Source organism: Scyliorhinus torazame, chromosome 3 (genome assembly GCF_047496885.1).
Source record: "Scyliorhinus torazame isolate Kashiwa2021f chromosome 3, sScyTor2.1, whole genome shotgun sequence".
Classification (NCBI taxonomy): Eukaryota; Metazoa; Chordata; class Chondrichthyes; order Carcharhiniformes; family Scyliorhinidae; genus Scyliorhinus; species Scyliorhinus torazame.
In genome coordinates, this window is record NC_092709.1 from 170,952,319 (window position 1) to 171,096,497 (window position 144,179).

The 144,179-nt window shown below is 48.9% G+C and overlaps 2 long non-coding RNA genes across 2 annotated transcripts; both read left to right on the forward strand.

Moving 5' to 3' along the window:
* The first annotated feature begins 18,719 nt into the window (after positions 1–18,719).
* Positions 18,720–44,912, forward strand: LOC140408810 (uncharacterized). The gene is made up of 2 exons (XR_011940204.1): positions 18,720–18,950; positions 44,622–44,912. It is a non-coding gene; the product is annotated as an uncharacterized lncRNA (long non-coding RNA).
* Positions 44,913–47,686: 2,774 nt separating this feature from the next.
* On the forward strand, positions 47,687–76,767 carry LOC140408811 (uncharacterized). Its single transcript, XR_011940205.1, has 3 exons — positions 47,687–48,619; positions 64,554–64,612; positions 75,115–76,767. It is a non-coding gene; the product is annotated as an uncharacterized lncRNA (long non-coding RNA).
* Positions 76,768–144,179: the final 67,412 nt, after the last annotated feature.

Below are 144,179 nucleotides of genomic sequence, written 5' to 3' on the forward strand. Positions count from 1 at the left end.
CTGCTGAGCAGACCGGTGGAAATACAAGTGTCCAAGTAACCAAAAAGGGGAAGTGAAAATGTCGTAAAAACTGTTCTTTCGTCTTATAAAAGTCAGAGAGAGACACATCAAAGTTACGGTTGGACGTATTGACATCAATGTCATCTAGTCCCGGAAGTACATCCAGTCTAAGTCCAATGCTAAGCTCCTCTCTCAGCGAAGAGTCATGATTATCTGTCAATAAAGCAGAGGTAGAAACCACATCATGTGAGGCGTGTGGCATGAAAGGCGCTGTGTGTGGAGGGGTAAGGTAATAGCCAAGGATGCTCATTTGTATTGAAGGTGAGTTCTCTAATGCGAGACGGTCAAGTGGGGCTGGAAGGGCGTAGGATGTAGCCTCATAAAAAGACTGAAGGTGAATTTTAAAAGGATACCAATTCATAACCGTAGTGTTGTCCAGAAGTTGGCAACGCAGGGTGTAGCACCAGGAATGGGCATGTCGTGAGTGGCAAGATAAAGGATCAAAAGATGGGCAGCAAAAGTAACAAAGCGGGCATGAGGCCATAAGGGCGGAGGGAACACACAAGTGTCTCACTGCAAGCAGGCTGCTTGTAGTCCGGAGGTCTGGATGTGAGAGGCCGAGTGAGAACCACAATGATGGCCTGACCCGGAAGTAAAGAGCGCCTGGAACGGAACCATTGGAGCTCATATATCGTGGATACATATCTCCTGTGCTGGTGTTAGTATTTAGTGAAAACTTGACAAGAGCTTCTTCATATAATTCCGTTAATGACTGGGAAGAGAAGTAGGATTGGAAAGTGCATTCTTGAATTATGTCCTCGTCTCTCTTTGGTATTGATCCATAACTGTCAATTATCTATTGGGGCGAAGTAAACATATTAGTACTATGCCTGCAACCCCAATTGAACCATATTTTAGGTATTTTCCCATTCTTAACATATCGCCAAACCAGTTAAGCATTCTGGAGGCCGTGTTGACAGCGGAGTCAATACTAGAGGAGAATGCATGTGGTAGTCTTGGAAGACGTTTTTCATGGTCTCGCCTAATACAGTAAAGAATTCTCTCATGGCTCCCCTATAGGAAGTGTCTATTGACTCCGAGTGGGCCTGAAGGTGTTTTATCTGTTTCTCGATGTCCCAATTAGTATATGTAAGGACTAATGGCTCCTGTATAATGACCATTGCGGCATCCAGTAATTGTGAGATAAGCAGCCTTAGGAATGGATCTACCACTGGGGGGCAGTAGGTAGACTGTTTATGCTGTGTGACTGGCGGTAATAAATAGCCACAACACCTGGTATGGTTAACTGTTGGGGTAATTAGCCAGGTGCCGACTGGAAGTGAGCAATCCTCGCAAAAGTTTGCAGTGGCTATAATGGTTGAGCCGTTGGCCATGGAGAAGTTGGAGCGGAACGCCTGTGTGATGGGCGTGGCTATTACAGGGCAACCATGTGCACTGGTATTGCAGAAGTTAACTGGTGTCCAGTCATCAGCGATGTAGAATGATCCCTGAGGACGTAATTTAGCTGTGAGCCAGGTAATGTTAGTTGAGGTGTGTAATAAGGCTGTCTGGTTTTTAAGGGGCAGCTCACTTATACCAACATTATAGTAGGGATTTATCTGTATCAGAGTACAGTGTTGGGCCCTACAGTGGGGAATGCCGATATTGGCCAAAAAGTAGGTAACTAACGACTCTCCATTTTCATGACACATAGGTATTGAGAATACAAGCTGAATCTTATACCGTTATCTCTGGTAATATCTAGTTACCATACCACCTAATATATCCCCAGCACGATCTTCGGGATTAAAAGTAATGACGTTGCAGTTGTTCTTCCTCTTTGTAAACCAGCCAGATGTTTGCCTGAAGACATATATTCATCGATTGATTGTTCTAACTCTTCCCAGGGGACATGGCCCATCTGGATGGCGTTAATAATTCTAAGTAGTTGCGTATAGGTTTTAGTGATCGATAATTTGGCCCTTAAATGTAACATAGCTGCTGCTGAGAGGGCGAGTCCCTGGGCCGAGTGTTTTCCGAGGGAAATAATATGGTGAGCAATATTCTGCTGGGTGTTCGTCAGTTCCTTATTCCAGGATAAAAACCTGGAGAATAGGTCGACAGAGATTTGTTGTCCCTTAACTATTTGAGCGGAAATAGATCTGCATTCGCGGCTGGCCATGGGCTGAGGTGCGGTGAGATTGTATGCGATATGTGCAATGCCCAGGGAAGTTCAAGAAGGTGAACATCGCGTTTGAAGTTAGAGATGAAAGAGGGGAGTTTATTCCTGAGGTGGCAATCAGGCTGTTGGAGCCAGGCACAGTCAATTGCTGCAGTCGAATTTCCTGCACTGTCTGCCAGGGTAGTGTTCCAAAAGGGAATAGGAGTTGACGCTTGGTGAAGCGAGTGTAGGAGGGTCTTGTTTTCTAAGAGGACAGGATAGAGAGATCTGAAGGTTTCCTCCCACAGTCCAAAGATGTGCGGGTTAGGTGGATTGTCCGTGATAAATTGGCCTTAGTGTCCAGAATTGCCCTTAGTGTTGGGTGGGGTTACTGGGTTATGGGGATAGGGTGGAGGTGTTGACCTTGGGTAGGGTGCTCTTTCCAAGACCCGGTGCAGACTCGATGGGCTGCATGGTCCCCTTCTGCACTGTAAATTCTATGATCTATGTCTGTATTCTTTTAGCATGAGATGGGCTGAAATGACATCTGGGTCTAGGACTAAGGTGTGTGGAGCCATGATAGTTCCTGCCGCCCTTACTGTGGGATGGAGGTCAGTATAGGCAATAATACCATCTTTGACCCATGATCGTTGAACCGGTGTCTCTGAAGGTACGGAGATCATGGAGTTTGGTTCTTCCAATGATAGAAGGTGTCGGTTTTGCCTGTTATTATTGTCCGGCACCAATTTGGCCCAACTGCGTCCTCGTGTCATTAGCAGTTTAGTCATGCAAAGCTTCACATCTTGGTTACGCCACTCCACCGATCCACTTGATTGCGGGTGCAAAGAACTGCTGTGTTCCAATTTAATACCTTTGTCGGTACACATTTTTTGGAACGCCTTTCCAACAAAGGCAGATCCACGATCTGTGTGGAGACATATGGGGGAACCAGCGCTGGGAAAAATGATGTTTTTGAATGCATTGACAGTTGCGCTTTCTGTACAGCGGGTTGTGGGCACCAATCACGTGTAGGAGGTACAGGTGTCAACAACTACTAAGGTGTACTGGTTTTGTCTTGTAGAGGGCGTAAAGGGTCCCACATAATCAGCCTGCCACACACGGGGAGGGGGGCGTCTGGTTTTGTTCTTGAGATGAATTTAGATCTGGTGACTCCTCCTCCTTTCGAGGTCTGGCGGCACTGAGGCCAATTTGCCACTAACTTTTTGCAATCAGTTAATATATAAGGCCACCAATAGGTGAGCAGTAGTTTAGTCATTGTTGCCTTGCCTACAGGATGGCCAGGACCATGGCTAACATGGGCCTCCTATTAAACTTAGGCGTTTCCTTGCCGGTGGGAAAACCTTAGCCTCCTTTCCTGGAATAGAACCAAGACTCTTCCCATTTTGTCGCAATGATAGTTATAGTTGGATGGGTACCCTCGCGGGGTTTTCCCGGAAATAAGTAGGCGTAACTCATCATCCTGATTGTCACTGTACATTTGTCTTGTAATTACCAGGACCGTTACATATTCTGTCCCTACTTCTTCTAGGGTCACTGCTTGTTTTGCAGCGTTGTCTGCCATTTGCTAACCAATGCTGTGGGGGCCTCCTTTTGTATGGCCTGGGACATGCATAATGGTAACATGACGCTTGTTGTCTAATTGCTGGGCAATTTTTTGCCATAAAGATATATGAGCTATTGATTTTCCTTTATCTGTCTTCAAGGTATTCTTTCTCCATACTGGTAAGAAAGTATTAGCAGCCTTCTGGCAATAGGCGCTATCAGTGCTGATTAATGTTTTTGTATCATTAGAAGGTATTACTTGTAAGGCTAATAATAATGCCTGTGCTTCTGCATATTGGGCATTATGGGGACCCAGGGTCCTTGAAATTGATTTGGTGGGGTTGAAGGTTCCATTTGAATGAGAACCTAGTATTATCCCACTACCAGCTATCGTGCGCATGCTGCCTTGTCTATCACGGATGGGCATTGCCGATCCGTCACAGTAAATGACAAGGTCAAAGTCCTCTAGGGGAGATACTGTAAGTTTGAGAGTTTGAGACTCGGAATATCCGGGTCCTCTTCTTTGTCCAGTTTTCAAAACCGGGAAAATGGAGTATATCCTGCGAGTATTTTTCATCGTATTCAAAGCTCAGGGAGGCATCATATAAAAGATGGTGCCACTTAGTGTATCTGGCCTGGGCTGCCTTGTGTTCATTCCCTGGCATTCCTTCCTGTGATCTTAGTTGGGGAAAATCAATTTTGATTATAATGCGTGCATTGGCCTGAACCTTCCGCAAGGATCTTACGGCATGTAGGATGAGGACCATGCAACGTTCTAAGGCGGTCAATCTCTGTTCACAGGGGGAGCAGTTAAGGGAGAGGTATTGGAATGGCGGCGTGGCTCCACAGCAGGCTGCACAGGCTGCTCGGGAAGTAATCCAAGGGATAAGACAGATATCCCTGGATGGGTCTCTTGAGCTAAGGTCAGTGGCATTTTTTACCGCAAGAATTAGCTGTATAAGAGCTTTCTTTGCATGCCATGGGAAGCAGAAAGCTTTATTTGTCGGGGTACAGTACGCATACAATGGAGCTGAAAGTGAAACGAATACTGGTACAAACGTCCGTGCAAAATTATGCAGTCCCAGTATAGATTGTAGTTGTTTAAAGGAAGTAGGATTCTTAATAGCCGACAGTTTCTCGGAAAAGGAGTCAGTAAGGTCTCGGCCAGTGTCTAAGAGGTATTCAACTGATTTTTTAAGCAATTGACATTTCTTAAGGCCGACTATGTATCCATGGATTTTTACGAGGGTAAAGATTTCGTCCAGCGCTTCTAAGTGTTGTTCACGGGTGTCAGTTGTCACATACACGTCGTCTACATAGACGTCGATATCGTACTTATAACGTATGGGTGCTAATGCTGAAGTGACGCCAGCCAGGAAGAGCTGAGGCGAATTGTGGAAGCCCTGCGGGAGTCGGGTCCAGACGTACTGGTGGCCGTTAGGACCAGTGAACGCCGTGTAATCATACTCCTCAGGGAGGATTTGCACGATTAGGTCATCCGCTTTATTGCGAATGCTCCATGTGTTAAGGCACAAAACCTTTAAGTTTGTCTTTTTGGCATGATTTGTCTCGCTCCCAATATAAGTAATAAAGTAAATGCAATGAGAAGTCACAGTGCAATGAAATATAACGGTATATAAGGAACTAGAAAAGCCAGCAACTCACCAAGGCTCTGTGACAGCACCTTCCAAACTTAACCTCTATCATGGGAACAAAGTAGAAAGGGTCGAGAGCTTCACGTTTTTAGGTGTACAGATCACCACCAGCCTATCCTGGTCCCCCCATGCCGACACTATTGTTAAGAAAGCCCACCAACGACTCTACTTTCTCAGAAGACTAAGGAAATTTGGCATGTCACCTACGACTCTCACCAAAGTCTACAGATGCACCATAGAAAGCATTCTTTCTGGTTGTATCACAACTTGGTATGGTTCCTGCTCTGCCCAAGACCGCAGGAAATTACAAAAGGTCGTGAATGTAGCCCAGTCCATCATGCAAACCAGCCTCCCATCCATTGACTCTGTCTACAATTCCCGCTGCCTCGGAAAGGGAGCCAGCAGAATTAAAGACCCCACGCACCCCGGACATACACTCTTCCACCTTCTTCCGTCAGGAAAAAGATACCAATGTTTGAGGTCACGTACCAACTGGCTCAAGAACAGCTTCTTCCCTACTGCCATCAGACCTTTGAATGGACCTACCTCGTATTAAGTTGATCTTTTCTCTACACCTTGCTATAATTGTAACATTATATTCTGCAGTCTCTCCTTCCTTCCCTATGTATGGTATGCATTGTTTGTACAGCATGCAAGAAACAATACTTTTCTCTGTATGTGACAATATTAAATAAAATAAAATCAGATCAAATCAACTAGAAGAAGTAGGCACATGCAGACATCAGCACCTGTAGGCTCCTCTCCTTTTGATACACCATCTCACAAAACCATTCCTTCACTGTCACTGAGTCAAAATCCTGGAAAGCCTTTCTTGACAGCCCCCGTCTACTTGGCCATTGTCCGTGAGTACCTGATCACCAAAGTCCAGTGCTGGGAGGGCAATATGGATCCAGAACAAAGAAATTACCCACATCAGCCTCCACCACCTGCAGCTCACATTCAGCAATGACAAGGAGCTCAACAGGCTGCCAGAGGAGTCAGCGTAACCCAGAGTGAGGTCCTGTCCAACATCCAGGCCATTTGGCCATGTGTGCCCAAGACAACTGAACATCACAGCAAGGTTTATGCAAGAAGGTGAAAGATCAGAAAAAGGTAAAAGATAATGTGAATTAAATGTTTTAAAGAAAACAACACATTGCCCAATGCATAGATGGAAACAACAATCTTGCCATACAACAGTCCCCCAAACTACAACCTGCTCCCCAAATCAGCTCTTCTCGGAACATGTATGTCCCTCTCTCCCGCTTCCCAATTGCAAGTCTCTCCCTCATCCCCCCATGCGTCTGTCCCTCTCTGCTTCTTCCCCCCCTTGCATTATCCCATTCTCCTTCATTCCTCACCCCGTGTCTGTCCCTTTCTGCTTCTTCCCCCTGCACATTTGTCCATCTCTCTCCCTCATCTCCCACACATCCGCCCCAATCTGCTTCTCCCTTTGCATCTATCTCTCTCCCCATTCCCCTCCATGCGCCTGTCCCTCTCTTTCACTTCCTCGGGCATCTGTCCCTCTCTCCCTTTTCTCCCCTTACGCCTGTCCCTCTTCCTCCAAGCAGGTGCCTGTCCCTCTATTCCTCTTCTCCCCACTTATATCCCACCCTCCCTCTTCCCCCCTTGTGTCTGTCCCTCTCTCCCTCTCCCATCCACATCTGCCCACTCTTATCCACGACTATCCATCACTCCCTCTTTCCCTTTGCATGTTGGTCCCTCCGTCCCTCTTCTCCATGTGTCTGTGTCTCCCTCCCCTTCCATTCTGCTCCCTCTCCCCTCCCCTGCCACTCATTCCCTCTCCCTACCCCATCCCTCCCCTATCCCTCTTCTTCCTCGTCCCCTCTCCTAACCTCCTCCTTGCTCTTCTCCCACCCCCTGCCTCCCCTTCTTCCATCCCCATTTCCTCCACTTCCCTTTCCCTATCCCTTCCCCTCCCTCCCTTCATCACCCCCTCCCTCCCTCCCTTCCCCTTCCCCACCCCTTCCAACCACTTCCCCAGGGAGATCAGGGGAAAGGAAATGGATTTTCTCCAAAGGGTGGAGAAGAAGGGGAAAGGGTGTAGCAGGGTGAGTAGGGAGATGGAGGGGAGGCAGAGAGAAAAGTGGGGGGTAGAGGAAAGTGGGGGGGGGGGCACAGAGGAAAGGGCAGGGGCAGAGAGAGAAAAGGGGCAAGAGGCATGGGGGAAGGGTGGTGGCAGAGGGGGAAATGGGCTGAGAGAACAGGGGTTAAGAGGGAAAAGGACAGAGAGGAAAGGGGAAGAGAGGGAAAGGGGGCAGAGAGGAAATGGAAGGGTCAGAGTGGAAAGTGGGGGGAGAGAGGGAAATGCATGGCGGAGGGAAGCGGAAAGGCAGGAAGGAAGTAAGGACAAGAGGAATGAGGGGTGCGAGAATGAGGGTGTGAAGGAGTGAGGGTGTGGTGGACTGGGGAGAAGGGAGGGGAGAATGAATGAGAGAGGGCTGAGGTTCTTTGAGGGAAAAGAAGAGAGTGAGGGAGAGCAAAGAGAGGAAGGGAAGAAGGGTGGGGAGCGAGCTGGGAATTTCTTCAATGGAATTGGGAGATGGAAATTTCTCATTTCCCCAAGGAGGGGGAGTTGGGAATTTTTCCAAAGGTTGGGGGTGGACTCGGGGGTGGGGAAATCATTCGGGATGTTGTGTGGAATTGGGTCGGTGTGGGGGAAAAATGGTTTCTAATTTTTTTTAAATTCTAATTACACGAAGCCAGCTGTCTTTGATTAAATGCAGAGTTGTCCTTTGTGTGCACAAAATATGTCTGACGTTTTCAGTCCTGTCAATAAATTGTAACCAATTTATTCAATTTTAAAATATAAGATTGTAATTATATATGAATTGTACCTAATTATATTCCTGCAGGCTCACTTAAAATACCCAAGTACAGCAGCTCTAGCTGGAGCACCAAATGATTGGTGAGATGCAATCACTGCTGTGAATACACTTTAAGCATTACTGTCCACAATGATTTCAACACCAATGATGCCAGGTGAATGGTTCTTGTTCACAATTGATATGCAGTTCCAAGCAGATAAATGTTTGCAATTAATGTGGTTTTCAACTCATTGATTACTTCATATGACTTAAGAATGCTCTTGAACTCAGCAGAGTACAAATTAACACTATTCCACGCTGAATTCTGTCAGAGTTTTCTGGGAGGGATTTCTTTGCTGATTTTTCAATCTTTTGAATGTTGTTCTGATTCCTTCCAGATTGATGCTGCTTGTCAGTCCTCGATTTGTAGCCAGCTGTCTTTATTCTCGGTTTGCTTCATTCACAAGCCAGCTAAACCATTGAGCCCACCCTCTTTGATTTTGGCCTCTCTCAGTAAAGTTACTCCACCAGTATCCTTGTTTGTTCAGATAGTTCCCATCCCTTTTATTAGCCTGTCTCCAGCAGCGGAAGATATTGTTTGGTTCCTCTTCGAGATCCAGACTTTCATAATTATAATCTTTATTATTGTCACAAGTAGGCTTACATTAACACTGCAATTAAGTTATTGTGAAAAGCCCCGAGTCGCCACATTCCGGCGCCTGTTCGGGTACGCAGAGGGAGAATTCCGAATGTCCAAATTACCTAACAGCACGTCTTTCGGGACAGTGGGAGGAAACCGGAGCATCCGGAGGAAACCCACGCAGACACAGGGAGAGCGTGCAGACTCCACTCCACACAGACAGTGACCCAAACCGGGAATCGAACCTGTGACCCTGACACTGTGAAGCAACAGTGCTACCCACTGTGCAACCATGGGCTGCATTCTTCAATTGGAGACGGCGAAATCACATTCAGCAATCAGCAGGAGAATCCAGGTTTACGCTGGACTCGGGGGACGGTGCCGTTTTTGCGATGCTCCGCACCTCAAAAATGGCGTACTCGGAAAGTACGTCACACGCCGTATGGATGGCCTCAGGACGTCAGCTGAGGCCCTCCCCCGATACTCCGCCCCCGATGGGCCGAGTACCCGAAGGCATGGGGCACGTGGCCTCACAACATTTGGGGATCTCGCTGTGGACTGGGGACACTGGTAGTGGGTAGAGTTGAGGAATTGCAAAGCAAAAAAGACCCTGGGTGGGATTCTTCTTTGGCCGACAACGGAACGGGAAATGCCAAAATCGCAATTCTCCGTCACCTCGACAGTGGCATCAATGTGTTCCTAGATGCATGTACAGTAACGCCGTTGGCATATCATTAGCGGGCCTAACTGGTATCCCCCGAGGCCTTGGCGATTTTCCGCCTCCACTGAACCAAATTCACAACGGCGAGATGCTTCTAAAAATCGGGAAACTGGTGCCGTGCTGATGAGGGAGAGAGAGGTGGTAGGACATGGAGAGGCACGACCCCACCCCACCATTCCCCGCACCCCATCCCCCCCCCCTCCATGCCCCAGGCCCATTCTGCACCCCACCATCCTGTACCCCACCCTCTGCCATAACACTCCCCCAAGTCCCCACCATTCACCTCCCACACCCTAGCCCCCACCCTCAACCACCCGCACCCCAGCCCCCACCAACCACCTCACCTTCTCGCACCCCACCTTCCGACATACCAACCCCCGCCCCTCCCCCCCCCCCCCCCCAACTGGCCACCACCCGCCGGCGAGTCATCAGGTGGCCCACCCAGGGCAACGTCCACTGTAGCCACTACAGGGGTGCTGGACGGGGGCCACAAAGTGTACCGCTGACAAGGGCAGTGCAGCGAACGGTATCCCTGGCAGCAGGGACGGGTGACAGGGCCAGAGGCCCCCACGGTTCCAGCCACCGACTGGGCCTGGGGTGCAGAGGGGGGAGGGGGAAATATGCGGGGGCAGAGCTCACATTGCCAACTGGGGGCACCGTATAGGCCGTTGAACCTGGTTGGGCAGAGGGTTATGCACCACGCTAACATGTCGGCCTTTCACCCCTTGCAGACAATGGATATTGGAATACAAGGCAAAATACTTGCCTGCGACATGGCGTGTCTACCCACAGGAATCCACAACGGAGCTGTGAAGTACTCATATTATTAACATTGCCATAGCCTTCAGCTGTGCGGCCAGATGCCACCATAGTCAGTCGGTGTTACAGTGACCTGCAGTATATTACCACGGACGGGGCTCTTGTTATGGGGGTGTTCGGTAGGATGACAGGCAGCAGATGAAGTTGCACCTTGCCCCTTGCCCTCAGCCTAGGGGCGAACCCCCTCCAATGTCAGCCAAGCCCCATGACCGGGCCCATCCCCCTCAGCGTGCTTCCCTACCCGGCTTCGAGCACTGGGGCAGCGTCCCCGGTGCCCCCAGCTGATTGCCCGATTTCCAAGATGGCTACTCACTTCCTTCAACTCCCACAGCAGCCACTTCGCCATCTTCACGATTTTAAATAGTTGTGTTAAGAGGTGCCCACGGGACCGCTTGCTGTGGAGCCAGATAAGTCACGGGAGGCCATCAGATAGGGGGTCCTTCCAGTTAATGAGATGGAGACTGGTCTTAATTGGTGATCATTGGTTTCTCACGGCGGGATCCGGATCTCGCCAATGGGAACGGGCCGGTTAGAACCGCCCGGCACGGTACACAATTTCGGACTCTACCGTGATCCAACCGGCATGCTCGGACACGTGCCCAGCATGACACGGCCGTTAGATCGCGCCCTTAGTCTCTCAAATGGAGAACTTCACCCAAGATCTGGTGGAAGCAGATAGCAGATGTAAATGCAGCAGAACATTAGAATGCTGGAGGAAAGGTTAAAATGCCTGAACTAACAGAGAGGACTGCAGCACAGGCTGGCCAAGCAGTGCAAACCTATTGTTGACTGCTGCATTGAATTCAACTCTGCCCTGCAGAAAGCATCAGCAATCAGGGACAGGAATCTTTTCTAAGAAGGAACCAATTACTGAGCAAGAAGTGAATAACAGACTTTACTCGAGGACACATTTAATTAAATTCCTGAAGCATGGTGTAGAAGCGATCAAATAAAATAATGGCTCCTCTGGCCATAGCTGTACACCAAAATTTACAACGACAAAATTACTTCTTAACTACCTTACTTTGCATGATGTTGTGAGATGTGTGTCGTGTTGTTCACCCTGGGGTAACACAGATTGCACACGATGCAATTAACTGATCAAGTATGCACCAAACGAAGGCGTTGGTTCAATAAAAGATTTATTGAACTCTCGCAACAAAACACACAGCTGCCTGTGGGTTGACTCTCTACTAAAGCTAACTATCTAGACCAGGCTAGCTCTGATCCACGTGTTGGAGGTGTTGAATGATTTGCACACCCTAACTATCACTATAGCTATCACCAGTGGAAAGAGGCAGAGTGAGTGCTGATGCCTCGTGTGTTTTATAGGTGTAAGTCCCCCTCTGGTGTCCTGTCTTGTGATTGGTCGTGTTCTGTTCTGTACATTGATTGGCTCACCTGGGTGTCCGTCACTGCCTGCTTTTACCTCATGATGTGCATGGGTGCATATTATGACATCCCCCCATTTTTAAGAAAAATGTTGTCGGCTGCTTAGAGCAGAAACAACATATTTACAAGAGTAACTATATAAAAAAATCGGTGAGTGGATGGATATGTACATGTAAGGTGTCAGGCATGCAGAAACATAACAGTATATATACAGGGAATTATTTATAAGTCCAATCGTTGAGGCTGTTGACGGATTCTCGTGGACCGCCTGAGAGGTGGAGGCGGAGATGATGGTGTCTTGACTGATTGGCATGCAGCCAGGCTGGTGGCCTCATGGAGCGAGGTGTCCGGGTAGGGCAAAGTGACAGCTGGGAAAGTGAGATCCGGTGGTGGCATGCAAGTTTGCGTAGCGCCCTTCTGTTGCGCCTTACAATCGATCCATCCGCCATGCGAACCACGAACGACCTGGGAGCAGCCTCTCGAACCACAACAGCAGGAGCTGACCAGCCGCCACCAGTCAACTGAATGCGAACAGTATCCTTCGGGAGAGAAGCGGCAGATCTGTAGCATGAGCATTATATGTGATCTTTTGCCTGGTTCTGATCTGCTGCATCTTTTGCAACACTGGAAGGTGATGCAGGTCAGGTACATGAATGGCCGGGACAGTCGTCCGCAGGTCACGATTCATTAGGAGATGAGCCGGAGAAAACCCATTGGACAAAGGGGTTGCCCTGTACGCCAGAAGAGCGAGATTGAAGTCCGAAGCTGAGTCCGCAGCCTTACAGAGCATTTGCTTCACGATGTGGACACTTTTTTCGACCTTCCCATTAGATTGTGGGTAATGCGGGCTCGAGGTGATGTGCTGGAAGTGGTATTGCTTTGCAAAGTTGGACCATTCTTGACTGAAGAAACAGGGACCATGTCGCACATGACCGTGAGCAGAATTCCATGCCTGGTGAATGCCTCTTTGCAGGCCCGTATTACGGTCCGGGATGTTAGGTCCGATAGTTTCACTAACTCGGGGTAACTAGAGAAGTAATCAATTATCAGGACGTAGTCAAGCCCGTTGACATGAAAGAGGTCCACACCAACTTTAGACCACGGAGAGCTCACAAGCTCATGCTGGTGGAGCGTCTCTTTGGGCTGAGCAGGCAGGAACCGCTGGCATGTCACGCAGTTGAGGACCATATTTGAGATGTCCTTATTGATGCCGGGCCAATAGACAGCTTGCCAGGCCCTGCGCCTGCACTTCTCAATGCCGAGGTGTCCCTCGTGTATCTGCGTGAGCACCAAGCTCTGGAAGCTGCGCGGGATGACGATGTGATCCAATTTCAGAAGGATTCCCTCGACAACAGTGAGGTCATCCTTTAAATTATAGTATTGGGGGCATTGCCCTTTCTGCCAGCCATTCGTGATGTGATGTATGACCCGCTGCAGCAGAGGGTCCTTGGCGGTCTCCTCCCGAATGATGCCGAGTCGGTCGTCCGATGACGGGAGGGTGCTGGCACACAGTTTCACCTGTGCCTCGATGTCGTGCATGAAGTCTACCTCACATGGTGAGGTGATGGCATGGGAAAGGGCATCCGCGATGAATAGCTCCTTCGCAGGTGTGTAAACCAGTTCAAATAATACCTGCGGAGTCGAAGGAGAATGCGCTGGAGCCTGGGTGTCATGTCATTTAAGTCCTTGTGTATAATGTGCACCAGGGATCTGTGGTCTGTCTCACGGTAAAGGTCAAGAGACCATAGACATAATTGTGGAATTTCACGATGCCAGTGAGCAGGCCCAGGCATTCTTTCTCAATTTGAGCATAGCGTTGCTCAGTCGGCGTCATGGCCCTGGACGCGTAGGCCACTGGAGCCCAGGACGAGGTGTTGTCCTTCTGCAGGAGCACCGCCCCAATGCGGTCCTGGCTGGCATCTGTGGAGATCTTGGTCTCCCTTGCTGGGTCAAAGAAGGCTAGAACAGGAGCGGTGGTTAGCTTTGCTTTCAACTCAAGCCACTCGTCTTGATGTGCGGACAGCCACTGGAATGTGGTGGACTTTTTCACAAGGGGTCTGAGGGCCGTGGTGTGTGACGCGAGATTTGGAATGAACTTCCCCAGAAAGTTCACCATCCCCAAGAAGCGGAGGACCGCCTTCTTGCCCTCTGGAGTCTTCATCGTGTTAATTGCCTGGATTTTGTCCGAGTCCGGCTGCACGCCCTGTTGTGAGATCTGATCGCCCAGAAATTTAATTGACGATCTGCCAAAGGAGCATTTAGTTTTGTTGAGCTTCAGGCTGTTGGCATGTATGCACCTGAAGACCTGCTGCAGACGGGCAACATGTTCCTCCGGGGTCGTGGACCAGATGATAACATCGTCAACATAGACCCGTACACCGTTAATGCCCTCGGGCAGTTGTTCCATTATTCGATGAAAGATTTTGGAGGCCGATACAATGCCAAATGGCATTCGGTTGTAGCAATATCTCCCGAAGGGAGTGTTAAATGTGCATAGCATCTGGCTGGACTCGCCCAGCTGTATCGTCCAGAAGCCCTTCGATGCATCCAGCTTTGTAAAGTATCTGGCATGTGCCATTTCACTCGTCAGCTTCTCCCGTTTAGGGATCGGATAGTGTTCCCTCATAATGTTGCGGTTCAGATCCTTGGGATCGTTGCAAATGCGCAGTTCTCCCGAGGGCATCTTGACGCAGACCATCGAGCTGACCCAGTCAGTTGGTTCCGTCACCTTGGATATTATCCCTTGATCCTGGAGATCCTGCAGCTGCGCCTTCAGACGGTCTTTGAGTGGCGCCGGCACCCGGCGTGGCGCATGGATGACAGGCGTGGCATCAGGCCTGAGCAGAATTTTATAGCGGTAGGGCAGCGTGCCCATCCCACTGAACACATCCGGGTACTGCAGTAGGAGCTCCTCAATGTCGGCTTGCAGAGTGTTGTCGGCTGAGGACATGGCGTGTACACGCTGAACTAGCTGGAGGAGCTTGCATGCTCGGTCACCCAGCAGAGAAGCCTTGCCGGGCTGGACGATCTCAAACCCCAAAGTGGCCTTGACGGCCCTGGTGGATACTTGCAGGTGACAGGACCCTAACGCCGTGATGGCATTCCCATTATAGTCGAGCAAGTGGCAAGTCGGTGGAAGAATGGTCGGCTGGCTCCGGATGCGAGTCAGATCTGCTTTGGATATTAGATTGGCCGAAGCACCGGTGTCCATCTTGAACTGGATGCTACAATCGTTGACCTGTACTGTGGCACGCCACCCGTCCGCACAATCCACTTTAAGGATGGGCGTGTGTGTTGGTGAAAGTGCGGAGGCATGGTTATGCATGGCGATGATGCCTACTCGATACGTGGACTCCGGGCAGTTGTCCTCTGGATCGGTGATGGGATCCAGTTCCAAGTCCAGCAGCCCTTCCTGCACACTTCGAACTCATTTCCGTTGGACCTGGTAGCGCTGGCCCCCTATCGGAGGTGCAGATCTGCACAGAGCAGCATAATGGCCAAGCTTCTTGCAGTTGAGACATTGCCTGCCTCTCACGGGCATTGCCGCTTTAAATGGGCGGTGCCGCAGTTGGGGCATGTCATTACGTCGACGACGCAGTGCGGTCAGTCGCCGCTCGCACCTGTACAGTGTAGTCATCGGCTGCTTTGTTAGCCCGACCGTGATGCGCATGCGTGGGAGCCCTGGAAAAGCGCGTGAAATGGCCGCCTTCATCGATGCTCAGGCACCGCATTCGGGCGATGGCCTGCACGCTCTCAGCCTCGTGGGAGGCAGGTTGGTCCTGCTCTGCTGACTTAAGGCAGGAATAGCGACTTTTCGCCAGTTCGTGGACTTTGTATGTCTCGATGGCCACTGGCAAGGTCATATTTTTTGTTTTTAGGAATTGCTCCCGCAGGGCGTCGGAGTGGACGCCAAACACAATCTGATCCCTGATGAGGTGTCTCCGTAGTTTCAGGACTGTGCTAGAATGCGAAGCTGATAAGAAAAGACTGAAAAGGCTCGTCCTTACCCTGAAGGCGCTGCTGGAATATGTAACGCTCGAAGCTTTTGTTTGTCTTGACCTCGCAGTGACTGCCGAATTTTCCGAGGACAGTCTGGAACTTTGCCTTGTCCTCACCATCGGAGAAAGTGAGCGAATTGAAGATTTGGATGGCCTGGTCCCCCGCAGTAGACAGCAGCAGAGCGAATTTTTGCGCATCGGAGGCACTTTTGAGGCCTGAGGCCTCAAGGTATAGGCTGAATTTTTGCTTGAAGGCCCGCCTGTTGGCACCAAGGTTCCCAGAGATGCGGAGCTGCGGAGGTGCCTGGATGTTTTCCACAGAAAGGCAGTTGCTGGTTTTCAGAGAATTTTCAACTGTAAATTACTTAGAGGCAGTAGCCACTTCTGGTATCATGTTGTGTTGTTCACCCTGGGGTAACACAGATTGCACACAATGCAATTAACTGATCAAGTATACACCAAACGAAGGCGTTTGTTCAATAAAAGATTTATTGAACTCTAGCAACAAAACACACAGCTGCCTGTGGGTTGACTCTCTACTACCCTAAGTAAACTAAAGCTAACTATCTTGACCAGGCTAGCTCTGATCCACGTGTTGGAGGTGTTGAATGATTTGTACACCCGGACTGTCACTATAGCTATCACCAGTGGAAAGAGGCAGAGTGCTGATACCTCGTGTGTTTTATAGGTGTAAGTCCCCCTCTGGTGTCCTGTCTTGTAATTGGTCGTGTTCTGTTCTGTACATTGATTGGCTCACCTGGATGTCTGTCACTGCCTGCTTTTACCTCATGATGTGCATGAGTGCATATTATGACATTGTGGGGCGGGATTCTCCAGTCGCCGACGCGAAACGCGTTCGGTGATCGGCCGGAGAATACCTGTTTCTGACCAAATCGGGGACGACGCTGCTTTCACGATGCTCCACCCCCTCCAAAGCAGCGTACTTGCAGAATATGCCGCGCGCCATATCGACGGCCTCAGGATGCTGCCTGAGGCCCAGCCCCCGATGCTGCGACCCCGACCAGCCAAACTCCCGATGGCATGGGTCTCTCATGGTCTCACCCGTCGGGAACTCGGCGTGGCGGCTGCGGATTCAGTCCAGCGGCGCCACAGTAGGGGGAGGGCCGATCGGTGGGCAGGGGGATTTTGGCAGCGGCTGGGGGCACTATTGGGGGGTGGTCCGGGCTTGCGAGCCGGCCCAAGGTGACGCACTGTTTCGCAGCCACTGCAGGCCGCCACCCTGCGCACGCGCGGCCACGGACGCAGCAATTTTCCGGCCGTATCGGCAGCTAGAGCTGAGGTCTCTGCGCTGCTTGGATGCTAGCCCCCAGTCAAACGGAGGATCAGTGGCCGTTTTGCGTCGGACGTTCGGGCATAAAACCCCACCATTCCCATGCCAGCATGAGGACATAGCCTCACAATCAGAGAATCCAACCCTTGGAATTGAGGCTGCACTTGGCTCTGCTACATTCTCCTTTTGGACTCGGAAGAATAGTTTGCAATGTCATAGTAACATCGAATCCCCACAGTGCAGAAGGAGGCCATTCGCCCATCGAGTCTGCACCAACTCTCTGAACGAGCACCCCACCTAGGTTCACTCTCCATCCCTATCCCTGTAACCCCACCCAACCCACACATCTTTGGACATTAAGGGGCAATTTATCATGGCCAATCCACCTAACCTGCACATCTTTGGACTGTGGGAGGAAATCGGAGCATCGGGAGGAAACCCATGCGGACACAAGGAGAACGTACAAACTTCACACAGACAGTCACCCAGTTCGGAATTGGACCCGGGACCCTGGCACTGTGAGGCAGCAATGCTAACCACTGTGCCAGCGTGCCATCTTGTCATATATTTTCTTGAAAAGTGTTGGCGTGTGTTTTTCTGCAGAGCAGCAGTGTATATTTATGTGGTATGCCTGTGTTTGAGCATATGTGTGAGGGAGGGAGAATGGAGAGAATGAATGAAAGCTAATATTTGCCTTTGGTTTAGGGGAGACCTTTGGCATTTTTTTAATTCACTCATGGAATGTGGGCATCACTTTTAGGCCAGCTTTTGTTGCCATTCCCTAATTGAACTGAGAACTTGCTCGGCCAGTTCAGACGGCACTTATGGGTCAACCACATTGCTGTTGGTCTGGAGTCACATATAAGGATGGCAGATTTCCTTCCCTAATGGGCTTTTTGACAATCGACAATGGTGTCATGGTCATCATTCGACTTTTAATTCCAGATTTTTATTGAATTCAAATTTCACCATCCGTCGGGTGGAATTCGAAACTGGGTCCCCAGAGCATTACTAGTCCAGTGACAATACCACGACATAACAGCCTCCTGCATAACATCGCCCATTTATCTCCACTGCATTGTGGGCGGGGGAGTAAACCTGACATGGCCTCTTTGGATGGCCTCTGTTCAGTATGCTTACACTATGTATGTATGTTATGTATGGTCTTCTCTTGTAAGTGGACAGAAAAGAAACATCTGTGAAGAAGAATCTGATAGAAAATATGGGCCACCCAACTGCCCAAGTCAGCAGTGACCTTATGCAAGTCTGTAAATTTGAAGCATGGAAACACATAGTATTGATGGCACGTTCAATGTTTTTTTGAATCCAACATATCGTTGTGAAGGATTAAACCCATTTGCCTCAGTCAGTGAAGGGTTAAAAATTTCACTTAGCTAAAAGTACAGCTAAAAGTCCTTGGCAAAAAGCAAAGGGAGACAATACTAATTTCACACAGACAGGCAGACATAATGGCCTTGGGAAAGGCTTTTCCAGACAGGTAAACAAGCGATAACACGGCAGCTACGTTTCAGAAAAACATGTTTTTATTTATTTTGCTGCTTAAGAATGACTCAAACTAAAGGATCTAACAGTAAGCCAGAAAATTGTTAGGTTATCCTAAAGGCAACAGATTTCCTTGAAATTAGAAACTTGGGTAAACAAGTCAGTCAGCTTTGTGTGATCATCAGGGCGTCAAGGCCGATTATGATTTCCTCTCAAAGGGCTGGATTCTTCTGCCCCCACCCTCCACAAGATCGTCATGGGTGGGACACGGCCCATGTGAAGGTCCATTGACCTCAGGCGGGAATTTACAGTCACTGGGCAGGCGCGGCCGGAGAATCCCGTCCAAAGACAGCTGAAAACTATACCGTTTACTTTGATTGTGAGTATTAAAAACTAGTTATTAATTGTTTGAATATCCTAGTTTTATTTTCTCGGTGGTTTTGAATCTTAAATTTAATTTTAAATAAATTTGTACTTTGTATTTATATATAGATAGATTAATGTAGCCTGCATTTACATTGTAGTGTTCAAAACATTATTAGAATGTAATCCAAGATTAACTTACATTAAAGTATTATTAAGTAATTATAAAATGTTATTTTATAATTCAATCTGTAAATCTCAAGAACGATAACTCTTCTAGAATTCTTCCTGCACGGATTCTATTTCTCAGAGAGGTAGACTCTTTAAGAGAGAGGTTTCTGCTATACTGGACTGTGTGTTTTATTCTGGCATATCTTTATTTAGTCTAAATATTCCTGGAGGAGAGGACACGTTATCTTAAGACCAAGTCTGTCGATAGCATAACTGACTTAAGCTCTTGCGATGATTTAAAATTTCCTTTCGCTGAGAATTTAAACTGACAGTAAGATTGACTGAATAAGTTTACTATGCTGGGTGGTGGTGGGGTGGTGGGTAAAGATAGCAGAACACTAACATAATGTGCCAGAGGTCAAATACAGTGGTTGGGCTTTGTGCAGTGCTGTGTCCAGTGAATTACTGACTTGTGGATACCGCAGGCAGTTGTTGGCATCAATTATCCCTTTTAAGATAAACCACAACCTGCTTAAGCATGTAATACCTTGGTGTTGGTGCAATGTTTCCAAGCATGATTTCTTTGGATCAAGGTAGAAGGTTAACATACAGTTATAGCCGATCTTATGCTTGTAGCATAAACATGGTGGTTGGATATTTGTATTAAGAACTATTCAGGCATTGTAGTGTTCTGTTACTAAACTATTAATGTCTTGAGAATGGATGCAAAAAAAACTCAATGGTGCTGCATTTGATTATGTAGCAGACTGACATTTTCAGCCAGGGTCAGCAGCTCCAACTCTCTGGATTCTTTACACTGTATTGAATTAGATCAGAAAGATTTTTGTTTCTGGAGCTACCAAACAGGACTATAATATTAAACTTTGAAAGCAACATTGGCTCATTTCCCTGAAAGCAGCGTTATTTAATTTCACAATTTTGCTGGATCCCCCAAAGTACAAGCAATCATTGACAGCAATCATGTGGGTCAAATTAAATTCAGCTAAATGCATGATCAGAAAGTTAAAGTTGCAAATGCTTTATCAATGAAACTCATTTTCTAAAGTTCTGCATATTCATTCATAAAATAATATCCTACTCACTATAGTTCATTTGGGGATGATGTTATGTTACCACAAATTGCTGCTTCTGTGACTCCTCCTCAGTTACGTCCCATACCATGGAGAAAGCCATTCCTTGCCTGAAGCTGATCTGAGTTTCAGTGTGGGACTGGGGAGATTTGGGGCTGAATTTTACATGCCCTTGGCGAAGGTATTTCCCATGTGGGAGAATGTAAAGTAGATCGGGCACCAAACCCAAAGCCTTCCCACCGATCCCCAAGCTCACCCCCACAATATGAAGCGTAGCTGAGTGCCACAATCAGCAGCCAGTCTGTCATATTTAAATAAGTACTTAAGGGACAATTAGGCTTGTTATTAAGCCAATTGGCCCATATAACACACCGCCCAGAGCATATGGCTGCAGGGTGGGAAGGTAGAGGGGGTGGCACTTTGAAGAATGTTCTGTGCCAATCATTAGCCCCCCCCCCCCCCCCCCCCCCCCCACAGCCGCCTCTAAGGTTGAACCCCACCCTTCCTTCCTACCCATTTCCTCGCTTAAAACCACCCCTCTCCCTAACCTACTGGAACCCTCCTGGCCACAGACTCCGGACTTACCTGCTCTGGATATCCATCTTCTCCTTTTGCTGTTGCCCTGGCAGCGGCCACCAGAACACTATCACCTTCTTGATATTGTCAGACTGATGGAACTGCCAGCCAATTGAATTTGCAGGCAGCTCCAAAGGGCAGAAGTCTTGCTTGGAACTTGTTAATCCGCCTGGGAGTGCTTTATTGCTGGTGGGTGGGTTGGCATGGAGAACCGCCGCTCCACATTAACATTGTTTCCGAGGGGGTGTGCCATCCACCCCACCCCCCCAGTTGTGTAATCAATAGACTTTTAAACACATGGGTAATATAAGGTCCTTCCTGTTTGTTCCATTATGTCCCCTTTCCTTTACTTTTGCAGTTACATTTTTTATTCATGGGTGATTAATGGATATGTGTCTTTAAGGCAAGTGATCTGTGTCTTTAATTCAACAGAAGAAAGCAGAAGCCAGTGCTAGTTTAAACCAGAACTGTAGACCGGCCAGCATCAGAGAGAAGAGATGGGTTGCAACTCAGTTTGATTGATTTGGCTAGTGGCCAATGAATTGGCCCCAAAAGGCTGTGCTCTTCCCGGTAACAGGTGGTGATTGGAGCTTATCCCCCTGAATGCTTCTCAGTGACCTGAAGGTTTCAGTTTTGATTTTGGCAGTAAGGTGGCAAAAGGTTCAGCTTACTCTTTCCAGAAAGCCTGCTGAATGGGATGTCTCCCTCTCCAATAAGCCTGTGGGTGTTGGATTCCTTAGACTACAGAGGCCTGAAGACAAACCATGAACTGAAAGCAAAGCTTGATGAAAAAGTCTTTGCCTCTCCAGGAAAGTTATGAGTACAATATTTTTTAAACTACTGGGAAGATCAGTACAGACTGCAAAACAAAGATCTTAATGCCAGCCTGCTGTGCCGCATGCTAAGAACCTCATCTGAAACAGAGACTCTTTTCTCTTTCACTTGCATTTTTTTTACCTCTTTCCACCCCTCTTGAGAGAGTTAAGTGCATTCCAATAAGGCCCCTTCATGTTTACGAGATTTTGAAGTGCTGAGCTAGAAATTAACAGCACTTAACTCTCTTTGATGTGGCTTATCATAGAATAATAGAATCCCTACAGTGCAGAAGGAGGCCATTCAGCCCATCGGGTCTGCACCGTCCCATGAAAATAGCACCTTTCTGAAGCCCAAGGTTTGACCCTATCCCCGTAACCCAGTAACCCCACCTAACATTTTGAACATTAAGGAGCAATTTAGCATGGCCAATCCATCTAACTGTACACCTTTCGACTGTGGGAGGAAACCGGAGCACCCGGAGGAAACCGACACAGACACGGCGAGAAAGTGCAAACTTCACACAGGCAGTCACCCCAGGCCGGAATTGAACCTGGGTTCCTGGAGCTGTGAAGCAGCAGCATTTAGAGTGAAGAAGATGAATGAAGCAAGGCTCACAGCTGTTTTGTGGAAGATGTCAATCACAACCCACTATCAGAAATGAATCAATCACTTGCTGCTAAAGGATTTGAGTGGTTTAAATGCAGGTCACAACTATTCTCTTTCCAGAAATGGGCACGTCGTGATTCCAGGTAAGTGCTACAGCTGCAATTTCTTTCACTGTCCATTTCTGAACTTCTCCTAGCTTCCAGACAGGGTTTTCTTTTCTTGGGGTGTCTGTGGGTGGGTCCCTTTAGTTAAGGGGTCACTGTGGTGGGTCCCTTTAGTTAAGGGTTCACTGTGGTGGGTCCCTTTAGTTATGGGGTCACTGTGGTGGGTTCCTTTAGTTAAGGGGTCACTGTGGTGGGTTCCTTTAGTTAAGGGGTCACTGTGGTGGGTACCTTTAGCTAAGGGGTCTCTGTGGTGGGTCCCTTTAGTTAAGGGGTCACTGTGGTGGGTCCCTTTAGTTAAGGGTTCACTGTGGTGGGTCCCTTTAGTTATGGGGTCACGGTGGTGGGTTCCTTTAGTTAAGGGGTCACTGTGGTGGGTTCCTTTAGTTAAGGGGTCACTGTGGTGGGTTCCTTTAGTTAAGGGGTCACTGTGGTGGGTTCCTTTAGTTAAGGGGTCACTGTGGTGGGTTCCTTTAGTTAAGGGGTCACTGTGGTGGGTTCCTTTAGTTAAGGGGTCACTGTGGTGGGTTCCTTTAGTTAAGGGGTCACTGTGGTGGGTTCCTTTAGTTAAGGGGTCACTGTGGTGGGTCCCTTTAGTTAAGGGGTCTCCGTGGGTTTTCCTTTGTCAGGGGGTCCCTTGCGCAAGCCTCGATTTAAGCCAGATGCCCGATTGCGATCCGCGTTGCCAGCCTCGTGGGGTGGAGAATCAAGGCCAGTAATTGTGTTTCAACTTACACACCTGGTGACTGTAAATATTGGGCAGCCAAGGGCCAAAGACTTTGGGGATTTTCATAAGAATTACTGGTTAATTCACTTGTTGTGACTCCGGGGTGTGTGGGGCTGGAATTGACCGTGCACTTGCCCAGGGTGTCGTAACAGTATTTATTACATGATCAGGTAGTCTAGTAATTGAGCCTAAACCTCAATCAAATTGTCAGTACAGTCATTATTTATACAGAGGCCGAAATGTTGTTGGACAGTGGCACTACTTTCCTTTGGCTGGTGCCCAAGTTGATGCCACGCTGCTTCAAATAAAGCAACCATACCCTAATGTTGATCATCTGGAGTGTTCAAGAGCAGTAAAGTCTGCCACACCAACTTTGCTGCACTAACAGAATGGCTGAGTGCAATTTCAAAACTCTGGTTCCACAGAATTCATATCTACCCTCAGCCACAGTTCAGTTTTTAAACAAATTAACAGCTCTGAATACTCTATCATAATTGCTTTTGACCTATTATTGAGACACCTGTTCAATGATTTCATCAGAACACTGAGTCACGACTATTGCTACTTTATCAAAGCTTTGGCATTGGCTTAGTAAATCTGAATTAAGCTGTTGAAAACTGGTGTAAGAATAAGTAAATCGGGGGAGAGGGTCTTCTTAATGTTATAGGTTTCTATTAAATTTCTTCCGAGATTTCTGTGTCCCAGTAAAATTAATCTAAGCATCTTGGCTTCTAATTATAGCTTCAATTCCCCGACATCAGGTTGGTGAATCTGTGCTCTTTATTCTCCATACCTTTATGCTCGTTTGCAGCCGAGTGCAGGAAATTCCACACAGTACACCAACTGTAGTCAAATCAATGTTTTTATAAATTTGTTGTTAATTTTTTATACTTTTGAACGCCGTGTCTCATTTATAAAATCCACAAAACTATCAGCCTTTTTTAAACAGATTTATCAATCTGTACGCACACTTTCAGGGAATCATTTCAACCCCTATTACTCTCTGCTTACCTGTCAGCATTTTTTCATTCCTTGTCTCACATCACAAAAACGATATTACTTCATACTTATCTGCTCAAATCGAATCTCCCACCTCGCTGCCCTTTTGGCTAGCATTTCTATCATCCAGAATTTCCTCAATGTCATTCACACTGTGGTCGCATCTTTAAATAAGTCCTATATCTGCCTCTGACCTCGACACCAAAATACATCATGGTTCCTTAGGTAAGCTCATTGCCCTGTGCATTTCTGAAAGCATGTCAGAAGCCAGTGTAAAACTGATGCAAGCTGCTGAGCCAGCTAGAAGCATCTATGATGCAATTCAGAAACCCATCCGGGCGCAAGGAGTGAATCACGCTCCAGCCCCGAATCAGGCACTGCACTAGGCCGATCACGAGTCACTCAACTCGTTCCACCCAGCGTGATCTAGGTCTTGCACTCACTGGGCGAGATCCCAATCTGAATATTTAAATGAGCCTAATACCTCATTTAGATATCCAGATGCTGGATTCACCCAGCGCCCGGCAGTCAATGGCCTGTGAGACCTCACAAGGGTGCTATTTAGTACTGATCCACACAAATGGAGACCAGGCATTACGGCACCTGGGGGGATCTCCCAGGTCATTAGAAAACCGGTGTGATTGGGGACAAGGCAGGAGTCACTGTGGCACTCCCCTGGCACCTGAGCACCTTGACACTTCCACCCTGGCACCCTAGCAGGTACACCCAGGATACCAGAGCACTACCAGGGTGCCAGGTTGGCAGTGTCAAGGGTTGGGCCTGGGAGGGGGGCCTTGCCAAGTCGGGGGAGGTGAGATGGGTTTCTTGGGAGCCTCCTCAATGTTGGGGGGGGGTGGTGGTGAGGGGGGGTCAAAAACGCAGGGGGGGCGAAAAAGTGGGGGGGGGGGTTGGGGGAGATCGGTGCTGCTGGACAAAATGGCGCCCAATCTCTGAATAGCCTTTCCTGCTGGCGAGCTTCAGCTTGGAAGCAGCACGGTAGCATAGTGGTTAGCACAATTGCTTCCCAGGTCCAGGGTCCCAGGTTCGATTCCCGGCTTGGGTCACTGTCTGTGCGGAGTGTGCACATTCTCCCCGTGTGTGCGTGGGTTTCCTCCGGGTGCTCCGGTTTCCTCCCACAGTCCAAAGATGTGCAGGTTAGGTGGATTGGGCATTCTAAATTGCCCTTAGTGTCCAAAATTGCCTTTAGTGTTGGGTGGGGTTACTGGGTTATGGGGATAGGGTGGAGCTGTGGACCTTGGGTAGGATGCTCTTTCCAAGAGCCGGTGCAGACTCGATGGGCTGAATGGCCTCCTTCTGCACTGTAGATTCTAAATTCTATGAATGCCTCGAAGTGTGGCATTGGGGAGAAAATCTCCCCGAGGCCAATACAAATGGCAAAATAGCGGATGTTACTCGGTTCTGCAGCTGCCAAGAAACAGCCTGCGACCCGCGCCATTCAGCAGACTTTAACTTCAGTCCACTAAATTGCGCCTCTAAGCAGTCTTTTCATTCCACTGCTTAGTCTGCATTATTCAGTAGAACATTGTACGACAAGAATGTAAGGCAGGAGCACTGCTTGGCCTTTTCCTTTTCCTCGCAAATTACTTCACCCTGTGTATCTTGTATGTTTTATTTTTACACTTCTACATAATTAGCATTTTCTCATTCTATCTGTACCTAAAAAGCTGCAGCACCAAGGTAGAGACTAAGAATACATGACCTCTCTCATTCAGACCTACAAGCCCTTGTGGAGGATATTGAAGTCAAGGCGAATGAGCTCCTGAGTGTTGGGTTGCACAGATCAATGTCACATAGAGGGAGTTGGCGCTGACTGTCAATTCCTTCATTTCTCTGACCAGCAGTACAGGCCGGATCTCACCTTTCCTTCCCGAGAACTCAGTCAATGGAAGGTGAGATCAGGCTGACCAAGAGCAGTACCTTGTGTGCAGCATGAGGACCCCACCACCCTGCAATGCCAGGCCTCACATGGCACTGAGAAGACGCACAAGTTGCCCATTGCTATCTGCTACCTTCTGTAATATAAAGTTCTGACACATATAGGGTTAACAGGGGATCTCGTCCGCTACCATTTACGCAGTGATGTAAGAGAGCAGCATAGTAGCACAAGTGGATAGCACTGTGGCTTCACAGCGCCAGGGTCCAGGTTCGATTCCTGGCTTGGGATACTGTCTGTGCGGATTCTGCACGTTCTCCCCGTGTCTGTGTGGGTTTCCTCCGGGTGCTCCGGTTTCCTCCCACAGTCCAAAGACGTGCAGGTTAGGTGGATTGGCCATGATAAATTGCCCTGAGTGTCCAAAAAGGTTAGGCGGGGTTACTGGGTTATGTGGATGGGGTGGAGGCGTGGGCTTAAGTGGGGCACTCTTTCCAAGGGCTGGTGCAGACTCGATGGGCCGAATTGCCCTTAGTGACCAAAAAGGATAGATGAGGTTATTGGGTTACGGGGATAGGATGGAAGTGAGGGCTTATTGGGTCGGTGCAGACTCGATGGGCTGAATGGCCTCGTTCAGCACTGTATATTCTATACATATTCTAAGCACATGACCTGCACCCAGGGTCACTCTAGTGTTGGACAGAGCCATGTGCACCAGCAAGCAGGGAGACAGCTTCTAGATTGAACCCTTTGCTGTATGATTTTCTTTTTATAAATTTAGAGTACCCAATTAATTTTTTCCAATTAAGGGGCAATTTAGCGTGTTCAATTCACCTACCCTGCACATCTTTGGGTTGTGGGGGTAAAACCTACACAAGCACGGGGAGAATGTGTAAACTCCACACGGACAGTGACCCAGAGCCGGGATCGAACCTGGGACCTCGCCGACGTGAGACTGCAGTGCTACCACTACGCCACCGAGCTGCCCCTCCCTTTGCTGTATGTTTACCAATAGTTCCAAGAGTCAATGAAGATTTACAGTTAATCTGCTACTGATTAAGAAGACTTGCTCAACCTAACAACCTGCATCTAACATCACAAAATACTGTGGCAGCTTGTGGAAAACCCTCAGAACTTGCAGAAAATGCAGAGAAAAGTGAGAATGCTGGAAGACTGAGAACAAATTCAGCAAAGTAGGAGGCCTAAAAGGAAACTGCAGAAGCAGAGATGCAGAAGAAAAGTCACCAGGATAAAGCTCTGATGAAAAGCTCAGAAGCTTAAGGGAGAGATTTTAAAATTCCTTACTGCAGGGAAAACTCCGAAGGATTGTTTGCAAGTCTAGCTTCAGGTCCCAGAGGATAGAGTCAGCAACCTAAGAGGAGTGAATGATACTTTTAAATTCCAGGATAAATTGGCTTTAGAACATAGAACATAGAACATAGAACATAACAGCGCAGTACAGGCCCTTCGGCCCTCGATGTTGCGCCGACCTGTGAAACCACTCTAAAGCCTATCTACACTATTGCCTTATCATCCATATGTCTATCCAATGACCATTTGAATGCAAGCACATGCCAGGATTCAGTGCTTTTGTGATCTTAAGGCAATGCAATCGAGCACAGAATGAGTTGTCAAAAAAGTTAACAAGTAAATAAACAGTTGAAAGAACATCTGATTGTCTTTCAAGATCAAATGCAAAAGGTATATATAACCCTTCAGCAGCATGAAGAAGTGAAGACTGCCTTCAACAGCAGAAAGGAAGAACAACAGAAAACTGTCGAGGAGACTCTGTTGAAATACAAGAAAACTCAAGACTAAGTAACTGAGCTTTGCAAAGAAAAGTAAAACCTGCTTAAGGACCTTCATGCGCTATTAGGATCACTCAGGTCAAAGTTTGTTCCCTTGGAAAATTAGGGGAGACGCAAAATGATTTAATGTCGCCGTGAACAAACTGAAGAACCAGTTGGCGGAGGAGCCTCAGTGATGTTCTATATTCCAGGAGAAAACCAAGACATACCAGAAAGATACTGCAGAACTGAAGATGATGACTGGACATATGGAAGAAAACTTGTGCAGACATTACATTTCCAAAGATATATACGAAGAGATGAAAATTAACAATCCAGAACGGCAAGAGCAAGTAATACTTCACACAAAAGAATATGAAGGGTTGAAGGGTGTCAGTAACAATGGGCAGAAATGCAGGGCGGGATTCTCTCAGCCTACACCGGGCCGGAGAATTGCCGGGCCAGGCGCAAATTGCGCAACGCCACCCCGACGCCAGTCTGCCGATTCTCCGATGAGCGGAGAATCGCGCCATCGCTGCCGGCGCAGTCGGCACGGCGCCGGTCGGTGGCCGCTCTATGAGGCCCCCCCTGGCGATTCTCCACCCAGGATGAGCCGAATGGCCGCAAAAGAAATCCAAGTCCCGCCGACACCGTCCACGTGAGGTCTTACCTGGCGGGACTTCGCCGTGCATCCTTTTGGGGCAGCCTAGTGGGGGGGGAAGGGTCCAACCCTGGGGCGGGCCTCAGCTGTGGCCTGGCCCACGATTGGGGCCTACCGATCGGCGGGCCAGCCTCTCGGGCTGGGGTCTGTTTTGTTCCGTGCCGGCCCCTGTAGCCCTACGCAATGTTGCGTCGGGCACGGCGCGGACAAGGAAGCCACCGCGCATGCGCGCAACCACGCCGGTCATAGTGCGCATTCGCGCCTGTCGCAGTGCGCATGCGCAGACCCGTGCCATGCTGGTCCCCTGTAGGGCTCGGAATCGCTGCTCCTGGGGGCCTGTTGACGCCGTCGTAAAACGTGACAGCGTTTACTTAGCCTCAGGATCAGAGAATCCCACCCGCAGTTTCAGAAAGTGAGCTTGAAGGATAGTGCAGAGGAATTATGCTCTGCTAAAAAAAAACTGATCAGTGTACAAAAGATAAGTTTGTAAAAGAGAAATGAGGTCTGACGAAAGCACTGCAATTTCGCACACAGAAAGTAGAACACTTGAAGGAGGGCCTGAAATGCTTAAATGATTAAGCAAATTCAACAAAAATGGATCTTCGGTTAAAACCTGATGAAATTCAAGCATGAGAAGTTTCTATTCAGCATCGTGCAAAATGCCAGGAAAAGGAGAACGAATTGCTGATGCATCAGAGCAGTTGCCTGAAAAAAGAATTAACAACCAAAACTGAGGAACTTCTTAAACTTCAGTCCAATATGTGGGATGATAAGCATAAGCAATCTTGTATGTAAAATTGTACACTACCTCCGACCATCAGGTGGCAGTGTAAACCTACCATGTGACTCTGTGCCTCGGGGAGTGGGGAGTAAGTCGTGTTGGTGGATAGACGTATCTTGCAGTAGCTCTAGAATACTTAGTTAGTGTTCGTAATTTGTTACATACTTATTCCAGTTATCTTTACCAGGCAGTTGTTTCATAATAATTTATTTTAACTCGTCAAGATGTTCTGTAGTGCATCATTCACATCGACCAGTCTACATAACATGACAATCTGAACAACATTGTGGTAGAGATACACATTATGGAAGAGTAAATCTAGACTTTGAAAGTAGATAAGAGAAATTCTATGAAACAGATCTAACCAGTGAATTGAAAACGACCAAAATGCGCTCAGTTACTGTGGAAGAAAGATCCTGAACAGAACAGAATGCCCAGGTGAAGTTGTCAAACTTTTAGATAACTCCAAAACATAAACTGAACTTGCCAGAGTAGTTGCTGAGCCGAATGAAAGGATTCATAAGCTCAAAAAACAATTGTAGAAGAATGAAGAACTCGAACATTTGAGTATAATTATGAAATGCGTGGGATCAAAAATTCTACTTTTGAAACATAGGCACAATTCTCCAATTTCAAATGAGGAATAAGCCTTGTTAATTGTGAGAGCACTTCACGCTCATGAACTCACAAGTGCCTCCTCGAAGGCACAGATTCCATGTCTGAGAGGATGATTAGCACACTGCATGTCCTGCAGCCTTTGATTCCTAGACAGTGTTCCTGTACTCTAGGAGTATCAGCACCATAGAGACACCGGCCAACAATCAAACACTAAAGAGCAAGGCTTTACCACGGAGATTCATCTCGCAACCAAAGGGTAAATTTCTGGATGACTGGAGGACAGCTGAGCACATCCTCCCTCATGTTCCCAGCAGATGTCTGGGGTCCAGCGGCTCCTGATCCAGCGGGGTTAATTGTGCAGCACAATTGGCTCACTGGATGGCACTCTGAAAGAAGGTGGCACAGTCATGGTAAGTGTGGTGGAGGCCTGGGGGATTTGTGGTCCTGGGATGGAAGCCCTTCTCCAATTCCTTCCAGATACAAAACTGTTTGCTGGTGTGGACCCTGCGGAGACTAACCTCGCAGTATTTGTGGCAGCTGACGCAGGCAGACGCCATCAAAGGCAGAGACGCCAACGCAGACTGGAGGTGGCACCACATGTGCAGGGGGCCACCGCACAGCCTGAAGACACAGTCGCCCATCAGATTAATAAGGGAGCCAGGAGGGGAGGCCAGCGACAGCCCAAGGTGCACATGAGTTGAAGGACAGCAAACGCTGCAGAAGACTCCGTCTCAACAGGGAGACAGTGCGGCACCTAAGCCATATACTTGCGGACATGGCATTCCGTGGAGTAGGAAGACACCTCCCTGTGGCCATGAAGATCATTGCAGCATTAAACCTTTATGCCACTGGGTCAGTCCAGGGTTCGAGTGGGGACCTATATGACATTTCACTGTCATCAGCCCACAGGTGCATCTGGGAGGTGACGACTGTCTATATACCCGGTATACCCAGGCACCTTGGTGGTCCTGGATTGATGGATGCACTACCATCGCACCAGGTCCAGGGGGAGATCGATGGCAGGCATGTTGCTCTGCAAGCGCTAGGGCATCAGGGAGTGCCCTATATTAAAAGAAAGGTGTTCCACTGGCTGAATGATCATATCGTGTGTGACCACCACCTCAAGATCATGCATATGTGTGCCTGCTACCCTGGGAATGTGCTTGACAGCTACATCCTGGGGCACTCCGAGATCCCCAGTATCTTCGAGAACCACCCCAGGCTGATGGGTTGGCTCGTGGGAGACAAGGGATACCCTCTGAGGACATGGCTGATGATGCCATTGCGCCTGCCTGAGGGCGAGGCAGTGACCCATTATAATAAGGTCCACTTTGTCACCAGTGCTGTCATTGAGCAGTGCATTGAGCTGCTCAAAATTCGATTCTGCTGTCTTGACCACTCTGGCGGTGCCCTGCAGTACACTCCCAGAGGGTATCAAATGTTTTGGTGGTCTGCCATACCCTCCAAAATCTGGCACAGCAGAAGTGCCACATGGTGGAGAAGGAGAAAGCAGAAGGGCATGCAGCATCACCTAAGGAGGAGGATAATAATAATAATCTTTATTCACATCATAAGTAGGCTTACATTAGCACTGCAATGAAGTTACTGTGAAAAGCCCCTAGTCACCACACTTCGGCTCATGTTCAGGTACACGGAGGGAGAATTCACCAATGTCCAATTCACCTAACAGCACGTCTTTCGGGACTTGTGAGAGGGAAGCCGGAGCACCCGGAGGAAATCCACACAGACACGGGGAGAAGGTGCAGACTCTGCACAGATAGTGACCCAAGCAGGAATCGAACCTGAGACCCTGGCGATGTGAAGCAACAGTGCTACCGTGCTGCCCGGGATGAGGATGAGACAGTCCAGGAGGAGCTGGAATACGAGCCTAATGAGGAGATGGAGAATGGAGGACAGAGGACAGGCGGCGGCAAGGGTCCGACATGTCAGGCGGATCAGGGAGGCCCTGACCATCTCCAGATTCTCCTAAGACAAGGTGGTGTCCATCAGCTCAACCACCACCCACCCACTTTTCTCCCCTTATTTACCTCCTTCCCCCCATTTCCCCCTAATTTCTCTCTCCGGCCAATTTCCCTCCACCCCCATTCCCGCCGCCCCATCACACACCCCCCCCTCCCACCCAACCACTTTTTTCCCCCTTCCAAGGGCCCGTGTAACAACACTCCAGGGTGATGGGCCTCTGTTGGCACTGTCAGCGACTCACCATACAAGACAGGAGAGTGCCGGTAAGCTGCTGTGAGCAAAGCTCTGGTGCTCCACAGTAGCTGACTGCTAAAATCTGACTCCTGTGACAGCTTTCCCCACACCAATCCTTTGAACGGCGTCTGCATCGGGGGCTTTTGATCTTGGACCACTGGTGCCCGTGGCGATGGGGAGTTCAGCAGAGAGTGGGGGTGCAGGCAGGCTGGCTGCGAAGATTAACGTAACAGAGGCGTTGCATGTATGAGGTGTGACATGTTTTAAAGTGAACATTTTACTGTGACAGATTTCCATTCGCCCTCGCTACAGATAGTAAACCACCCCCAGTGCGTACTCAGTGCTCCTCACTGCTTTTGATCTTCCGTGGTCTAGTATTACGATTTGGTGTGTCCCCAGGATGCACATCCGAGGTGGAGGCAGTCTGCTACTTTTTGTGTCCTGTGGCCTTTGATGCCCTTGGTGGACGTCCTCTGGAGGGCCTGGGGCGGGGGGCCCCTAGCCAATGTACCGGTGTAGCTGGCCTCGCTATGTCACCCTGTTCTGCCCACTGCAGAGATGCACCCATGTTAGGAGGGGGGAGCATTCGGATGAAATGGAGACTGCAGTAATCTCCTTGTTAGCAAGCCCTAGGTTAGCTCCAGCACCTCCTCCTCCCTGACGGTGCCCGTGAGGCACTGGGTAACCCCCTGGGACAGAGGGGCAGCTGGACTGAGCTCCAGAGGCCTCTGATTCATCTGGCTCTGCCAGTTCTGATGGCTCCTCATTATCTGCACTGATGTGCCATCAATGAACACAAAATGAGTGGTGAACGTAACTGAGGCTTTAATAAACTAAACAGAAAGCCTCCTGTCCTCTGATCCCGAACTGGGTCAGAGGCGGAGACCAGCCACCTTTATACCGGGCCCGAGGGGATGCGGAGCCATCAGGCAGTGGTTTACCACATTACATGTAATACAGTAGCCGTTTACCACAATACACATATTATATACTACAGTGGTTTACCACGTTCACCCCCTGTTAAAGAAAGAGTCCAGCGAGGGTGAAGTGGACTTAAAGATCAGGTCTGTCGGGGGCCTTGACCTTCTGCCGTGATCGCCTCAGTCCCGGCTGTGGTCTGGGCACCGGTGTCGAGACCTGCACGTCTGGGAGCGTGTTGTCCTCTTCTTCACCCAGTAGTCGAGTCGGTTGAGGGGGCGGGGAGGGGGGGGGCGGCAGGGGCGGCAGTGTATGGGTGGGGGTGGTGGTGATGGTCGGCGGTGGGCCTGCGGGTGCCAGTTCTTAAAGTAGGTGGGTAGTGGTGGAGGGAAATGGTGTAGGGCCGGGGGTGGTGGTGATGGTTGCTGGGGAAACTGCAGGTGCCAAATCCCAGAGGGAGACTGTGTCCTGTCGCTCATCATGATGTGCCACGTAGGCATATTGTGGATTGGCATGGAGGAGCAGGACCTTCCCGACGAGGGGATCTGATTTTTGTTTCCTCGCATGCTTCCGGAGGAGGATGGGCCCTGGGACTGTCAGCCAGGACGGGAGCGAGACCCCGGAGGGGGACTTCCTGAGGAAGGCAAACATACGTTCATGTGGGGTCTCGTTGGTAGCAGTGCACAGGAGCAACTGGATGGAGTGGAGCGCATCGGGAAGGACCTCCTACCAGCGGGAGACTGGGAGACTTCTAGACCATAGGGCCAGGAGGACGGCCTTCCAGACCGTCCCGTTCTCCCTCTCCACCTGTCCATTTCCCCGGGGGTTGTAGCTGGTCGTCCTGCTGGAGGCGATGGGCTTGCTGAGCAGGAACTGAAGCAACTCGTCGCTCATGAAGGAGGAACCCCGATCGCTATGGATGTAAATGGGGAACCCGAACAGGGTGAAGAGACTGTGCAGGGCCTTGATGATGGTGGCAGAGGTTATGTCAGGGCATGGGATGGCAAAGGGGAATCTTGAGCATTCGTCAACAATGTTGAGGAAGTACACGTTATGATCAGTGGAAGGGAGGGGCTCTTTGAAGTCCATGCTGAGGCGCTCAAAGGGGCGAGAGGCCTTTACCAGGTGTGCTCTGTCGGGCCGATAGAAGTGCGGTTTGCACTCCGCGCAGACCTGGCAGTCCCTGGTCACAGTCCTTACCTCCTCGATGGAGTAAGGCAGATTGCGAGCCTTGATAAAGTGAAAAAAACGGGTGACCCCCGGGTGACAGAAGTCATTGTGGAGGGTCCGAAGTCTGTCTACTTGTGCGCTGGCACATGTACCGCGGGGTAGGGCATCTGGGGGCTCATTGAGCTTCCCAGGTCGATACAAGATATCGTAGTTGCAGGTGGAGAGCTCGATCCTCCACCTCAGAATCTTGTCGTTCTTGATTTTGCCCGATGTGTATTGTTAAACATGAAGGCAACCGACCATTGGTCAGTGAGGAGAGTGAATCGCCTGCCGGCCAGGTAATGCCTCCAATGTCTCACAGCTTCTACAATGGCTTGGGCTTCCTTTTCGACGGAGGAGTGTCGAATTTCGGAGGCATGGAGGGTACGGGAGAAGAAAGCCACGGGCCTGTCCACCTGGTTGAGGATAACGGCCAGAGCAAAGTCCGACGCATCGCTCTCCACCTGGAACGGAATGGACTCGTCCACAGCGTGCATCACGGCTTTGGCAATATCTGCCTTGATGCGGTTGAAGGACAGGGGAAAAATGGTGGATTTAATAAGTGGACAGGCCTTGCCCACATAATTGGGGACCCACTGGGCATAGTAAGAAGAACCCCATGCATCTCTTCACGGCCTTGGGGCAGTGGGGGAGGAGGAGTTCCAGGAGGGGGTGCATGTGGTCGGGGTCGGGCCCTAGGACTCCGTTTTCCAGAACGTAGCCAAGGATGGCTGGGCGGGTTGTGCGGAAAACGCATTTTTCCTTATTGTAGGTGTGGTTCAGGAGTTTAGCGGTGTGGAGGAAGTGCCGGAGGTTTTCGTCATGGTCCTACTGGTCATGGACACAGATGGTGACATTATCTATGTACGGGAACGTGGCCCGCAGCCCGTACTGGTCAACCATTCGGTCCATTTCTTGTTGGAAGACCGAGGCTCCATTGGTGATGCCGAAGGGAACCCTGAGGAAGTGGTAGAGGCGACCATCTGCCTCGAAGGCAGTGTATTGGCGGTCCTCCGGGCGGAGAGGGAGCTTGTGGTACATGGACTTCAAGTCAACTGTGGAGAAGACTCGATACTGCGCAATCTGGTTGACCATGTCAGATATGCGGGGGAGGAGGTACGCATCGAGCTGCGTGTACCGGTTAATGGTCTGACTGTAGTCAATGACCACCTGGTGCTTCTCCCCAGTCTTGACGACCACCACTTGGGCTCTCCAGGCTGGTACTAGCCTCAATGATCCCCTCTCATAGGAGTCGCTGGACCTCCGACCTGATAAAGGCCCTGTTCTGTGCACTGTATTGTCTGCTCCTAGTAGCGACAGGCTTACAGTCCGGGGTGAGGTTAGGGAAGAGCGAGGGTGGGGCAACCTTAAGGGTCGCGAGGCTACAGACTGTCCACCAAACTTTAAAGTAAGGCTTTGGAGGTGGCACTGGAAGTCGAGCCCCAGGATTGGGCAGCGCAAAGATGGGGAAGGATGTAGAGCTTAAAGTTGGTGTACTCTACGCCTTGTACGGTAAGGGTCGCGACACAGTATCCCCGGATTTCTGCTGAATGTGATCCGGAAGCCAGGGAGATTTTCTGGGTCGCGGGTAAAATTGGGAGGGAGCAGCGCCTTATCGTATCTGGGTGTATGAAGTCAAAAAAGCAAGCCGCCTCTTGCCCATTCATCCAGATGGTCATCGTAGATTTTGTGAGGTGATGAGGCCGGGACTGGTCGAGCGTGCTGGAGGCGAGCTTCGGAAGGTGATAGGTAGGCTGGTCGGAGGTGGCAGCGGCCAGCATACGACCGGGAGGGCAGAGCGCCCGGGAGGCTGCGGCGTGGTCCCAAGTTGGCGGCCCCCATGGGTCACGCATGGCGGGCGAAATAGAAGATTGCGTCGAAGATGCTGGCGCCCACGGGTCGCACATGGCGGGTGACGCGGCAGCTGGGGGCGGCCCCGACAGGCAGCAGGCAGCGCTGCTGGGCCTAGGGGTTTTAGGGAGAGATCGGGCCTGGCAAGCTTTTGCAAAGCGGCCCTTCCTCCCACACCTGTTGCAAGTCGTGTTCCATGCAGGGCAGCATTGTCTGGGATGCTTACCCTGGTCGCAAAAGTAGCACTTCGGGCTTCCGGCGTTGGCAGGTTGCTGCGCGGCACAGGCTTGCATCGCAGTCGAGTTGGATGATGGCGGCGCCTATGAGGCCCATGAGGGTGCCACGTGGTCGGAGGTGTAGTCCTCCATGTTCTGGAAGGCCACCTCCAGCGAGTTTAAGAGCTGCACTGTCTCTGGGAGGCAGAGTGTGTCCCCTTCTAGCAATCGCTGGTGGATGTAGTTCGATTTCATGCCTGCGACATAGGCGTCCCTGATCAACAGCTCTGCGTGTTGGGTAGCCGATACCGCCTGGCAATCACAGTTCAGGCCGAGTACCCGCAAGGCTCGCAAGAATTCTGCTAGTGATTCCCCAGGGCATTGTCGTCTCGTGGCAAGAGGGTGCCTAGCATACACCTCATTTACAGACTTTACATATTGTCCCTTCAGCAGCATTATCGCCTCCGTATACGAGGAGGCGTCCCTGATGAGAAGGAAAACTTGCGGGCTCACCCTTGCATTGAGGATCTACTTCTTTTGGAGGTCGGTGAAGTCTTTGGTGGAGGATCCGAGGTACGCTTCGAAGCAGCTTAATCAGTGCTCGAATGTTGCAGTGGCGTCGGCTGCCTGTGGTTCCAGCTCCAGGCGATCAGGCTTGAGCGATGAATCATCTTAGAAGTTTAGTTTATTAAATTGGTGTGCCATCAATGAGCACAGAACGAGTAGTGAACGTAACTGAGGCTTTAATAAACTAAACAGAAAACTTCCTGGCCTCTGATCCCGAACTGGGTCAGAGGCGGAGACCTGCCACATTTATACCGGGCCCGAGGGGAGGCGGAGCCATGGGGCAGTGGTTTACCACATTACATGTAATACAGTAGCCGTTTACCACCGTACACATAGTATATACTACAGTGGCACCAAGGTGTCGACACCCGCAGTGATTCTCCTCAGTGACTGGGCCATGCTCTGCAGTGCCTCGGCAATGTCCACCTGCATCTCAGGCATGTCCCTCAGTGACTGGGACATTATCTCAAGGCCCTCAGCCATGGATGTCACAGACTGAGCTATGCCTTGGACACGACCACCCAAGACGCGGAAGTCGTGCTCCAGCTTTTCCACTGCAGTCGCCGCCCTAGCAGTGTCGGTCACAGTGCCACACATTGTCAGCACCATCTCCTGTGCCTGAAGCATTTGGGACTCCTCCATTCTCACTTGCAGTGGCTGGAATGTCGCTGACACCACCTCCGACTGCTGTCTCCCTTGATGTGTCTCAGCAACTGTATGGTGCTCACCAGACTGTGCCCAAGAAGTCTGTCCACTAATGTTGCCCACTGAGGTGTGTGTCTTTGCGCTGGTGAAATGTGCAGGTGATAGCTGTGATGCATCGCCAGTGTCATCATCAAAGTTCTCCTCCAAAGTGTTTTCTTGGATGGCGGGGGGGGTACAACTCCAGATGGCCTGGCATCATTAGATGGTGATCCTGCGAGACAATGGACATGTGGTCAGTAAGAGAGAAAGATCATTTTGTCTGGCACGAACAACTCACTTGAGACAGGTCACCTGGGTGAAGGGGCAGTGGAACCTCACCTCTCAGGCTCAGGCCAACCTCACTGTCAGTGACTGCTCTCTCCTCAGACCACCCCAGTCCTGTTTTGTCATGGGGGTGAGGACTCTAATCTCTGGGATTTTTCCCCCCATCTTGGCCCTTTTCCGTTTATTATGGGCTATCTTCTCCTTCAAGAACAAAGAGAGGGCATTGTGAGCAGCATGCTTGATGGGTCGGGGGTCTATAGCAGGTGACATGTGTGGACACTGCACCTGGACATAAATGGGGTCGTGCTGGTGGGTACCAAGGGATTCTGAGGAACAAGCATGAAGATTGGATGTGGGGAGGGAGCGAGGTGTCAGCCAGTGGATTGGGGGCAGGAGAGGGGTTTGGGAATATGAGGGGTGGCAGGCAGAACTGGTGCCAGGAGTGAAGTGACAACTTACCTTTGCAGCTCGTTGGAGCTGATTGGTCTGCTTCTGACATTGGGCAGCAGTCCACCTTGTCATGTTGCCCACACTGACAGCTGCTGCCACTGCCTCCCAGGTGGAAATTCTGACCATGCTGCTGATCCGCTGACCCCACGTCGGGAGAACAGGATGCCCTGCATCTCATCCACAGCGCCAGGTAATCTGGCCAGGTTGGCATCCCCAAAGCATAATGCAGGTCTACACGCTGCCATGGCTGTGTATATTGACTGGGAGTGAATGGTGAGAGAGTGTTTAAATGCAGCCCCCCCCTTGTTTGTGGCGAGCAGCTGAGGCGTGAGTCGGGCGAATCAGACGGCAAGAGAGCCAGTAATGTCGGGAATCTCATGAGGGTTCATTTTTGGCACTAAGTGCCATTGAATACGGGCTGTGACAATCTCGCCAATGCGGCCATCGTGAAATTCCCTGCCAAACTCTCCCAAAACTTGACTTGATTCACTGAATCGAGTGGGTAGTATAAGGGAATGGCACATATATGGTTAATGTGGAACTGAGTATAGTACCGCCCACATAATGATGTAAGAGATCACATGACCCCTGTCCAGGGTCAGTCTCGTGTTGGGCACAACCGTGTGTCCTAGCAAGCATTGACTCAGCTCCTAGCTTGTACCCTTTTGTGTATAGTTTTCAATAGTTATGCGTCAATAAAGACTTACAAGTAATCTACATATGATTGCAAAGCATTCTTCAGACCAATCGAACTGTGGCCTACAACACCTTATTTCTAACTTATTTTAATGACCTCGAAGAGTAGGGTAGTGAAATAGCAGTGATTATAGGAAATGCCATCTTGGCTTTCAAAAACCAGTAATTAATAAATAGTGACATTTTATATCACATTGCAATTATAGTCACTTCTCCAAATAAATTAGAAATATTTGAAACCAAAGAAATTATATTAGGCTTAAAGATAACTGATTTATGTGTTGATTTAATTAATCTAAGCTTTCTGCATAACAGTCAACATCAGTATCACCATGATGCAGTTGATGATCACAATTCACAGCATGCACTGGCCTTTCAGTGTAACACTCGTAACATATCTGATGACATTTCCTTTCCTGTAATTGCTATCAGCCTCACCATTTTTACTTAGTGAGTAGTGTGAAAAACGGTTGAAAGCTTTCGCAATCTGTTGCTCACAGGATATCGCACAAGTAATGGCACATTAATAGTTCTTGTTGGCAAATGTGAAAGGTCCATAACTCACTGGCACCACAGGTTGAGTGCATCTTGAAGGTCATTCACGTAAGAGAAAAGGAAGCTGAGACACTAGTCACTGGTGTAAAATACTTCCCGAAATCTGTGATCAGTAGCTAACTTTTACTTAAAAGTTTTGTGCTGTGTAAAGAAAAGCACTCTTCTTTCTAAAAGCCAAATGTAACGGTCCAAATGGAGCTTCTAAGTGCCTTCCCTTTATCTCAACCATGTTGTCTCTGCACCATGGTTGACCGGGCCCTCATTCGTGGTGGAACCAGTTTCCATGCTTCACTTACCTCTTCACTTTCCGACCAGAATCTTGATTGTGTCCTGATTGTTTTCTACTTCCAATCCAGCAGCCTCTTAATTCGACACCATTTCTGCCACCTTTAATTAAATCCTACTGTCAAGGCCATCTCCACCTTGCAAATGGCCTTATAATTCCAAAGAAACCATTGCCTTCAGGTCGCCCTTGATGTGTTGGGTGTTCTGGGTCACATACAGGTCACCAACACTTGAAGTGGTGCAACACTATTTTATTAAAAGGTTAACTATTTAAACATACTTGAACTGTGGGTAAATGCGATACCAGCTTTAATTAAAGACCTTTGCCTTGTCCTAACCAGTTGATGCACTCAGCACATGGTGAATGTCTGTGTTGCAGGCTGTGAGCTCTGTGCTCCTAGCTAGCTGCTACTCGAATGAGCGGGAACTCTGATGTCCCCTGTCTTTATAGTGCGTGTGCTCTCACTGGTGATTGGCTGCAGTGTTGTGTATGTTGATTGGTCCCACTGTGTGTCCATCAGTGTGTGTCTGCACCATGATATACTGGCGTATATTATGACATCCCCCCTTTTATATGAAAAAATGTGCCTGTGTGACAATAAATAGTGTGTGGTGAATGTTCCTGACTACGTGTGTGCGAAATATTTACAGGACTATATACATAAAACTAAGCTATTTACATGGGAAGGTGCCTGTTGCAGAAAAAAACAGTGTGTCACACAAATAACGAGATGAACACTATATACAAACCACTTGAACGATTAAACGGAAGAACAGAACAGACCAGAGAATCCATTAGTGCAAAGTTCACAAATTAAGTCTCTGAGGTGGGCGACGAATTCTGGTTGACCGCCTCAAGGGTTGTTCAGGCGCCACCAGCTGATGAGCGGGCTGCACTGCGTCAGAGTGAGGAGGATGCAGAGTGACCGGAATCTCTGCATAGTCCAGGTCAGGGACAACAGGAGGGCGTGGAACTGGCGGAGGATCACGTAGCGAGCGTGGAATGAGACGAAGAGCACGCCGATTACGGCGCAGAATGGAACCATCCGGTAGACGAACCAGGAACGAGCGGGGAGCCACCTGCCGAAGAACCACAGCAGTTGCAGACCAGCCACCATCCAGAAGATGGATGCGGATATTGTAATCTGGAGCCAGAGCAGGGAGATCAGCTGCACGGGCGTCATGAGCCGCCTTGTGCTGTGCATGAGACAGTTGCATTCGTTGAAGGACTGGAACATGGTCGAGGTCTGGGACGTGAATGGACGGCACTGTCGTCCTGAGGGTGCAACCCATGAGCAGCTGGACTGGCGACAGACCAGTGGACAGTGGGGCCAGCAAGACGAGGTAGAAGTCGGATCCCACATTGGCAGCCTTGCAGAGGAGCCGTTTGACTATGTGGACGCCCTTCTCCGCTTTGCCATTGGATTGGGGGTACAGGGGACTGGATGTCACATGCACAAAGTTGTACCTCCTGGCAAAGTTGGACCATTCCTGGCTTGCAAAGCAGGGCCCATTGTCCGACATCACAGTGAGTGGGATGCCGTGACCAGCAAAGGTGTCCTTGCAGGCACGGATGACCGCCAATGATGTGATGTTGTGCAAACGTACCACCTCCGGATAGTTTGAAAAATAGTTCACAATCAGAACATAGTTCCTGCCCAGCACGTGGAACAGGTCGATGCCAATCTTGGACAAAGGGGACGTGACCAAATCATGGGGCTGTAGCGTCTCACGTGGTTGGGCCAGCTGGAACCGCTGACAGGTGGGGCAGTTGAGCACTGTGTTGGCGATGTCGTCATTGATGCCGGGCCAGTGCACTGCCTCTCGGGCCCGTCGGCGGCACTTCTCCACGCCAAGATGGCCCTTGTGTAGCTGTTCCAAGACAAGCTGGCGCATGCTGTGCGGGATAACAAGGCGGTCCAGCTTCAGGAGGACACCATCGACTACCGCCAGATCGTCTCTGATGTTGTAGAACTGCGGGCATTGGCCCTTGAGCCACCTGCCTGTTAGGTGGCGCATGACACGCTGTAGCAGGGGGTCAGCCGCAGTCTCGTGACGAATTTGGACGAGGCGTTCATCCGTGGCCGGTAGATTGGAGGCCACGAAGGCCACATGGGCGTCAACCTGGCAGACGAATCCCGCTGGGTCACATGGGGTGTTGACTGCCCTGGACAGAGCGTCGGCTATGATCAGGTCTTTGCCCAGGGTGTATACGAGCTGAAAGTCGTATCGCCAGAATTTGAGCAGAATGCGCTGGAGGCGAGGCGTCATGTCGTTCAAGTCTTTCTGTATTATATTGACCAGCGCGCGATGGTCGGTCTCGATGGTGAATTGGGGAAGGCCGTACACATAATCATGAAATTTGACGATACCTGTCAACAGGCCCAGGCACTCCTTTTCTATCTGCGTGTAGCGCTGTTCCGTGGGGGTCATGGCGCGTGACGCATATGCAACAGGGGCCCATGATGAGGCCTCATCGCGTTGCAGGAGCACTGCCCAAATGCCAGATTGGCTGGCATCGGTCGAAATTTTTGTCTCTTTCGATGGATCATAAAAGGCCAATACCGGGGCCGTGGTAAGTTTGGTTTTAAGTTCTGTCCATTCACTCTCGTGGGCAGGAAGCCATTGGAAGTCTGTTGTCTTCCTGACCAGGTTCCTGGGAGCTGTGGTATGGGAGGCGAGGATAGGGATGAACTTCCCTCGGAAGTTGACCATGCCCAGAAATCGGAGGACCGCCTCTGGCTTTTTCATGGCTGTGATGGCAGCCACCTTGTCCGCATCCGGCCGCACACTCAACTGGGAGATTTGGTCCCCTAGGAACTTGAGTTCCGTCTGGCCAAAGGAGCATTTGGCTCTGTTGAGGCGTATGCCCTGCTCCCGTATGTGTTTGAATACGCGCTGGAGGCGATTGATATGCTCCTGCGGGGTGGTGGACCAAATGATTATGTCGTCAACATAGAGACGCCACTGTGTGTCCATCAGTGTGTGTCTGAACCATGATATACTGGCGTATATTATGACAACCCTCGTTTGTTCTTCCATCAACCCCACCTGCTCCTTTCCACCAGCACCTTCCTATGCAAGAACACCTGTCCGTTAACTTCTCCCTTCCCATTGCCCAGTGACCTAAACACTGCTTCTGTGTGAAACAGTGATTTACTCTGATATCTGGTATACGCCATTTGCTCGTCACAGTATGGATTCCTCCACATCAGGCACAAAATGTGAATTAGATGATCACTTTGCTGAACACCTCTATTCTGTTCATGCAACTCTAAGCAACCTGTCACTTGCAATTTTGCAACTTCAATTCTCCATCCTACTCGCATCCTGACCTCTCCGCCTTTGCCCTTCAACACCTGTTTGAAGGAAACTAAATTTAAGTTCAACGAATAATACCTCATTTTTTTACTTGATGCTTTACAGCTCTTTAAATTTAACATTGACATTAATGATTTCATACCAAAATTAAAATTTGCATTTTCTGCTTGGCAGTCGCTGCTAGCAAGCAGAATGGTGAGCTACTTATTCCTGAAGTGGGCGGAAGAAGCAGACAACTCCAGTCAGAAGACTACTGGGGGGTGGTCTGTTCTCTTGCTCTCAACCTGTATCTTCAATCCTCATCCTCCATCTTCCAGTCTGCTGGAGCCTGCTCTGTCTCATCGGATTTCACACTTCCCTTTCTGCTTATCCCCTTTGAACCATTCACACACCGTCTGTGTCTTTGAAATATCTTTTACTGCTTTGATTTCCCTGATTATACCTCCTCTTATGCCCTTCTAATATCACATCTGCTTTTACATACATCCTGTTCTCCACCCAAGCAATACCCCTTAGAGCATAGATTTAAATTGAATAACCTTGCTCAAAATGATGAAGGGCTTTGACAGTGAAAATTAGGACTTGTTTCCACTGGCACAGAATCATTAACCAGAAGACACACATTAAAGATCATTGGTTAAAAATATAAAGTGACCTAAAGGAGACAAACTGTAGTGAGTTTTTAGGACCTGGAATGCATTGCCAAAATGGATGGTGGAATAACCTCCAAAAAGGAATTGAATAAATAATTAAAGGGAAAGATTTTCAGATGATGAGGAAAGGGCTAGGGAGTAGAAATAATTAGGCAATTCAAAGAGATGACACAAGGACAATGAGCTAACTGATCTCTATGATAAACCCAGGAGGCCCAGGAAGGTAAGTAAGCAATAGTTTATTTAGGTAAAAGGAAACGGCCGCTAGGGCAGCATACACACACAGTAAGTCCCCTCCGGGACTACCAAGATGCCCATCCTGTCCAGGCCCGCTTTTATACAGGCTGGTTACGAGCCGCAGTTGTGTGGGTCTCTGCACACTAATGGGGATGCTCGCTTTCCACAAATCCCACAGGAAGATCAATTAGGGTATCTGCGTGAGCCTCATGAGAGTTATTACAATCTCCTTCAGTGCTGTGAGGCTCTACTATTCTATGGTTCACAGATCATTCTATTTCTTTTCCTGCGTCCTTGTATTTTATTTTTCCTTGTGTTTCCTTTCAAATGTTGCTCATCTGTGGCATCCCTTATTCTTGATGAAGGGCTGAAGACCAGAAACATCAACTGTTGGTTTTCTCTATAGCTTCTGTCTGAGCGCTAGCCTTTCCTGCTACTTTTCAGGTAAGGGGAAATTTATAAATCTAAAATGAAAATTCAAGGCCACAAGGCCATGCAATGAATAAAAATGAGCAGAGTGTGACAAGAAGGAACAAAAAGCTTAACAGTAATAGTACATCAGTAAGTATGGCAAAAAGTTAAAAGTAAAGGTGCTTGACTTGAATAACAAGGGGGTTGAATAATGGCACAAATAAAGATAAATATGTTTGATTTACCAGCCTCTACAGAGACATTTGTGCATGGTGAGCAAAGTCAAGAACGAAATATTGCAGGACATTTCAAATTTCAAAAGGCAGACAAGATGGAAAAGGAACACGTAAACCTGGTAATAAAGGATGACAGAAGGTCAGTAGTGCGGAAGGATCATGGCTCAGAAGATCTGGAAGAAGAACCAATATTGCTGGAGTAAAAAATATCATCAAGAGTCAGAAAGTAGGCCTACGAACAGTGTCTTTACCGTTGGACAACGATATTAATCAAGAAATAAAAGGAGCTTGTTACAAAGACAATGTAATAGTTGTATTGGAGATTAATCTTCATGTGGAGTGGAAAAATCAAATTGATAGAAGTAGTCTGGAGGACAGATTCATGGAATGCATTCAAGACAGTTTCCTCAATCAATAGGTAGTGATGTCAACCAGGATAGAGGCTATTTCAGATCAGCTTGTTTGTGTAATGAGAAAAGGTTAGTTAGTAATTTAGCTGTGAAGGATCCTCTGGGAAAGAGTGACCATAATATGATAGAATTTCACATTGGGTTTCAGAGTGCTATATATCACAGCAAAACTGGAGTATTGAACTCAAATTAAACATAGGTTTTGGGGTGAATTGGCTAATGTCGATTAGGAAATTAGATTAAAAGGTAAAATAACAGACGAACAATGTAATTTAAAGAAATAGTTCATAATTTTCTATTAATTTATATTCCATTGGGAAATAAAATTCAAGATGGCTAGCTAAAAATGATAATATTAGATTAAATGAGAAGTTTATAATATTGCTAAGAAGAGTAGTCAGCCTAAGATGTGAACATTTTCATACACCAGCAAAGAATGACCAAAACATTGATAAAGAGGGAGAAATGGAAAATGAAAGTAAGCGAGCCATAAACATTAAAAAAATAAGAGTTTCCATAGGTATCTAAAAAGATAGCAGCAAAAGTAAACATGGATCTCCTAACAGTGGAGACAGGTAAAAGTAAAATAGGGAATAAAGGAATGACAGCAGTGTTAAACAAATATTTTTTGTCTCTCTTCACAGTAGATTTAAGACTCAAAAATATACCAGAAATAGTGGGGAGCTAAGAGTATAAAATGAATGAGGAGCATAAAGTAAATGTAAAGGGTTCCTTTGACTTCCTGACGTGAATGACACCCACTATCATGATGCTGTGGTCAATTTGCCCTTCCTTGCAATCTCCACTCATCCACACAAGCTGCAAAAACATCAAACCTGTTGAATAATGGCAATGGCTAAAGCTCTCTCATCGCTCCTTCAGGATCCCCATACCTGCCACTCTTACAATCACACCCTCCTGTCTCAGATGACAGACCAATGCTGACATGCCGTGCCTATGAGTTGTGACTCATGGGCACGTGGGTAATGGTTAAAAGACAGAAAACTGCATGGGAATAAATAGGTAATTTTAAATTGTTACCATTGGCGTACTGGAAGGATCAGTGCCAGAGTCTCAGCTAATTACTATCTCACAATTTATATGAACAACTTAGATGAAGTGACATATTCAAGGGTGACAGGTGATGTAAAATTAGGTAGAAAAGTAAAGTTTCTGCAGAGGGATATAGATAGATGAAATGAATGGACAAGCAGATGGAGTATAATGTGAAGAAATTGGTCGTAAGAATTGAAGAACAGATTTTTTTTTAATGATGAGAAACCATTAAATCTTGATTTTCAGAAAGAAACATTAACCTACAGGTACAGCAAACAATTAGGAAGGCCAATGATATGTTGGTCTTTATTACAAGAGTGCTGAAGGAAAGAGTACAGAAGTCATTTTGCAGTAGTGGGTATAGTACTGTGAGTGTATCTGCACCACTTGAACTGCAGCATTCCAAGTGGAATACTCACTAGCACCGTCTCAATGGCAATTAGGGATGGGTAATAAAGGCTGGCCTAGCCCACATCCTGAGAAAGAATACCCAAAAGAACGTTTCGGGTTTTGGTGAAACCACAACTGGAGTACTCTGTGCAGCTTTGACCTCAACGCCACAGGAAGGATATTGCCTTTGATGGGATGCTACAGAGATTCACGAGATTGATTTATGGGACGAGAGAATTGTCCAGTGAGGAGAGATTGATTAGAATGGGCTTATGCTCTATGGAGTTTAGAAGAATGAGACATGACTTCATTGAAGTATATAAAATTCTGAAAGGACTTGTCAAGGTAAATGCAGATAGGCTGTTTTCCTTCACTGCAGATTCTAGTCTGTTAGGGGCTGGTTTAGCATAAGGCTAAATCGCTGGCTTTGAAATCAGACCAAGGCAGGCCAGCAGCACAGTTCAATTCCCGTACCAGCCTCCCTGGACAGGCGCTGGAATGTGGCGACTAGGGGCTTTTCACAGTAACTTCATTTGAAGCCTACTTGTGACAATAAGCGATTTTCATTTTTCAAAGTGTTAGGGGCCATAGTCTCAGGGTAAGGAGTCAGCTATTTTGGAGAGAGACGAGGAAAAATGTTTTTAATTTTTGGAATTCTCCACCCAAGAGGGCTGTGGCTGCTCATCTATTGCGCATATCCAAAGTTGAGATCGCTAAATGTTTGAATTCTAAGGGATATGGAAATCACGCGGGAAAAGTGAGGAACAGCCATGGGCTGGAATTCTCCGGCCGTTGGGATTCACTGTTCCCGCCAGCAGCGTACCTCCATCCAATGGTTTCCCGGCAGTGTGGGATGGTTTGAATGGGAAATCCCACTGACAAGTGGTGGGAGTAGAGAATCCCCTGCCAGCGGACAGCATGCCACCGAGAAACAAACGGCTGGGGAACCGGAGAACCCCACCCATAATCTTGTTGAATGCTGGCGTAAGCATTTCGTATGATGTAGGTCTTATGATGTAGGTCTTTCTGGCAAATAATTGGAGTGTCATAGTATTTCAGATCTAAATTTTCTTAGCTTCAGTTTCTAAAACCCTTCACAAACCCTAGAAGAAACAGTTATGTTTACCCTCCATGTGAAATTCCAGTTAACCTCTCTTTCTGGCCAGAATTCTCGGTCCGCTCACGCCAATGGAATTCTCTGGTCCTGCTGCAGTGTATGGAGTTTCGGCTGAGCGTCAAATTCTCTGTTCTCATTGGCAGCGGTGGTGGGGCGAACTCAGATCGGAAAATCCCGGCATTTCTTTTTGATCCCTCTTGACCCACTGTGCATTTCCACCATTTGACCATTTCCTTTCGGGTTTTCAGTTTTTGCTTCAACTCGACGAAAAACAAACTTGCTTTTTCACAAGCAAGTGGAGAACCCTATATTTAATGCATACCTATCAATAGTCTTTTTCGCAAAGTGTTTTGAGAAAATGTTGGCCCAGCACAATTTTTCTGTTTTTTTTTACCTGTTATTCATTAAAATTGAGCAATTGCCATTTGCCGCAGTGTAGCCTGCTACAATTAGAGAAGTGAGAGTCCTGGCAGATAGACTGCTCTGTAATTAACCTCAAAAATGTCTTATGATCAATGCAGCAGGTGAGTTTAGGGTCAGACAATTGCATCAATTGTTCACGATGGACTGCCAATTTACTTGATCTGGTGGTGTAACTGAAAAGTGACAAATAGTTACCTAAAGTTGTAGAGGACAGTCAAGACAAACAATCAATCTAGAAATGGATGAGAACCTAGTGCATAAGAGGGAATCTTGCTCCAAAGTATGCTTACAGTACATAGAAACTACAATGGAAGAGTTTGAAATTCTGCTCTACTTAACTTATTGTCAGCACAAGCAGCATTGATGCTACTTTGCACAGGAAGAGAAGTGAAAGCTCTACTGGAGGTGGTGTTTGAGATAAAACTGCAATCTTACGGCATGGTACTCCTGGCACCATATCAGTCAGAACTGAGTGATTTTATCCCCTGAAAAGCATTATGGAGTGGCTGGTACCTCGTTGGCTGCTTGCATGGGGGCTACAAAGCACTGAGGGAAGAAGAGTGGATCAACAAAAAGCAAAATGTAGCAATCAGAAATAAAAACAGCATATGCAGGTCAGTATGGTTTTTTTTATTCGTTCATGGGACATGGGCATCGCAGGCTGTGCCAATATTTATTGCCGATCCCTAATTGCCCTTGAGAGGGCAGTTAAGAGTCAACCACGTTGCTGTGGGTCTGGAGTCACATGTCGGCCAGACCAGATAAGGATGGCAGATTTCCTTCCCCAAAGGACATTCATGAACCAGATGGGTTTTCACGACAATCGACAATGGTTTCTTGGTTATCATTAGACTTTTAATTCTAGATATTTCAGTGAAGGAAAAAACTGAATCAGAGTGATCAGAACACATCAGACAAACATTCTCTCATAGATACATAGAACATACAGTGCAGAAGGAGGCCATTCGGCCCATAGAGTCTGCACCGACCCACTTAAGCCCTCACTTCCACCCGATCCCCATAATCTAATAACCCCTCCTAACCTTTTGGACACTAAGGGCAATTTAGCTTGGCCAATCCACCTAACCTGCACATCTTTTAACTGTGGGAGGAAACCGGAGCACCAGGAGGAAACCCATAAATACTGTAACTTGCATCATTGAGAACTTATGTTGCCTCTTAAAACAGTCTCTCAGTACCAAGTGAGTATTTTGATTGAGGGTGCAAAGCAACCAATTTAACCTGTACCTGAAACAGCATATAGACTTCTCTTATAGGCCGGGATTTGGTCCATGAATTGAGTACGCAGAATCAGGAGAATTCCTGGGTCCACTAACTTTTAAAAAGTGGCTGTTCAGGGATCAGTTTCTGAATTTGGTGGGAAGGGTGAGCAGGCTAAATTAGAATGTTAGCGGTGCGATCCCGGGTGTAGTGAGGAGGATGTTGGGTGTGGAGGTGGGCTGGGCGTAAGGCCTGCCTAAGGACTTCAACACTGTGTCCTAATGTTTTTTTTAAAGAATTAAACATCCCACCCAGCCTGCACCACTCTCCTCACTTCACCCCACATTTTTTTTTTTTTAAATAATATTTTATTGAAAATTTTTGGTCAACCAACACAGTACATTGTGCATCCTTTACACAACATTGTAACAATACAGATAATAATGACCTTTTTTAAATTTAAACAAAAACAACAACAAATAAATAAATATTAAATAACAAAAAATAAAAACTAGCCCTAATTGGCAACTGCCTTGTCTCAGGCCACACCCCCCCCCCCATCCCCCCCCCGTCCCTCCTCCCCCCCAAGTCCTGGGCCGCTGCTGCTGCCTTCTTTGTTCTCCCCTATCTATCTTTCCGCAAGATATTCGACGAACGGTTGCCACCGCCTAGTAAACCCTTGAGCCGACCCCCTTAGGACGAACTTAATCCGCTCTAACTTTATGAACCCCGCCATATCATTTATCCAGGTCTCCACCCCCGGGGGCTTGGCTTCTTTCCACATTAGCAATATTCTGCGCCGGGCTACTAGGGACGCAAAGGCCAAAACATCGGCCTCTTTCGCCTCCTGCACTCCCGGCTCTTGTGCAACCCCAAATATAGCCAACCCCCAGCTTGGTTCGACCCGGACTCCTACTACTTTCGAAAGCACCTTTGTCACCCCCATCCAAAACCCCTGTAGTGCCGGGCATGACCAAAACATATGGGTATGATTCGCTGGGCTTCTCGAGCACCTCGCACACCTATCCTCCACCCCAAAAAATTTACTGAGCCGTGTTCCAGTCATATGTGCCCTGTGTAATACCTTAAACTGAATCAGGCTTAGCCTGGCGCACGAGGACGACGAGTTTACCCTGTTTAGGGCATCTGCCCACATCCCCTCCTCAATCTCCTCCCCTAGCTCTTCTTCCCATTTCCCTTTTAGTTCGTCCATCATAGTCTCCCCTCCGTCTCTCATTTCCCTATATATATCCGACACCTTACCGTCCCCCACCCATTTCTTTGAGATGACTCTGTCCTGCACCTCTTGTGTCGGGAGCTGCGGGAATTCCCTCACCTGCTGCCTCGCAAAAGCCCTCAATTGCATGTACCTGAATGCATTCCCTTGGGGCAACCCATATTTCTCGGTCAGCGCTCCCAGACTCGCAAACTTCCCATCCACAAATAGATCTTTCAATTGCGTTATACCTGCTCTTTGCCACATTCCATATCCCCCATCCATTCCCCCCGGGGCAAACCTATGGTTGTTTCTTATCGGGGACCCCCCCAGTGCTCCGGTCTTTCCCCTATGTCGTCTCCACTGTCCCCAAATCTTCAGTGTAGCTACCACCACCGGACTCGTGGTATAGTTCCTTGGTGAGAACGGCAATGGGGCTGTCACCATAGCCTGCAGGCTGGTCCCCCTACAGGACGCCCTCTCTAATCTCTTCCACGCCGCTCCTTCCTCCTCTCCCATCCACTTACTCACCATTGAAATATTAGCGGCCCAATAATACTCACTTAGGCTCGGTAGTGCCAGCCCCCCCCTATCCCTACTACGCTGTAAGAATCCCTTCCTCACTCTCGGAGTCTTCCCGGCCCAAACAAAACCCATGATACTCTTTTCTATCCTTTTGAAAAAAGCCTTCGTGATCACCACCGGGAGACACTGAAACACAAAAAGGAATTTCGGGAGGACCACCATCTTAACCGCCTGCACCCTCCCTGCCATTGACAATGCTACCATATCCCATCTCTTGAAATCTTCCTCCATCTGTTCCACCAACCGCGTCAAATTTAGCCTGTGCAATGTGCCCCAATTCTTAGCTATCTGGATCCCCAGGTAACGAAAGTCTCTTGTTACCTTCCTCAACGGTAGGTCTTCTATTTCTCTACTCTGCTCCCCTGGATGCACCACAAACAGCTCACTCTTTCCCATGTTCAATTTATACCCTGAAAAATCCCCAAACTCCCCAAGTATCCGCATTATTTCTGGCATCCCTTCCGCTGGATCCGCCACATATAGTAGCAGATCATCCGCATATAAAGATACCCGGTGTTCTTCTCCTCCCCTAAGTATTCCCCTCCATCCCTTGGAACCTCTCAGCGCTATCGCCAGGGGCTCAATCGCCAGTGCAAACAGTAATGGGGACAGAGGACATCCCTGCCTTGTCCCTCTATGGAGCCGAAAATATGCCGATCCCCGTCCATTCGTGACCACACTCGCCACTGGGGCCCTATACAACAGCTGCACCCATCTAACATACCCCTCTCCGAACCCAAATCTCCTCAACACCTCCCACAGATAATCCCACTCCACTCTATCAAATGCTTTCTCGGCATCCATCGCCACTACTATCTCCGTTTCACCCTCTGGTGGGGCCATCATCATTACCCCTAACAACCTCCGTATGTTCGTGTTCAGCTGTCTCCCCTTCACAAACCCAGTTTGGTCCTCATGAACCACCCCCGGGACACATTCCTCTATTCTCATTGCCATTACCTTGGCCAAGACCTTGGCATCTACATTGAGGAGGGAGATTGGTCTGTAGGACCCGCATTGTAGCGGATCCTTTTCCTTCTTTAAAAGAAGCGATATCGTTGCTTCTGACATAGTCGGGGGCAGTTGTCCCCTTTCCTTTGCCTCGTTGAAGGTCCTCGTCAGTAGCGGGGCGAGCAAGTCCAAATATTTTCTGTAAAATTCAACTGGGAATCCGTCCGGTCCCGGGGCCTTTCCCGTCTGCATGTTCCTAATTCCTTTCACCACTTCTTCTACCGTGATCTGTGCTCCCAATCCCATCCTTTCCTGCTCTTCCACCTTGGGAATTTCCAGCCGATCCAAAAACTCCATCATTCTCTCCCTCCCATCCGGGGGTTGAGCTTCATACAATTTTTTATAAAATGTCTTAAACACTTCATTCACTCTCTCCGCTCCCCGCTCCGTCTCTCCATCTTCGTCTCTCACCCCCCCTATTTCCCTCGCTGCTCCCCTTTTCCTCAATTGGTGTGCCAGCAATCTGCTCGCCTTCTCTCCATATTCATACTGTACACCCTGCGCCTTCCTCCATTGTGCCTCTGCAGTGCCTGTGGTCAGCAAGTCAAATTCCACATGCAGCCTTTGCCTTTCCCTATACAGTCCCTCCTCCGGTGCTTCCGCATACTGTCTGTCCACCCTCAAAAGTTCTTGCAACAACCGCTCCCGTTCCTTACTCTCCTGCTTCCCCTTATGTGTCCTTATTGATATCAGCTCCCCCCTAACCACCGCCTTCAACGCCTCCCAGACCACTCCCACCTGAACCTCCCCATTGTCATTGAGTTCCAAGTACTTTTCAATGCATCCCCTCACCCTTAAGCACACCCCCTCATCCGCCATTAGTCCCATATCCATTCTCCAGGGTGGACGCCCTCTTGTTTCCTCCCCTATCTCCAAGTCTACCCAGTGTGGGGCATGATCCGAAATGGCTATAGCCGTATATTCCGTTCCCCTCACCCTCGGGATCAATGCCCTACCCAACACAAAAAAGTCTATGCGTGAATAGACTTTATGGACATAGGAGAAAAACGAGAACTCCTTACTCCTAGGTCTACTGAATCTCCACGGGTCCACCCCTCCCATCTGCTCCATAAAATCCTTAAGCACCTTGGCTGCTGCCGGCCTCCTACCAGTCCTGGACTTCGACCTATCCAGCCTTGGTTCCAACACCGTGTTAAAGTCTCCCCCCATTATCAGCTTTCCGGTCTCTAGGTCTGGGATGCGTCCTAGCATTCGCCTCATAAAATTGGCATCGTCCCAATTCGGGGCGTACACGTTTACCAACACCACCATCTCTCCCTGTAATTTGCCACTCACCATCACGTATCTGCCCCCGTTATCCGCCACTATAGTTTTTGCCTCGAACATTACCCGCTTCCCCACTAATATAGCCACCCCCCTGTTTTTCGCATCTAGCCCCGAATGGAACACCTGCCCTACCCATCCTTTGCGCAACCTAACCTGATCTATCAGTTTCAGGTGCGTTTCCTGTAACATGACCACATCTGCTTTAAGTTTCTTAAGGTGTGCGAGTACTCGTGCCCTCTTTATCGGCCCGTTAAGCCCCCTCACGTTCCACGTGATCAGCCGAGTTGGGGGGCTTCCCACCCCCCCCCCTTGCCGGTTAGCCATCATCTTTTTCCAGCTTCTCGCCCAGTTCCCACGCGGCTGTATTTCTCCCAGACGGTGCCCCCCCGCCCATCCTTTCCCGCACCCACTCCCCCCTTTCCCCAGCAGCAGCAACCCAGTAATTCCCCCCTCCCCCCCCCCCCCACCCGCTAGACCCCCCGCTAGCGTAATTACTCCCCCCATGTTGCTCCCAGAAGTCAGCAAACTCTGGCTGACCTCGGCTTCCCCCCGTGATCACGGCTCGCCCCGTGCGGCGCCCCCTCCTTCCTGCTTCTCTATTCCCGCCATAATTATCATAGCGCGGGAACCAAGCCCGCGCCTCTCCCTCGGCCCCGCCTCCCATGGCCAACGCCCCATCTCCTCTCCCTCCCCACCTCCCCCCATCACCACCTGTGGGAGAAAGAAAAGTTACCATACCGCAGGATTAATCATACAATCCCTCTTCGCCCCCCCCCCCCCCCACTCGTCCCACCACTTTGTCCAAACGTTCATTTTCGTAGTCCAATCATTCCAATTTTTCTTCTACAATAAAAGTCCACGCTTCATCCGCCGTCTCAAAGTAGTGGTGCCTCCCTTGATATGTGACCCACAGTCTTGCCGGTTGCAGCATTCCAAACTTTATCTTTTTTTTGTGAAGTACCGCTTTGGCCCGATTAAAGCTCGCCCTCCTTCTCGCCACCTCCGCACTCCAATCTTGATAGACGCGGATCACCGCGTTCTCCCATTTACTACACCGAGTTTTCTTCGCCCATCTAAGGACCATTTCTCTATCCTTAAAACGGAGAAATCTCACCACTATGGCTCTGGGAGCTTCTCCTGCACTCGATCCTCGCACCATCACTCGGTATGCTCCCTCCACCTCCAACGGACCCGTCGGGGCCTCCACTCCCATTAACGAGTGCAGCATCGTGCTCACATATGCCCCGACGTCCGCCCCCTCCACACCTTCAGGAAGGCCAAGAATCCTCAAGTTGTTCCTCCTTGCGTTATTTTCCAGTGCCTCCAACCTCTCCACAGATCATTTCTGGTGTGCCTCCTGTATCTCCGACTTCACCACCAGGCCCTGTATGTCGTTTTCATTCTCTGCTGCTTTCGCCTTCACGACCCGAAGCTCCTGCTCCTGGGTCTTTTGTTCCTCTTTCAGCCCTTCAATCGCCTGTAATATCGGGGCCAACAACTCTTTCTTCATTTCCTTTTTTATCTCCTCCACGCAGCGTTTCAAAAACTCTTGTTGTTCAGGGCCCCATATGAAACTGCCACCTTCCGACGCCATCTTGGTTTCTGCTTGCCTTCCTTGCCGTTGTTCCAAAGGATCCGCTGCAATCCGGCCACTTTCCTCTCCTTTTTCCATCCGTGTCCAGGGGGAACACCCTTCTGGTTTACCGCACGGTGTTTTCAGCCGTTAAAATTGCCGTTGGGGCTCCTATCAAGAGCCCAAAAGTCCGTTTCACAGGGAGCTGCCGAAACGTGCGACTCAGCTGGTCATCGCCGCACCCGGAAGTCTTCACCCCACATTTACCAACTCATGCCACATCATATCCTGTACCCACCCTCATAACCACTCATATCCTCCATGCCAACCTATTCCCTGATACCCGCCCCCACTGTCCATCATACCCTTCATACCAACCTATGCTCCTGTACATACCTCATGGCCCTTTATAGCTTATATATACCAAATTAATAGCTGTCATGTCAACCCATTCACCCTACCCACATATCCTTTGCCCTTATGCCTATCATGCCAACTTGCCCAATATCCTCCATGGGCAGATCTCATGACACGTGCAGAGATGGGACAACATAAAATTTTATGCAATCAAGTTCGAAGTGTTTGGAACATAGGATATAGAACAGTACAGCACAGTACAGGCCCTTCAGCCCATGATGTTGTCCCGGCCTTTTATCCTAATCTAAGATCAACCTAACCTACACCCCTTCAATTTACTGCTGTCCATGTGCCTGTCCAAGAGTCGCTTAAATGGCCCTAATGACTCTGACTCCACCACCTCTGCTGGCAGTGCATTCCACACACCCACCACTCTCTGTGTAAAGAACCGACCTCTGACATCTCCCCTATACCTTCCTCCAATCACCTTAAAATTATGTCCCCTCATGACAGCCATTTCCACCCTGGGGAAACGTCTCTGGCTATCTACTCTATCCATGCCTCTCATCACCTCTTACATCTCTATCAAGTCACCTCTCTGCCTTCTTCACTCCAGTGAGAAAAGCCCTAGCTCCCTCAACCTTTCTTCATAAGGCATGCCCTCCAGTTCAGGCAGCATCCTGGTAAATCTCTTCTGTATCCTCTCCAAAGCATCCACATCCTTCCTATAATGAGGCAACCAGAACTGGACTCAATATGCCAAGTGTGTCTAACTAGGGTTTTCTAAAGCTGCAGCAAAACCTCTTAAACTCAATCTCCCTGTTACTGAAAGCCATACGCCTTCTTAACAACCCTATCAACCTGGGTGGCAACTTTGAGGGATCTATGTACATGGACCCCAAGATCCCTCTGTTCCTCCACTCTTCCAAGAATCCTGCCTTTAACCCTGTATTCAGCATTCAAATTTGACTTTCCAAAATGAATCACTTCACATTTATCAAGGTTAAGACTTCACTATATAAAAAAAAACATGCTCATTCATAAAAGCTCTTGACTACATTTACTTTTTTTCAACTACATAAGGCCTTATAACAACAAGCATTTCATTCAGGTGCACAATCCCTTGTAACACTGCGTGTTGGAATTCGTTGTCCCACGTCAAAGAGTCTATAACCATTTGTCGCTGGCAATGAAACTGTGAAATGGCAAGCACCCTACTGTGATAGTGGATGGTTGTAAAATCAGCCATGCAGCATTAATCCAATAATGGAGGCTGTGAGGCTTATGTCAATAGACAGAGAGAAATAGCAAGTGTAGTAGTGCAGCCCCTTAAAAGGGGTGGGCTTTGAGGTGCACATGACTGGCATAGGACCAATGGCATGGGAGCACACAAAGCAAGACCAACAGAGAGAAAGCATGGGACCCTGAGTATAGGGGCTGGGGCAGTGTAGATCCCGGAGATGGAGAGTTAAGACCTATTCAGCATTACTCTGTGCCTGTATATAGTTGCCTTTGTCTAATGTTAATAAACCTCTTTTAGTTGTTATTGGATGTAGGGGACGCAGGGTGGAACAGTGGTTAGCACTGCTGCCTCACAGCACCAGGGACCCAGGTATAATTCTGGCCTTGGGTGACTGTCTGTGTGGAGTTTGCTCATTCTGCCTGTGTTTGTGTGGGTTTCCTCCGTGTGCCCCAGTTTTCTCCCACAGTCCAAAGATGTGCAGGTTAGGTGGATTGGCAATGCAAAATTGCTCCTTAGTGTCCAAAGATGTGTATGTTTTAAGGGGTTATTGGGATAAGGCAGGGGAGTGGCCTTAAGAGGAGTCCTCTTTCAGAGGGTCGGTGCAGACTCAATGGGCCAAATGGCCTCCTTCTTAATTGTAGGTATTCTATGATTCTATTCTATGATGTATCCAGTACATTTTCTCGAGCCACCACCACAAGCAACATTTTTTTAAAATAAAAAGAGTCCAAAATTTTATTTCAAAGATTTAAAGTGCAGGACATTTAAATGCCTTGACAGCTCCTTTTAGGAGGTGCTTTTGACAGTTCCTCTTGATACTTTTGACAAGTCCTCTTGATATTTTTGACAGGTCCTCTTGACAGGTCCTCCGAAAACTTTTGACAGGGCCTCGTGATAAGTCGTTTTGACAGTTGATTTTGGCAAGTCTATTGATAGTCCCAGTGACCGTTAATGATTTTATGCACTTTTTAATGACAATTCGTGCCTAATTTTAATAATTCTAAAGCCCACCTGATCTCCTCAAAGGGTAAATGATTGCCACCAAAGGTCACCTGACGTCTCTCAAAGTTATCATGGAACCAGATGCAGGGGAACCTGCACCTCTACAAAGGTACACCCTGGCTATCCAAAGAAATGCACAATGTTTGAACTGAACTTTTCAGCTTTTCTCTACTCACTTTTGCTTTCTCACTCCTCGGCTACCAAAATCTGATTTGAGTGGAGGCAGCTGGTAATTTAAATGGTGAACGGACTCCATGAATCACGCATGTATGAAACATGTCCATTTGAAACATGTCCATTCCCACTCCTGCCAAAATGGAAACTGCCAGGGCTCTTTGTTGTGGCGAATATCTGAGTCAGAGTTTCTTGGTCATTTCAATCAACTCATTGACAAAATAATGTATTGGGTTAAGCTGAGTCATAATTTACAGAAATAATAGTGGATTTCAATCCCTTCTGTACCATGACTACTTGGCAAAAAGGCAATTTTTCTCACAACAGATTCAGCTTCTTCTTAGAATGCTCTTACAGCATCTTCAAAGAATTGTAATGGATTAATAATATTTTGTCTAAAGTAGACAAAATTTGAGGTTCAAGACACTTGCTAAGAGAATAAAACCAAAAGATTCCATGGATATTGAACGAACAAACATAAATAATACCACGCAAAGTGAAAAAAATAAAACAATTTGCAATATCTTATACTTCAGTATTCAGGGATAATTAACATGTGAATTAACATTAACATGACATGTGAATTAACATGCAAACCATGTTGGAATGCATCACACTGCACAATAAAGAACACGTGCGACCAAGACAGAGTCCATAGATTTCTGAGGAACATTTCTCAGGGGTTCCAAATATTTCACTTCTGAAAAGCAAGTCTGTGGAATCTCTCAAAGCTGCTTCAACCTGGACTGCCTCAATGACTGCACACCTCACAGGGTTTCAATTTCATGATCTGAAACTCCGTTCGCTTGAATTTCTAAGTCATCAATCTAACCTCTACTTACTGGCACAATTTCAGCTCTTAATTTTTAAAAATAAACTTAGAGGATCCAATTTTTTTTTCCAATTAAGGGGCCATTTAGCGTGGCCAATCCACCTAGCCTGCACAGCTTTGTGTTGTGAGGATCAAACCCACGCAGACGCAGGGAGCATGTGCAAAGTCCACACAGACAGTGACCGGAGCCGGGGTCGAACCCGGGTCCTCAGCGCCGTAGGCAGCAGTGTTAACCACTGCGCCACTGTGCCACCCTTTACATTTCTTAATAGTCTGTTAGTTTTACTTCATAGCCACTGCTCCTGGATTTCGCCAAAATCCATTCTCCCCAGATCTAGCAAGCTATAAATTGCTCCCAGGTCTTCTTCTGACCCCTAACTCTTTACAGCACAGAGCTTGGGATCTGTTGCCAACTTCTCAGCTCCTTTGGACCTCCTCTGAGCCCTAACTTCACAAAGCTATCAACTGGCCCCTGAGACTCCTCCTGAGGCTCTACAACACAGAGCCAACACTTTTTCTGACTGGAGTCTGCGAATATCAGCACCTTTTCGGTGTGGCAGTTACCCCTGCTGCAAGCTATTCATTCACCCAGAAAACACACAGATAAAGTTAGGGTTTAGTCTTTCTTTTATTTAGTTAATTAACTTAAAAGTTGCTGTTTGGTTTAGAAGAAGGTGAATTTTCAATAAGCTTTAAACAGGCTTCTACTTGTAGGCACTTGCAGCTGGAGCTTGTTAATTAGTTAATTGGATTAGGCCAGTTTTTCAGAGGCTAGATTCACAGTATAAAAGTGATCCCCTACAGTGCAGACTTTGTTTGCACTGAGTGCTGAATTTGGTGCATTTGAGTGCGATAGTGAGAGTTTGGTGACCGAGGGAGTGCTGAATTTGGTGCATTTGAGTGCGATAGTGAGAGTTTGGTGACCGAGGGAGTGCTGAATTTGGTGCATTTGAGTGCGATAGTGAGAGTTTGGTGACCGAGGGAGTTAGGTGAGGAGGGAGTAAGGTGCTCCTTTCATTTTGTTTCCGACATTTCCGCAAAGAGTGAGAAGAGAGCCAGGAGTTTACAGAGAGTGCAGCTGACTGGGAGCAGTCTGAGGGCGGAGATCTAGTTAGTCCACACAGCAGCTATATTCTGTAAGGTAAGAGGGGATGGAGGCTAGGCCAGTTACATGCTCCTCCTGTAGGATGTGGGTGGTGAGGGATACCACCGGTGTCCCCGCTGACTATACCTGCGGGAAGTGCACCCAACTTCAGCTCCTCAAAGACCGTGTTAGGGAACTGGAGCTGAAGCTGGATGAACTTCGGATCATCCGGGAGGCAGAGGGGGTGATTGAGAAGAGTTACAGGGAGGTAACCACACCCAAGGCACAGGACAAGAATAGCTGGGTTACAGTCAGGGGGAAAAAAACAAACAGGCAGACAGTGCAGGGATCCCTCGTGGCCGTTCCCCTTCAAAACAAGTATACCATTTTGGATGCTGTTGGGGAGGATGACCTACCGGGGGAAGGCCCTAGCGGCCAGGTCTCTGGCACTGAGTCTGGCTCTGGGGCTCAGAAGGGAAGGGGGGAGAATAGAAAAGCAATAGTTGTAGGAGATTCAATGGTTAGGGGAATAGATAGGAGATTCTGTGGTCGCGAGCGAGACTCCCGGAAGGTATGTTGCCTCCAGGGTGCCAGGGCCAGGGATGTCTCGGATCGTGTCTTCAGGATCCTTAAGGGGGAGGGTGATCAGCCAGAAGTCGTGGTGCACATTGGTACCAACGACATAGGTAGGAAAAGGGGTGTGGAGGTAATAAACAAGTTTAGGGAGTTAGGCTGGAAGTTAAAAGCCAGGACAGACAGAGTTGTCATCTCTGGTTTGTTGCCAGTGCCACGTGATAGCGAAGCTAGGAATAGGGAGAGAGTGCAGTTGAACACGTGGCTGCAGGAATGGTGTAGGAGGGAGGGCTTCAGGTATTTGGATAATTGGAGCGCATTCTGGGGAAGGTGGGACCTGTACAAGCAGGACGGGTTGCATCTGAACCAGAGGGGCACCAATATCCTGGGAGGGAGGTTTTCTAGTACTCTTCGGGAGGGTTTAAACTAATTTGGCAGGGGAATGGGAGCCGGATTTGTAGTCCAGCAACTAAGGTAGCCGATATTCAGGACGCCAAAGCGTGTAATGAGGCAGTGGGGAAGGGAACACTGACAAAGGAGAGTACTTGCAGGCACGGAGATGGGTTGAAGTGTGTATACTTCAACGCAAGAAGCATCAGGAATAACGTGGGTGAACTTAAGGCATGGATCGGTACTTGGGACTACGATGTGGTGGCCATCACGGAAACTTGGATAGAAGAGGGGCAGAAATGGTTGTTGGAGGTCCCTGGTTATAGATGTTTCAATAAGATTAGGGAGGGTGGTAAAAGAGGTGGGGGGGGGTGGCATTATTAATTAGAGATAGTATAACAGCTGCAGAAAGTCAGTTCGAGGAGTATCACCCTATTGAGGTAGTATGGGTTGAAGTCAGAAATAGGAAAGGAGCAGTCACCTTGTTAGGAGTTTTCTATAGGCCCCCTAATAGTAGCAGAGATGTGGAGGAACAGATTGGGAAACAGATTTTGGAAAGGTGCAGAAGTCATGGGGTAGTAGTCATGGGCGACTTTAACTTCCCAAATATTGAGTGGAAACTCTTTAGATCAAATAGTTTGGATGGGGTGGTGTTTGTGCAGTGTGTCCAGGAAGCTTTTCTAACACAGTATGTAGATTGTCCGACCAGAGGAGGGGCAATATTGGATTTAGTACTGGGTAATGAACCAGGGCAAGTGATAGATTTGTTAGTGGGGGAGCATTTTGGAGATAGTGACCACAATTCTGTGACTTTCACTTTAGTAATGGAGAGGGATAGGTACGTGCAACAGGGCAAGGTTTACAATTGGGGGAAGGGTAAATACGATGTTGTCAGACAAGAATTGAAGTGCATAAGTTGGGAACATAGGCTGGCAGGGAAGGACACAAGTGAAATGTGGAACTTGTTCAAGGAATAGGTGCTACGTGTCCTTGATATGTATGTCCCTGTCAGGCAGGGAAGAGATGGTCGAGTGAGGGAACCATGGTTGACAAGAGAGGTTGAATGTCTTGTTAAGAGGAAAAAGGTGACTTATGTAAGGCTGAGGAAGCAAGGTTCAGACAGGGCATTGGAGGGATACAAGATAGCCAGGAGGGAACTGAAGAAAGGGATTAGGAGAGCTAAGAGAGGGCATGAACAATCTTTGGCGGGTAGGATCAAGGAAAACCCCAAGGCCTTTTACACATATGTGAGAAATATGAGAATGACTAGAGCGAGGGTAGGTCCGATCAAGGACAGTAGCGGGAGATTGTGTATTGAGTCTGAAGAGATAGGAGAGGTCTTGAACGAGTACTTTTCTTCTGTATTTACAAATGAGAGGGGCGATATTGTTGGAGAGGACAGTGTGAAACAGATTGGTAAGCTCGAGGAAATACTTGTTAGGAAGGAAGATGTGTTGGGCATTTTGAAAAACTTGAGGATAGACAAGTCCCCCGGGCCTGACGGGATATATCCAAGGATTCTATGGGAAGCAAGAGATGAAATTGCAGAGCCGTTGGCAATGATCTTTTCGTCCTCACTGTCAACAGGGGTGGTACCAGGGGATTGGAGAGTGGCGAATGTCGTGCCCCTGTTCAAAAAAGGAACTAGGGATAACCCTGGAAATTACAGGCCAGTTAGTCTTACTTTGGTGGTAGGCAAAGTAATGGAAAGGGTACTGAAGGATAGGATTTCTGAGCATCTGGAAAGACTCTGCTTGATTTGGGATAGTCAGCACGGATTTGTGAGGGGTAGGTCTTGCCTTACAAATCTTATTGAATTCTTTGAGGAGGTGACCAAGCATGTGGATGAAGGTAAAGCAGTGGATGTAGTGTACATGGATTTTAGTAAGGCATTTGATAAAGTTCCCCATGGAACTTTAGTTTCTTCAGTTCCCTCCTGGCTATCTTGTATCCCTCCAATGCCCTGTCTGAACCTTGCTTCCTCAGCCTTACTAAACTTCTGCTTATGCAGAAAGTAAGGAGGCATGGGATAGTGGGAAATTTGGCCAGTTGGATAACGAACTGGCTAACCGATAGAAGTCAGAGAGTGGTGGTGGATGGCAAATATTCAGCCTGGATCCCAGTTACCAGTGGCGTACCACAGGGATCAGTTCTGGGTCCTCTGCTGTTTGTGATTTTCATTAATGACTTGGATGAGGGAGTTGAAGGGTGGGTCAGTAAATTTACAGACGATACGAAGATTGGTGGAGTTGTGGATAGTAAGGAGGGCTGTTGTCGGCTGCAAAGAGACATAGATAGGATGCAGAGCTGGGCTGAGAAGTGACAGATGGAGTTTAACCCTGAAAAGTGTGAGGTTGTCCATTTTGGAAGGACAAATATGAATGCGGAATACAGGGTTAACGGTAGAGTTCTTGGCAATGTGGAGGAGCAGAGAGATCTTGGGGTCTATGTTCATACATCTTTGAAAGTTGCCACTCAAGTGGATAGAGCTGTGAAGAAGGCCTATGGTGTGCTCGCGTTCATTAACAGAGGGATTGAATTTAAGAGCCGTGAGCTGATGATGCAGCTGTACAAAACTTTGGTAAGGCCACATTTGGAGTATTGTGTACAGTTTTGGTCGCCTCATTTTAGGAAGGATGTGGAAGCTTTGGAAAAGGTGCAAAGAAGATTTACCAGGATGTTACCTGGAATGGAGAGTAGGTCTTACGGGGAAAGGTTGAGGGTGCTAGGCCTTTTCTCATTAGAACGGAGAAGGATGAGGGGCGACTTGATAGAGGTTTATAAGATGATCAGGGGAATAGATAGAGTAGACAGTCAGAGACTTTTTCCCCGGGTGGAACAAACCATTACAAGGAGACATAAATTTAAAGTGAAAGGTGGAAGATATAGGAGGGATATCAGAGGTAGGTTCTTTACCCAGAGAGTAGTGGGGGCATGGAATGCACTGCCTGTGGAAGTAGTTGAGTCGGAAACATTAGGGACCTTCAAGCAGCTATTGGATAGGTACATGGATTACGGTAAAATGATATAGTGTAGATTTATTTGTTCTCAAGGGCAGTACGGTAGCATTGTGGATAGCACAATTGCTTCACAGCTCCAGGGTCCCAGGTTCGATTCCGGCTTGGGTCACTGTCTGTGCGGAGTCTGCACGTCCTCCCCGTGTCTGCGTGGATTTCCTCCGGGTGCTCCGGTTTCCTCCCACAGTCCAAAGATGTGCGGGTTAGGTGAATTGGCCAATGATAAATTGCCCTTAATGTCCAAATTGCCCTTGGTGTTGGGTGGAGATGTTGACTTTGGGTAGGGTGCTCTTTCCAAGAGCCGGTGCAGACTCAAAGGGCCGAATGGCCTCCTTCCGCACTGTAAAATGATAATCTATGATTAATCTAGGACAAAGGTTCGGCACATCGTGGGCCGAAGGGCCTGTTCTGTGCTGTATTTTCTATGTTCTATGTTCTATGTTCGATGTAAAGTAACACTCTAGAAATGTCTTAATCTCCACCCATCCCCCTTATGACGTTCAGCCTTCCAGGATTCACAGAATTCTTTTATTGAATTGCTGTTTTAATTCTCAAAACAAAACAGCTTTCTGGGCTGCATTTCTTTGCAAACAGTGCCGACACCTATTCTCCAATTCTCCAGCTATGTAATCCCATTTTTCTAGCTATTAACCCCAACATGCCCCCAACTTTTTAAATGTACTAGCTTTTTAGCTGCTTTCATTGTATGTATCCCATTTTCTATAGTTAAACTTTCATCTTCCCAGAACAAGAAATTACTTCTTAAATATTGCTATGAATCAAGAACTAGGTATGCATAACAGTGTAATGGAAATAAAGCTTTCTGTAGCAATACATTCGAAAATTATGGTAAAATACAAATTAGGTAAAATTTCATTTGGGTAAAGTAGGTGTTTTACTGCAGGCTACTGTTTCAGAAGTATCTTTATCGCTGCTGTATTATTCCACACTCCATTGAATGTATTCTGTTTTCTATCTTGCAGATGAACATTCTTAGATGCCCGTACAAGACTAATGCTGAATGTTTTGAAATATCCTAATTGTAAGAATTCTACATCATTACTAACTTGACAGTATCGGATTGTTCTAAATACATCCAAATAGAATGATATTTTATTTTTATCATATACAAAAACCACAATCAAAAGCGAATCAGAAACTTAATTCATTTTTTTCATATTAAAAGCTAAAACTCTTAGCCTTTTACACTTTTGTTTTGTTTATCATGATTAGGGATATCTATATGTGAGGACAGGAACATAACTGACACACAATGGACAGTGTGCAGTGCCTCCTGGCTACTCCATTGCATGGTTTCCATACAGAGTGCAGCTTGTTGTACTCTGTTTTAAACCAAAGTCTTAACCCGAACCTAAGAAGAACATTCCTTGCTGTGCTAGTTTGACATTCCCTTTCAGGAACCATCCAACCTTATCTTCATTCAAATTGGGATTGCCAATTTGGAGCAGTTTTGTTTTGTGAGTCCATGCCCACTAGGAACTGCACAAACTTATTTCACAAAGGAGCCTTACAGTGATCAGAGCAAAGGAGCATTGGTTTGTAGCTGAATTCAAACTTAACTCCTGGAGCAGAAAAGACAAATTGTTAACCTATTGTTTTGCTGATGGGTAAACTTAGTGCAGCATTTGCTGTTTGCCATTATATGGGAACGCAATATTGAAGAAATGCAATGTAAAAATAAGTAGCACTGCGCAGCATCTCACACTACTTTCATAAAACTTGATACTTGCACCTATCATAATGAACAATCAAGTCTATTTCATTAAGCACAAGGAGATGCCACAAAGGAAGAATAGGATTCCTGCATTGTACCGAAGGCTTTTGAATGGCCTCCTCAAATTAGCTATTTGCTCCAAAGTCTAGAGGAAAAATTAATAAAATATTTTTTTACTAATTATCTCTAATTGGCACGCATGTTTTCTAACAGCTGGAATAAAAGTTGTTTAGCTTGAATGGTGAGGTGGAGACATTCATTTCTCAAAGGACTCCAGATGAAAGATAATTTGTCGTCCTAATGCTCTCTTTGGACAGGTGACATAGCAGCTCTGTTCAAATCATGCCTATTTTGTTGCCCCCATATAACATAACCCCATTGCATGCTAGAGCAGCCAATCTCAATTAAAAATCAACAGCGAATCAATTAAAGATCAATAGCACTATTATCAACCAAATCAAATGAACAGCAACAGTGTGCTCACATTAATCTCTTCAATAATTCCTATCTCTGGGCTTCTGTAAATGCAGCAATGCAAGTGCTTATTTTGGCAGTGGTAGAAAAGGGGAGGTAGCTGATCAGCCACTCATTATACACCTCACTTAACTTTCTTTTCATGGCATGCAGCAATTCCACCATTGATCATTTGCCAGCCGAGGCAAAATTTTAGTCCAGCCTGATATTTCCTTCTTTTAACTATTTTTAAATATACAATCATTCAAGACATTACCAGCTGATATAGCATAATAAATTTACTTTCTGAAATTGGAAATGGTATAAAATCTCATTACATTAAAATACATTAAATATGTTCATCTGAGGTAAATGATCTCCTAAAAGACTCAGTTTGGAATTATCTCCATAAACAGTGAAAACAGGGTATCTTGTCTGTGCAACAGGCACTTAAGCACCAGCCATCCTCATTAAGAGAACAAGGTTTGAACAGAGCTGTAAATAAATGTTAGTGTATTTTATTGAAATGATTAGGAAAACGGTGACCTTGCCTTCAACCTTTCTAAAAAGTGAGGTTTAAATATGATAAACATAAAATAGGTCAATTCTGTACCAGCTGAATATTTACATGTAATTCATTTACATAATTAGCATAACTCATGACCATATTCTCCCTAATAGCAGTATAAAAATACTCTCCATGTATTGCAAAGATAGGAATTGGATTTTAAGAGCCATTTGGAGAAAGATTATTTTCAAATTAACCTAATTTGCATATCTAAACTAATATTAATAGCATCATTTATCAATATGTTATCACCAACAGCAAAAAGGTTGCACACTTTAAGTCTTAAAAATAGAACTTTGGATTTTGGAGCTGGAGAAGAATGTTGAATTGTTAATTTACAAAATTTACATATGCTAATTAAGTGTGATTGACACAATTAATTGACTTGCCAATAATATCATAAAAAATTGACTCTTAAATTTGGTAATATATTTGAGTAACTAGCTTAATTTGAAAACAGTTTGACTATAAAACTGTCACTTCTCCAAAAATTGAGAAGTAAGCTTTGGAAATCATCTCTTTTAACATACTATTGAATTACTGGGTGGTGTTGTTTGATCCATATGAAATATGAATAGATCTTTGCACAAATTATTATCAGAATTCTGCAAGTTCTTAAAGAGCACAGGACTTTGTGTAGTTGAATAACAACAGTGGATTAGAAGTGCTACTTTTTTATCTTGGCCGGTACTAAAATAGTTAAAGGGTGGGATCTTGGTCTGTGTTCAGATGTTGTTTAGCCATTGATAAAAGTATATTAAGAACCTTAAAGCTTCAACAATAAATGGCTGCACATGGAAAATGTACAACTGACTTCTACTTTAAAGCAGATTAAGGTGATATTTTTACATCATAGAATTTCCAGACATTCACTTGAAAAAGAGATAGGTGGCAACACTCTGGCTGATCCAGCACCAGAGAGTGGACTGCAAGCCGTTATTCTGTGTAATCTTACCTTTGTCATAGGTTCAATATATATACAAATTGACAGTAATAATAAGAACTCAATGATTGCAAGACAGAATGGGTTCACATATTATTCAGCAATCTCGCTTCGAGTGCAACTTTTTCCCCCAGAAAACGTCCATCCGTAGCATAGTTGTAGATGTGCTTGTTCATATCCTCCAGGCACAATGCTTCAACCAAGTGGAACTACTGACAAAACCTTGTATCATCATGGGAGCTGTGGTTTGTAAGCTTGCAACATTTACAATGCCTGCCAAGAGGTTTTTTTGTCAATCTTTTGATGATCAGCTGCCTTCAGAATCAAGTTTCGAATAATTCTCTTCTATGCATTGCCTAAGCACCAAGTGGCCACATGATATCCCGTCATAGAGGTCGGCATAGATTAAGACCACTCCGCGGTGGGAGGCAGATATTCAACATGGATACAGCTCTAATTTGGAACGATTCTGTGGTCTTACTGGCATTATGCTGCTGGTGGAGCAGACGGGGGTGATGGCGGTAAAAGCCACATCTGCAGACTAAACAATTTCTCCAGAGTGGTTTACCTTCCACTCTGAGGTACCTAACGCACCAGCTGTTACCATTTTTTCTCATTTCATCGGAGGGTGTCTCCCAAGCTGTCTCAGCAGCACCTGTGGTACAAAAGGTTAATAGATGGGATATGCTAATATATGATGAAGATGACGATGTACCAGTGACACTAACCAGTCTTGTCTTGGACTCACAAGAGAGTGGCTGGTAGTTACATGCCCACTCTCTAATCTGTTTAAGTGTAGTCCTAATAAACAAGTATTAAACAGATATCAGAGTATCCCTGCAGCCAGTTCCAGAACCATGTCCCACGTCAAGATTCAAGAGAGAAGGCCCTAATCTCAGAACAGTGTCCACCTATTCCATGGAGTTTCTAAGACTATGGAGCTGCTGGCCCTCTGGGCTGGCAGCATTGGAAGCCTGTCTGCCATCCTTACCAGGACAGTGAGAGTTGGGGAGGCTAATTAAGAGGCCACCTCCTGGAAAATTGTGCCATCAATGTGCTGATGGCATGACCAGGGTCTGGACCCCGTTTGGTCCTTTCCTTGAGCCCAATATTTTGTATATTGCAACTCTCAGGCCATATGCTTCCATTCCTGCAAAGCTCCTTGGCTTAATTACAGTGAAAGTAGAAATCTAAAATTCCATTTTCCTCCCTTTTATAGAATTATAGAATGATCTAGCAAAGAAGGAGAGCATTCTGCCCATCGTAACTGTGCTGGATCTTTGATAAAGCTGTACAATTAATTTCACTCACATGCCATTACCCCTGAGTCCTATGTTTTTCCCTTAAATCATTTATGAAAATTCTTTTTGGAAGTTACCAAATGTTCTGCCATTGTAAATAATTGAGAATGCATGAAGTTATGCTTGGTAGCATCCCAACGTCAGTGACATTTTTAAAACTGTTTTTGGTGGAAGAGACCAAATGGTATCCTTGATTTTTTTTCGCATTCTTCAATGAATACATGACACAACAAACTTTTTTTTGAATGTGGGCATTGTTTGAAAATCTTGAAACTAGAGGTTAAGAAATAGATTTTGAGGTTATACTGCAGTCAGTGCAAAGTCAATGTGGAATGTGCCTAACAGTTCTGATAAGTAATCGGAGTGCAGACCACTCGAAAAGTGATGGATGGAACTTCAGTCTGAATCCAAACGGAATGGGTTGGAACCACAGACAGTCCCTGAGGAGAAATACCAATCCCTGTGATGTGTTGGGTGCTCTGGATCCTTGGAACACATACAGGCCACCAACATTTGAAATAGTGCAACACTATTTTATTAAGTCAGAAACTGTTGAACATATTTTCACTGTGGGTTAACACGATATTAGATTGAACTAAAGACCTATGCCTTGTCCTAACCAGTCTATGCACTCAGCACATGGTGAAGATCTGTGCTGTAAGCTGTAAGCTCTGTCCTACTAGGAGGCGACACTGGAGGATCACGTAGCATGCATGGAACGAGACGAAGGGCGCGTCGATTGCAGCGCAGAATGGAGCCATCTGGTAGACAAACCAGGAACGAGCGGGGGGGCCACCTGCCGAAGGACAACAGCGGTTGCAGCCCAGCCAACATCCGGAAGATGGACGCGGACGTTGTTATCTGGAGCCAGAGCAGGGAGATCAACTGCACGGGACTCATAAGCCGCCTTGTGCTGTGCACGAGACAGCTGCATCCGGTGAAGGACCGGAACGTGGTCGAGGTCTGGGACATGAATGAACGGACCATCGTCCTCAGGGTACGACCCATGAGCAACTGGGATGGCGACAGGCCAGTGGACAGTGGGGCGGAGCGATAGGCCAGCAAGGCAAGGTAGAAATCGGACCCAGCACGGCAGCCTTGCAGAGGAGCCGTTTGACTATATGTACTCCCTTCTCCGCTTTGCCGTTGGATTGGGGGTACAGGGGACTGGATGTCACATGGGCAAAATTGTACTGCCTGGCAAAGTTGGACCATTCCTGGCTGGCGAAGCAGGGGCCATTGTCCGACATAACCGTGAGCGGGATGCCGTGTCGAGCAAAGGTTTCCTTACAGGCACGAATGACTGCAGATGAGGCGATGTCGTGCAACCGTATCACCTCCGGGTAATTCGAAAAGTAGTCCACGATCAGGACATAGTCTCTACCCAGCGCATGGAACAGGTCGATGCCCATTTTGGTCCATGGTGACGTGAGCAACTCATGGGGCTGCAGGGTCTCACGTGGTTGGGCCGGCTGGAAGCGCTGACAAGTGGGGCAGGTGAGCACTGTGTTGGCTATGTCCTCATTAATGCCAGGCCAGTACTCTCCCTCTCGGGCCCATCGGCGGTACTTTTCCACGCCAAGGTGGCCCTCGTGTAGTTGTTCCAGGACGAGCTGGCACATGCTATGCGGGATGACAATGCGGTCCAGTTTTAGAAGAACCCCGTCTACTACCGCCAGATTATCTCTGACATTATAGAACTGAGGGTATTGGCCCTTGAGCCACCCGTCTGTTAGGTGGCGCATGACACGCTGCAGCAAAGGGTCAGCCGCCGTCTCGCGGCGAATGTGGATGAGGCGTTCATCCGTGGCAGATAGATTGGAGGCCGCGAATGCCACATGGGCGTCAACCTGGCAGACAAATCACGCTGGGTCACATGGAGTGTTGACTGTCCTGGAGAGAGCGTCAGCAATGATGAGGTCTTTGTATACCAGCTGGAAGTCATATCGCTGGAGCTTGAGAAGAATACACTGGAGGTGAGGCGTCATGTCGGTCAAGTCTTTCTGTATTATATTGACCAGCTGGCGATGGTCGGTGTCGACGGTGAATTGAGGAAGTCCGTACGCATAATCGTGAAGCTTAACCACACCAGTCAGAAGGCCCAGGCACTCCTTTTCTATCTGCGTGTAGCGCTGCTCCGTGGGGGTCATGGCGCTTGACGCATATGCAACAGGTGCCCATGATGAGGCCTCATCACATTGAAGGAGCACCGCCCCAATGCCGGATTGACTGGCATCGGTCAAAATTTTGGTCTCCTTTGCTGGATCAAATAAAGCTAAGACCGGGGCCGTGGTCAGTTTTGTTTTGAGTTCTCTCCATTCGCGCTCATGGGCAGGGAGCCATTGGAAGTCTGTCGGCTTCCTGACCAGGTTCCTGAGAGCCGTGGTATGAGAGGCGGGGTTAGGGATGAACTTCCCTAAAACATTGACCATGCCCAGAAATCGGAGGACCACCTTCTTGTCCTCTGGTGTTTTCATAGCTGTGATGGCAGCTACCTTGTCCGCATCTGGCTGCACAGCCAATTGGGAGATGTGGTTCCCAAAGAACTTGAGTTCCGTCTGACCAAAGGAGCATTTGGCCCTGTTGAGGCAGAGGCCATGCTCACGTATACGTTTGAATACACGCTGGAGCGACTAACATGCTCCTGCGGGGTGGTGGACCAAATGATTATGTCGTCGACATAGAGGCGAACACCTTCAATGCCTTCCATCATTTGTTCCATAATCCTATGGAACACTTCTGAAGCTGATATGATCCCAAACGGCATCCTGTTGTAACAATATCTGCCAAAGGGGGTATTAAATGTGCAAAGTTTCCTGCTGGATTTGTCGAACTGGATTTGCCAGAATCCTTTTGAGGCGTTGAGTTTGGTGAAGAGCTTGGCGCGAGCCATCTCACATGTGAACTCTTCACGCTTGGAAATTGGATCATGCTCCCTCATGATATTGCGATTTAGATCCTTGGGATCAATGCAAAGTCTCAATTCGCCGGAAGGCTTTTTTACACATACCATGGAACTGACCCAGTCGGTTGGTTCCGTGACTTTGGAAATCATTCCTTGGTTCTGGAGGTCCTGCAGCTGCTGCTTGAGGTGGCCCTTAAGGGGCGCTGGGACTCTGCGAGGTGCATGCACCACAGGCGTGGCATTCTGTTTTAATAAGATCTTGTAGATGTACGGGAGCGTGCCCATGCCCTCAAAGGTGTCATGGTGCTGGTTGATAATGGTGTCGAGCTGCGCCCTGAAGTCGGTGTCCTGAAAGGCAGACGTGTCATCAGGAGAGAGTGAGTGAACTCTCTGAACTAGGTTCAACAACTTGCATGCCTGCGCGCCAAGCAGGGAGGCTTTCGAGGAGCCCACGATTTCAAAGGGAAGGATGGCTTTGTGTGAGCTGTGTGTCACTTCAAGTTGGCACGAGCCGCTGGCATCAATGGCATTGCCATTGTAATCTAATAGAAGGATGGCTGGTTTGACACAAAGGCTTTGGAGATCAGACCACGCAATGAGATTGGCAGAGCACCAGTGTTCAGGCGGAATCGTATTTGGGACCGGTTGACCGTCAGGGTGGCACACCACTCTTCGTCTGGATCGATGCTGTATACCGATAGAGGCTGGATTCTTTGCTTCTGGGACACCCTGCTTTTTGTAACGATACCGACTCGAAAGGGCGCCTTCGGGTCCTAGGGGTCAATGTTGGGTAGTAGGTCCGCATCGGACTCGGTGACCGTGGGTTGAATGGCCCGGACATTCCTGCGAGGCTGGCTGAAGCGATATGAGTTGGCAGGCTGAGCTGCTCTGCAGAAAGCAGCATAGTGGCCAAGTTTGCCACATCTCAGGCATTGTCGGGATTTGGGAGGACATTGCCGCTTTAAATGGGAGGAGCCACAGTTGCCGCACGTCGTAGCGTCAGTACGTTCGCTGCGCGCCTGCGCATTACGTTCGTCGACGTCCCCTCGTTTGGTGCACACAACAGCCCGTACCAGCCTCCCCGAACAGGCGCCGGGATGTGGCGACTAGGGATTTTCACAGTAACTTCATTTGAAGCCTACTTGTGACAATAAGCGATTTTCATTTCATTTCATTCATTTCATTTCATTTTTTTCACACAAGCGCGGGAGTCCGCGAAAAGCGCGCAAAATGGCCGCCCTCATCCAGGCTGAGGCCCTGGAGTTGCTCGATTGCTTGGACCCATTCCGCCTCGTGGGCACCTTGCCGCGCTGTTTCAGCCGCTTGGATGTGGGAATACCGACTCGTGGCATTTTCGTGTAGCACGCAGGTCTCGATGGCGGTCGCTAGGGTGAGCTGTTTTACCTTGAGGAACTGCTGGCGTTGGGGGTCCGACTGAACACCGAAAACAATCTGGGTGCTTATCATGGAGTCGGAGGTGGGCCCGTAGCTACAGGACTGCGCAAGGATGCGGAGGTGGGTGAGAAAGGACTGGAAAGGTTCATCCTTACCCTGCAAACGCTGTTGGAATACATAGCGCTCAAAACTTTCATTCACCTCAATGCTGCAGTGAGTGTCAAACTTGAGGAGGACCGTCTTGAACTTTGTTTTATCTTCATCATCCGCAAAGGTGAGAGAATTGAAAATGTGGATGGCATGTTCCCCGGCCGTGGATAGGAAGAGAGCGATCTTCCTGGTGTCTGAGGCATCCTCCCGGTCTGTGGCTTCAAGGTAGAGCTGAAAGCGTCATTTGAATATCTTCCAGTTGGCCCCTAGGTTACCGGTGATGCGGAGCAGCGGCGGCGGGCAGACGCTGTCCATTTTGCAGGATGACGGAATGCTGGTGGAAGGCAGATCACTTGCAAGTAGGTCTAAGAAGTTCTAATATCCCTCAACGACTGGTACCATGATGTGTTGGGTGCTCTGGATCCGTAGAACACATACAGGCTACCAACACTTAAAATAGTGCAACACTATTTTATTAAGTCAGAAACTGTGAAACATACTTTCACTGTGGGTTAACACGATATTAGATTGAACTAAAAACCTATGCCTTGTCCTAACCAGTCTATGCACTCAGCACATGGTGAAGATCTGTGCTGTAAGCTGTGAGCTCTGTCCTACTAGGAGGCTGCAGCTCGAATGAGCGGGAACTCTGATGCCCCCTGTCTTTATAGTGAGTGTGCTCTAACTGGTGATTGGTTGCGGTGTTGTGTGTGTTGACTGGTCCCACTGTGTGTCCATCAGTGTGTGTTTCTGCACCATGATATACTGGTGTATATTATGACACCCTGTTTCCAGCATGCCTGTACCAAATGACAGGTGGCGCACATCTGGCTTGTAAGCATGTGTGTCTCCTGCCACTTTGCAGGCCAAAGCACATGGCGAACACCCAAAAAGTGGTGCAGATTTTTCAAATTTCTAGGCCAGTGTGTCACCTTTTCAATGTCATAGAGGAATCACTACATGGATTACATGGCGTCTGTTTGAGATGCTGAGCTTGGTGCACTGATGAAACAGATCTCATACCCTGCTGACTATTAAAGCCACAGTCAGATTAAAACCCAGCGTGAGCATCTGCCATGAACAAACACCACTTACTGTTTGAACAGATGTTTGTGTTGGACTTAAAAACTGAAGGGAGAGGAAGACACTGGAGACTATAGAAAAAACTGCATGCACTTTCAAAGACCTTTGATTAGACTGCATTCAACATAAACTTACTTGTCTTGACAATCCATTGCATCAATGATTCTGATTTCAATGGTTCCTTAGATGAAATGAATTAATTACATTTTTCAGGTGTATATAACACTGTGCTTAAGAATTTATTTGCTCGAAGTCCATGCAAGTATTAATTTCAAAAGAAACTTAAATGCTGTATTGCCATTTTTATATATGTTTGAAAATATACAATAACTTCACGATCACTTGAGGAATTATATTCTGAAGCACAGTGTTTGGCGCTCTCTGCTGGCTAACATATGTACTTCCACTAAAGTAAAATTGTACAAAATGTACAAAGTAAGAGTCTATAGCTGGCTGTCATCTGGTTGTCATCGTGTGATATGCCTGCAGGTGATGAGTGAGCCTCTGTGAAATCAAACTATGATGCTCAGCCACTTGACAGCATTGCAACTCACTGGCATGACCTTGTGTGAGTATTTTTAGGAAATGTACAGTGAATTAGAAACTTGCGATAAATATCTCCATTTACTGAATGATTTCTGCGTGCCAATTTGTTCAACAAGCACTGTAGTCATTTTCATTTCAAGCTGCCTAATCCAAATCTCTCACCTTCAATGAATAGACAGAAACATATTAGATATTTAAACTGCCGCAATTGTATTTAATTTGGTAAACAAAACTTAATCATTTTGATGAGGTTAAAAAAAAAAGTAACCTCAGTTAAAACAGTGAATGTAATAATGTGAGAAAAATTTAAAAGCCAATGGACATCAGATGATAATGCTCACAAGGATCATGTTAGGTATCAGTCGACAATATTCAAAAGCCATAATAAAAAAGATCTGCAAAGGTCAGCATCTTATTACAAGGACCTGTGAGTTTGATTAAATCTTGTTGCTTTGCTATATTCAGATCATGTCAGAAGCTAACGTGATGGTTCAGAGATCACATCACAATGAAGCAAGATCAGAAGCTTCTTCACTTCATATTGAAAAAATCAAAATCAAAAGACCAGATGGTTGAAGTTTATTTGCTTTTGATGAAAGTCGAATCAGAGAAAGGAGAATTCTAATCTCGCATATAATAAATCTGAAAATTCAGACTATATATTAATGGGAAGGCAAATGCCAGCAGGCATGTGATATTCATTTTATTAGTTATTTCCTTAGGAAAGTTACAACTTCTCTTAAATCAATCACACTTCATTCAACATGACAGCGGGAAAAAGAATCACTGTCAAAACATGGCAACACTGGAACCTTTGCATCACCTTTTTGAGATAATTTATTTTGACTGCTAAGATGCTTGTAAATCTAAGATGCCATGAGAAGTTATTATTCTTCCATGTTACGTTTTTGCCTTGCATCTATTCCTTACATTTTTACAATAAGTGTCATTTTCAGACAATTTTGTTGTTAAGTAAATGAATATCTTAAGCTTCAGAAACATGCAATGATTATAATACTGTTGATATTAGTTGCTGGTGAATTGTTGCAACATTAGGAGATCATGCTGCAAATATGCCATAAGTACCTGTTTGACAGCAGAACATGCTCTTCAAGCAGTGTAACGGCAGCACTGGACTATGCATGTTTCATATGAAGCACCAGGTAGTCAGGGAAGGTGCAAATCTCTCCAAATTTAAGAAGGCACAAAGCTGTACTTAAGAGCATCCTAATATCAGTGACATATTTTTCAAATGTCTTAATTGGTGGAGCAGATTTTGAGGGGCCAAATGGCCTTCAGTGAACAAGTGGGACAGACAACCTATTCTAATGTCAGAATTGTTTTTAAATCTTAAAACTAAAATTTTAAAAATTGGTTTCGAAGTTATACAGCATACATTGCATAACCAAGGTGAAGGTGACTGCCTCCTCAAAAAAGGCTCAAAAACCCATCTGGTCATTAATTTGAGTACAGATCAATTTGATGCAAATTTCACTCATATTCTCATCAGTACACAGCGCTGAATCTGTGCAAAATCTGCACGACAACTGTACCATTAAAAAATATATTAATTAATTGCAGATAAATCTGCAGAATTTGATTTTAGTCACACTCTCAAATATTAAGCTGAACATTTTTTTCAGCCTTCTCTGGAATGTCACAATGTGGACGATCAGAAACCTCAACCTTACATCATCAATTTGAAACTAACAAATGTTCAATCGCTCCCATTTTTAAGCACATGACTTTAGGTGTCACAAACCCATGCCTGAATGTTGATTTGGACAAATATCTATATGGTAATAAATATGTATCTAAATATTGCTGAAAAAAGAGACATAGAACATAGAAAAATACAGCACAGAAAAGGCCCTTCGGCCCACGATGTTGTGCCGAACCTTTGTCCTAGATTAATCATAGATTATCATAGAATTTACAGTGCAGAAGGAGGCCATTCGGCCCATTGAGTCTGGAAAGAGCACCCTACCCAAGGTCAACACCTCCACCCAACACTAAGGGCAATTTTGGACACTAAGGGCAATTTATCATGGCCAATCCACCTAACCTGCACATCTTTGGACTGTGGGAGGAAACCGGAGCACCCGGAGGAAACCCATGCACACACGGGGAGGATGTGCAGACTCCGCACAGACAGTGACCCAAGCCGGAATCGAACCTGGGACCCTGGAGATGTGAAGCAATTGAAGACTCAATACACAAACTCGCGCTACTGTCCTTGATCGGACCTACCCTCGCTCTAGTCATTCTCATATTTCTCACATATGTGTTAAAGGCCTTGGGGTTTTCCTTGATCCTATCCGCCAAAGATTGTTCATGCCCTCTCTTAGCTCTCCTAATCCCTTTCTTCAGTTCCCTCCTGGCTATCTTGTATCCCTCCAGCGCCCTGTCGAACCTTGTTTCCTCAGCCTTACATAAGTCTCATTTTTCCTCTTAACAAGACATTCAACCTCTCTTGTCAACCATGGTTCCCTCATTCGACCATTTCTTCCCTGCCTGACAGGGACATACATATCAAGGACACGGAGTACCTGTTCCTTGAACAAGTTCCACATTTCACTTGTGTCCTTCCCTGACAGCCTATGTTCCCAACTTATGCACTTCAATTCTTGTCTGACAACATCGTATTTACCCTTCCCCCAATTGTAAACCTTGCCCTGTTGCACGCACCTATCCCTCTCCATTACTAAAGTGAAAGTCACAGAATTATTGTCACTATCTCCAAAATGCTCCCCCACTAACAAATCTATCACTTGCCCTGGTTCATTACCAAGTACCAAATCCAATATTGCCTCCCCTCTGGTCGGACAATCTACATACTGTGTTAGAAAAGCTTCCTGGACACACTGCACAAACACCACCCCATCCAAACTATTTGATCTAAAGAGTTTCCACTCAATGTTCGGGAAGTGAAAGTCACCCATGACTACTACCCTGTGGCTTCTGCACCTTTCCAAAATCTGTTTCCCAATCTGTTCCTCCACACCTCTGCTACTATTGGGGGCCTATAGAAAACTCCTAACAAGGTGACTGCTCCTTTCCTATTTCTGACTTCAACCCATACTACCTCAGTAGGCAGATACTCCTCGAACTGCCTTTCTACAACTGTGAGACTATCTCTAATTAACAATGCCACCCCCACCTCTTTTACCACCCTCCCTAATCTTATTGAAACATCTATAACCAGGGACCTCCAACAACCATTTCTGCCCCTCTTCTATCCAAGTTTCCGTGATGGCCACCACATCGTAGTCCCAAGTACCGGTCCATGCCTTAAGTTCACCCACCTTATTCCTGATGCTTCTTGGGTTGAAGTATACACACTTCAACCCATCTCCGTGCCTGCAAGTACACTCCTTTGTCAGTGTAAAACTTTTCATCTTGCACTCATCAGGCCAGATTTGCAAGAATACCAAATCACAAAGGGGAACAACAATTCATACTGCATGAGGAAAGGGTGCTGATTGGTAGACAAATGGACTCTGATTGGCAGAGGCATTGTCATGTTGAATGCACCAATGTAGTTAACTGCCAAGCTTTTGTTTAAACAAAGCATTTCACACTGCTACGATGCAGTAGCAACATGAGTGGTATTCTCCACCAATAAAGAGCTCCTGTCAAGACAAAAAGACAGTCTGACTACCTACAAATCAATGACGTATTATAGAAATTTCATTATGGATGTCATACCAGGTTTGTAGGCTATACGTCCCAACAGCTGGAGGATCATATCAAACAGCAGGTCACTTTGGCTGTTTGCAACAGGCAAAGTACTGACTCTACTCAACCAGTCCGTGCTTGCAAAGATGAAAAGATAATGTCTAACCTTAGATGTGATTCCATAATTGAACAACACTTCCGAAACAATCCTGATTGTGCTAAAAAGTACACTGACAACCAATTCTAAATTATCAGTAAGGCTCACAATGTAGCTCACTAGAAGCTACATATATTCACACATGGAGCTATGTTCTTTGGTAAAGAAAGAACATGCCCATGCATCATTATTTTTTCAACTAAACAAAAGCTAAGGGAAACAGGCATTCCCTGGTTCATTCCACAGGGCAATGCCTTGACCAGAGTAGATGCCCACTTTGAATTTAAACAAAAATGGCTGTTAATTATTGTCTGGTGCATTCTCCATGGTGATGACTCCACGAAACTGAGTCCACTTGCCAACCAATCAACATACTCTTCTCATACAGTGTGAATTGTTGTTCCCCTTTGAGATTTGGTATTCTTGCTTTTGTCCTGATGAGTACAAGATACAAAGCTTTGGCAGCTCTTTTTTCAGAAATACTCAAGTTCTGTACTTCTCAGCGATATATTAGAAGCACATAAATATATATATAAATATATAAACTATATGTAAATGAGGTTGTGAATACCTTCTACTTTATCCCCTTGCATATCTGGACCATGCTAATGGTCTTGAGCTTGGCCATTGTGATCTGACGATGTATTATAATGAATTAGAGGCAACTCTCCTCAAACTGGGAAAAGAGCTTCCTATCATGATATTGAAGCAACGAAACTAACAAGTCAGATACTTTCATGTCTGCAAGTTTTATTATGTGTTTATGCACAAATTTACTTCAACATTAGATTCTTACACTGTAAAATCAATTTTGTGTAAATGAATACAACAATGTTTCGACATGGTGATTTGTATTCCCAATAAATGTGATTATCAGGATATTATATTTACATTAATAGTCAAAACATTAAGAAAAATAATACAAAACCAAAGGTTATACTTTATTTACAACTTCCTATATTGCTTCATTATTCTAACTAAATTGTATAAAAGCCAGCAGATAACAGGGATTCAAAAGCTGTCATCTTTTTTGATGAGCTTAAAATAAAAAGTGTCGATGGGTGAATGTGTGGCTCTGTTTTCTGAGTTATTATGTAGTCCAAGGAAACTTATGCGATACAATCTCACTAATCTTCTTGCAGATTTTGCATGTAGTCATTTCCTGTTAGATATATCATTTTATAAGTGTGAAATGGTCTTTGTTACAAATTAAAAGCTTGCTGCATGATTGCATTAAATATCCATCAGTGATCATTCATGCGTGCAACTGGCAGGATGAAATTTGCAGGTGATGACTTTATCACAGAAGCCTCGTTTGCTTAGTGATTTATTAAGGATAGAATTTCAGCCAATGTCTTATCAATGTTAACTCTTCACACAGTTATGCAGCACAAAATACATCTCCAAGATCTATTTGATTCTTATCATTGCACGTGTAGCCCTGAGCATGTATGATTGTGCCTTTCATCATAAATCATTCCTTTTTCTAATGGGATTTTCTGCAGAATTCTGTAAATCATATTTTGTAGAAATATTACCATTAATATGGACTGCTGATTCAGAAATATAATGAATTCTCCGTTTCTGAGACTAAGTGTTGAAACCAAAGCAGAATTTGTGGACTTTCACGACAGCAAAACTAGTACCACACCTGGGCCGATTCGGCTACTGTTAAGGGGCTAGCACCAGTGCCACATGGAACACAATTGATTCCAATGAAAAATGGTGCGGGATTCACCGGGTCCATGATTGACACTCGGGAGGCTGACAAGCTGCAGCTGCACATACACATTACAATCCCCACACACACTCAACCCAGCCAACAAGATGGCACTGGTTGTGCTGGAGCACGCCCTTACAGCTGATGGGTCGGCTGGGGTCAGAGGGCAACCGGGGGGTGACCTGGGGGGGACACCTATACAACCCGTGGCACTAAGTTCAAAGTGGGCTGTTAGCAGTGTGCACAGCTGCATAGCTGTCTTGCCAGCTGCGGCAATGCTTTTCCATGCCCGCTGACCCCACAGCCCACCTCTTGGCCACCCACCGCTATCCCCCCTTGCTGTGCCAGAAGCCCCCCAGCCACCAGCACAACTGTCAGCAAACCAGCATAACTGTCAGCAAACTATGGCGATGTTGGACACTTTCTGTCCACCCTCTCTCTCCCTCAGCAGCCACGACACCGGTGTCATGATTTTTAAAAGCACAAATGAACTTCGCCATCGGGAATTCACCCCAGTGGAGGCAGAGAATCGCAGAGGCCCAGCCAATGATATGCCAACGGTATTTACTGTGCGTGCATTCCGGAACGCCTTGATGCCGCTGTCGAGGTGATGGAGAATTGTGATTTGACGTCAAATTGGCGCCTGCCGTGACTCAGAACCGATTCTCCGCCCATTCGTGCTTCGCGATTTTGGTGTCGGCTAATGCCCCATACCTTTGAAGAGAAAGACAAGTGCAAAGTCAAATATTATCATTTCTAAGGACATTGAAATAACAATAAATATTGGCCATGAATTTCCTCAGATGTACTGTTGCTGCGTACCATAAACTCGTCAGGACTGTGCAAGAAACCCCATTTTGACAAAAAGAAGAAACAATAAAGGGCTAAACTAGATTGCATCTGGAATCAGGTGCAGGCAATGCAATGCACGATCACCTATGTCCTTTTATTGCAATGCAGCAACAGACCAACTTGAAACTACCTTGCCATTTGAATTATCTCTGTTCCCATGTTTTTCAGTGGCTGGGCACATTAGCATTGGGCGAATATTGTGAGTGACTCGCATCAAGGCACCATTTCATTGAGTGTGAAACCAGGATCCTGGCAAAATTGAAGTGATTGTGAATCAGGGGAAAACTCTCCACAGGTTGGAGTTACACCTGACACAAAGGAAGATGTCCATAGCCAATCATCTCACTTCCAGGATATTATTTCAGGATACCAGCTTGGTATGTAACTGCTCGGCCCAAGAAAGAAACTACAGAGAGCCGTGAACACAGCCCCATCCATCACGCGAAACTGCCTCCTGTAGCAATCTGGGATGACCACTTCCTGATTACAAAATGGACACTTTGCAAAGATTGCAGGGAAAATGGACAATGCTGAGAAAACAAGCAAGTTCAGAGCTTGTCTGTTTATTGGAGCCGCAGCTCCCAGACAAGACCAAAACTGTAGGCCCATTAGCATACTAATGGCCCATCTCCGGGAACAAAAGAGTAACATTTGAGTAACCGATACTAAGGCAGACACCCTGGCGCCAGAGGAGACCGAAGCAAAGCAGGCCAACGGCCACCTAGGACACTCCCAGCCATCAGGGCACCCACCCCTTTATTGGATGAAATCAATAGGAATGATCAAGAAATGGCCCAATTGATTGGAGTCAAGTTCAAGGCCCGCCCAAAAGAGCGCGAAGCCCGTTTGGGTATAAGAAGGAGCCCCCAAGAGAGAATCGTTCTCTTGGACTTGGCTCTCACAGCGGAGAGACCCGTCCACAGCTGCACCAGAAGCAAGTAAGTCCAAGATCAATGCTCGCTACCAGGCGGACGACCTTAGCTGTTCCCCTTCACCACTTCGACCCCAGCAGCCTCAGAACCGAACAACGGCCATTGTTCCTCTGACTGAGTGGGCGCACAAAGCTAAGTATAGGCTTTAGCAGTCGTGATAGATTAGTCTGTAGAGTTTTCGTGCATGAGTAGATTTAACTGTGTGTGTAAATAAATAAGCATTGACTTTGAACTAACTAACTGGTGTATCGAGTCTTTGATCAGTACTCGGTTTTGAACCTTGTGGCGGTATCGAAAGATACCTGGCGACTCTAGGGCAAACGTAATAAGAATTATCGAAGGTGACCATATTGACCGCCATATTCAGAGCCAACCAAAGAGAGCAACACTCCCATCCATTGACTCTATCTACACCTCCTGCTGCCTTGATAAAGTGGGCAGCATAATCAAAGACCCCTCCCACCCGGATTATTCTCTCTTCAACCTCATCCATTGGGCAGAAGATTCAAAAGTCTCAGAACACGCACTAACAGATTTAAAAACAGCTTCTTCCCTGCTGTTACCAGACTCCTGATGGCCCTCTTATGGACTGAACTGATCTCTCTGTGTATCTTCTCTACTGTTGTGGCACCTTACTCTGTATGCTTCACCCTATGTTTTTACATTGTGTATTTATCGTATGTCCTATGTTTCTCTTGTATGGAGCGATCTGCCTGGACTGTAACGCAGAACAATACTTTTCACTGTACCTCGGTGCACGTGACAATAAATCTAAATCTAAATTGCAAGAGCTGCACTGTGACATTCTAGGTCAACCGACTTTGTCTATTTCATTGTGACCTTCCATCATCATAAAGCCAGATGTGGGGATGTTCACTGATGTTTGCACAGAGTTTGCTTCCATCCACAACTCCTCAGATACAGAAGCAGTCATTGCCACATGCAGCAAGACCTGGGCTTATAGTTGGTAAGTGACATTGACACCATACAAATGCCAGGCAATGACAATCTCCAACAAGAGAGAATCTAATCATCTCTCCTGACGAAAGATTAGCTGGATCAGCCATATAGACACTGTAGCTGCAACAGCAGGTCAGAAGCTGGGAATTTTGTGGTGAGTAACTCAACTTCTGGATCCCCAAACCTTGGCTGGGATGCTCCGAAATCCCGGCCAAGTGTTGACACCAGCGTCAAAACCGGCGCGAGCGACGCTGGCGTCAACGGGCTTCCAGGCCCAGCCGTTCTCCCCTTCCTCGGGGCTAGAATGGTGCCGGAGTGCTGTGCGCTGCTTCAGCACCGAAAACCAGCCCTCCATGGCCGGCGTGGGTCCACGCATACGCGCCACGGCGGCACGGGTCCACGCATGCGCGCCACAGCCATCTCCACGCCAGCCCGCGGGTAACATGGCAGAGCCCTACAGGGGCCCGGCCTGGATGAACATAGGGCCCCACGGAGTCGGCTCCCCCCACCCTCTCACCAGGACGACCCCCCCAGCCAGAACGCCGAGCTTCCGCCGGGTAGGGCCATACGGATAGGACCATACGCAAAGGACGCCAGCGGGACTCGGTGGCCACTCGGCCTGTCGAGCGCGCAGAATCGCCGCGGGGGCCTCTTTCACCGGCCCTGAACTGGCGCCGCAGCGACCGCGCCAGCGCGATTGCTGCCAATTCTCGCCGGGGAATCGGCGGCCCGGCGTCAGAGCAGCGTGGCGGGATTTGCGCCCCCCCCCCCCCCCAGCCGATTCTCCGACCCAGCGCGGGCTCGGAGAATTCCGCCCCTTGTCCGTCATCTACAAGGCACGGGTCAGGAATACTGTAAACTTGCCTGGAAGAGTGCAGCTGCACTCAAGAAGCTTGACACCATCCTGGGCAATGTTTGACTGAACTACACTCTATCCACCACCTTAAACATTCACTTCCTCCACAACCAGCACCACCACCATACACAAGATGCACTAGAGCAACTTGCCAAAACTTCTTCAACAACATATTCCAAACCGGTGGCCACCTAAAATGACAAAGAAACCGGATAGATGGAACACCATAACCTGGAGGTTTCCTTCCAAGGCACACACCGTCCTGACTTACAGCTGTATTGTCACTCCTTCTCTGCCACCGGATCAAAATCCTGGAACTCCATTCCGAATAGCACTGTAAAAGTACTTGCAGCACATGATTGTAATGGTTCAAGGAGCTCGTTCACCACCACTTAACCCACCACCACCGCTCTGTATCCATAATGTGTTCGGGCAGTGGGAGATGATAGATATGGCGGTTGAATCAAACCCTGAGGATCTTGATGCAATGATGTAAGAAGTTGAATGATCACACACAAACAGATAAGGTCAGTGCATGCATCTTCAAACTTCACCTTGTACCAATTGCACCGATAATCTCACACACTACTCAATGTATGAAGCCCTTCACTCACCTCATAAGAATCATTAACTCTGAGCCCTTTTAACTAACATTCATATGTTTTACCTGTTATGACCGGTGCCCAGGTGAGTTTCCCCAAATTTGTTCATCTGGGCGAGTTCCTTCAATTTGTTACCATCTGGCTGAGGTGTCCTTATTATGCCCAGGAGAGGATAAATGAACTGGCTCCCTTTATTTGTTCAGCTGCCTCTGCTCATCGCACAAGAGTAATCTAAAAAGGATCCTTCCTTTTGTGGATCCCTTTTCCCAATCCCAATATTCGTGTTTTAAAAGGAGCCAAGTTAACCAGGCTTTCTTGAGTTAAGGATAGAGGGCGCGATTTAACAGGCAAAAAATCTATGTCTGGTTTTGGGTGCATTTCGCAGGGTGTTTCGCAGTAGCTGCAGCTCCGAGAAACACCCCTCTATTTAACGACACTTTTTCTCGGCTGAGGGGGTGTGATCTTCCGGCCGCGTTGCGCTTGAGCGCTCGAGCAACATAGCTGGTCGATCCCAAGAGAGGTCACACACGGGCTTCCCAGCAGCCTTTACACCTCACGGGATATACCCTAGTTCCATGAGGCGTCAGAATCAGAATCCCGCCCAAATCAGGCATGACCAAACAGTGCCCCTGAGTAGGCTTTAAACCTACTTAGGCAGTTTGTCAAGAATCTACCAGTCTCCTGGGATCTACTAGCCTCACCTGCAAGGCTGCAGTCGGGCACCATTCAGTACTGGTCCACACAAATGTGGATGGATTAGAACAGCACCTGGGGGTCCCCCAGGCCAACGGAGGCCCCTGGGTGGCCAGGTATAGTACAGGGTTCCCCCTGGAACGCGACCAACTTGTCACTGTCCAACTAAGACCTTGGCACTGTCACCCTGGCGCTGCCAAGCTGGCAGGGGCTCTACCAGGGTGTCAGTGCAAGAGTGCCCAGGTACAAAGGTACCACTGCCAATTGTCAGGGCCCGAGGGGTCCATGCCCATGGAAGGAGGGTGGAGGGGAGGTTTGTAGGATGGGAGTGCAGTGCAGGTAAATAAGGGCCTCCAGGAGGTTGGGGGGCAACGCATGGGGGTCCTGGAGGGGGGGGCTGTAAGGGTGAGTGGGGGGGGGGGGGCTGAAGATGAAGGTCCTCAAGGGGCGCCATAGCAGGATTTCCTCACTTGGAGGGCTGTGGGGTTGTGCCCATGTATGTGGGGTGTTACATTGCCTATGGGTGGGGGTTGCGGGGCCCCAAAAGCTCCCCGGGCATCTGGTGGCAGCTATGGTGTGAGTGGTTGCATATTTAGCAGCTCTCGATCGAGGCTGTTTTTTTTGGACTTTTTCCCCGTTTGCCGATGCTTTGCAGAAAAAGGTGGAGTGTGATTGGAGAAAAGTTGGACTCCACTGCTGGGGCTGGTGGATGGATCCACAGACCAGAAGTGGGCTGAGAAGGGAGCAGTTGTAGCAAGAGAATCTTTGTGCGACACATGTCAAGATGGCAGAGGGAAAGCATCTACCTTGCCTGCCCAATGGTCGCAAGACCAATTGGTGAACTTTTTTAATGAAAAATTTAGCCGACAGAGGAGAGAGGCCCCGGAGGACCTGACCAAGACGGTGGAACAGTTGAAAGTGGGAATTGACCCTGTGGCGAAGAGGCTGGAGTCCCAGGGACAGGCTATTGAGAAAGTGGAGGAGGCGGTGGGGGAGCACGAGGAGCAGCTTGCCTCGTTGGCGGCCAAAATAAGTGTGATGTGGGAGACTCAGAAACTGCTAAAGGAGAAGGTGGAGCATCTGGAGAATCACTCACGGAGGCAGAACATAAGAATCGCGGAATACCTGAAGGCATTGAGGGAGTGGACGCTGGCTTGTATGTAGCTCAGGTGCTGGAGAAGTTAATGAGGAGGGGGCCTTTGACTGGCCTCTGGAGGTCGACTGAGCGCACAGGGCACTTCTAGGAAGTTGCAAGGGAATGGGCCGTCGAGAGCGATGGTGGTGTGTCTTCACGGTTTTCTGGCCAAGGGGAAGATATTGAGATGGGCGAGGCAGACAAGGAGATGCACCTGGGAAGGGAATGAACTTGGGGTGTACCAGGACCTGGGCAGAGACCTGGCGAAGAGGAGTTTAATTGGGTGAAGGTGCCCTTTAAAAAGGGGGTGAAGTTTGGGATGTTGTACCTGACTCACCTCTGGGTAACGTTTAATAGCCGAGAAGATTATTTTGGAACACCAGAGGAGGCGATGGAGTTTTTAAGAGACAATGGACTGGCAGGTGAAGGAGGACATTGAACTGATGAGGTTGGTGAGGAGATGAATGCTTTTTCTGTTTTTTTCTTTTTCTATTGTTTTGTCGGTTGTTGGAAAACTTTTCTCCTTCGAGATGCTTTGTTGCGATTGGGGGTGAGTGCACCATTTTGTTCTTGTTGCATTGTTGTTTGTGAGGTGTGCGAGCGGGGTGGGAGAGGAGAATCAGCAGGGTTAGAAGGCTTAGGCGCTTTGGGCAGGGGCTGCCAGTCTATCTGGGCAGGCTAGTTAATGGGAGTGCAGTGGGGGGTGATCAGGTGGGTAGTGTAGTAGAGGGGGATGGGGTATCTGTTTTGTTTCAGGGAAGGGGTGGGGGGGGGCTGTGGTGTATCATGCGAGTAAGTGGTGACGGTGGACATCGAAGGTGGGCCGGAGGGGCACGTGGCATGGGCCGGGAGCTAGCTAAGAAGGGGTATGGTTGATCGGCTGGGGAGGAGGGGAGCGGGATGCCCTCCGACCTGGCTGGTCACATGGAACATGAGGGAGTTGAATGGGCCGGTTAAACGGTCGCGTATTTTCGTGCACCGGATGAGTTTGAAGGGGGAGCATGGACTTTTTACAAGAAACACACTTGAAGATCGGGTATCATAGAACATGGAACATAGAACATAGAACAGTACAGCACAGAACAGGCCCTTAGGCCCTCGATGTTGTGCCGAGCATTGTCCGAAACCAAGATCAAGCTATCCCACTCCCTGTCATTCTGGTGTGCTCCATGTGCATATCCAATAAACGCTTGAAAGTTCCTAAAGTGTCCGACTCCACTATCACAGCAGGCAGTCCATTCCACACCCTAACCACTCTCTGAGTAAAGAACCTACTGTGATGTTGGGTGTTCTGATGTACAGATGAGCCAACACGGTTGCATTTGGTACAACGCTGTTTTATTCTAACATGCTATTTGCAGTTCTGTCTTGATACTCTGCACGTGGTGACTCCCTGAGTGTGTTGTTAATCAGGTCCTGTCCTTGTCCTGGTCTCTAGATGGACTGGCCACCAGGTGTCATGTTTCTTCTCTTATACTGTCTCTGTCCTTGTCTGTGATTGGTTGTCGTGTTGTGTGTGCTGATTTGTCTGTTGGTCTGTCTGTCATGATGTGTGTGTTTGAATATCATGACATCCCCCCTTTTTTACAAGATTATGTGCCTACGTGGTTATAAATAGGAATGTGTCCTGAGTGCAGCTAAAAGTGTGTGTGCGTGATATTTATAGCATGTACATGTGGCGTAACTATATACATGGGGTGATGTCGGGTGTGTCATGCTAACGAGGTTGTACCATAACAAAACAAGAAAAAACTTTGAAGTGTGGTCCGGTCAAACGAGATCTGAAATGATAAAACAGTAACATGTTACAATACAATAGTTTCGAAACTTTAACGTGTGAACAGTCTCATAAGTCCAATCTAGTAGGTGTGCGACGAATTTCGGTTGACCGTCAGGGTGGCACTCCATTCATCGGCCGGATTGATGGTGTTGACCCTGTTCACATCAATGACCGCAACCCGGAAGGCATCTTGGTCATCTGTGTCATTGGGCTGGATGTCCTGATGTGCGGGCTGAATGGTCCTCACGTGTCTGCGAGGTTGTCGGAGATGTGTAGGATCCATCGGTTGAACCACTCGACAGTAGGCAGCGTAGTGGCCCATCTTGCCACAGCGTAGGCATTGTCGGTTTTTTGCAGGACATTGCCCTTTTAAATGTGCAGCTCCACAGTTGCCGCACGTCATACGTCACGGCGTTCGTTACGCCACTGCGCATGTGCAGTTTGGTCTTGCATCGGGCGCGCCTGCACATTGCGTCCCTCGATGTTGCCGTTGGTTTTGGCGCGCACAAGCGTGGGAGACCTCGAAAAGCGCACGAAACGGCCGCCCTCGTCCGGGCCGCGGGCCGGGAGATACTCGATTGCCTGGATGCGTTCGGCCTCGTGGGCGGCCTGACTTGCCGATTCGATCGCTTGGGACCCCCTCCGTGCCGATTCGGTCGCCTGAAATTGGGCAAAGCGGCTGGTCGCATTTTCATGGAGGACACAGGCTTCCACCGCAGATGCTAAGGTCAGGCCTTTAATTTTAAGAAGCTGCTGGCATAGGCCACTGGAGGCAACGCCAAAAGCGATCTGGTCCCGGATCATGGACTCTGAGGTGGTGCCGTAACCGCAGGACTGCGCGAGTATGCGGAGGTGCGTCAGAAAGGGTTGAAAGAGCTCATCCTTACCTTGCAGGCGTTGCTGAAAGATATACCTTTCAAAGCTTTCATTTACCTCAACATTGAAGTGCTGGTCGAGCTTGAGGAGGACAGTGTCATACTTGGATTGGTTCTCGCCTTCCGCGAACGCCAAGGAGTTAGAATCATAGAATCATAGAAGTTTACAGCATGGAAACAGGCCCTTCGGCCCAACCAGTCCATGCCGCCCATGTATACATCGATGGCGTGCTGACCTGCGGTAGTGAGGAGCATCACAATCTTTGTTTCGTCCGAGGCACTCTGTTTTTCGTTGGCTCGCATGTACAGTTCAAATCGCTGCTTGAAGAGCTTCCAAGTGGTGCCCAGGTTCCCAGCAACTTGCAACGGCTGCGGTTTGTTGTGGGTGTCCATGGCTCAGGGTGGCAGCTTTGCCGGCAGGTATCGATCCACTCACTAGGTACCATGTGGTGTTGGGTGTTCTGATGTACAGATGAGCCAACACGGTTGCATTTGGTACAACGCTGTTTTATTCTAACATGCTATTTACAGTTCTGTCTTGATACTCTGCACGTGGTGACTCCCTGAGTGTGTTGTTAATCAGGTCCTGTCCTTGTCCTGGTCTCTAGATGGACTGGCCACCAGGTGTCGTGTTTCTTCTCTTATACTGTCTCTGTCCTTGTCCGTAATTGGTTGTCGTGTTGTGTGTGCTGATTTGTCTGTTGGTCTGTCTATCATGATGTGTGTGTTTGAGTATCATGACACCTACCTCGGACATCCCTGCTATATCTCCCACCCTGAATCGTTTAGTTATGCCGCCTTGTAACAGCTACATCTACCCAAGGAAATAGTCTCTGAACGTCCACTCTATCTATCCCCCTCATTATCTTATAAACCTCTATTAAGTTGCCTCTCATCCTCCTCCGCTCCAAAGAGAAAAGCCCTGGCTCCCTCAACCTTTCCTCATAAGAACTATCCTGCAAACCAGGCAGCATCCTGGTAAATCTCCTTTGCACCCTTTCCAATGCTTCCACATCCTTCCTATAATGAGGTGACCAGAACTGCACGCAATACTCCAAATGTGGTCTCACATGTACAGTTGCAGCATAACCCCGCGGCTCTTAAACTCAAGCCCCCTGTTAATAAATGCTTCTGGCTCTATCCATTTGAGTGGCAACCTTCAGAGATCTGTGGACATGAACCCCAAGATCTCTCTGTTCCTCCACATTCCTCAGAACCCTGCTGTTGACCCTGTAATCCGCATTCAAATTCTTTCTACCAAAATGAATCACCTCGCACTTGTCAGTGTTAAACTCCATCTGCCATTTTTCGGCCCAGCTCTGCATCCTATCAATGTCCCTTTGCAGCCTACAACAGCCCTCCACCTCATCCACTACTCCACCAATCTTGGTGTCATCAGCAAATTTACTGACCGACCCTTCAGCCCCCTCCTCCAAGTCATTGATAAAAATCACAAATAGCACAGGACCCAGCACTGATCCCCGTGGTACACCGCTGGTAACTGGTCACCAGTCTGAAAATTTTCCATCCACAACCACCCTCTGTCTTCTATGTGATAGCCAGTTACTTATCCAATTGGCCAAATTTCCCTCTATCCCACACCTCCTTACTTTCTTCATGAGCCGACCATGGGGAACCTTATCAAACGCCTTACTAAAATCCATGTATACGACATCAACTGCTCTACCTTCATCTACACACTTAGTTACCTTCTTAAAGAATTCAATCAAATTTGTGAGGCCAAACCTACCCTTCACGAATCCATGTGAACGATCCCGGATTAAGCTGCATTTTTCCAAATGGTCATAAATCCTATCCTTCAGGACTTTTTCCATTATCTTCCCAACCACCGAAGTAAGACTAACTGGCCTATAGTTACCAGGGTCATTCCTATTCCCTTTCTTAAACAGAGGAACAACATTCGCCACTCTCCAGTCCTCTGGCACCATCCCCGTGGACAGCGAGGACCCAAAGATCAAAGCCAAAGGCTCTGCAATCTCATCCCTTGTCTCCCAAAGAATCCTTGGGTATATCCCATCTGGCCCAGGGGACATGTCGACCCTCAGGTTTTTCAAAATTTCTAATTCATCCTTCCTCAGAACATCTACTTCCTCCAAGGATCAGACAAGGCTAAGGAAAGGGTGGGTAGGGCTTGTCTTCCATTCTGGATTAGACAAGATGACACAGGGGGTGGGGGGGTGCTGGTAAATAAACGGGTGGCGTTTGAGGTGGGGAACATTATGGCAGGTTTGGGGGGAAGGTTCATGATGGTTAGTGGGAAGCTGGAGGGAATGTCGGTGGTCCTGGTAAATGTTTATGCCCCAAATTGGGATGATGTCGAGTTCATGAGACGAGTGCTGGGGAAGAACCGGACCTGGGCTCGCACCAGTTAATTATTGGGGGGGAACTTTAACACGGTCATTGACCCAGGGTTAGACCGGTCGAGCCCGACGTCGGGGAGGGTGTCGGCGATGGTGAAGGAGCTGAATGGGTTCATGGGGCGCATAAGGGGGTGGGTGGACCCATGGAGGTTTGGGAGGCAGACGGCAAAGTAGTTTTCATACTTCTCCCATGTGCACACGATGTACTCATGGATTGATTTTTTTGTGATGGGCAAGACGTTATTGGCAGGGGTGGTCGACTTGGGGTACTCGGCAATTGTGGTTTCGGACCACATGCCGGATTGCGTGGACTTACAGGTGGATCGGGTGGGGGCAGCTCCCTCAGTGGAGGCTGGATGTAGGGTTGTTAATGGATGAGGAGGTATGTGAGTGGGCGAGGGCTGCCATTTAGGGGTATGTGGAACTAAATGATACAGGTGAGGTCTCTGCTGCCACACTGTGGGAAGCACTCAAGGCAGTGATTTGGGGGTTCATTCGATGCAGGCACATTGGGAAAAGGAGGAGCGAGCAGAGATGGCAAGGTTGGTGGACAAGATCCTGCGGGTGGATAGGAGGTACTCGGAGGCCCCAGAGGCAGGATTGCTGAAGGAGAGTGTAAGGTTTTCGGGCAATTCGGCCCTTTTTGGACTGCCCAAGAATAAAACCCAGAGACTGTAAACTGGACACTTTTCAGCCAAAGGAACGTAACCAAATTTCCCAGCAGGCTTGGTCCGCTGAGCTGAGTAGGGGCATAGGTATTTACAAACCCCCCCAGGAGCTACAAGGAAGAAGGAGCCAGACAACTAGATGAGATTAACACACAGACAAAGGGGCATGGTAATGCTGTAAGGGGCCTGCCTGCAAGCAGGACAATGGGATGGTCATAGCCCCATGCAGATGTAAATGACTTGGCCTCCACCAGAGCAGAATCCAATTAACACCCCATCAACATAGCAAGGTGAGAATAGCAGCCATCTCCGGAGCAGCTGGAAGACTTTGAAAATCTTCACAAGAGAGCTTAACCTTGTTATCCCAAAAAGCAGACTGTCTGGGCTCAGTATATTGCGCTGGAAAAGCCCCTTGAAGATAAACGGTAGAAAAAACCCAGTTGGAGGCGGACCTGGGGGAGGTACTCCAATCCTGACAGAAGTCACCGGCAGGAACTCACTGGGTGGAGGGGGCGGAGTCGGCGCTAAATTCAAATCGCGGCAGGTCTGCCTGGCTGGAAGGAGCGGACCTGCGAGGAGAACCCGGAAGCGAACAGCTCTGACCGGCTCAAAGGGGGCGGGACCAGCGGGAACTTTAAACTTGGACCGATACAACGCAAAGGGGGAGGAAAACCCGGAAGTCGACAGCTCTGACCGGCTCAAAGGGGGCGGGACCAGCGGGAACTTTAAACCTTACCAATTCAATGCAAAAGGGGCTGGCCGAACACAGGAAAGGGCCAGGTAAAACGGATATAAAAGGGGCTGTGTTTCGATTGAGGGTCTCTTGGCTTGACCTCTCCACCTTTGACTTGACCTCCTGCAGCCTGTGACTGTAAGTACCCTGCAGCAGCTTGCAAAACTCCCTTGACCTTGATAGTGGTTGAGGCTTTGGGGAAGGGGACTTGATTTGTGTTCTGTGTCATTGCTAAAACTGTGTAACAATAAGATTTTACGTTGTGTCCGTTATAGTACTTTCTGAATAGACTTAGTTTGTGTTAGAGTTTAAGATTTTATTATAATTTCTTCTGTTTGATGATTTTGACCTGGGTTTTGCAATAAACCTTGATTTGCTGATAATTGGAGTCGTTTAAATTCTTCAATCTCTCACCAGCGATCTCTGACCAAGTCATTGTTAAGATATTCCTCACCTTAATTCCGGGTTCGAGAATCTAGGGTCATCTTGAACAATTCACTCAGGACAGGCTGCTGGTTAGGTAATAAACAGCAGTGTCCTATTCTCTCTCTTGGGAAAGCTACTCCAGCGAAGTAGGAACCGGGTGGGTGTTGCACCACCGGCAAGAGAGAGAATCACCTGGGCATTGGTGGGGGTCTGGATATCTGTGTGATATAAGCCTCAGGCTTCCGGTTAGGGATAAACGGCAGGCTTGATTCAGTGCTCTCTCCCGTGGAGGTGTCCCAGTGCGGCATCCCCTGGCCTCTGAAGTTTCAGTGCCAGCTGGAGAGAGACACACACAGATACTCAAACCCCAGATATCGGCCCAGTAGTGGAGTAGCAGAGATGGCACCCTCTACAATGGCGACCGCGGCAGGACCCCGGTGGTTTGGAGTGTGTGACTTGGCAGAGGGGGTGAGGGAACGAAGTAAAATGGAGGAGAGAATCTCCTCGTATATGTGGCAAAAGGTCAACCTCACCAAACCTTGGGTCTCAGAATTAATCAATGCGGAGCGACCTGTAATGGCAGCGGCTGCATGGACAGAAAGTAAGGCGCACAAAAGGCACTTGGAGAAGGCAGTTTGGCTGGTCTGCCTGTCCCAGCAGGTAGTCAAACAGAGCGAAGGGTCGAAGAATTAGAGCAGGAGTTGGGAGAAGTGAGGGCCAGCGCAGGGGACAGCGCTAGCGCAGCGGAACGACTGCGGGAGGAATTGGCAGAAATTAAACAGGGCAGCCTACAGGAAAGCGAGTCTAACCGGTGCGAGAAGGACTATCTCCACTGCCAGATAGTGGAGGGTAAAGAAAAGGAACGGAGGCTCTAGGAACTCTATGCTCGGAGTACAGAGCAGTGTAGGAAGCTGGAGGGGAAGTTCCGGGACATCCAGGCAGCGTACCGAGTGGCTCGCGAGGAAGTAGGGGACTGTGCTCATGGGCCGTGCCAGGCACGAATAACGGAGTTGGAGGAGACCTTGTCCAAGGTCAGGGGACAGGTACACCTGGTAGGTCCAGGGGGGTTCCCTAGGGGCAAGGTGTTCCTCGCAGCGGATGATTCCCCAAAGGCCAAGGGGAATAGACCGCCTCCTGAGGCACCGGGATCGTGTCCGGGTCGGCAGGCGAGGAACGGGGAGTCCAGGAAGGGACGGGCCCAAGGGGGAGCCGAGAGGGATCCCCAGGTAACAGCATCTCCTGTGTGGGTAGTTAACCCAGGGGTGGTAGGGCGAGAGGACACAGGAGAAGAAGAGTCAGACAGTGGGGAGGAGGAACAGGAACCCCAGATAGGACAGATGTGCCCTGTAAGGCAGAGAAGGTATGGTCCCCCGGTGGGGCTGGCAAATAGGGGACCGGTTGAGGGCGACATAATCATTCCTCATGGGGCATCCGCGCTCAGGGGGATGGTGGCCCACGTTCCCAGGCTAACTCCAAAAGGGGATCCCTCGCTTCACTTTATGGAGGTGGAGCAGGCAGCCAGCATCAATGACTGCGACGAGGGGGAGCGGGTGAGGATGCTCCTGATGACCCTAGATGCACAGCTATGCAGGGCAGTGACCTCTGGGAATGGGGGAAGACCTGACACATGGGCGGCAGCACAGACTGCTGTGCTGGAAGCAATGGGTTTGAATCTGGGGAGCCCTTTCATGAGGGTGGGGGAAACCAAGCAGCAACCAGGGGAATCTCCCAATATGTTCGCAGACAGGCTGTGGATTGTCTATGTGGAGGCGTGCGGGGTCCCCGCGGATAGACAGAATTTAGGGGAGAGAACAGCCCACTGGCTAAAGACCCTAGTAGCCAACTGTCTCCCTAACGTTAGGGCAAAAGCCGAACACTGGTTCGACCCGCAGACCCCGGACCTTAATGAGGCAGAGGTCCTTAGGAAACTCACCCTCGCATATCGCAATGGGGAGAGGAGTGAGGAAAAGCCCCTTAAGGGTAAGGTGCATGAAATCGCGCCAGCACCCCCTAAGAGAGAGTGGAAGCATGAGGGCACCCGGACCTCCGACAAGAGACCGGTATGCTACGGGTGTGGTAAGGCCGGGCATTTCAAGAGGGAGTGTGAGAACCCTAGCAAGGAGGAGAGGGCTCCCGCAGTAAAGAGTCAGACCCCGGCGGCAGGAGCAGCTGCCCCGGAAACCATCGAATTAAAAAAACTTTTAGCCTTTTTGCAGAGCCTAGCAGCTGGGTCGGGACAGGTGGCAATGGCAACGGGCCAGGGCCTGCCCGCACCCACACCACAAGAACCCGTATGACTACCCAGGGAGCAGCCTCAGGAAAAAGGGAGCGCAGGGGTAGTTCTAGCCCCAGACCCTGGTCCGGTCCAGGTGCAGGGTCCCATTCTGGAGGCTGCCTCAGCGGCTATTTGCAGTTTAAATCCCTTAAGGTGGGACCCATGCGAACGCCACATCAGTCAATTTAAATTGTTCCACCCCATAAGGGCAAGAAAGAGCAAGGTGGGGGGAAGACTGGGGGTGGTAGTGGAGAAACCCCCCGTAGAATTAACGACGGTGGGGGAGGTCCCTGACTCCACGGTCACACAACCGGTGACAAGGTGCTGTCCCGAAGGGGCAGTCCCAAAGAAAGCGACGGTGCTGCAAGCACCCAGCCCAGGGACAGTAACGATTCCCAAGCCCTTACCTGTGGGTCAGGTGGCCTGCCTTAGTATAGAGGCTAAGGAGGCGGAGGAAGTGGAGGTATCACCTTGGGCTTGGGAACCATTCAGGGGACGAAGGAGCAATCGGGTCTCCAAGCCCCCTCTAAGATGGTCCCCATCACACCTCCCTAGAACCCGGTCCCGCAGTAAGGGGGCCCGAGTAGAAGGGAACGCTGAGGGATCCCCGAACCCTGTTGGGGAAGGAGAGGCAAGGGGCAGCCCGAACCCCCGGGAGGGGACGGTCTGGCCCGAGCCGTTGGTCCAAACAGGTGAACTGCCCCAGTTTAGCGGGGCCCAGTTTTAATTTGGCCACCCGGAGACGGGTGGCATTGTATATATCATTTCCCCCCTCCTAGTTCTAATTAGTGTGTAGTGGTGTGTGGGTTATTTAGGATCGTGGGATCACAGAAGCGCCTAGTGCAATGGTATAATGATGGAGCAGCAGGCACTAGGACCCTGGTGGAGCCGGGCTGTGGACACAGAACCACAGACAGGCTGCGGCAACTTCAAAGCGGGAGCTGCTGCTGCCGCCGGATAGCAGCAGGCACTAGGACCCTGGTGGAGCCGGGCTGTGGACACAGAACCACAGACAGGCTGCGGCAATTTCATGTTGATTTCACAACTTCAAAGCGGAAGCTGCTGCTGCCGCTGGATAGAACCCATGCACTTTAAGGTAGGTAGTTCTGTAGAGGCAAGGATGTGTTTTGTCTCTTTTACAGATGGGGCACCCGACGATGTGGAGTTTGCTGATCTTGGCAATGGTGGGACCGGGAGAACTACGCAGAGGCGAGACAGAAGAGTCCTTTGTCTATGGGTGCTCTGGCGGCAGAGCCCCTCTTGTCACTACCGGACAGGGAAACCAGGTGGCCACAGAGCAGGCCCGCTACTCACACCTGGGGAGGTGGCCTGGGTGGCTGGGGTCGAACTCGACCAGGTACTCCAGCCACCAGAGCTTCACCTATGGAGAGGCCTCTGTACTCTGCGAGGAGATACAGGTGGCGACTGACCGGATTAGGGTGACTGAGGGCAGGCGGGTGTGTTTAACCTGTAAGGGGGACGTTCCTTTGGGGAGATGGTGGTGGCCCAGGAAGCTGAGCCTGGACATGAGGGATCGGTCCTCGGACTGGGAACGCCTGGACAACAACACCTACCGGACCATCACGGGGTCACCGGGTAGGATCACCGTTTGCTGGGATAAGTGGTGGGCTTCTGACCAGGGCATTTATTTGTGTTTATGGGGGTCTACCAAGGCATGTCCACAAGGGGCATCGATCACTTTTGTTAGGTGGTGGCAGAACCCAGGGAACGGGATGAATTGACCGCAGTGGGGAGGGATGTGTAACGCCCAGGGAAGGGATGACTGTAAAAGCTACCAAACTGCTGGTTCAGGTAAAGCGACCCCTGCCCACAGCCCAACCAATCGACCCTCACAACTGTCCGATCACCACCAGGGGGGCCTGAGAATGGTTTAGTGTTTGTCCCCACAAAGAAAATGTTGTACCAGGGGGTACATTATGCTGTCGCCTCAGTTGTACTGAACCTCTCAGCTGCAGGTATCGACGACGGAGGAAAAATGAAGAGCCTTCAACGGGAAGAAGCGAAGTGCAGCCCAGAAAAGAGGATCCTTAGTGAAATAAAGAGATTCAAATGTAAATAGTTGTATGGATTCACGGGTTTCAGTTACTTGATTGTGATATATGTACAGGGACCCTTACGTTTGGGGTTCCGGTGAAATGTGTGTATGTTACTGTGTGTTTGAATTAAGTATAGTCTTGTCTTTCCCTTTCAATGAAATTAGGGGTAGCCTAGATTAAGGGAACTGTCTTGGGACTTGTAGTTTCGCATGTTGTTGAGGGGGGGCCTACGGTCCACACAAAAGGAAATGATTGCCCTTCACCTGTGTCGATACGGTCCAAGCAGGTAGGGACGTATCGAAGGGGCATCTGTAAGGTTTTCGGGCAATTCGGCCCTTTTTGGACTGCCCAAGAATAAAACCCAGAGACTGTAAACTGGACACTTTTCAGCCAAAGGAACGTAACCAAATTTCCCAGCAGGCTTGGTCCGCTGAGCTGAGTAGGGGCATAGGTATTTACAAACCCCCCCAGGAGCTACAAGGAAGAAGGAGCCAGACAACTAGATGAGATTAACACACAGACAAAGGGGCATGGTAATGCTGTAAGGGGCCTGCCTGCAAGCAGGACAATGGGATGGTCATAGCCCCATGCAGATGTAAATGACTTGGCCTCCACCAGAGCAGAATCCAATTAACACCCCATCAACATAGCAAGGTGAGAATAGCAGCCATCTCCGGAGCAGCTGGAAGACTTTGAAAATCTTCACAAGAGAGCTTAACCTTGTTATCCCAAAAAGCAGACTGTCTGGGCTCAGTATATTGCGCTGGAAAAGCCCCTTGAAGATAAACGGTAGAAAAAACCCAGTTGGAGGCGGACCTGGGGGAGGTACTCCAATCCTGACAGAAGTCACCGGCAGGAACTCACTGGGTGGAGGGGGCGGAGTCGGCGCCAAATTCAAATCGCGGCAGGTCTGCCTGGCTGGAAGGAGCGGACCTGCGAGGAGAACCCGGAAGCGAACAGCTCTGACCGGCTCAAAGGGGGCGGGACCAGCGGGAACTTTAAACTTGGACCGATACAACGCAAAGGGGGAGGAAAACCCGGAAGTCGACAGCTCTGACCGGCTCAAAGGGGGCGGGACCAGCGGGAACTTTAAACCTTACCAATTCAATGCAAAAGGGGCTGGCCGAACACAGGAAAGGGCCAGGTAAAACGGATATAAAAGGGGCTGTGTTTCGATTGAGGGTCTCTTGGCTTGACCTCTCCACCTTTGACTTGACCTCCTGCAGCCTGTGACTGTAAGTACCCTGCAGCAGCTTGCGAAACTCCCTTGACCTTGATAGTGGTTGAGGCTTTGGGGAAGGGGACTTGATTTGTGTTCTGTGTCATTGCTAAAACTGTGTAACAATAAGATTTTACGTTGTGTCCGTTATAGTACTTTCTGAATAGACTTAGTTTGTGTTAGAGTTTAAGATTTTATTATAATTTCTTCTGTTTGATGATTTTGACCTGGGTTTTGCAATAAACCTTGATTTGCTGATAATTGGAGTTGTTTAAATTCTTCAATCTCTCACCAGCGATCTCTGACCAAGTCATTGTTAAGATATTCCTCACCTTAATTCCAGGTTCGAGAATCTAGGGTCATCTTGAACAATTCACTCAGGACAGGCTGCTGGTTAGGTAATAAACAGCAGTGTCCTATTCTCTCTCTTGGGAAAGCTACTCCAGCGAAGTAGGAACCGGGTGGGTGTTGCACCACCGGCAAGAGAGAGAATCACCTGGGCATTGGTGGGGGTCTGGATATCTGTGTGATATAAGCCTCAGGCTTCCGGTTAGGGATAAACGGCAGGCTTGATTCAGTGCTCTCTCCCGTGGAGGTGTCCCAGTGCGGCATCCCCTGGCCTCTGAAGTTTCAGTGCCAGCTGGAGAGAGACACACACAGATACTCAAACCCCAGATATCGGCCCAGTAGTGGAGTAGCAGAGATGGCATACTCAAACCCCAGATATCGGCCCAGTAGTGGAGTAGCAGAGATGGCACCCTCTACAAGAGGCAGAAGCTCCAGATGGATTTCAGGCTGGTGTCCACGGGAAAGGTAGCGGGGCAGTTGTGGAGTACCAGAGGGGCAGTGTATGTGTAAGGGGAGAAGGTTAGCAGGATGTTGGTCAATCAGCTTAGGAAGCAGGAGGCGGTGTCAGAGATTGGTAGGATGAAGGAAGGTAAGGGTGGAGTGGTCTTGGACTCGGTGGAGGTGAACAGGATATTTGAGGAGTTTTACAGGAGGCATTATGAATCGGAGTCCCCAACTAGTGGGGAAGGGGATACGGCAATTCCTGGACAGGCTGGAGTTACCCAAGGTGGATGAGGGTCTGGTAGAAAGTTTGGGAGTGCCCATTGGACTGGTGAAGCTGATGAAGGGTAGAGGGACGATGCAGGCAGGGAAGGTCCTGGGCTTAGATGGTTTTCCAGTAGAATTCTATGAAACAGTTTTGGGAGACCTGGGGCCGCTCTCAATCGCAGGTCTCAATAGCTTTAACCTTGAAGAAGGATAAGGATCCAGAGCATTGTGTGTCCGACTGCCCAGTATCACTGCTCAATGTAGTTGCCAAGTTGTTGGTAAAGATCTTGGCCTCGCGGATTGAGGACTGTGTGCCAGGGGTGGTAGGGGAAGACCAGACGGCGTTTGTAAAGGGGAGCAGTCTGTGAAGATAACGGTACTCTGGTGGTTTCTTTTCGTACTGCAGAACATTCCAATTTTTATCCCAAAGACCTTCTTTAGGAAGATCAATACATTGCTTTTGGGGTTTGTGTGGGCGGGGAAACCCCACGGGTGAAGAAGGCGCTGCTGGAGCAGGGAAGTGAGGGAGGGGGGCGGCAGGCTGGCCTTGCCAAACTATTACCGGGCAGCAAATATAGCCATGATAAGGAAATGGGTTGTGGGGGACGGGTCGGTATGAGTGTGGATGGAGGCAGCCTCGTGTAAGGGCACTAGCTTGGGAGCACTGCCGTTCCCACCGTCCAGGTACTCCGCAAGTCCAGTAGTGGTGACGGCCCTGAGGGGGTGGGGACAGAGGCAGCATCTTTGGCTGGAGGGGGCATCGGTTTGACCTCCAATCTGTGAGAATCACAGGTTTGTTCTGGTGGGCTAGATGTGGGGTTCTCGGGGTGGCGGTGGGAGGGGATTGAGCGGTTTGGGGATATATTCATGGGGGGCAGATTTTCAAGCTTAGAGGAGTTGGTAGAGGAGTATGAACTGCCCAGTGGGAATGGGTTCCGGTACTTACAGGTTCAGGATTATGTGAGGAAACAGGTGCATTCCTTTCCTGACCTGTCGTCCCCCAGATTGCAGGACAAGGTGGTGTCGAAAACAGGGGTTTGTGAGGGCAGGGAGTCGGAGATCTATGAAGAATTAATGGTGCCCTGATAGGAGAAGGTAAGCGGAAATGGGAGGAAGAGCTGGGGAGGGGGCTGAAGGCTGGGTCATGTGAAGAGGCTCTGAGGAGGGTGAATGCATCCTCTTCATGGGCTAGGCTTAGCCTCACTCAATTTAAAGTAGTCCACAGGGCATATATGACGATGGCCAGAATGAGCAGGTTTTTTGAGGGGATGGAGGATAGGTGTGCGCGGTGTGCAGGGGAGCCAGCAAACCCATGTCAACGTGTTTTGGGCCTGTCCGAAGCAGGAAAGACTTTGGCGGGGGTTTGCTGGCGTGATGTCTGAAGGGCAGAGAGTGAAGGTGATGCCGAATCCAGAAGTGGCAATTATTGGAGTGTCGGAAGACCCGGGAGTGCAGGGGGTGAGAGAGGCTGATGCTTTGGCCTTTGCCTCTCTTGTAGCCCAGAGACGGATCCTGTTGGGATGGAGGGCTCCGGGCCGACGAAACCGGGGTGTGGGTGAACAACCTCGCGGAATTCCTTCGGGTGGAAAAAAATCGCCTTGAGAGGGTTTGTGGAGGGGTTTGCCTGGAGATGGAAAACGTTTATCGACTTCTTCAAGGATAGTAAAAACAGCTGGGGAGGAGAGGGGCAGGACTTTGGGATTTAAAAAAAGGAGGAGGCAGGGAGAGTGGGGCGGGGGGGGGTGGGCGCGGCAGGGAGGGCAGGGCACGGGTATTGGTTATTTATTTGTGATGAGATTTCTTGTTTGTTTTATTTCTGGTTGTGTTTGATGTGTATATATAAATGCCTCAATAAAAACATTTTAAAAAAGATAATTGGGCACCCATTCAAAATGGCAACCCGAGGTACTAAATGAATACTTTGCATCAGTACTCAACAAAGAGAAGAAATTGGTGGATGTTGAGTCTGGAGAAGGGTGTGTAGATAGCCTGGGTCACATTGAGATCCAAAAAGACGAGGTGTTGGGCGTCTTGAAAAATATTAAGGTAGATAAGTCCCCAGGGCCTGATGGGATCTACCCCAGAATACTGAATGAGCTCGAGAGGAAATTGCTGAGGCCTTGACAGAAATCTTTGGATCCTCACTGGCTTCAGGTGATGTCCCGGAGGACTGGAGAATAGCCAATGTTGTTCCTTTGTTTAAGATGGGTAGCAAGGATAATCCAAGGAACTACAGGCCGGTGAGCCTTACGTCAGTGATAGGGAAATTACTGGAGAGAATTCATCGAGACAGGATCTACTCCCATTTGGAAGCAAATGGACGTATCAGTGAGAGGCAGCATGGTTTTGTGAAGGGGAGATCGTGTCTCACTAGCTTGATAGAGTTTTTCGAAGAGGTCACAAAGATGATTGATGCAGGTAGGACAGTGGATGTTGTCTATATGGACTTCAGTAAGGCCTTTGACAAGGTCCCTCATGGTAGACTGGTACAAAAGGTGAAGTCACACGGGATCAGGGGTGAGCTGGCAAGGTGGATACAGAACTGGCTAGGTAATAGAAGGCAGAGAGTAGCAATGGAAGGGTGCTTTTCTAATTAGAGGGCTGTGACTAGTGGTGTTCCGGAGGGATCAGTGCTGGGACCTTTGCTGTTCGTAGTATATATAAATGATTTGGAGGAAAATGTAACTGGTCTGATTAGTAAGTTTGCAGATGACACAAAGGTTGGTGAAATTGCGGATAGCAATGAGGACTGTCAGAGGATACAACAGGATTTAGATCATTTGGAGACTTGGGCGGAGAGATGGCAGATGGAGTTTAATCCGGACAAATGTGAGGTAATGCATTTTGGAAGGTCCAATGCAGGTAGGGAATATACAGTGAATGGTAGAACCCTCAAGAATATTGAAAGTCAGAGAGATCTAGGTGTACAGGTCCACAGGACACTGAAAGGTGCAACGCAGGTGGAGAAGGTAGTCAAGCAGGTGGACGGCATGCTTGCCTTCATTGGCCGGGGCATTGCATATAAGAATTGGCAAGTCAAGTTGCAGTTGTATAGAACCTTAGTTAAGCCACACTTGGAGTCTAGTGTCCAATTCTGGTCGCCACATTTCCAGAGGGATGTGGAGGCATTAGAGAGGGTGCAGAAGAGATTTACAGGATGTTGCCTGGTATGGAGGGCATTAGCTATGAGGAGCGATTGAATAAACTCAGTTTGTTCTCACTGGAACGATGGAGGTTGAGGGGCGACCTGATAGTAGACTACAAAATTATGAGGGACATAGACAGAGTGGATAGTCAGAGGCTTTTCCCCAGGGTAGAGGGGTCAATTAACTAGGGGGCATAGGTTTAAGGTGCGAGGGGCAAGGTTTAGAGTAGATGTGCGAGGCAAGTTTTTTACACAGAGGGTAGTGGGTACGTCGAACTCGCTGCCGGAGGAGGTGGTGGAAGCAGGGACGACAGTGACATTTAAGGGGCATCTTGACAAATACATGAATAGGATGGGAATAAAGGGATACGGACCCCGGAAGTGTAGAAGATTGTAGTTTAGTCGGGCAGCATGGTCGGCATGGGCTTGGAGGGCCGAAGGGCCTGTTCCTGTGCTGTACTTTTCTTTGTTCTTTGTTCTTTGTTCATATTCATAGAATCATAGAATTTACAGTGCAGATTAGAGCTAAACAGCTAGCCTCACTCTAATGTGCAGATTCCGGAGGTACCTGAGACTTTGGGATTGAGTCCCTTGGCCTCAGAAATCTCAGGTGAGCGGAGACAGGGACGGGAACCAGACAGGGACCAGGCAGAATGGGGACCAGACGGAACAGCACTCATCGGGGTCTCCCGTGGAATCGGAGGCCCCCAGCTGCATGCCTTTTGCGCAGGCTGGTGCCCTGGCACTGCTGGTGACACCCTGCACCTTGACAGTGTCAGGCTGGCACCCAGGTGGCACTGACAAGGTGCCCAAATTGTACAGGCAGGGGTACTGCCAAGGTGCCAAGCTGGCATTTTTTGCTCACCCACACCCGGGCTGAGTTTCCGCCCATTTCCTGCTGAAGAGCCCTGCTGGCCTCCGGGAACACCTATCATCCCACTCTCCACCTGGTAATGCACCCGTGCCCGATCCTTGGCAGTGCCAACCTGGCACCCAGGCACCCTGCACTGCCAGACTGGCACCTGGGCATTGCCAGGATTCCAGGGTGGCACTGCTAGCATGCCCAAGTGGCAGTGCCAAGGTGCCCAGGAGCCAGAGGAAGTGCCAGGATGCCAACTTGCCCTGTCCCGACCAACCATGGCCTGGGAGAGTCCCCAGATACCATTATGACTGGTCCACAATCGTGGAGACCAATACTAAACAACGCCCTAGTGAGGTCTCTCAGGCGCACCCCCTAAGTTATGGGCATCAGGAGAATCCTGCAAATGCATATTTAAATGATGCATTGGGCTAATTTAAATATGCTGATCTGGATCACATCCAGATTGGGCTAATTTAAATATGCAGTTATCCTCTCACTAGTTCTGAAAGGTGCGCTGTTAGGTAAATTGGACATTCTGAATTCTCCCTCTGTGTAACCGAACAGGCACCGGAATGTGGGGTCTGGGGGATTTTCAAAGTAACTTCATTGCAATGTCAGCCTACTTGTGACAATAAAGATTATTATTATGAGGACAGAGGTTGGCATAGAGCGTATGAGGGCATGGGTTGGGGGTTGGCATGAGTTGGACAGGAGGAATGTATGTTTTTCAGCTTTTTTAAAAATGTTGATACAGTGCAGGTGCACAGAGGCAGGCCTTCTGCTCCACCAACCTCCGCACCCAGCATCCTCCGCACACAGTCGTCACCAGGTCCAAAATGTAGGGAGCCCTGCCAACCCAGAATGCAAATCCAACCTTCCGGGGCTCTTTCTCCAGAGTCGGGTTTACATTGCCAGTCAATGTCCTGACTCACCTGGAAGTAAAAACCTAAGCCAAGGTTGAGAATTTTAAAGTCAAGACACCGGTTTACCGAGAGCGAATGTTGGTCAACAAGCATGAGAGTGACAGGGCAATGGGACTTGACATGAGTTAAGACAAAGTCCGCAGAGTTTTGGACGCTCTCAAGTTAATTGAAGGTATAATTGGGAGCCCATCCAGGAGTGTGTTGGAATAGTTGTGTCTAGAGGTAATGAAGGCATGAGTGAGGATTTCAACAGCAGATGAGCTAAGACAGGGACGATGTCGGGTGATGTCACCGAGGTGAAAATAGGCGGTCTTAGTGAAGGTCTAAATATGAAATCAGATAATCACCTTTGGATCAAACATGATTCCAAGGTAGTGAACGGACTGACTTAACCTCAGCTTGTTGCCACGGAAAGGGATGGAATCAGTAGCTAGGGAACAGAGTTTGAAGCGGGGACTGAGAACAATAGCTTCTGTCAACCCAATATGTAATTGGAGGAGATTTCTGTTCATCCAGTGCTGGATTTTGGATAAGTAGGCTGGAATTCTCCGGCCATTCGCTGGCGATGGGGTTCTCTGGTCCTGCCGGCAGTGTACCCACGCACGGGTATCCTTGCAGCATAGGGTGACTTCAATGGGAATTCCCATTGATAGTTGAGGGAGCAGAGAATCCCGTCGCCAACGAATGGTGCACCGTCTCCTGCTGCCGGGAAGCACGCGGCTGGGAGACTGGAGAATCCTGCATGCAGTCGGATTATTTAGAAACAAACAAGGAATTGAGAGTGACAGTGGTGAGGTAGAGCTGGGTTTGGTCAGTACACGTGGGAAAACTATGGCTGTGCCTTTGGATGATGGTGCTGAGGTACAGCAAATAGATGAGAAAAAGAAGGCAACCAAGATGAATCTTTGGGGGTCACCGGAGGTGCTGGGGAGGAGGGTGGAGGGGATGGGGGTGCGTTGAGGGGGCAGCAAGTGGAAACATTGCAAGTGATCCTCGCACAATGGTTAGAAGGATATGAATTAAATCAGGTGAGAGATGTCCCATCCAGCTGGACAACAGTGGAGAGGCATGGAGGAGGAGGTGTGGAGTGTCAAGTGCTGCCGACTGGTCAAGGAGGAACAGGAGGGAAGGTTATCTTGGTCACGCCCACATGTGACAACATTTGTGACTTGTTATGGCCCATTTTGGCACTGAGCAGGGGCGAAACCTACCTGGAGACATTCAAATATGGAGTTCCAAAAGATAATAATAATATTTTATTGTCACAAGAAGTTACTAGTCGCCACATTCCGGCGCCTGTTCCGGTAAGCTGGTACAGGAATTTAACCCGCGCTGCTGGCCTTGTTCTGCATTACAAGCCAGCTGTCTAGCCCACTGAGCTAAACCAGTCCCAATCAGGTGGGAATGGATTTGGGAGATGACAATACATTCAGAGGCTTTGGCGTTGAAAGGGAGGTTGGAGATGGGATGATAGTTTTCAAGGACAGTGGGATCAAGGGTTAATTTTTTGAGCAGAAGGGTGATGAGAGCAGATTTAAAGCAGAGAGACACAATACCTGAAGAGATGGAACCATTTATAATATCGGCTAACATGGGGACCACAAAGATGACCAGTAGATTCGAGGGAACAGGATCAAGGATGAGTCTCGTGGACAAGATGAGCTCAGTGAGGGCATGAGTGGAGATAGGAGAAAAACTAGACAAAGATGCTTATTTTTCTTTCTCTCGCTGTCGCTTTCCATGTTAATATTACTTTGGAAGGTAGCAGGAAGATTTACTCCTAACTGCTATTAACCAAGTGTTTGAGGGTCTGCAATAGTGGTACTAGTTAATTCATCTCCCGAGAGAGGCCTCACTATACTTCTTACCCTTTCATTCGGCTCATCGAACTGAATTCAGTAACCTCCTTTGGCACACTGCCTCGTCTTATCACCCGATGGAACAGTGATTTGATGCAAAGTAGCATCACTCTTCTTACTTATTCACAATACCATGGGTAGGTTGCTCAATGGCCCAATGTGGCAAATCAGTGGCATACAATAGCACAGCAAGGGATACTGAGTCATCATCTAAGCAGCATTCACAGCACCAAGTGTGATTTATCTCCTGTGGGTCTGGCATGGTTCAGAACAGTTGTGTGTGAAAATCAATAGTCACCCACTGCCGATTCAATGTGAGCTGACTGGAATGATTAGAGATGCAGAAAGAATGAAATGAGAGTGAATTTACAAATGCTCATGCGCATTGCAAAGCCTCACCCATATAGAGGATAGTGAGAATGCAGCGTTGTTCCCCCATTGTCCATACATTTGACCACTGGGAGTTTATTCCAGGAGGATTCCCTCCCCTTCATTATTTCTCTTTTATATCCCAATATGTTGAAATTGGACAAGACAACCTCTTGGACACTGGGCAGTAATGTGACTTGAACTACAGTATTAATAAATTTATTGATGAGATGTACGTGTTAATAAATTGTGTTGAAAAGTGAAATCCAGGATCCCATTTCAAATCAAAGGATGACAATTGGACAAAAGATCACAAATCCAAACTAAATTTAGGATTGATATTGGAAAGTTCTGAACACAAAAAAATCACAGCTGGAATACCAGTCAGGTAAGGTAAAGAATCAAAGGCTTGACTCATCTGAAATCCAATGAAAGGGGAATGAACGTGGGGTCTTTCTGGATAGCTGAGCTAAGATGTCCAAGCATGCTTCCTCACTTTGTATCCTTCATGTGATCTTGTGACCTCTATGACTGGGATTTCAATACAAATGGCCCTGGGATTACCGTGCACTGGATCCTGGATATCTTTAAATTCTGGCACGGGATGCGACTGTTATTAGGTCAGAGTTTATTGCCTATCCCGAATTGCCCTTGAGAAAATGGTGGCGAGCTACATTCTCAAAGCGTTGCAGTCCCTGGGTTGTAGGTACACCCATAGCACTGTTAGTGAGGGAATTCCAGGATTTTGATCCAGGGACTGTGAAGGAATTGCATTAATGTTCCCAGTCAGGTGGTGAATGGCTTGGAGGGGAACTTGTCGGTGGCAGTGTTCCCATGCTTCTGCTGCCCTTGTCCTTCTTGGTGGTAGTGGTCACGGATTTGGAAGATGATGTTGAAGGAGCCTTGGTGAGTTGCTGCAGTGCCTCTTGTGCATAGGACACACTGATGCCACTGTGCATTAGTGGTAGAGAGCACGGATGTTGAAGTTTGTGGATGGGGCTCCAATCAAGCAGGCTGCTTTGCCCTAGATGGTGTTGAGTTACTTAAGTGTTGTTGGAGCTACACTCATCCAAGCAAGTGGGGAATATTCCATCACACTCCTGACTTGTGTCATACAGATGGTGGTCAGGCTTTGAGGAGTCAAGAGGTTGAGTTATTCACTGCAGATTTCCCAGCTTCAGACCTGCTCTTTAACCAGAGGATCTATATGGCTGGTTCAGTTTAGTATTTGGTCAATGGTAATCCCCAAGATATTGATAGTGGGGGATTCAGCAATGGTAATGCCATCAAATGTCAAGGAGAGATGATTAGATTTTCACTTGTTGGAGACGGTCATTGCCTGACACTTGTATGATGCAAATGTTACTTACCACTTATCAGACCAAGCCTGAATATTTTCCAGGTCTTGCTGCATATGGACACGGACAGCTTCAGTCTCTGAAGGCATCATGAATGGTGCTGAACAGTCTGCAATTATCAGTGGACATCCCCAGTTCTGACTTTATGATGGAGGGATGGTCATTGACGAGCAACTAAAAATGGTTGGGCTTATGACACTATCCTGAGAACTTCTGCAATGCCCCACCACTACCATCTTCCTTTTTGCTAGGTATGACGTCAAACAGCGGAGAGTTTCCCCCCTGATTCTCATTGACTCTAGTTTTACTAGGGCTTCTTGATGCCATACTCAGTCAAATGCTGCCTTGATGTCAAGGGAGGACACTCTCACCTCACCTCTGGAGTTCAGCTCTTTAGTCCATGTTTGAACCAAGGCTGTAATGAGGTCCGGACTTGAGTGACCCTGGCGAAACCCAAACTGAGAGTCCATGAGCAAGTTATTGCTGAGTAATTGCCACTTGATAATAGTGTTGATGACTCATTCCATTACGTTGCTGGTGATCAAGAGTTGACTAATGGGGCGATAATTGGCTGGGTTGGATTTGTTCTGCTTTTTGTGGATGGGACATACCTGACCAGCTTTCCACATTGCTCGGTGGATGCCAGTTGTGTAACTATACTGGAACAGCTTGGCTGGGTGTGCGGCAAGTTCTGAGGCACAAGTCTTCAGTACTATTGCTGGAATATTGTCAGGGCCAAAAGTACCTTCAGCAATTTCTTAATATTACATGGAGTGAATCAAATTGGCTGAATAATGCCACCTGTGATGCTGGGGGCCCCAGGAGGAGGCTGAGATGGATCATCCAGCCAACACTCCTGGCTGAAGTTTGTTGCAAAAACTTCAACCTTATATTTTGTACTGATGCTCTGGGCCTCTCCAACATTGAGGATGGGGATATTTGTGGAGCTTCCTCCTCCTCCAGTGAGCTGTTTAATTGTCATTGACGACTGGATGTAGCAGGACTGCAAATCTTAAACCTGATCCTTTGGTTGTGGTGTTGCTTAGCTCTGTCTACTGCATGCTACTTTTGCTGTTTGATATGCAAGTAGTCATGCATTGTAGCTTCACCAGCACCTGGTGCTGCTCCTGGTATGCTCTCCTGTGACCCAATCTAACAGCTATGAACTTTAGGACTCAGCCAGCTTGGCCTGTAGAGGTACTACTGAGTGACTTTTGATGATGGGCATTGAAATCCCCCACCCAGTATACATTCTGTGCCTTGCCACTCTCAAGGCTTCCTCCAAGTGATGTTCAATGCTGTGGAGTACTGATTCAACAATTGAGGGTGGAGGGTGAGGGTGGAAGGGGGGGGGGGAGTTGTTGGAGGTGGGGGAGAGTGGTATGGAGTAATTGACAAGAGGTTTCCTTACCCATCTTTGATCTGATGCCAAGAGACCTTATGTGGTCAATGTCGAGAACTCGCAGGATAACTCCCTCCCGAATGTATACCACTGTTCTGCCACCACATCTAGTGGGTTTGACCTATGGGTGGGACAGGACATACCCAGGGACGGTAATGGCCGTATCTGGGGCATTGTCTGTATGATATGATTTTGCGAGTTTAACTATGACAGGCTGTTGCTTGACTAATCTGTGGGACAGCTCTCCCAATGACGGCACAAGCCCCCAGATGTTAAGAAGAAGGATTTTACAAGGTCATCAGGGCTGGATTTGCTGTTGTTGTTTCCAGTGCCTAGGTTGTTACTAGGTAGTCCATCTAGTTTCATTCCTTTTTGTAGATGGTTTAGCAGTTTAATACAACTGAGTAGCTTGCTAGGGCATTTCTGAGGATATTTAAGAGTCAACCGCATTGCTTTCACATGCTGGCCAGACTAGACAATGACTGTAGATTTAATTCCCAGAAGGACATTAATGAATCACATGAGTTTTTAAGACAACCGACAATGATTTTATGGTCATTATTATCAATTCCTTTTAATTCCAGATTTTATTAATTGAATTTATATTCCATCAAGCGGTGTGGTGGGATGCGCATTATCCTGGGCCTCTGGATTACTAGTACAGTGACATTACCACAATGCCACCAGCTCCCAGCTTTACCTCTGTTAAATGGTTAACCACGGTGGATAAATAACTCTATCACTGTCATACCAGAACTTGCAGGTGGGGTACGTTCACCAACGACTGGAGAAAACCTTGGGGTTCAGATCAAATTTTTATTTTAATTTCAGGCCCCCCGAGCTCCGAATATCTAGATTCTATGGATGAAGGAGGACATTAAATAACTGCTGGCTAAACGTTTCTGATCCTCCTGTGTTTCCCTGCTATTGTTCCTGGTGCTTCTTTGCTTCAACTCAGCTATCCACGTCCAACTGACAAGATGGATGCGTGGAATGGCGGGCAGAATTTTACATAACCTGCCATCCTATCCGAGCGTTGTGAAGTGTTGCCTTTGCGAGTGCCACAGAAAGATGAGTTTGCTTTAAAAAGACCTGTAGAAGGAGAAGGTGAAAATCTGGAATGATGACAGAAAGTCAACCTCTCCTCCAGAGCTTCCGTAACTAATAGTGTGTGTCATTGCGGTATTAAGGAAAGAAAGATTTGTATTTCTACGGTAATTAATCACATCTATGAGAAACAGCATGACAGGCTAATGTTGCTTTTGATTATTGCAGTCATTGATGTTATATAAGCAAATGTAACTGCCAATTCTCATACCACAAGATTCCACAAATTAATAATTGCTTCACTGGGTATTGGTGGATCAGAGAAAAATGACAACTAGGGCATCTCAAAACTTAGCCTTATTTGGTCATTACTATCCACCTGAACAATTAAGCAGAGTCTCAGTTTAACATTCCATCCAAAGAACAATACCACTGATAAAGCAACGATGAAATGTCACCTGCCATGAATGGGATTTGAACCATAGGTTCCTTACTCAGAGATTAAACACATTACCAACTCGGGCAAGCTGAAACCGAGGGGGTCATTTTCATCTACCTTGTCCAGCATGAAATCAAAGGGTTTGGTTCAGCTGGCCTTTTTTTACACACCACCAAATTTTAATTTGCAATGAACAAAGAACAAAGAAAAGTACAGCACAGGAAGAGGCCCTTTGGCCCTCCAAGCCTGCGCCGACCATGCTGCCCGTCTAAACTAAAATCTTCTACACTTCCGGGGTCTGCATCCCTCTATTCTCATCCTATTCATGTATTTGTCAAGATGTCCGTTAAACGTCACTATCGTCCCTGCTTCCACCACCTCCTCCGGCAGCGAGTTCTAGGCACCCACTACCCTGCAGGCCAGGTAGATTAAAATGACCACCTTGCGACCTATGTGCAATGCAAGTGAGTCGAAAATATGGAAGAACAATAAAGAAAAGGTTGGTACGAAGGATACCCTCAATTAGCTCCAGGGAGTGCTCCAGTTTCACCTTGACCCATTGCCATCCTGGCTGCAAAGCAGATTAAGAACTCTGCCGTATTTATGAATTCTATGTAATTGAAATTAGCAACGACCAGTTGGGTACATTGCAATTTCATGTTTGGGTGAGTAATGTATTTATTATGTATCATGTATTTATTTCCCGGAACCTGATTGTAATAAGCAATGAATATGAGCCTGAATTTGATTTTGTTCATCTCCAGATGCAATCCTTGTATCAGTCATGTGGAAGTTCACTGTTCATCTTGGGATCAAATTGCCGATTGCTGCAGAGTAGGAACGAGTGTAACATTTGGTTTACAAGTATTTCCTTGGGGACACTTGTTTTTCAGAGTTTTTTAAAAAAATTTCCATCAGTTTCTGTATACCCAGATGGTACACTCCTGTGGGGGGTGGGCAGGGATCATTGTATTGCAGCACAGAAGGAAGTATCAGCCTGTGCCCGTTCTTCTGAAGAGCAATTCAATTAGTGCCAGTCCCAACTTTTACCCCATTTCCCGACAGTGATTTCTCCCACAGGAGGTTATCCAGTTTCCTTTTCAGGGCTCCCATTGAATTTGTTTCACAGTTGGACAAAATGCTTCAGCTGGAGTCAAACTAATGTTTTATATCGGTTAAGTATAACTTCCTGGATTTTGTACTCAATGCTTCTATTTATAAAAACTGGCCATGCCTTCTTAACTGTTATTTCAACTTGAAGTATTTGTGCACAGATATCTCGAGGTTGCTTATTTCCTGCACCTTCTTTTAAAATTATACCATTTAACTTGTATTGTCTCGCCTCATTCTTACTGCCAAAATGTATACCTCACACTTTGCTGTGTCGAATTTCATCTGCCATCTGTCTGTTATTTCACCAGCCTATCAATGTCTTCTTAAAGTCTGTTACCATCTTCCTCACTATTTACCACACTTCCACGTTTTGTGTCAACTGCAGATTTTGAAATTTTACAACAATGGCCTCAAACGTATACATTATTCATACTACTTAGTAATGCAGATTAATTTTGGGTAATGCAGATTTGGCAGACAACTAAACACTTCTCAATGAGTCATATCTGATGCAAACACATTGCATAGTTAACCCCATTCAAGAAAAAGATTGAACAAAGAATCATAGTCCCTGATTTTAAAGAGAGACCGGGTTGGAGGATGATCGCCTAAGTGGACAGTGAACCCGGGGAATTTGATAATCCCCAGACTTGGCTGATCTTAACAGGTGGGGCTAATTTGAATACATTTTCTCCGCATCTCATACAAAGGTAGCCAGATCCACTAAATCCTCACTCTCCACCCATACAAACACACATACACAAACACGTACATACAGACAAACGCACACAAACATACACACACAAACAAACACAAGTGGGGCGGGATTCTCCGCCCTCCACGCCAAAATCGTGCTCGGCGCGGGGGCGGAGAATTACCCAAAATAGGCTCCCACGCGATTCTCCGGTGATCGACGTGCCGTCAGTCGGGATCCGTTAAAACCGGCCCCCGCGGCGATTCTCCGTGCTCGACGGGCCGAGTGCCCGCCGAGTCTGGCTGGCGTGGTTCACATGTGGTCCCACCAGGCGGGATCTCAGCATTCTGGGAGGGTCTTGTTTTCTGCAGAATAGAGGTGAGATTTCAGATGGGTCCTTGGTAACCAGTCAATATGTAATCATGGCTGTTTACTGTCAAGTCCACTTTGTCAGAAATCATTTGTGTGTCAAGATCTGGCATTTGTTTCTGAATAACATCTCTATCGTACTTGCAACATTTTATTTTCTGACCCTTAACAATACAATTAGAAACTGACTGCCACAAGTTTCATTAATTATTTCCAACAAAGAAAGAGCCTTAGTGGTTATGATTATAAATTACAAGCAACTGCACATTAAGAATTCTTGGGGCCTTGCCACCAAGAACATTTGGGTGCCCCACTTCATTAAAGAGTTATAAAATGCGCACAATGAAATATTGTTATCATCCCTGTAGAGACAACTAACTTTTAAAATTAAATTCAAACTTCCAGTTAATAGCTGAAAGGGACAGGATTTCAAGACTTTATCTGTAATGAACACATTAAAAGCACAATAACAAAAAACTATTCCTGCAGACATCTTGGGCTGGATTTTCCATTTCTGAGACTAAGTGCTGATGCCGTCGTGAAAACTGTGGAGTTTCATGACAGCAAAAATGGCGCGACAGGTGAAAGTTTTCAGCCATTCCAAAGGAGCTAGCATGGACGTCACGGGAAACAGCACACTTTTCACACGGAACGGCGGCGGATTGCCGCTTCCGTGATTGCCGCACAGCTGCAGCCGCACTTACGAGATACTTCACCTCCACACACACACCGTCGCAGCCAACATGGCTGGAAAGAGAGCAGCGCCGCGCTTCCGTGACGCTGAGCTGGAGACCCTCCTGAACACCGTGGAAGAGAAGTGGATGGTGCTGTACCGCGGCCCGGGAGGAAGGCCCTCAGGCGCCGGCATTCACCGTGCCTGGGTAGAGGTGGCAGTCGCCGTCATCGGCGTCAGCGAAAACTGCACAACCTCCTCAGGGCGGCCAGGGCGAGTAGGCAGCGCTGTGCCCCTGGCACTGACCCCCCTAACAAACATGTGGCCTGGACCCCCCACCCCGGGGAAAAGCCGGACCCTCCCCCTGCCCCACATGCCAGCACCCATGCCAGCCACAATGAGCGTGTGCCCCGGCCAATTATGCCATCAGCTACCCCACTCCTGGGCTGCTAGCGTAAGACCGTATAACACTGCCGTTGTTTGTGTTTCCCCCCCCCCCCCACACACACTCCAGGACAAGGCCACGCACAAGCGCCGGGAGCGGGAGATGAACGGAGGGGGACCACCAGACCTGGGTCCTCTTACCATGCCCGAACAGAGGGCGCTGGATGTGGTCGGTGTAGCGCACAAAGACTCCGTGAGACGAATAGAGTGAAGTCGATGAGGCTTTTTTAAGCGTGTCTGTTCCCCAGCAGCCCGATAGTAAACTGGCCTGCGGGGGGAAGGCACCGGCTTCTTATACTTCGCCTTCAGGGCGGAGCATGAGGTCAACGGCCAACCAGGACCCGGGATCTGTCAGCCAATGACATTAGGGCTTCCAGTCCCACATGACCCCCAATACATACTACCACATTCACCCCTTGTCAAAAATGAACCCGGCGGGGTGATGCTTCGTATGGTGGTAAGGGTTTACAGGGCTGGTCCTGGGAGGATAGAACAGTTACATGGTAGTATAGTACAGCATTGGACAGTATCGTCCTGTTACAACTATTTACAGAGGGTATAGGAAAAACAAAATGTTCATTGGACAGTCCATCTTTGTTTTACATCGACGCCACGAGTCGGTCGGGCGGTCTGGTCGTCCGTGTCGATCGCCTCGGCCCCGGCGGTGGTGGTGGTGCTTGTACCAGTGTTGTCGCCTCCGGGAGCCGCACGGTTTCAGCTGTCGGTGAACGTAGAGACTTCTCAGTGCTGTGAACGCCGTCTGGAAATCGTCGGTGTCTTCAATGAGGGTGAAAATCTCCGTGCTCACCCTCGAGTGCAGGACCTGCAGTTTTTGTTCGTCTGAGACTCGGCCTGTGGTCGATCTGATGTAGGCCTCGAAGCAAGTCTGCCAGTGTTTGAAGGCTGCTGCCGCATTCACTGCGTGGGGGCTGATCCTCAGGCATTCTGGAATGATCCTGAGCTCCATAGTGTAAAGGGGAGGGGGACTGATCCTCCTGGGAAGGGGGCGGTCGCGGGGTGCGGCGGTGGCAGGAAGGGGGGCGGTTGGGTTGATGGTGTCGGGGGGGGTGTGCGTGGTGCCGGCGGGCGCCAGATCCCGCAGGGAGACCGTGACCTGTCGGCCGTCGGGGTACTCCACGTAGGCGTACTGGGGGTTTGCGTGGAGGAGGTGAACCCTTTCGACCAACGGGTCCGCCTTATGTGCCCGCACGTGCTTTCGGAGCAGGATGGGTCCTGGGGCCGCCAGCCAGGTCGGCAGCGACGTTCCAGAGGAGGACCTCCTAGGGAAGACCAGGAGACGCTCGTGAGGCGTAAAAAATGAACCCGGCGGGGTGATGCTTCGTATGGTGGTAAGAGTTTACTATCGGGCTGCTGGGGAACAGACACGCTTAATAAATTGTAGCGCACAAAGACTCCGTGAGACGAATAGAGTGAAGTCGATGAGGCTTTATTAAGCGTGTCTGTTCCCCAGCAGCCCGATAGTAAACTGGCCTGCGGGGGAAGGCACCGGCTTCAGGGCGGAGCATGAGGTCAACGGCCAACCAGGACCCGGGATCTGTCAGCCAATGACATTAGGGCTTCCAGTCCCACATGACCCCCAATACATACTACCACAGTCGGCGAGCCGGAGGAGAGGGAGGTCGCCGAGGCGACAAAGTAAGAGCCCCTGTCTGGTTGCGGGTCCCCACAACAAATGTGGGCCTACCCCAACCCTTCACCCCAACCCCCAACCCCCCTCACCTCCCCAACCCCTCACCAACCCCCCTCACCCCCCCATCCCCTCACTCCATCCCCCAGCCCCCCCTTATCCCACCCTGCACCCCCTCACCTCAGCCCTCACCACCTCAGCCTCACGCCTCACCACCGTCCGACAGTCTAACCATACATGGCATCTTGTGTCTTACAGGACCTCCCGCAGATGTGGCCGGCCCATCCGGGGCTCGCTGCACCCAACCAGTGCCAGAGCCGGTGCCCCCCAGATGGCAGAGCACCGATGGGGAGAGGAGCCAGAACACCAGCCCTCTGCCTGAGACCCAGTAGGCCCCAGAGTTTGGGTCGGAGGAGGACACTGACTTTCCGTCACAGCTGTCTCCTACACCCTCCACCATCACATAGACTATCACCTCGGTTGGGCATATTAGTGAAGAGGCTCCTGGGGCACAACCTGGTGCGCATCACACAGTCGGTCCGGTACAACAGGTGGAGGAAGAAGCAGCTGAGGGGCCAGATGGTCAGAGGGCAACCCGGCTACAGGAACCAGCTGCTGCCCAGATGGGTCCCAGGCTCCTGGAACATCCAGTCCCAGCCACAGTGCAGGTGCAGTCAGGGACCCAGGGAGTATAGGAGAGGATGACAGCCGGCTTCCAGAACCTGCAGAGGCAGGGATTGGTTCCGGTCATGCGTGCCATCAAGGCCGAAACCGCACAGGTCGCATCCGCGGTGGAGGCAATGGGGGCGACGGTGTCGGATATGGGTCAGAATGTGCAAGGCCCAGGGCATTCTGTGAGGCGGGAGCCCAGGACAGGGCTGCCCTCTCACAGGCAACCATGTGCCAGAGCCAGCTGGAGATTGCAGTGGCGCTCCTCAGCGTGACAGTCACAACGTTGGTCCCGCTCATTGTCCCCCTCCTCTCATCCTCCTCGTCTGTGATGTGTTAGGCAGGTTGGTTTGATGTGGAGAGCACTCGATGCAGGGAAGTTAGAAACAGACGTCTAACAGAGGATAGGATCCAACACTGTTTTATTCAACCAGATGAACTGCTGTACATATTCAGCTGTGGGTCGACACTATACTGATCTGACTAGTGACCTTGTAGTAGCCTGACCAGACTTACTAGCTGCCGCATGGTGTTTGTGCTTGCTAGCTCGTGGACTCTGACTCTCTCAGCAGCTGGGTCCCGAGAGAGCGGGAAACATAGTGCCCTCTGGCTTTATAGTGGTAGTGTCCTGTCCGATGATTGGATGTGCTGTGTTGTATGCTTACTGGTCATCCTATGTGTCAATCACTGCCTATCTGCATCTCATTATATACATGAGTGGATATTATGACAGTCTGAAGAGGCATGCCCTTCCTCCTCGAGCACATCGCCCCTCTGCTGCGTGATATTATGGACGACGCAGCAGACCACCACGATGCGGGCCACGCTCCTGGCCTCGTACTGGAGGGCCCCTCCAGAGTGGTCCAGGCACCTGAAGTGCATCTTCAGGACCTCAAATGACCTCTCCACCACACCCCTGGTCACTGCATGGGCATCATTGTAGTGGGTCTCCGCGTCGGTCTGTAGTCTGTGATAGGCGTCATCAGCCACGGCCGCAATGGATAACCCCTGTCGCCCAGCATCCAGACCCCCGAACATGTCGGGGATCACCGAGTGCCCCAAGATGAAAGAGTCATGTACACTACCTGGGAATCGGGCGCAAACTAGCAGCATCCGCATCTGATGGTCATGTGGTATTATAGATATTACGGTACCTGATAGGCTAAAGCACCATTGGTGGAAACTGTCTGCTTTCTATTGGCTAGAGTGTATAATAACTCCGCCCTGAAAGGAGGGGATAAGAACCCGTGCCGCCCCAACAGCCCTCATTCTGTACCTGAGCTGCTGGGGAAACATCTAGCTTATTAAAGCCTTCAGTTGGACTACAACCTCGCTTTAGTGGTCATTGATCGTGCATCAATTTAATAAGCTATTTTTTTAAGACGAAAGGATGGAGCTCCGAATCAAGCCGGAGTGTCTGCAACTTAGCCCCCACGCGGCAATCTTTAAGCACTGGCTGGCGTGTTTTAAAGGGTATCTCGAGACGGCCGAAAACGCACCCACGGGAGAGCAGAAACTGCACGTCCTGCACTCAACGGTGAGCCCGGAGATTCACACCCTCATCGAGGAAGCGGAAGACTTTGATGCAGCAATTGAGCTGCTAAAAGGACACTATATTTGCCCGGCAAACCAGGTCTATGCCCGGCACCTACTTGCAACAAGGCGACAATCCCCATGGGGAATTGCTGGAGGAATTCTACCGTGCACTCCTGGTGTTGGGCAGAAGTTGCTGCTGCCCGCAAGTTTCGGCGAGTGAACACACGGAACTCTTAGTCCGGGACGCTTTCATGGCAGGTATGCTTTCGTCACAAATCCGCCAGCGCCTGTTAGAGAAGGACACCCTGGGTCTCAGGGAGGCACGGGCCCTTGCACGCTCCCTGGACGTAGCCTCCAGAAACACCTGCGCCTACGTTCCCGACGGCAGCCCCCTGGGGAGCGTGGAGCCCTGCCGCGGCCGACCCTGAGACTTCGCCCGTTCCCCCACAGGCCTGCGCTGCAAGGCGGCCTGGTAACCCCGAAGGGCCCCGCTGTTACTTTTGCGGGCAGGCCAAGCACCCCCGCCAGCGCTGCCCATCCCGCGCATCCACCTGCAAGGGATGCGGCAAAAAGGGCCATTTTGTGGGGGTATATCAGGCCCAAGCGGTTGCCGCGGTCTCCAGCAGCGAATGCGGACTGCAACCACAAACGTCTCCACGGCCCCCATGAGGCCAGCGGTCGTCGCCACCTCCATATTCCAGGGCCAAGTGCGGACCCCGGGCGCCGCCATCTTGTTCCGCGGACGCCACGTTGGAGGGATGGGCGCTGCCATTTTGAGCACCCCCGACCATGTGCGACCAATTGGAGACGCCATCTTGGATGAACCCCCAGGACCCCAGCTCGGCCGACCACACACTGCCTGAACAGAACTCTCAACTACTGCGATTGGCCTCGGTGACTTTGGATCAATCTCAACCTCGAACACTCTCAACCGCTACGACAACCGTTTTCATCAACGGGCACGAGACGTCCTAATCAACTCTGGGAGCACAGAGAGCTTCATACACCCCAACACGGTAAGGCGCTGTTCCCTCCTCATCCACCCTGTTAATTAAAAAATCTCACTGGCCTCCGGTTCCCGCTCAGTGGAGATAAAGGGGTTTTGTGCAGCAAACCTCACAGTCCAGGGAAGGGAGTTCAAAAATTTCCGTCTCTACATCCTTCCCCACCTCTGCGCGGCTATACTCCTGGGTGTAGACTTCCAGTGTAACCTTCAAAGTCTGACCTTCCAATTCGGCGGCCCTATACCACCCCCCCCTTACTGTCTGCAGCCTCGCGACCCTTAAGGTCGACCTGCCTTCCCTGTTTGCGAACCTCACCCCGGATTGCAAACCCGTCGCCACCAGGAGCAGACGCTACTGGCGGGTGAAAGCAGAACTAGGGGGCATAGCCTCAAAATAAGGGGAAGTAGATTTAGGACTGAGTTTAGGAGAAACTTCTTCACCCAAAGGGTTGTGAATCTATGGAATTCCTTGCCCAGTGAAGCAGTAGAGGCTCCTTCATTAAATGTTTTTAAGATAAAGATAGATAGTTTTCTGAAGAATAAAGGGATTAAGGGTTATGGTGTTCGGGCCGGAAAGTGGAGCTGAGTCCACAAAAGATCAGCCATGATCTCATTGAATGGTGGAGCAGGCTCGAGGGGCCAGATGGCCTACTCCTGCTCCTAGTTCTTATGTTCTTATGCTCAGGACCAGATCTTTATTAGGTCAGAGGTCCAAAGGCTACTGAGGGAAGGAGTCATTGAGGCCAGTAACAGCCCCTGGAGAGCTCAAGTGGCAAAGACCGGGGAGAAGCATAGGATGGTCATCGACTACAGTCAGACCATCAACAGGTTTACGCAGCTGGACGCGTACCCTCTCCCCTGCATATCCGACCTGGTAAACAGGATCGCGCATTATAAGGTCTTCTCCACGGTGGATCTCAAGTCCGCCTACCACCAGCTCCCCATCCGCACTAGTGACCGCAAATACACTGCCTTCAAGGCAGACGGGCGGCTTTATCACTTCTTAAGGGTTCCCTTTGGTGTCACTAACGGGGTCTCGGTCTTCCAACGAGAGATGGACTGAATGGTTTACCGGTACGGTTTATAGGCAACATTCCCGCATCTCGATAATGTCACCATATGCGTCCACGACCAGCAGGACCATGACACCAACCTCTGAAAATTTCTCCAGACCGCTAAAATCCTTAACCTAACATACAATAAGGATAAAGGGTTTTTTAGCTACTACACCCAGTGAGTCCCCAACTATGCGGACAAGGCCCGTCCCCTGATCCAATCCACAGCTTTTCCCATGTCGATAGAGGCCCGCCAGGCCTTCAGCCGCATCAAAGCAGACATTGCAAAGGACACGATGCACACCATCGACGAGTCCCTCCCCTTCCAGGTCGAGAGCGATGCGTCCGACGTAGCTCTGGCGGCCACCCTCAACCAAGCGGGCAGACCCGTAGCCTTCTTCTCCCGTACCCTCCATGCTTCCTAAATCCGCCACTTCTCAGTCGAAAAGGAGGCTCAGGCCATAGTAGAAGCTGTGCGACATTGGCGGCATCCTGGCCGGCAGGAGATTCACTCTCCTCACTGACCAACGGTCGGTTGCTTTCATGTTCGATAATGCACAGCGGGGCAAGATAAAAAAACGACACGATCTTGCGGTGGAGGATCGAACTCTCCACCTACAACTACGATATCTTGCACTGTCCCGGGAAGCTAAACGAGCCACCTGATGCCCTGTCCCACGGCACATGTGCCACCGCACAAGTGGACAGCCTCCGAGCCCTCCACGAGGACCTCTGCCACCCGGGGGTCACTCGCTTTTTCCACTTCATCAAGACCCGCAACCTGCCCTACTTCATCGAGGAGGTCAGGACAGCCACCAGGGACTGCCAAATCTGCGCGGAGTGCAAACTGCACTTCTACCGACCAGAGAGAGCGCACCTGATAAAGGCTTCCCGTCCCTTTGAACGCCTCAGCATGGACTTCAAAGGCCCCCTCCCCTCCACCGACCGCAACACGTACTCCCTGAATATGATTGATGAGTACTCCCGGTTCCCATTTGCCATCCCCTGCCCCGACATGACCGCCACCACCGTCATCAAGGCCCTCCAGAGCATCTTGCACTGTTCGGGTTCCCCGCTTACATACACAGTGATAGGGGGTCCTCCTTTATGAGCGACTAACTGCATCAATTCCTGCTCAGCAAGGGCATCGCCTCGAGCAGGACGACCAGTTACAACCCCCGGGGTAACGGACAGGTAGAGAGGGAGAACGGAATGGTCTGGAAGACCGTCCTACTGGCCCTACGGTCCAGGAACCACCCAGTCTTCCGCTGGCAAGAAGTCCTCTCGGATGCCCTCCACTCCATCCGGTCACTACTCTGTACGACCACCAATCAGACACCTCACAAACGTCTCCTTGTCTTCCCTAGGAAGTCCTCCTCTGGGACCTCGCTCCCGGCCTGGCTGGCAGCACCCGGACCCATCCTGCTCCGAAAACACGTGCGGGCGCACAAGTCGGACCCGTTGGTCGAGAGGGTCCATCTGCTCCACGCTAACCCCAGTAGGCCTGGGGGTTACCCCCAGTGGCGTACCCCGACGGCCAACAAGATACGGTCTCCCTACGGGACCTGGCGCCCGCCGGAACTCCACGCACATTCCAGCCACCAGTCCCACCCTCCCTCCACCGCAACACCTTACAGGAAGATCGGTCCTTCTGCCGCCCCGGTCTAGGCCCCCCCACCCACCGATGCCCCCCACAGGCGCTCCCTTCCCAGGTCAACCGTTTTCCCCACCAGCGCCGTCTAGGGATGACGAAGCTGCCATGGAGATCGAAGCTACGCTCCCAGAGTCACAGACGCCCGAGCCTCCACCGGAGTCACCACCGAGGCTCTGACAATCACAGAGGACGACCAGGGTCCCCAATCGACTGATTGCTTCATTTTAACTTTAATCTGTAAATGTAAACCATCAAATGTACATAGCTACCAGATTTGTAAATAGTTACTAAACACTGTACGGAGGTATTAGGGTACCTCCATAACTAATTATACCATGTTGTTATGTTTTGTAGTTTCTGGCCACCACCCCTGCCGGACTCTTTTTTAACAAGGTGTGAATGTGCTATTATAGGTATTACGGTACCTGATAGGCTAAAGCACCATTGGTGGAAACTGTATGCTTTCTATTGGCTAGAGGGTATAATAGCTCCGCCCTGATAGGCGGGGTATAAGAACCTGTGCCGTCCCAGCAGCCCTTATTCTGTACCTGAGCTGCTGGGGAAACATCTAGCTTATTAAAGCCTTCAGTTGGACTACAACCTCGCTTCAGTGGTCATTGATCGTGCATCAGGTCACAGACCACCTGAATGTTCATCGAATGGTCCCCTTTCCTGTTTGTGTACTGTGGCTGTTATCTGCCGGTGCCGTAGGGCGACATGCACCCCATCGATTACCCCTGGACCCGCAGCATCACGGCAGCGAACCCTGCTGCCCGGGCATCCTGGTGGGCGCGGTCTACAGGTACTGGATGTACCACTCCACTTGGAACAATCCCATCGCGTAAAAGCTCAGGGCGACCGTCACCTTAACGGCCACTGGTAGTGGGTGTCCTCCCCCAGTCCAATGCGGGCCAGGTATGCCATCATCTGGCAGATGTGTCATACTGTCTCCCCGCTCAACCACAGTCTCCTTCTGCATGCCCGTTCCGGAAGGTCCTCAAAGGACACGCGGCACCGGTACACACAGGACTTCATCCAGCGCCTCCTTGGCACCTCCTCCTCCTCCTGAGCGGCTGCCACCTGCCCCTCTACAGCCCGCTCTTCTGCTGCAGCTTCCGCCTCCTCTCTGAGCCGCCCCCGTTCACGCTGCCACAGAGCTGCATGCAGGGCAACGGCCATCGCCACAGCGGGCAGCATCGCAGGTTGATGACCGAAAGCCATTAGTTTCTGCAGGAAGTGAAAGGCAAACATGTTATCATGGCGCATACACACGTGGCCAACCAGGTACCATGGCTGTACGGGGGCCCCGGCTGGCACCGCGTGCCACAACCACGCATGCTCCCCACCCCCGCACCCCAGGCCCGTCGGTGCCCCCGGTCTTGGCGCCGTCCCTACTGCCAGGGGCATCGTTGGTTAGCACTGCCCTCACTGGGGGCGGTCGTCGGTGTGGCCCTGGGTGGTCCCCCGGTGGGTGGCTGCCGTTTGGGTGGGTTGGTCGGGGGGGTCAATCCATTTGGCCGTTGTCACTATGTGCACCCAGGGGTCGGGGTGGGTGGTCAGCAATATGGCTGCTGGAGTGGCGGTCAGTGCCTTGGTCGCCCCTGTCCTGTTCGGCCTGTCATCCCCCCCATTCCACCCCCCCATCCCTCCACCCCCATTCCCACCCCCCCCCCCCCCCCCCCCACAGCCAGCACAGCCAGTGTCCGAGTCGGCAGCCCGCATTCACCCGCGCCACTTCCTACCTCCTCTCTCTGCAGCCACAGCCAGCATGCTAGGTTCACAAATTTTTATCATACATTAGAAACATGCCGTCGCTAAATCGGGCCATCCGAGGCGCTGAATCGCGGAGGCCCCGGAGAATCGTTAGTCAGGACCTCTAATGATATGCCTACTTACAGGCCGCGTGGCGGGCACCGCGATTTTGTCATTTTTGGGTGGGGTCGGAGAAACCCGATTTGGCGTGAAACCGGCATCAGGTTCGATTTCGGCGTCGGAACCTGTTCTCCGCCCGATCGCGTTTTGCGATTTCGGCCTCGGCTAACGAAGAATCCAGCCCCTTATACCTGAAACTACCTAACAGAATTTCCCCCTTTTACTTTTAACACAACCGGATATCCCACTTCACAATTAAACGTCACACTGTCTTTTTTGTTTAAATAAATTGAGAGTGCCCAATTCTTTTTTTCCAATTAAGGGGCAATTTAGCGTGGCCAATCCACTTACCCTGCACATCTTTGGGTAATGATGGCGCGACCCTCGCAAACACGGGGAGAATCTGCAAAGTCTACACGGACAGTGACCCAGATACATTTCCCAGCATTAAGAAAATTTGACACATCTTTGCTGAGTTCACAACAAAAACAAATCTTGGAGTTTATTAAGGGCAAAATGCGACAACGCAATTAGAGCATTTTTCTTTTATTTACCTAGGCTATTGGCAATTTTGACTCCCATAATTCTGACACTGCTCGTTAAAAGAAAAAATCAAACCAGGAGTCCCGTGATGTGAGTTTCACACTGTCTTAACCAGTCAATTTTCCCTGGACACATCCAAAATGATTCTTGGCTCCTGAGGGTTTGCTTCATTTTGCTGGGTTTTCTTGTGTGCAAGGTGTTATCAAATGCATTTGGGTAGCGATAAAGCCTCCCTGGTTACAGTCAGCTGCATTTGTAAATCATAAGGGCTTTCATTCCATGAATGTACAACAGGAGAATATTAATGCAGATCTGTGCTTGTTTCCCAGGGAGCTGTCATGATGCACACATCTCGCACACTCATAGCTCCCAGAGCTTTTTGAAGACCTAGTCCAGGTTGATGGATCGATCCCCGATGACAAATTCTGGCCACTGCATAAATCGTTGAAGACACCAGTGAGGCTTCACCAGAGAGAGGCAGAGGAGTGCTACTCTCAAGTTTCTGTGATCATCAGAGCCACCATCCAGTGCTCAATTGAGCTTCTTAAAATGTGCTTCCGCTGCCTTGCCCAGTGTGGAGGGGCTCTGCAAAACACACCCTAAGGGAATCAGGAATCATAGTGGTCTGCTGGGATTGCAAAATGGACAGATGTTTCAAGGGGAAGAAAGCAAGGAGGATCAGCCCTCCTCAGAAGAGGAGGATATTTGGATCATTAGGATGATAACTCCAAATGAGGCTTTCATGGGTTCCAAGACCATGGAGAGATATGCAAAGGCTGCCAGGGACTTCCTGATCCGTACGAGGTTCACACAATTATGCCATTGCTCCATCGCCTGGCCTGCATCGCTTGCCTGGACTGTAGACCTAACTCATCACATGTGCAACAATTTAACAATTCACATGAACATTCAATAAAGAATACATGAAAATGCAACACATCCCATTCAGGAATACAGTCTGTGTCCCTATCTCCCCTTTCGCCATTGAATTGTGAGAAACACGGGGTAGGCTTCAACAAGTCTCAACAATTACCAATGATTTCAGGAAACAAATTATATTATGTTGATTTTAATAAGTGAGACTGACCTGGAATAGTCACAGGAATAATTGTTTGGGTGTGACCTAATTCCCTTTCTTCCCTGCAGTGGGGCTGTGCTTCTGATGAGTGCACTGAGGTGTGCCAGCTACTGTTGTGCCGGTGATCGAGCTTTACCACGACCATCCCATTGATGATACGGCTGGGCTCTGTGGTTTCCAGAGGGACGAGCTGGGTGGGTTTTCACATGACCAGAGACTCTCAGAGAATTTACATGATACAGTGAACAGTCAGCTGAGGGAACAGTCAGGAGCCTGTAGGTAGCACCAAAGGAGTGCGTTTATATCACATACTTCTGCAATGGTGGTCTGAACCAGGCCACCCCAATCCCGAGGGGGGCGACCTAAGTCTACGGACCTGTCACCAAGTTGTCCCCCACAGCTGCCCCTGCCTGGACAGCCAGCCCCCAGCAAGCCTGCCAATTTTTGACAGTTTTTGAGAGTTTGCTTACCTTCTCTCTCCCCTTCAGCAGCCATGGAGCACAGTACCAGCCTGTGAATAGTTGCACCAATTCATGTTCACGTTGAAAACAGCGCGGGAGGAGAGAGAGCCGGGAGATTTAAAAAGCGCGGGAGCAGCGATTCGGAGCGGAGATTTAAAAAGATCGCGGCCGAGTTTCGGGAGCCGTTCGGGGGGGGGGGAGGAACAGTCTCTGTCAGGGAGAGAACCTGAGAACATCTAAGACCCTCAAAATGTAAGAAGGTAAGTAAGTGATTTTTACTCATTTTTACTTTTATATCTTTTTCAAATTGTGTGTGTGGGGGGGGGAAACTGAAGTGACATCACAGAAAAGCTGTGACCTGAGTGGCTGGTTGAGAATCTACACTAAATTAAAAAAATTAAGCATTGGTAACAAATTAAACATAATTACTTAATTATAATTTAGAGGGGTATCTAAGCCACAGATCGGAGAGTACTATATTTAGCTTTCACATTTATATGAGAAATCTAGTGCGAGGAAACAGATAGTTAACAGTACCTTTAAAAAAAAAAAAATTTTTTTTTAAACTTTTAATTTACTAATTAATTGACACAATGTCAGTTAGAGGGGTGCAGTGCTCTGACTGTGAGATGTGGCAGGTCCGGGAGGCTTCCAGGGTCCCGGATGGCTTCATCTGCAGAAAGTGCACCCAACTGGAGCTCCTCACAGACCGCATGGTTCGGTTGGAGCAGCAATTGGATGCACTTAGGAGCATGCAGGTGGCGGAAAGCATCATAGATCGCAGTTATATAAATGTGGTCACACCCAAGGTGCAGGCAGAGAAATGGGTGACCACCAGAAAGGGCAGGCAGTCAGTGCAGGAATCCCCTGTGGTTGTCCCCCTCTCGAACAGGTATACCCCTTTGGATACTGTCGGGGGGGATAGCCTATCAGGGGAAAACAGCAGCAGCCAGAGCAGTGGCACCACGGCTGGCTCTGATGTTCAGAAAGGAGGGTCAAAGCGCAGAAGAGCAATAGTAATAGGGGACTCTATAGTCAGGGGCACAGATAGGCGCTTCTGTGGACGCGAAAGAGACTCCAGGATGGTATGTTGCCTCCCTGGTGCCAGGGTCCAGGATGTCTCCGAACGGGTAGAGGGCATCCTGAAGGGGGAGGGCAAACAGGCAGAGGTCGTTGTACATACTGATACTAACGACATAGGCAGGAAGGGGCATGAGGTCCTGCAGCAGGAGTTCAGGGAGCTAGGCAGAAAGTTAAAAGACAGGACCTCTAGGGTTGTAATCTCGGGATTACTCCCTGTGCCACGTACCAGTGAGGCTAGAAATAGGAAGATAGAGCAGCTAAACACGTGGCTAAACAGCTGGTGTAGGAGGGAGGGTTTCCGTTATCTGGACCACTGGGAGCTCTTCCGGGGCAGGTGTGACCTATATAAGAAGGACGGGTTGCATCTAAACTGGAGATGCATAAATATCCTGGCCGCGAGGTTTGCTAGTGTCACACGGGAGGGTTTAAACTAGTATGGCACGGGTGGGCACGGGAGCAATAGGTCAGAAGGTGAGAGAATTGAGGGAGAACTAGGGAATAGGGACAGTGTGGCTCTGAGGCAGAGCAGACAGGGAGAAGTTGCTGAACACAGCGGGTCTGGTGGCCTGAAGTGCATATGTTTTAATGCAACAAGTATTACGGGTAAGGCAGATGAACTTAGAGCTTGGATTAACACTTGGAACTATGATGTTGTTGCCATTACAGAGACCTGGTTGAGGGAAGGGCAGGATTGGCAGCTAAACGTTCCAGGATTTAGATGTTTCAGGCGGGATAGAGGGGGATATAAAAGGGGTGGCGGAGTTGCGCTACTGGTTAGGGAGAATATCACAGCTGTACTACGGGAGGACACCTCAGAGGGTAGTGAGGCTATATGGGTAGAGATCAGGAATAAGAAGGGTGCAGTCACAATGTTGGGGGTTTACTACAGGCCTCGCAACAGCCAGCGGGAGATAGAGGAGCAGATAGGTAGACAGATTTTGGAAAAGAGTAAAAACAACAGGGTTGTGGTGATGGGAGACTTCAACTTCCCCAATATTGACTGGGATTCACTTAGTGCCAGGGGCTTAGACGGGGCAGAGTTTGTAAGGAGCATCCAGGAGGGCTTCTTAAAACAATATGTAGACAGTCCAACTAGGGAAGGGGCGGTACTGGACCTGGTATTGGGGAATGAGCCTGGCCAGGTGGTAGAAGTTTCAGTAGGGGAGCATTTGGGGAACAGTGACCACAATTCAGTAAGTTTTAAAGTGCTGGTGGACAAGGATAAGAGTGGTCCTAGGATGAATGTGCTAAATTGGGGGAAGGCTAATTATAACAATATTAGGCGGGAACTGAAGAACATAGATTGGGGGCGGATGTTTGAGGGCAAATCAACACCTGACATGTGGGAGGCTTTCAAGTGTCAGTTGAAAGGAATTCAGGACCGGCATGTTCCTGTGAGGAAGAAGGATAAATAAGGCAATTTTCGGGAACCTTGGATAACGAGAGATATTGTCGGCCTCGTCAAAAAGAAAAAGGAGGCATTTAGCAGGGCTAAAAGGCTGGGAACAGACGAAGCCTGTGTGGAATATAAGGAAAGTAGGAAGGAACTTAAGCAAGGAGTCAGGAGGGCTAGAAGGGCTCACGAAAAGTCATTGGCAAATAGGGTTAAGGAAAATCCCAAGGCTTTTTACACGTACATAAAAAGCAAGAGGGTAGCCAGGGAAAGGGTTGGCCCACTGAAGGATAGGCAAGGGAATCTATGTGTGGAGCCAGAGGAAATGGGCGAGGTACTAAATGAATACTTTGCATCAGTATTCACCAAAGAGAAGGAATTGGTAAATGTTGAGTCTGGAGAAGGGTGTGTAGATAGCCTGGGTCACATTGAGATCCAAAAAGACGAGGTGTTGGGTGTCTTAAAAAATATTAAGGTAGGTAAGTCCCCCGGGCCTGATGGGATCTACCCCAGAATACTGAAGGAGGCTGGAGAGGAAATTGCTGAGGCCTTGACAGAAATCTTTGGATCCTCACTGTCTTCAAGTGATGTCCCGGAGGACTGGAGAATAGCCAATGTTGTTCCTCTGTTTAAGAAGGGTAGCAAGAATAATCCCGGAAACTACAGGCCGGTGAGCCTTACTTCAGTGGTAGGGAAATTACTGGAGAGAATTCTTCGAGACAGTATCTACTCCCATTTGGAAGCAAATGGACGTATTAGTGAGACGCAGCATGGTTTTGTGAAGGGGAGGTCGTGTCTCACGAACAGTTTTTCGAGGAGGTCACAAAGATGATTGATGCAGGTAAGGCAGTGGATGTTGTCTATATGGACTTCAGTAAGGCCTTTGGCAAGGTCCCTCATGGTAGACTAGTACAAAAGGTGAAGTCACATGGGGGTTGAGCTGGCAAGGTAGATACAGAACTGGCTAGGTCATAGAAGGCAGAGAGTAGCAATGGAAGGATGCTTTTCTAATTGGAGGGCTGTGACCAGTGGTGTTCCACAGGGATCAGTGCTGGGACCTTTGCTCTTTGTAGTATATATAAATGATTTGGAGGAAAATGTAACTGGTCTGATTAGTAAGTTTGCAGATGACACAAAGGTTGGTGGAATTGCGGATAGCGATGAGGACTGTCTGAGGATACAGCAGAATTTAGATTGTCTGGAGACTTGGGCGGAGAGATGGCAGATGGAGTTTAATCCGGACAAATGTGAGGTAATGCATTTTGGAAGGTCTAATGCAGGTAGGGAATATACAGTGAATGGTAGAACCCTCAAGAGTATTGAAAGTCAAAGAGATCTAGGAGTACAGGTCCACAGGTCATTGAAAGGGGCAACACAGGTGGAGAAGGTAGTCAAGAAGGCATACGGCATGCTTGCCTTCATTGGCCGGGGCATTGAGTATAAGAATTGGCAAGTCATGTTGCAGCTGTATAGAACCTTAGTTAGGCCACACTTGGAGTATAGTGTTCAATTCTGGTCGCCACACTACCAGAAGGATGTGGAGGCTTTAGAGCAGGTGCAGAAGAGATTTACCAGAATGTTGCCTGGTATGGAGGGCATAAGCTATGAGGAGCGATTGAATAAACTCGGTTTGTTTTCACTGGAACGAAGGAGGTTGAGGGGCGACCTGATAGAGGCATACAAAATTATGAGCGGCATAGACAGAGTGGATAGTCAGAGGCTTTTCCCCAGGGTAGAGGGGTCAATTACTAGGGGCATAGGTTTAAGGTGAGAGGGGCAAGGTTTAGAGTAGATGTACGAGGCAAGTTTTTTACGCAGAGGGTAGTGGGTACCTGGAACTCGCTACCGGAGGAGGTAGTGGAAGCAGGGACGATAGGGACATTTAAGGGGCATCTTGACAAATATATGAATAGGATGGGAATAGAAGGATACGGACCCAGGAAGTGTAGAAGATTGTAGTTTAGTCGGGCAGTATGGTCGGCACGGGCTTGGAGGGCCGAAGGGCCTGTTCCTGTGCTGTACATTTCTTTGTTCTTTGTTCTTTGTTCTTTTGTATGTTCTACGTTCATTTATTGGTTTTTACAAAAAGGTATGAAAAGATATATCCCAATATACAGGCAAAGAAAAGGTCTGAAGAAAACAGGCTGAAAAAGGAACATCTAAAGGAAAAAAGAAAATGAGGAATAGACAATTATTCAACTCATAATAGAAAAAGAAAGGTTGTCAAAATAAGAAATAAAAAATTGATAGACTGAATCAGATGTTTTAAATGATCCGAGTAAGGTTTATATAGGCCGGGATTTTCCGATCCCGCGGCCAAGTTCTAACGCCGGCGCCAAAAGTGGCGGTAACCACTCCGGCGTCAATGGACCGCTAGGCCCGGGAAAGCACCCCTTCCTAGGGGTCTAATACGGCGTCGGAGTGATGTCTGCTGCTCCGGAAGCCGACGCGCTGCGGCCGGTGCTGGCCCGCGCATGCAAGTCACAGTCACCGTGTGTCCGTGCATGCACGTGGGTTCCCACCTCCGCACCGGCCCCCGGACAATATGGCGGAGCCCTACAGGGTCCTGGCGCGGAGAATCATAGGCTCCCCCATGGAACCAACCCGCCTGCCGATCGGTGGGCCCCGATCGCGAGCCAGGCCACCGTGGAGGCCCCCCCAGAGTTGAATCCACCCGCCCCCTCCCCCCCACCAGGACGGCCCCCGCAGTCAGAACTCCGAGGTCCCGCCAGGTGGGACCATAGGTAACCCACACCGGCGGGACTCGGCACATTCAGCGGGCACTCGGCCCGTAGAGACCCAAAGAATCGCCGGGGGGGTGCTTTCAACGGCCCCCGACCGGCGCAGCGGAGATCCCACGGGCACCCGAGAATATCCTGTCAGGGGTCACCCCAAAAATACCAAAATTCGGGTTAATATCAATAATTTTGTGAAAATGTATGAAAAAGTTGAGAATATGCTAGGAACTGGTTTAGCACAGGGCTAAATAGCTGGCTTTTAAAGCAGACCAAGCAGGCCAAGCAGCGCCGGTTCAATTCCCGTACCAGCCTCCCCGAACATGCGCCGGAATGTGGCGACTAGGGGATTTTCACAGCAACTTCATTTGAAGCCTACTCGTGCCAATAAGCGATTTTCATTTCATTTCATACAGAGAGGAGCAGCAATAGCGAACCTTGGAAATGGCCAAAACATATGAAAGTTTTGCAGGAGTCAAATGGCATCTTGCACAGGCAGGATCCAGTCCAGAGCACATCCCAGCAAGTCTAGCTCGAGAAAGATAGAACCGATGAAGAAAATTAAATTGAAGCCGACCACGTCGAATATGCAGCAAAGACCCATACTCTCCGAAAAAGAATCAACCATCATAGACCACCAGGAAACTCAATCCAAGTCCTGCTCCCAAGATGCCTTCATGTTAACTAAAGACAGGCCAAAGAACTTTTGAATAATGTTATAAATGTATAAAATAGAGGCTGTTAAATGGGATTAACACCTAAACAAAGATCAATGGGACTGTCAAGAGATAGAGAAAGAAAAGGAACAAAATGTTCATTGGAAACATTGCAGCCCTGTAGGTACATAAATGAACGGGAATTGGGGCCACCATGTTCCCTTACTAGATAATCAGAGGAAGCAACCATACCCTCAGAGAAAAGGGGCGGGATTCTCCGACCAGCCGCTCCGAAGCCGGCTGCCGAATTCTCCGGCGCCGTTTTTTGTGCCCCCCCCGGCGATTCTCCGGGCCCCGATGGGCTGAGAGGCCGCCCGTTTTTGGCCAGCCCCACCGGCGTGGATTAGACAAGGTCCATACCGGCGGGACCTGGCTTTGAGGGCGGTTTGTAGAGTCCTCAGGGGGGCGCGGGGGGATCCGGCCCTGGGCGGGGCCCCCACGGTGGCCTGGCCCACGATCGGGGCCCACCGATCTGCGGGCGGGACTGTGCCGTGGGGGCGCTCTTTCCCTCCGCGCCGGCCTGTGTAAGGCTCCGCGATGGCCGGCGCGGAGAAGGAACCCCCTGCGCATGCGCAGGATGCACGCCAGTGGTTATGCGCATGCGCCAGAACACGCTGGCGCTCCTGCGCATGCGCCAACCCATGCCGGCCAGCAGAGGCGCCAACCCCTCCTAGCCCCCGGAAGTTCAGAGGATTCCACAACTTCCGGGCGGCCCGACGCCGGAGTGGTTCACGCCGCTCATTGGTGCCCGCCGACGATTGCGGGAGAATCCCGCCCAAGGTCTTTGAAAGATTTCAAACCAAATCTGGACCAAAGGTGGAAGGCTGAAGCAATTAGAGAAAGTGGAAAAATGGACTGGAATGGATAGGATTGGAGGTAAATCCAAAGTGGTTTCTAAATAGAGACCATGTTTTAAGGGAGCTCAACACAATGTTATTTTGTGTTCAGTAAATCACACAAGCCGCTAACTATGAACATAATACGGAAACAGGAGAGACGGGGAGGCAAGAATAACATTCCATAGTTGTGAAACTAATAGGTAAGTTTATGAATATTGGCAGAACAATAATAATGGAAAATATTTTGGAGAGCAAGACTTCCTTAAAGATTTGGTCCTTCCAAAAAGATTTGACAAATTTAAGGGTATTTTCTCATTCCAAATAAAGAGGAATCGATTGGTCAAGAGATTTTAAAAAATAAGTTTTATTAAAATTAGGAATATCCTGAAATAAATCATCGTTTTGACTGAATTGGTACGACCTGCAAACAACAGGGACAGTGCTGACCAACGGGTGAAGTCTTTATTTTTGCGTTTTAACAAAGGTTCGAAGTTATACTTAAAAAGATTGTTGACATCACATGTCACAGATATTCGCAAGTAAGTAAAATTATCAGAAGCCAAATTAAAGGAATAAGTGAAAATATAGGCCGAACGCAGAAGAATTAATCAGAAAAAGAAAACTTATTGCAAGATTTAAATTGTAGCCTGAAAACTTTCCAAACTGGAACAGGGGGCGGGAATCCCTCAGCCGGGGACCGGGCCGGAGAATTGCCGCGGCCGGCGCAAATCGCGCCATGGCACCCCAACGCCAGGACGCGATTCTCTGTAGAGCGGCGTGGCGCCGGCCAGGGGCCGCTCTACGGGGCCCCCCCCGGCGATTCTCGGCCCATCCAAAGAACCCGAGTACCGCCGTTGCAATTCTAACCTGCTCTTAGCCGGCGGGACCTTGGCGTGGAAGGGTCTGGGAGCAGCCTGTGGGGGGTAGGGGTGGTCCGACCCCGGGGGTGGCCTATGATGTGCCCTGGCCCGCGATCGGGGCCTACTGATTGGCGGGCCAGTTTCTTGGGCTGGAGGCCTCCTATCGCGCCGGCCCCTGTAGCCCAAGCCATGTTGCTTCGGCGCCGGCGCGGAGAAGGGAGCCACTGCACATGCGCGGACCCCGCAGCGCCCAGTTGATGCCGGGATCAGTTGATGCCCCTGTAGGGGCCAGAATTGCTGATCCTGAGGCCATGTTGCGCCGTCGGTAAACGCGACGGCATTTACGACGGCGTCAACACTTAGCCTCAGGATCAGAGAATCCCGCCCAGGGTGTAAAGAACATTCAATGGAATTCACCGTTCCTGAGACCAAGTGTTGATGCTGGGGCAAGATTCGTGGAGTTCTATGACAACAAAACTGGCGCCACACCTGGACCGATTTAGTGACCGTTGATGAGCTAGCACCGACAGCACATGAAACAAAATCATTTCAATGAGAAACAATGCCAGATTCGCCGGATTTAAGTTGGCTGTCAAGCTGCAGCCGCATATACACACTTCACTCCCCACACACACCATCCCAGCCAACAAGATGGCAGCAAGGATAGCAGCGCCAAGATTCACGGATGCCAAGCCTGAGACTCTCCTGGACGCCATGGAGGAGAGGTGGGCACCCTGTACCCCGGCCGGGGGAGGAGGCTGCCATCCGCCGCTGTTCGTCGTGCCTGGGTGCAGGTGGCAGAGGCAGTAGGCCCCACAAACAACACCACCTGGACCACAGCCACCAATGCTGTAAGAAACTGCACGACCTCCTCAGAACAGCCAGGGTGAGTAGGCACTATGCCCTTGGCACCAACCCCCTGTCCCTCACACCTATAACACTACCCCCCACCATCCCACCAGGAGGACGGCCAAAACCCCAGCCTACACTACATGCCGCTACCCATACCGGTCACCATGGCCAGGTGCCCTGACCACTGAAGCCACCAGCTACCCACTCCCTGGGCTGCATGTGTGGGATGGTCTAACACTGTCATTTTCTGTTCCCTCCCACCCCCAGGAGAAGCCCGTGCATAACTGCCGGGAAAGGGGGAACACACAAGAGGCAGACCGCCGGTGCCGGGTCACACATAAGGCCTCATGCGGCGCCTCCTTGGCACCTCCTCCTCCTCGGCCTGTTGGGCAGCCGGTTCTCCAACCTGGGCGGCTGCCATCTGCCCCTCTGCTGCCCGCTCCACTTCTGCAGCTTCCTCCTTCTCCTCGTGCAGCACCAGCTCGTACAGCCTCAGTGTATCCCCCAGGATGACTAGCAGGAAGGCCACCTTAGCTGGTTGAATTCCAATATCCCTTGTCTGCAGGGGGTGAAAGGCCGACATGTTCGCGTGGTGCGTATTCCCGTGTCCAACCAGGTCCACCGGGCTACATGTTGGCCCTGGTTGGCACTGCGGGCTCCCCCCCGCATGCCCCCCCCCTATCCCCGCACCCCTGGTCTCATCGGTGGCCGGCACTGTGGGGTCCTCTGGCCCTGGCGCCCATCTCTGATTCCAGGGGGACTGTTGGCAAGCACTGCCCCCACCTGGGATGGGCATCACGGCCCTCATAGTGGCTACTGTGGGTGTTGCCCTGGGTGGGCCGCATGGCAGTTTGCGGCCAAGTTGGGGAGGAGGGTGTGGTGGGGGGTGGAGTGCGAGGAGTGGGGGGGCCCATACGGTCGGTGTCACTCTGCAGAATCAGGGGCCAGGGTGGGTGGTCAGTGGGGTGCGCAGCAAATGGCTGCCTTGCAGGCGGCAGTAATAGTGGTCCGTGCTTGGACACCGCCCCAGTCCTGTGGGACTCACCCCGGCCACTCAGCATGTTCCCCTCATTTCCCCCCCCCCCCACCTCCCGGGGCTCAGGCAGGGACCCCCCCACCCCAGCCAGCCCAGCCACTGTCCGGCCTGACAGCCCGCAGTCGCACCTCTCCTTGTCCTACCTCCTCTCCCTCTCCCTCAGCGTCTACAACGGCAGTTTCTCTATTTGTAAAAGCACAGGTGAACCGTGTCATCAGGAACTCGGCCCATCGGAGGCGGAGAATTGCGGAGGCCCCTGAGAATACCGGGTCAGGCCTGCTAAAGATGTGCAAAAGATGTTTACTATATGGGTGTTTAGAACGCATTGGTGCCGCTATCGAGGTGACGGAGAATCGCGATTTGGCATCAAATTGGCGTCCGCCGCGATTTTGGTGTCAGAACCTATTCTCCGCCCAATCACCTTTCCCGATTTCAGCATCGACCAACAGGGAATCCCGCCCAGGAGCCTTGATTCACCCATCTTCTTCCTTCTAAGTGTTGTAACCGTAATGTTTACAAACATCAACCACATCAAAGAGAGTTAAACACCGTTAATTTCCGGCTCAACACTTCAAAATCACTCAAGCGTAAAGGGGTGTGACTGGAATGTGCTTCCAGGTGAGTCTGTGAGTGGGGCCTTTTAGTTAGGGGTTCCCTGTGGGGGGGGTCCTTTAGTTAGGGAGTCTCTGAAGCAGTCCCTTTAGTTAGGGGATATCTGGGAGGGATCCCTTTTGTTAGGCGATCTATTAAGGGCGCTATTAATTAGGTGTCTCTGTGGATGTCTCTTTATTTAGGGGTCTTTGTGGGGGATGCATGGAAAGGGGGGTCTGTTGGGAGCGGGGTGGGGGTGGACAAGTAGGGCATTGTGGGGGGATAAGGGTGACCCTCGGGTGGACTTTGGGGAAAGCCCCTGAAGCCATTACCCCCTTGGCCATGGTGAGGTCCACCACGTCAGAGCCATGTTTGTCCATACCTGTTGTAATCTGCGCCCACGCGATTCCTGGCCCAGGGGACTGGAGAATCACGCGGGCCAGAACAATCTGACACCCGGTCGGCTAAGTGGTTGCAAATGGGTCATTAAGACCCAGATGCATCCTCTCACTGGCACGTTGGTGAGGACCCCGACTCCTCTGCCAGCAGGGAGCCAGAGCATAGCGGTCAGTTGGGTACGACCTCGATTTCAGCCGGACGCCCGATTCTTCAACTGACTGCAATCTCCGTTGCCAGCATTGCAGGGTGGAGTATCCAGCCCAATGATAAATATTTTCTTAAATAGGAGGATGACTGTCGACCCTTAAAAAAGCCAGATTGATCAGGAGAGACATTGGTTGACAAAATGGGCTCCAAACGGAGGGCAGGAATGTATCTTGTTATGCATGTTCAGCAGAAAAATAGGGTGACAGGATCTGCCATCACGGGGGTCCTTACCCCTTTTCAGCAAAAGTGAGCTGGTTGCCTGATTTAAAGTAAAAAGAAGATTACCAGGAGAAAGCAATTCTGAGAAGACTGAGCTAAACAGAAGGAGAATTTTTTAAAAAATCAACAGAAAAACCATCAGGTCCTGAAGCTTTATGACCTTGCAGTACCTCGATGGCTTGATCTATTTCTCAAGTTGAGAGGGGATTATCTAACATGGACCTATTAACAGGGCTCACGGTTGGAATATTAAGCTTGTCAAAAAATGAATGACAACTAAAATTGTCTGCAGCCTTAGAGAAATACAGGGTTGAATAGAAGGTTTTAAATTGATCGTTTATACACTTGGGAACTAGTGTGGAAGTACCAGATTCAGTGGTAATTTCCGTGATCGGATTAGAGGTCACTGCCTTGTGAAGTTGGTGAGAGAGACTTTTGCTGACTTTTTCACCGTGCTCATAATACTGTTGCCTTGATTTCAGAAAAAGTTGCTCAGTCTCTGCCTGTAAACTGGGCCTTTTCTTTATAGAACTCAGGATTTTGAGCAGAAGCGTACCACCAGTCAATTCAGAGCAGAAGGCCAACTAACTCAGATAGGCAATTTCAGCACTGCTTATTGATACTTGCCATGTATGATACAATCTGACCATGGATATAAGCCTTAAACGCTTCTCAAATAGTGGATACAGTTACATCAGGAGTCATATTGATGTCGAAAAACAAATCAATCTGGGAGCAGATACATTTAATAAATTCTTGATCAGAGAGAAGAACAGGATCAAAAGGCCAAGTACATTGAGGAGGCACAGTTTCATTGATACAGGAGCATGGTCAGATTTAACACATCTATGATATTCAGTGGAGTCTAAAAGTGAAATATATTTCTGTGCAAAAGAAACAAAATGAGCTGGAGAGAAATAGAGGGAAAAGAAAACTCGAAGGACCTATAACCTTGTGGACTTGTAAAAAGGAATTAATAGCAAAAGCTGATCTAGCAAAAGAGCATGAACCAGTTTTAGAACGGTCAAGAGAAGGATTTAAATTCAGTTGAGGTCCCCACCTAGAATCAGGTGATGATTATGCAAGTTAGGCAAAGGGGAGAAAAAATTGGGTTCAAAAACTGAGCATCATCCCAATTAGATGCCTACAGGTCGGCCAGAATTACTTGCTGACTAAAAGCAATTACCAGATACAATCACATAGCAGCCATTAGGATTTACTGTGATGTGTGAAGCGGCAAATGGGATATTTTGATGAATCAAAATTGCAGCACCTGTGATTTTGAGTAAAATTAGGAGTGAAAGACCTGCCTCACCATCCTTTCCTGAGTCTAAATTGATCTGAAGCGTGCAAATGAGTCTCCTGAAGAAAAACACAGTCTGAATTCAGTGTTTGGAAAACTATGTTCTCCCGCCGGAGATGAATTGCCTCTGATTTGCATTTGCGCTGGAAACAGAACTCCAGAGGGGATTAATTATCCCTTGTTATGAATCACGGTATCGGGCCGTCATTTTGAGCAGGCAGCCAGATAATGAGGTACAGTATTTGGTCCCCCTCCCCCCGCACAACACAATTCCAACGCAACACAGGATTTGCTGGGTCATCCCCCCCCCCCATCCCCCCCCCCATCCCCCCCCATTCCCCCCCCCCATCCCCCCCCCCATCCCCCCCCCGAGACCCCCATAAGTGGGCAACCTACCAGAGACCCCCCCCCCGCATAACAGAGACCACCACCAGAGCCCACAAAAAGAGAGCCCTGCACCAGAAAACCCCATAATGGAGACCCCACCAGAGACCCCCATTACAGAGTGCCCACAAGAGAGTCCCATAACACAACCCTGCAACAGAGAACATAGAACATAGAACATTACAGCGCAGTACAGGCCTTTCGGCCCTCGATGTTGCGCCGACCTGTGAAACTACTCTAAAGCCCATCTACACTATTCCCTTATCATCCATATGTTATCCAATGACCATTTAAATGCCCTTAATGTTGGTGTGGTGTTGGGTGTTCTGACACACAGATGAGCCAACACGGTTGTATATGGTACAACGCTATTTTATTCAAACTTACTATGTACAGTTTTGTCTTTGCACCCTGCACGTGGGGGTTCCCTGCTTGTGATGTTTTAACAGCTCTTCCCTGTTTCTTTATCCCCAGACCTACTGACCACCAGGTGTCGTGCTCGTGCTTTTTATGTGGTTGGTGTTCTTGTCTGTGATTGGTTGTGGTGTTGTGTGCTCTGATTTGCCTGTTGGTGTGTCCATCATGATGTGTGTGTTTGAATATCATGACATCCCCCCTTTTTACAAAGATATGTGCCTACGTGGTAATAAATATGATCGTGTCGTGAGTGCATCTAAGAGTGTGTGTGTGTCGTGTGCAGCATGTGCATATGACGGAACTATGTACATGGGGCGATGTCGGGTGCGTCACATGAACCAAGTTGTACCATAACATAACATAAATGCGAACGAGAGAAGAAGAAAAAAAAACTTGAACAGTTGTCCAGTCAGACGACATCTGGAACGATAAACAACAACAGGTTATCATGTAAAATTGTGCAACTTGTTAAACATATGAACGGTATTATAAGTCCAGTCTAATGGGCTTGCGACGAGTTCGGGTTGACCGCCTCAAGGGTGGATCAAGAACCACCGGCTGCTGTGCAGGCATGGCCATGGGTGGCGATGGAGAGGGCGTGATGTGCGGCAGCTCCACAAAGTCATCCTCGGAAGCCTGTTGAGGATCTGGCGTGTGCGTACTGTGTGGCTGTGAGCGTGGAAGTCGGCGAAGGGCGCGCCGATTGCGGCGACGCACTGAACCATCCGGCATGCGAACCAGGAACGAGCGGGGAGCCACTTGTCGGAGGACTTCGGCCGGTGCTGACCAGCCACCATACGGTTGATGGACGCGTACTTTGTCTCCGGAGGACAGGGGGGGCAGGTCCGTCGCTCGTGTGTCGTACCGACTTTTCTGGCGATCACGCTGCATTTGCATGTTCCGAAGAACCGTCTCATGGTCTGTTGTTGGTGCCAGGATGGAAGGTACCGTCGTCCTGAGGGAGCGACCCATTAGTAGCTGCGCTGGCGAGAGACCCGTGGATAGCGGGGCCGATCGATAGGCCAGCAAGGCAAGGTTAAAGTCCGATCCGGCAGCAGCCGCCTTGCACAGGAGCCGCTTGGCGATGTGGACACCCTTTTCAGCCTTCCCGTTCGATTGTGGATGTAGAGGGCTGGATGTCACATGAGTGAAACCATATGCTGCGGCAAAGGACGACCATTCACGGCTGGCGAAGCAGAGTCCATTGTCTGACATGACAGTCCTTGGAATGCCATAGCGAGCAAATGTTTCCTTGCAGGCCCCAATGACTGCGGACGACGTCAGATCATGGAGAGGCATGACTTCCGGGTAGTTTGAGAAGTAGTCTATAATAACGATGTAATCTCTGCCGAGCGCGTGAAATAGGTCAACACCCACCTTCGCCCAGGGGGACGTCACCATCTCGTGTGGTAGAAGTGTTTCCGGAGGTTGCGCCGGCTGAAACCTCTGACAGGTTGTGCAGTTGAGCACCATGTTGGCTATGTCTTCATTAATACCCGGCCAATATACTGCCTCCCGGGCCCTTCGTCTGCATTTTTCGACGCCCAAGTGGCCTTCGTGTAGTTGTTGAAGAATCATCTGGCGCACGCTGTGCGGAATAACGATCCTGTCTGATTTCATAAGGACCCCGTTTATGTTGGTAAGATCATCTCGCACATTATAAAACTGGGGGCACTGCCCTTTGAGCCACCCTTCCGTCATGTGGCGCATCACTCGCTGCAGAAGGGGGTCAGTCGCCGTCTCTGCGCGTATGTGGGCCAGACTAGGATCATCAGCTGGCAGATTTGCTGCTGTCAGAGTTACGTGTGCCTCAATTTGACGCACGAACCCCTCCGCATCTGGTGGTGTGCTCACTGCTCGGGAAAGAGTGTCCGCCACGATGAGATCCTTCCCCGGAGTGTAGATCAGTTCGAAATCGTACCTCCTGAGTTTAAGTAAGATGCGCTGGAGGCGAGGAGTCATGTCGTTCAGGTCTTTGTTAATGATGTGGACCAGGGGGCGGTGGTCAGTTTCGACCGTAAATCGTGGCAGGCCATACACATAGTCGTGGAACTTGTCCAGTCCAGTTAACAAGCCCAGGCATTCTTTTTCGATTTGCGCGTAGCGCTGTTCGGTAGGGGTCATGGCTCGTGAGGCATATGCAACCGGGGCCCATGACGACGTGCTGTCTTTTTGCAGGAGTACCGCTCCAATACCAGATTGGCTGGCGTCTGTTGAGATCTTTGTAGGGCGAGTCGTGTCAAAGAAGGCCAGCACTGGTGCCGTGACCAGTTTGTGCTTGAGCTCCTCCCATTCCTGCTGATGCGATTGGTGCCAGTTGAATTCTGTCGATTTTTTTACGAGATGGCGCATATTTGTTGTATGAGAAGCCAGGTTGGGAATGAACTTCCCAAGGAAGTTGACCATGCCCAGGAATCTTAGGACAGCCTTCTTGTCAGCCGGTCGTGGCATGGCTGTGATGGCGCTAACCTTGTCTGCATCGGGACGGACCCCTGACCTTGAGATGTGGTCCCCGAGGAATTTCAGCTCCGTCTGGCCGAAGGCACACTTCGCACGGTTGAGACGCAGGCCATTTTGTCGTATGCGGGTGAAGACACGTCGTAGACGATGCATGTGTTCCTGCGGAGTGGTGGACCAAATGATGATATCGTCCACATATACACGTACCCCTTCGATGCCTTCCATCATCTGCTCCATAATGCGGTGGAAAACTTCAGATGCTGAAATGATGCCGAATGGCATCCGGTTGTAGCAGAATCTGCCAAAAGGGGTGTTGAATGTGCATAGTCTTCGGCTGGCCGGGTCCAGTTGGATCTGCCAAAATCCTTTGGACGCATCCAATTTGGTGAATATTTTGGCTCGCGCCATCTCGCTGGTGAGGTCCTCTCGTTTCGGGATGGGATAGTGTTCCCGCATGATGTTGTTATTCAGATCTTTAGGATCTATACATATACGGAGCTCGCCAGAGGGCTTCTTTACACAGACCATGGAGCTGACCCATGGCGTGGGCTCCGTGACCCTGGATAGGACCCCTTGGTCCTGAAGAACCTGCAGTTGTACCTTGAGGCGGTCTTTGAGTGGCGCAGGAACCCTGCGAGGTGCGTGAACGACAGGGATGGCGTCCGGTCTGAGTCGAATCTTGTACGTGTATGGCAATGTCCCCATGCCTTCAAAAACCTCCTGGTTGTGAGCAAGGAGGGAATGGAGATTTGCGTGGAACTCAGCATCCGGGAAGTCGGATATCTCATCTGGAGAGAGAGACATAATGCGCTGTACCAGGTGAAGGACCTTACACGCCTGTGCGCCCAGTAACGAGTCCTTTGATGAGCCGACAACTTCGAAGGGGAGTGTGGCCGTGTGCATCTTGTGAGTTACCTGTAGCTGGCAAGATCCTATGGACGGGATGACGTTCCCGTTATAGTCAACCATCTTGAGCCGGGATGGCGTGATGGGTGGTTTGACCTTCATGGCCTGGACTGCAGAATATGCAATCAGGTTGGCGGATGCGCCGGTGTCCAGACGGAAGGCGACGCGCGATCGGTTGACCGTCAGGGTGGCACACCACTCATCGGCTGGATTGATGGCATTGACCTTGTTGACATCAATGACGGAAACGCGGAAAGCATCCTGGTCATCTGCATCACTTAACTGGTAGTCTTGATGCGTGGGCTGGACGGTCCTGACTTGTCTGCGAGATTGTCGAGGATGCGCCGGATCCATGGGTTGAGCCGAACGACAGTGGGCTGCGTAGTGGCCCATCTTGCCACATCTGAGGCACTGTCGGTTTTTTGCAGGACATTGCCCTTTTAAATGTAGAGCTCCACAATTGTCGCACGTCATGACGTCACGGCGTTCGTTGCGCCACTGCGCATGCGCAGTGCGATCTTGCGGTGGGCGCGCCTGCGCAGTGCGTCCCTCGTTGTGGCCGTTATTTTTGGCGCGCACCTGCGCGGGAGACCGCGAAAAGCGCGGGAAGCGGCCGCTGTCGTCCGGGCCGTGGGTCGGGAAGTAATCGACGGCCTGGATGCGTTCGACGTCGTGGGCGGCCTGGCTTGCCGATTCGATGGCTGGGGACCCCCTCCGTGCCAACTCGGACGCCTGAAATCGGGCAAAACGGCAGGTAGCATTTTCGTGGAGGACACAGGCTTCCACAGCAGACGCTAAGGTGAGGCTTTTCATTTTAAGAAGCTGCTGGCGTAGGCCACTAGAGGCAACGCCAAAAACAATCTGGTCCCTGATCATGGACTCTGTGGTGGTGCCGTAACCGCAGGACTGCGCTAGAATCCGGAGGTGCGTCAAGAAGGGTTGAAAAAGCTCCTCCTTACCTTGCAGGCGTTGCTGAAAGAGGTATCTTTCAAAACTTTCATTTACTTCAACTTGAAAGTGCTGGTCCAGTTTGAGGATGACCGTGTCATATTTGGATTGGTTTTCGCCTTCTTCGAACACCAGTGAGTTGAAGACGTTGGTGGCGTGCTGACCTGCATAGAAGAGGAGCATTGCAATCTTCGTGTCATCCGAGGCACTCTGTTTTTCGGTGGCACGGATGTACAGGTCAAATCGCTGCCTGTAGAGCTTCCAATTGGTACCTAGGTTCCCCGCGACTTGCAACGGCTGCGGTTTGTCGGTGTGGTCCATGTCCAGAATGGCAGGTTAGTAGGCAGGTATCGATCCACTCCTGTACCATGTGGTGTTGGGTGTTCTGACACACAGATGAGCCAACACGGTTGTATATGGTACAACGCTATTTTATTCAAACTTACTATGTACAGTTTTGTCTTTGCACCCTGCACGTGGGGGTTCCCTGCTTGTGATGTTTTAACAGCTCTTCCCTGTTTCTTTATCCGCAGACCTACTGACCACCAGGTGTCGTGCCCGTGCTTTTTATGTGGTTGGTGTTCTTGTCTGTGATTGGTTGTGGTGTTGTGTGCTCTGATTTGCCTGTTGGTGTGTCCATCATGATGTGTGTGTTTGAATATCATGACAGTTGGCAAGTCCACTACTGTTGCAGGCAGGGCATTCCACGCCCTTACTACTCTCTGAGTAAAGTACCTACCTCTGACATCTGTCCAATATCTATCTTCCCTCAATTTAAAGTTATGTCCCCTCATGCTAGACAACACCATCCAAGGAAAAAGGCTCTCACTGTCCACCCTATCTAATCCTCTGATCATCTTGTATGCCTCAATTAAATCACCTCTTAACCTTCTTACCTCTAACAAAAACAG